Source organism: Coffea eugenioides, chromosome 10, assembly GCF_003713205.1.
Source record: "Coffea eugenioides isolate CCC68of chromosome 10, Ceug_1.0, whole genome shotgun sequence".
Taxonomy (NCBI): Eukaryota; Viridiplantae; Streptophyta; class Magnoliopsida; order Gentianales; family Rubiaceae; genus Coffea; species Coffea eugenioides.
The window spans coordinates 1,574,880-1,686,769 of NC_040044.1; the positions used below are offsets into that span (position 1 = coordinate 1,574,880).

General features: G+C 37.4%; 12 protein-coding genes, 1 long non-coding RNA gene and 1 pseudogene across 18 annotated transcripts; 9 read left to right on the forward strand and 5 right to left on the reverse strand.

Moving 5' to 3' along the window:
- The first annotated feature begins 1,915 nt into the window (after positions 1-1,915).
- LOC113749055 (protein BASIC PENTACYSTEINE6) lies at positions 1,916-5,445 on the forward strand. 2 transcript variants are annotated; one of them, XM_027292698.1, is made up of 4 exons: positions 1,916-2,102; positions 3,604-3,655; positions 3,769-3,926; positions 4,085-5,445. In XM_027292698.1, exons 3-4 carry the CDS (start codon positions 3,873-3,875, stop codon positions 5,027-5,029), a joined length of 999 nt encoding a protein of 332 aa, XP_027148499.1. In that variant the 5' UTR covers positions 1,916-2,102; positions 3,604-3,655; positions 3,769-3,872; the 3' UTR covers positions 5,030-5,445. The 2 variants fall into 2 exon arrangements, with proteins under 2 accessions (XP_027148499.1, XP_027148500.1); XM_027292699.1 differs by having other exon boundaries at positions 3,604-3,648.
- Positions 5,446-9,891: 4,446 nt separating this feature from the next.
- LOC113749411 (histone H3.3) lies at positions 9,892-11,179 on the forward strand. Its single transcript, XM_027293143.1, has 5 exons — positions 9,892-10,055; positions 10,152-10,236; positions 10,356-10,432; positions 10,539-10,629; positions 10,745-11,179. The coding sequence occupies exons 2-5, from the start codon at positions 10,165-10,167 to the stop codon at positions 10,913-10,915; spliced, it is 411 nt and encodes a 136-aa protein (XP_027148944.1). The 5' UTR covers positions 9,892-10,055; positions 10,152-10,164; the 3' UTR covers positions 10,916-11,179.
- Positions 11,180-21,460: 10,281 nt separating this feature from the next.
- LOC113748752 (aldehyde oxidase GLOX1) lies at positions 21,461-23,376 on the reverse strand. The gene has a single exon (XM_027292297.1). The coding sequence runs from the start codon at positions 23,277-23,279 to the stop codon at positions 21,600-21,602; it is 1,680 nt and encodes a 559-aa protein (XP_027148098.1). The 5' UTR covers positions 23,280-23,376; the 3' UTR covers positions 21,461-21,599.
- A 3,347-nt stretch (positions 23,377-26,723) lies between these two features.
- On the reverse strand, positions 26,724-32,059 carry LOC113748753. The gene is made up of 6 exons (XR_003464462.1): positions 31,494-32,059; positions 31,247-31,369; positions 30,245-30,351; positions 28,594-29,480; positions 28,013-28,081; positions 26,724-27,281 (listed from the first exon to the last, which is right to left on the reverse strand). It is a non-coding gene; the product is annotated as an uncharacterized LOC113748753 (long non-coding RNA).
- A 2,711-nt stretch (positions 32,060-34,770) lies between these two features.
- LOC113748770 (protein DECREASED SIZE EXCLUSION LIMIT 1) lies at positions 34,771-42,301 on the reverse strand. 4 transcript variants are annotated; one of them, XM_027292317.1, is made up of 14 exons: positions 42,011-42,301; positions 41,642-41,799; positions 41,451-41,513; positions 41,073-41,144; positions 40,856-40,912; positions 39,771-39,934; positions 39,314-39,372; positions 39,144-39,234; positions 37,850-37,916; positions 37,044-37,126; positions 36,842-36,933; positions 36,049-36,155; positions 35,492-35,555; positions 34,771-35,101 (listed from the first exon to the last, which is right to left on the reverse strand). In XM_027292317.1, the coding sequence occupies exons 2-14, from the start codon at positions 41,755-41,757 to the stop codon at positions 34,997-34,999; spliced, it is 1,140 nt and encodes a 379-aa protein (XP_027148118.1). In that variant the 5' UTR covers positions 41,758-41,799; positions 42,011-42,301; the 3' UTR covers positions 34,771-34,996. The 4 variants fall into 4 exon arrangements, with proteins under 4 accessions (XP_027148118.1, XP_027148117.1, XP_027148116.1 ...); XM_027292316.1 differs by having other exon boundaries at positions 41,654-41,847; XM_027292315.1 differs by having other exon boundaries at positions 41,642-41,847.
- A 1,413-nt stretch (positions 42,302-43,714) lies between these two features.
- Positions 43,715-55,341, forward strand: LOC113749040 (lysine-specific histone demethylase 1 homolog 3). The gene is made up of 9 exons (XM_027292680.1): positions 43,715-43,901; positions 44,298-46,640; positions 48,131-48,272; positions 48,405-50,747; positions 50,870-50,963; positions 51,484-51,905; positions 52,923-53,633; positions 53,884-53,958; positions 54,605-55,341. Exons 2-9 carry the CDS (start codon positions 44,398-44,400, stop codon positions 54,668-54,670), a joined length of 6,096 nt encoding a protein of 2,031 aa, XP_027148481.1. The 5' UTR covers positions 43,715-43,901; positions 44,298-44,397; the 3' UTR covers positions 54,671-55,341.
- Positions 55,342-58,268: 2,927 nt separating this feature from the next.
- On the forward strand, positions 58,269-60,637 carry LOC113748974 (V-type proton ATPase 16 kDa proteolipid subunit). The gene is made up of 3 exons (XM_027292586.1): positions 58,269-58,452; positions 58,601-58,886; positions 60,089-60,637. The coding sequence occupies exons 1-3, from the start codon at positions 58,374-58,376 to the stop codon at positions 60,219-60,221; spliced, it is 498 nt and encodes a 165-aa protein (XP_027148387.1). The 5' UTR covers positions 58,269-58,373; the 3' UTR covers positions 60,222-60,637.
- Positions 60,638-61,597: 960 nt separating this feature from the next.
- LOC113749090 (V-type proton ATPase 16 kDa proteolipid subunit) lies at positions 61,598-64,412 on the forward strand. The gene is made up of 3 exons (XM_027292745.1): positions 61,598-61,845; positions 61,944-62,229; positions 63,931-64,412. The coding sequence occupies exons 1-3, from the start codon at positions 61,767-61,769 to the stop codon at positions 64,061-64,063; spliced, it is 498 nt and encodes a 165-aa protein (XP_027148546.1). The 5' UTR covers positions 61,598-61,766; the 3' UTR covers positions 64,064-64,412.
- A 1,423-nt stretch (positions 64,413-65,835) lies between these two features.
- LOC113750242 (probable 1-acylglycerol-3-phosphate O-acyltransferase) lies at positions 65,836-70,481 on the forward strand. Its single transcript, XM_027294238.1, has 9 exons — positions 65,836-66,222; positions 66,693-66,929; positions 67,472-67,518; positions 67,632-67,750; positions 67,839-67,999; positions 68,789-68,898; positions 68,974-69,073; positions 69,856-69,979; positions 70,141-70,481. The coding sequence occupies exons 1-9, from the start codon at positions 65,981-65,983 to the stop codon at positions 70,264-70,266; spliced, it is 1,266 nt and encodes a 421-aa protein (XP_027150039.1). The 5' UTR covers positions 65,836-65,980; the 3' UTR covers positions 70,267-70,481.
- A 2,638-nt stretch (positions 70,482-73,119) lies between these two features.
- On the reverse strand, positions 73,120-76,554 carry LOC113749186 (probable LRR receptor-like serine/threonine-protein kinase At4g36180). Its single transcript, XM_027292861.1, has one exon. It carries the CDS (start codon positions 76,552-76,554, stop codon positions 73,153-73,155), a length of 3,402 nt encoding a protein of 1,133 aa, XP_027148662.1. The 3' UTR covers positions 73,120-73,152.
- Positions 76,555-79,875: 3,321 nt separating this feature from the next.
- Positions 79,876-84,851, forward strand: LOC113749476 (protein ACCUMULATION AND REPLICATION OF CHLOROPLASTS 6, chloroplastic). Of its 2 annotated transcripts, XM_027293228.1 has the most exons (6): positions 79,880-80,512; positions 80,822-81,046; positions 81,648-81,908; positions 82,050-83,016; positions 83,476-83,609; positions 84,298-84,851. In XM_027293228.1, the coding sequence occupies exons 1-6, from the start codon at positions 79,943-79,945 to the stop codon at positions 84,586-84,588; spliced, it is 2,448 nt and encodes an 815-aa protein (XP_027149029.1). In that variant the 5' UTR covers positions 79,880-79,942; the 3' UTR covers positions 84,589-84,851. The 2 variants fall into 2 exon arrangements, with proteins under 2 accessions (XP_027149030.1, XP_027149029.1); XM_027293229.1 differs by lacking the exon at positions 84,298-84,851 and having other exon boundaries at positions 79,876-80,512; positions 82,050-83,012; positions 83,476-83,557.
- A 975-nt stretch (positions 84,852-85,826) lies between these two features.
- LOC113749995 lies at positions 85,827-87,271 on the forward strand. Its single transcript, XM_027293893.1, has one exon. The coding sequence runs from the start codon at positions 86,067-86,069 to the stop codon at positions 87,021-87,023; it is 957 nt and encodes a 318-aa protein (XP_027149694.1). The 5' UTR covers positions 85,827-86,066; the 3' UTR covers positions 87,024-87,271.
- On the reverse strand, positions 87,162-93,975 carry LOC113749187 (annotated as a pseudogene).
- Positions 93,976-109,083: 15,108 nt separating this feature from the next.
- On the forward strand, positions 109,084-109,842 carry LOC113749189 (E3 ubiquitin-protein ligase KEG-like). Its single transcript, XM_027292863.1, has one exon. The coding sequence runs from the start codon at positions 109,084-109,086 to the stop codon at positions 109,840-109,842; it is 759 nt and encodes a 252-aa protein (XP_027148664.1).
- The last annotated feature ends 2,048 nt before the right edge of the window (positions 109,843-111,890 follow it).

Sequence of the window (111,890 nt, forward strand, 5' to 3'; positions counted from 1 at the left end):
TTAATTGGGCCTCTCTATATAGATTGGGATAGAGTAGGATATAGATAAAATAAAAAATTGATGAATGACCAAAAAAAAAGAATGAAAACACGCATAAATCATAGAATGTCAAAGTTTCTGTATAAGAGTGCATCATTATTGGAAAGTTTCCCCAAGAGTTTTGGCTACGGAATTGAGGATGAACAAGTGCACCCATGGCTTAAAGTTTGTGAAACCAATTAAAGAATACGCTCAATTTCATAATATATTATATATATTATTTTCAAAGACACTTGCAAATTACTGCTAATCCCTTCCTTTTTTTTTCGAAACGCTGAGTTGTATTACTCATGTCAAAAGTATGTATAATCTGAGCAAATACTCAAGGATACTTTATAGTTTGTGCATCTTAGCTTGGTGGAACTGGATAAGTCCATTCCACATCTTAATTACTGCTAATCTCACAATATTAACTTCTGTTGAGAATTAAGACCCTTAAGGATATTACAGGCATACCCTTGAGGAAAAGAGATTTGCCAAAATCAAAAATTTGTCACCTTAGAGGGGGTCATATTGAAGTTTTCACGAGCTCCTTCTGCTTTTTTTAAAAAAGTTTTTAGGAGCCTTAGAGGATCAAATTGGCATTATCCTTTTGAGCCATTTTTTCTGTCAAGAAGTCAATTGACTCTTACTGACTCAACAAACCTAAACCCCAGAGCATATTCCAAAAGCCGGCAACTCTTGGAGCAGCCCAAGGAGACTTATCTACCCAACAAACCCCAACCCCTTCCCCGATGTGGGACTAGAACTCACACAACCATCCTTTTGAGCCATTTGATTTGCCTTTTTGTGGAGAAAAGTTTTGGAAAAAGGCGGACCCAAGCCATTGGATCAAATGTGTACAAGGACAAATTAAAAAAGTGGTATGGCACGAATCTTAAGAACATCTAATGGACGGCTCAGGAGTCAGGACGAGGGATTCGCGGTCACTCCTCACCAGCAGTCATTTCGCACTTCCCCTATCATTTTCAAATATTTTTAAAGGATAATATCAGAAACCTCCTTTGACGTTTCCATTAATATCACTTGACACCTTTAATGTTTTAAAAAATCACGTACCCCTAATAATTGTAAAAAGATTACATTAATTTTCACTTGATATATAATTTACATATCAAATAAATAGAATTCAAAAAATAAAAAAAAAGAGAAACAAAAGTCACTTTCTTCATTTTCTCCTTTCTTCAATATTTTCCTTTATTCATTTTTTTTGGATGACTATGAGGTTTTTATTTGTAAATTATACATAGTATATTAAATGTTGTTTGCCTTTTAGTTTTTGTAATTGTGATAGAGAGTGGTATGATTTTTTTGTTTATTTTTAGTTAATTTTTATGATAATCAACACAATTTAAAGGTTTGAGCAGGGTTGAGAAGAAGTTGAAAAAAAATATAAGACTCATAAGAAAATGATTCTGAACATATATAGTTAAATTGGTGTTGATATATTTCTTTGTAAATATTTTTTTTAAAATTTATATTTTTATGGACTATAACACTTTGACGTGGTAGTATTATTAGAAATTATTTTTTAGATGATGATTTTCTTAGAGTAAACAAAGTGGATTTGGAGTATTTTTATTTAGCAAATAAAAGGGTGGTCTAGTATTTTTCAAAATTTTGTTACACAAATAACAAAAGGAAGGGAGGTAAATAATTTTTTAAAATTTTAAGGATGTTAGGTAACATTTTAGAAAAACGTTAGGGGAGGTTTCTGATATGATCCCTATTTTTAAAACATCCCTATGCGTAGCAGTTTTTTTTTTTTTTTTTTGAAAAAAAAGGTGATGGCATGGTGGCGTTGACACTTGAGAGAAAGGTCCTGTAAATAGTGAAAAAACAAAGAACGTTAAAAACAGGAGAGAGAGAGAGAGAGTGTGTGTGTGCGCGTGTGTGTTGAGTTGATGTTGGAGTAATGGGGGCTTAATCTCTTGTTTGCCCTTACAACAACTGTTCTTTCGTCATAGATATTTCTTCAATCACCTTCTCCTTCGATTTAGGGTTTTGACTCTTTTGCTTTCTCTCTATAGTCTCTGCAACTCTTTGCTCCATGATATTTCACTGTGAGCTTTCGATTAACTTATGATCTCTGTTTAATCCTGGCTGTTACTTGATTTTTCTACTCATCGTTTTTTGTGTTAGCTTCTTACTTGATTTGGTTGACTGTTTATTTTATGTCAATACAACTGTGTTTGCATTGATTAATTTGCGCTCTTTCCTTTTTTTTTTTATTTTATTTTGTCCCCTGCTGAGTTTTAATCAAGTTGATTGGATATCTTTTTTTCTTTCTTTTTCAAGCCAGTAGTTTTAGTTCGTTTTTCCCCAAGTGTGATGCAGGTTGAAGTTCATTTTTGGTGAACTTGAGCTTTTTAGAGCATTGAAGGTTTGAAATTTTAGCTGTAAATTCAGCTTCGGAAGCCGTTAAAGTTCATTTCAGTTGACAGACTTTCCTTCTCCGCTCCTTTGTTGGGGTTTTCGGGATCTTAATTTTCCTTCTTTTCTTTTTTTAAAGCTGAGTTACTGTTGTTCTTTCTTTCCCAAATGAGATCTAAATAAGATGAAGTGTGCATTGAAGGGAAATGGAGAGGATAACATTGACGGGGTGCTGAATATTGTAATGTTCTTTTGGTTCCGACAAATATGTAAAAACTGTAGGTGTAAAGGCTTACTTGATTTCTTCTTGTTAGCTTTGCTTCCCATTGAGAAGGGAACAATTTTACCAGTACAACTATTGGTGGAAAAGTGCCTATTTGATGAAACTCTAGTTTACTCAAGGTTCATACTGCCCTTAAAATGGACCGTTAGACTGGTTCTATTATTACTCTAAAAGTTATGCCGTTATGCATGATAAAGAAAATCTAGATACTTTTGGGGTGGACTAATTTCTCATGTTGCTGGTTTGCGATTTGGAAGTGCTCTCAGAAACTTGCTGCTCAAAGTTAGCTTATAGAACCTCCTTCAGCTACGAAAGTGGTTCACCCATTGCCACTCTGTGTCACATTTTGGTCATTGGTTTATTGGAAATACGTGCTGCATTTGCTTTCTCAATATTCCCCTTGTTTCTGTCTCATAACGTGTCTGCAAATGCTTTTTTGCAGATGCTCATGTACTTGTGTCTGCAACAAAAAGTAGGATAAAAATCCTAACAAGGTTCATTTGTAACAGATAGAATTTTAATTATTTCTAGAAGAGTTTGAACACACTTGGTTATGATGTAGGAAATATATGCTAATTGCAATTTTGACTACTGTCTTCCAGAAGAATTATTGTCTTATAAATTATTGGTCATTGATTCTGTATGAGCTTTCCAGGTGTATTTCATTTGTGCTTCTTGTTGGGGTTTTCTGTTTTATCAGGATGTCAATCCTTTGATATCCGTCAGGCAGAAGTGACTTAGAAATATAGTGTAGTTCTATTGTATGTAAATAGTATGTGCGTACTTTCTACTTGCTCGGTTTTCTTATGCCTTAAGAAATTGTTTGTTTTTAAGTCAAAGATATTGTGTTATAATGAGTTTGTTTTACTGGATATCATGCTGACACACAAGTGAATTTTTCCAAGCAGGAATTTTACGGAATATGAGTTTCAGTTCATGATCCTCCTGCTTGGGTTAATGGTATCATTCATTTCTACTTTGTAATTTTTTGTATAGAAAAGTATAGAGTTTGCATCCTTTAGAAATTTTTGGGAATCTTTTTAGATATGCTGTTCTTAAATGTTTGGTTGCAGGGCCTGAGTGGTTGTTTCATGCCTACCTGAGTCCATGTTGCACCTATAGTACTGGTTGGAAAGTTCATACTGATACCAGCCGCTAGTCCTGTTGTTTGTTACAGATGGATGATAGTGGGCATCGTGAGAATGGGCGTCATAAGCCACCTCAGGGTCAGGTTAGATTCGACATGTTATGGATCAGTGATACGGTTTTATTTTTACTACATTTTCTTTAGTAAATCCTACATGGGAGAGAAATGGATTCTATAGTATCTGTACTATGGAATGCTATCTATAGGTGCTAATTATAACTATTTTGATGCATTTGTTTCAGTGGTTAATGCAGCATCAGCCATCAATGAAACAAATCATGGCCATTATGGCTGAAAGAGATGCTGCTATCCAGGAGAGGAATTTGGCTCTTTCTGAGAAGAAGGCTGCTTTGGCAGAACGAGACATGGCTATCCTGCAGAGGGATTCAGCAATAGCTGAAAGAAATAATGCCATTATGGAACGCGATAATGCAATTGCCACTCTTCAGTATCGCGAAAACTCTATAAATAGTGGTAATATGTCTCCCTGCCCACCAGGATGCCAAATTACACGTGGTGTGAAGCATATGCACCATCCTCAGCAGCACGTACACCACCAGCCCCAAGTAAATGAACCTCCATATGGTAGCAGAGATATGCCCATAAGTGATGCTATTCCAATATCACCTGGTTTGCTGGAGCCTGCAAAGTCCAGGAGGACAAAACGAACCAAGGATCCGAAGGCAGTAACATCAACTAAGAAGGCTTCAAAGTCATCGAAGAAGGTTAAAAGGGAGGGTGAGGACCTCAACAAAACAATGTTTGGCAAGTCACATGAGTGGAAGCCTGGGCAGGAAGTGGGTAGTGGCACTGATGACCTGAACAGACAACTAGGTGTCTCGAAGCCAGACTGGAAGGATCAGGACCTGGGTTTGAACCAGGTTGCTTTTGACGAGTCAACCATGCCAGTGCCTGTGTGCTCCTGCACAGGAGTTCTCAGGCCATGCTACAAGTGGGGAAATGGAGGCTGGCAATCATCTTGTTGTACCACCAATTTGTCTATGTATCCATTGCCAGCAGTGCCTAATAAGCGTCATGCCAGAATTGGTGGTCGGAAGATGAGTGGAAGTGCTTTTAACAAACTGCTGAGTCGCCTAGCAGCAGAAGGCCACGATCTGTCAAACCCTGTTGACCTTAAAGAGCACTGGGCGAAACATGGCACAAATCGCTACATTACCATCAAATAAATGTAAGTTGAAGTTTATAGGGGGAAAGGTTGTCAGCCACTACTGACAATTATATATATTTGATTTGGAATTGTCAGGGGAAAAATTATTCGTTTAGTTAACGAAGTAATTGGAGTTTTCCCTTTTTTATTGGTGCCAATCAATTCTCTCCTTCACCCCTAATCTTCCCTTTCTGGATAATCTGAAGAATTAAGCTGTCTGCGTCTCCCCTTTTTCCTTTTTGTAATGTTGGTCGGGGAAAAGATGCAGGGCTATTGAAAAGTGATAGATAAATGAGCATGTGTATGGGCTGTATGGGCCATGGGGTAAGGTTGGACCCTTATTGCTTGTAACTAGTATCAAGTGTAGAGATCCGCTGTATTTCTCCTGTATTAAGGTACATGGTACATGTTAATTGTGTTATTATTTTCTGTTTAGATTTTGCTTTCAATATAGATCACTGGCAATTTCTCGAGCATCGATATTGATCACTGGCAATTGCTATTGACCCCTTTCCGGTTCTATGCTGACAATGAGTTAGTGCTGATTTTGACTAGAGCTGCAAATGAGCCGAGTTGAGATTTGGACTTATCGAGCCGAGCTCGACTTAATAACAAATGAACTCGAGCTCGACGAGTCAAGAAAATTGAGTTCGAGCTCAACTCGACCAAGGAAAAGTCATGCTCGAGCTCGACTCGACAAGCCTCACGAGCAACTTGAATTGTTAGCTCGTAATGTGACTCGAATTTCTGACTCGTAAACAGCTCAGTAACTCGAGTTTAATCTAATAAAAATAACAAATAATTATTTTTTTAATAAATAATAAAATATTATGAATATATATGTAATTTTATTATTAAAATAAAAAATATATATATGTACACGAGCTAACGAACTTAATATTTTGAGTTCGAACTCGAGCTCGAGTTTCGATTTTGCTAGCTCTAGCTCGAGTCGAGTCGAGCTTTGACTCGCGAGCGGTTCGATTCATTTGCAGCCTTAGTTTTGACCATGCACGTTTCAATTCACTGGATATTCGGATGGATCCAAAAAACAGTTCCCATGTAGCAAAAGAAATGCATTAGCACTGCAATCCTGTTTCAGGCATTCCTTCCCGCCTTGCCATGAGTTTTTAGCGAAGGGCTCGGGTAGAATGGAAAAACGATGAATATTTTGTTTGTAAAACCCACTTTTGGATGACGTGTATTCAGTGAGGAATGTAAGTGGTAATTGTGAATTAGTGATGAATGGACGTAGCTGGTAAAAGATTCGGAACTTTTCATCATTTATCCATAAAACGTAGTGCACAGAGCCCATTAGAGGAAGAGAAAGCTAATTGTCCGACTCCTAAACTATTTTCATTGCACTCAATAATAAATTATTGTAAATAAATCCCTCAACAAAAAAGTTTCACGTTTAAGGAATTTTGTCAAATTTAGTCGTTGATACCGATAGAACGAAGAATAAAATTAACTGAACACAAGAGTTTTTTAATGGTAAAGTATGTAGGGAACCATTAAACGATTTTCATTGTCAAGTTTTGGCTCTTAATTTATCTCAGAGTAACCCCTTAGTCATAAGTGGGACTCGGGGCACGGACGGTTGCAGGTGCAACCGTCCCTGTCAATTGTAGTCATTATCAACTGGCCGTAACTTTCTTTGTATATCGTGTAACTTTTTTTTCACATGATGTATTTTCACAAAAGATAGTGGTGGGCCCCACACTTGGCGCGGAAATCGAGTTACATGGTGTAATCTCAACCGCACAAAATTGTGAGGGCCAATCTTGGCTCTTAACCGTGCAGGGACGGTCATACTGATGACCGTCCCTGCCCCAAATCCGTCATAAGTGTATCTAGAACTGAAGATATTTATGTCCAACCACTTAGTATAACCGTCGAGACCAGAACCAAAAGGGTTAAGAAGAAATATAGACTTCATTTTACCATTATTAGATTCAGCCTTTAACAATGTTGACTAATGAAGTATATTTTTCGTCTTATCTTTTCTGATTCTAGTTATGATGGTTATATTAAATGATTTGACAAAAATGCCCTTTGGTTCCAACTGCACTCATTACACGGGCAAAAAGTTTGGAAGGCCCTCAAACTATTATGTTAGTAGATTTTTAACCCTTCAACTATTAAGTATATATTTTTAACCCTCCAACTTGTAAAAAGGTATATTTTAGAAACCTCTTCAAGATTTATGTTAATATCACTTAGCATTCATAAAGTTTCAAAAATATCACTGACCTCCCTTAAAATCATATCTTTTGTAATGATTTCACCCTTGTGTCATTAAACTATTCTTATAATAATCATTTAACTAGAGAGATATATTTTTCTCTCAATTCTACCTATTTGTGTTGTTGTCTTATTTTGAATTTTCTAACAAGTTGGTTATAATGTAACATTTACAAGTTTTACCTAAAAATTTTCTTTTCATTATGTTTTGCCTAAAAATTGTTAAAGTAGTGAAGATAATTTTTTAAATTCACACAATATGATAGTGATTAATGGTCCATTCTACTAATATGGAAGTTGAGTGATGTTTTTGAAACTTCAAGAGTGCCAAATGATATTACCATAAATCTCAAAGAAGATTTCTAAAATTATCTAAACCTAAAAGGGTAAAGAATATGCCTTTTTACAAGTCAAGAGGTAAACATATGCACTTAATAATTAGAGAGCTTAAAGTTGATCAACGACATAGTTTGAGAACTATTTAGTTTGATCAACGACATAGGTTTTTTACCCTACTACTAAAATAGTTGGCATGGTGCTATGAGACAATTGATATTAGGGGCCAAAACTTAACAATGTGAATAGTTTAAGGGTTTTCTATACACTTTATTTCACGTTCTGTTGATATTAATAGCTAAGTTTGATGGAAGTATTTGAACATGACGCCTTTTTGTTGATGGAATTCGTTATGGTAATATATTGTTGAGAGACCAAAAGAGTGCATGCAAATAGTTTAGGGGTTGGTTGAATAATTTTCTCTCAAATTAGAGAACAATTGTACTAAAAAATACAAAAAATTGATATTTTATTTATTTATATTGTTCGTGAAAACGTATGCAAATGCAATTATAACTAAAACAGTATAGTTCTTCGACTAAATATGTGATTTGTAGCAATAGGTAAAAGTTCAAATGACCCTGGAATTTATTACATTTTTCGGCTAAAATTTTAAAAACTAAATATTATTGATCTAACTGCATGAAATATAAGATTTTCAAATGCTTATAAGAAACCTCTTAGATCATATAATTCGCACTTGAACTCACAAAATTATAGTTCAAAACTCTAGAATTGTACTAAGATCGGGATCGAAATCATAATTTTGAATCATAAAATCATAAGATCGTAATAGTAAGATTGGGAGTTTAACATTCATGCCCAAAATTCATTTATCTATCTATCTTATATGAGGATAAGATGTCCTAAATTTCTCTAGGGCTTGTTTTTGTTCAAGGAGTTACAAGTTAATTTGAGTTTGCTTTGCTTTATCTATCTATCCTATTTGAGGGTAAAATGTCCTAAATTTTTGTTCAAGTACTTACGAGTTAATTTGAGTTTACTTTAGGTTTGTTTGGATAGAGTATTATTTGAAACATAATTATTTGAAATAATTACTGTAACACTTTTTATGATGTGATGTATGTGAGATAAAAAGGTGGTTGAAAATATAAGGTCTTGGTTGGAAAGCAATTTTTCAAAGAAAATTTGTTACGTTTTTATAAACACATTTTCCAATTATTTTTTTTACCTCATATATATTAAATCGCTACAGTGATTTTTTAACAAAAAAATGCAATTCAAACGTGGCCTAAAAATATGGATTGAGAAATGTGTTTATAATGCAAGCGAAATGTTAATTTACAAAATTTGATATCTTTCTCAAACGAATTTGAGCATGAGTTCAATCTCCTTAAATTCAAGATATATTAGGATAGGAAGAATAGGGATAGGATTGTAAGTTATTTGGGATTATTTGGGATATTTTTACTGTAACACTTTTTTGTGATGTGATGTATGTGAGATAAAAAGCTATTGGAAAGATAAAAAGGTGTATTGGAAATTGTAAAGATGATGTAAGCAAATAAAATTGGGAAAATATGAAGCAATCCAAACAAACCCGGAGAATGTTAGAAAAAAAAAAGGTTCAGTCCTCTGAAATTTTTATCGTGCCGATTGTGAGTACTAGTATTTGTCAAGTTCAGGTTCGGTGTGCATTCTTCAATGTATATATATTTTTAAAAGCCTTCACTTTTCAATGTATATTTTATGTCTTTCAACAATTATTTCCTTTTTTTTTCCTTAATATTTTTCTCATTTCTTTATATTTGTTATATTGTTGTATTTTGTCTTTCTCCTTTACTTTGTTTTAAATTTTTTGTTTAAAACAGTATAAGTAATTTACTTTTGGTAAAGTTTAAACTAGGACATATCTGTCATTTAACTACATTCATTAAGGGAGTTTAAGAACCGTCATTGATGAGGGGGCGTAAATGTAATTTGGTCAAGCCACAAGATTTCTTTGGTAATATGGAACAGACCTTAGGGGAGGTAAATGTAATTAACCCTAAAAATTAATAGGCCAAGAGTTTGGGAGCCAGTTTAAACCTTGAACGGTGAGAGAAACGTGCCTGCCACCAGAACCAATGGACTAAACTCGCCAGAGCATGAAACAGACACAGAAGAAGCACAGGTTTCAGCGATCCGAGTGAACCAAAAGGCAACCAATGAGAGGGCTTTCTTGCAATACGACAGCCAATGAGAAGCGAGCACGCGGATCGAAATATTTTTCAAATAGCTGGGACATTTCCTCTTCCCATACGCAACCGTTGAAACACTCCCAAGTCCACGTCCCCGATTTAACCGACCTTCAGGTCCTTCACCCACCCCACCCTGCTTCCTCGCAGCTATATATATATATATATATATACCAACCCCCTGGTTCGGTTTCTCTCGCTCCTGCGTTCGTTACAGTTTAATCCTTCTAGCGACCGGGGATTCTCTTCTATTCCCCCTTAGTAAAGGTAAGCTGCATCTTATGTGTGTGTGTGTGTGCGTGTTTTTTTTTTAAAGATTTATTGTCAAGATATGGGGTGTAATTTTTCATATGGTGGTTGTAGATTTGTGTAAGAAATGGCTCGTACCAAGCAAACCGCTCGTAAGTCAACCGGTGGAAAGGCTCCCAGGAAACAGCTCGCCACCAAGGTCTATATTTTACTCTCAATTCTTGTTTGGCGTTCTTGAGAAATTGATAAGTAGCACTAGCATTTGAAGATTTTAGGGGTTCGAATTGTACTAAATTTATGTTGTTCTTTCTTTTAAAGGCCGCAAGGAAGTCTGCACCTACCACCGGCGGAGTCAAGAAGCCTCACCGTTACCGCCCTGGAACCGTTGCTCTGCGGTAATTAATTATACCCTAATTCTCAGCTAATATGTGTAGCCAAGTCACTTAATTGAGTAATTTACCTGTTAATTTTTTTCTTCTTATTTTTCTATTCAATGAACAGAGAAATCCGAAAGTATCAAAAGAGCACCGAGCTTCTGATCCGAAAGTTGCCTTTCCAGCGCCTGGTCCGAGAAATCGCCCAGGATTTCAAGGTAAAATTGGAACTGTTGTATAAATTATATGTGCGGTAGTCTGGAATATCCTGTGGAGAATTGATAACTGATATTATTTTTTTTTGATTTTTTTTTTGGGGGGGCCAAATTGCAGACAGATTTGAGGTTCCAGAGTCATGCAGTACTGGCGCTGCAGGAGGCTGCTGAGGCGTACCTGGTGGGTTTGTTCGAGGACACAAACTTGTGTGCCATCCACGCCAAGAGGGTAACCATCATGCCCAAGGATATCCAGCTTGCCCGGCGGATTCGTGGAGAACGTGCTTAAGACATCCTAGACAACATTTATGTGCTGAAACAGTGGCCTTTTCCTTGGACGAGCTAATAAATACTATACTTGGTAGAAACTTATTTAGATACATATGGCTTCCGTATTGATTTAGTTAGTTACTCTGGCTTAATTCCTAATTGGCGTTTATAGTTTTTGTAAATCTCTAGTGTTTTCATAACTTTACAGTTTAAGGATTCTATATGTTCAGTTTAACATGGATGTTTGATCCCCGTCCCAATTGGTGTTTAATATTTCTGATTAGTTTGCTCCTGATTTGTCTTGCAATCGTCGTCAGAGGGATATTCAATGTCTGTCTAACGTGGTTGTCGGCAGAAAAGTCGCTTTCTCCTTTGCCTGGACTCGAGATTATGATTTCCAGAAAGTCTGCTTTCAATCGTTGTTCGTTTTTCAATCATATGACAAAGAATCTCTTTCCACTTGTGCTGCCCCAATTTAGGTTTAATTGGAGTATCACAGATTTCTCAATTAAGTATAATAATTGGATTAAGATTCATCCAAAGGACAGAGAGGGAGTGGGGCTGAAAAAAAATGAAATGCAAATGGTAGGTTTCAAAATGGAGGACGTCCATATGAAAGTTCTCTTAACGACTTACCAGCAAAGCCTCTTACAACCTGAGCAAAAATATTTGCCGCGGCAGAGGCTGGAGAGCTGTGCTGAAGTGGATGAGTACCAAGAGCCAAAAAGAAAATTATCTAAGATAGAGGATGGAAGTAAGACACAGAACGGGTCAATGGCAGCAGGCGCAAGTCCGTCGTCGGAGGCTGCCGTTTAACTGTGGCTTCCTTTTACGGGGAAAATTGTGTTGGCTCCTTCTCTCTTTAAAGTAGATTAAAGTAGTTTATTCAAATGTTATAATTTAAAGTAGATTAGAGTAATTTATACAAATATTATCGTTGTGATAAAAAAAAAGCAGGGACGTAGAGAAAGAAAGTAAAATACCTAAGTAAATTGGAAATGATACGAGAGAAGATTAACGCGGCCCTTGTACACCGATGACATGCACAAATCGAGAAAATGCGCTTCTCCTGCTCTGATCTTGTTAGTCCAAAGGGATTATGAAAATGGTAGAATGCTAATAACATCTCTCATTTTTTTATTCTTAATTTTTTTATTTTTATCCCAGATACATTTTACAATTTTTTTTTTTTAAATCAAAGCCAAAACCTGGGTTTTTAATCCAAACACACGTGGGTCGTGTTGGCTGCGTGCTCATGAACTTCCGATTGTCAAATGGGCCTCTGCAATTGTTCTTCTTTTAGGGCTGGGCTTTGGGTTGATGTCCAGGCCGGATATTGTGTCTGTATATGGATCTTATGAGAATTGAAGCCCTAACTAGGGACCTGGGGGTGGTCATAATCTGATGCACTCTGAAGGGAACAATGCTAGTTAATTTGTACTGGTGTGGTGTGGTGTGGTGTAGATTTTATTAGGCTGGATGAATGACCAGCCACATGGACCTGGGAAAGGGCCGCACTTTTACATATTCGGACACGATCGTCGCAATATCCTATGGATCGGTACTCTTCTCCAATAGGCTACCGGCATTCTAGCAATGTAAAATTCTAAGCTGTGTTGAGGCCTGAAATTTAACAAGAAGGATTTGTCCCAAATGCACTCGACACCAAAGCCTCATTCATTAGATTCCTAGACGTATTACCCTAACACCTCCTGCAGTGACATGAGATTGCAGGCGTTTCTGCCCAAGTCATTCTAGTTAATATAAAAATCTTATTTAACTTCTTTGACCTAAAGTTCATGCAATTTTGGGCTTATCGTAAACTAATTGCATTTTTTTTTTGACACAGGGGTGTCCGGGTCAATCCTTACGGAGCCCGACTAATTTCCTACGGCCCGAGCTTGGCGCCCCAACCCAACCAAGGCACGATAAGTGCACAGGCGTCCTCATAGCGCAGTTTCGAACCCGGGACCTGAAGGTCTCAAGGGAACGCTGCTACCATGTGGCTAAACTCGTGGGGGGGTAAACTAAGGCCTTGTTTGGATTGCCGATTTCCGTCGAAAAATTACGTCGTTTTTCGTGATCACATTTCTCTATTACCTTTTTCCCTCATATACATCAAATCGCTACAGTAATTTTTTCATGAAAAATCACGGAAAATGCAATCCAAACACAACCTAAGGTGGCGTTTGGTTCGCACATTGGAATCGGATTTGGATTCGGAATCGGATATCTTGGGTTTGGAATGAGCTCATTCATTCCAATACATCTGTTTGGTTCAAGTATCTGAAATATGTATCATTACTATAGTTGATGTTTGGTTCGTCGGCTCTTTCATAATGGAATATAATAAATATATTATAAACCACATCGTAAATGATAGTCATTGGCTCTTTGTAAATGAGATATAAGAAATTTTCACTAATTAAATATATTAGTACAAATGTATTAGTAAATTTAGTATAACTAATTAATAATTTCTGTTAGTAAATATGTATAATTATTAGTATAATTGATAATATATAAAATAGTAAATAAATTAATATACATTATATAATACATATAACTAATAATATTATTATTATAAGTTTGTAACTAATTAAATTAAATATTATATATAATTAAATATAAATATACTAATGTTATAATATAAATATACAAATGTTATAATATAAATATATAATTATAAATATATAAAATATAAATATTAATTGTACTAATATTTTATACAAATATAATGCATATTAATATTAAATATAATTTTTATTATATATTATTATATTTAAAATAATAAATATAAATATAATTATATAATTTATTAATATAATATACATGTATATATTATAATTATATGCACATATAATATACATTTATAAATATACATATATATTATAAATATATTATTATATTATATTAATAAATTTATAATATATATTATATAAATATAATTATATTTAACTAAATAATTATAATATATAATATAATAATATCATTATTATAAGTTTGTAACTAATTAAATTAAATATTATATATAATTAATTATAATTATACAAATGTTATAATATAAATATATAATTATAATCATATAATGTATAAATATTAATTGTAGTAATATTTTATATAAATATAATGTATATTAATATTAAATATAGTTATTATTATATATATTATATTTAAAATAATAAATATAATTATATAATTTATTAATATTATATACATTTATATATTATAATTATATGCACATATAATATACATTTATAAATATACATATATATTATAAATATATTATTATATAATATTAATAAATTTATAATATATATTATATAAATATAATTGTATTTAACTAAATAATTATAATATATATTTATATAACATACTAATATTATAATAAAATAATATATATATTATATATTATAATATAATTATAAATATATAATATATATAAATATTATGTAATTATAAGATTTTGGAATCACACTTGGGTTTTGGACAAAACCCACCAACTTACTAAGGAATGGTGGAATGCTAAATTTTTAGATATAATTCCAAAATTTCAATTCCGATAGTAGTGAATCAAACATGAATCATGGAGTTTATTCCAATTCCCCGTTTCGAAACCCTTTTACCAAACGCCACCTAATTGCATGAGTGAATAAAATTCACATTCCTTCACTCCTGCATTAGTAAAAATCAATCAGCTTTTATCCCTGGTAGGCAAATTTTAGATAACATTATGATTTCCCATGAGTTTCTACATTATCTCAAAAACAAAAGGCTTGGGAAAGAGGGTTTTATGGCTGTGAAATTAGACATGTCAAAAGCTTATGACAGGGTAGAATGGAGATTCCTGGCAGCTGTGATGCAGAAGATGGGATTCAATGACAAATGGAGGAGCTGGATAATGGAATGCATTTCATATGTTTCATACTCTTTCATGATCAATGGAGAGGTGAAGGAATATGTGATACCACAGAGGGGAATTAGACAGGGCGACCCACTGTCACCCTATCTATTCCTGCTTTGCTCTGAAGGCTTCACTAATCTCCTACAGAAGGTAGCAACTGAAAGAAGTATTGAAGGCATGCGGATCAATAGACAAGGGCCTCGACTAACTCACTTGTTTTTTGCAGACGACTCTTTGATATTTTGCAAAGCTGACTATCAGAATGCATCAGAGCTGAGACGGATACTCTAGGTGTACGAAAGAGGCACTGGCCAGCTGATCAACCTAGAAAAATTCTCAGTCATTTTCAGCACGAATCTGGAGCAGGAAGCCAAGATGGAAGTCTGTCAAGCACTTGGAAATATCCAGAAGGTCAACCAAGGCAAGTACTTGGGACTCCCAATGGTGGTCACAGGATCGAAACAACAACTTTTTGGCTATATTAGAGACAACATCCAGTAGCGATTGAAGAAATGGAAAAACAAGTTGTTAAGTGCGGCAGGCAAAGAGGTTATGCTCAAATCAGTAGCAATGGCAATGCCAACATACACGATGTCATGCTTCAAGATGCCAAAGAAGATATGCAAAGAGATTAATGCTGTGATGGCAAACTATTGGTGGGGAGAGGCAAATGGAAGGAACAAGATGCATTGGAGATCTTGGAATAAAATGTCACTGGACAGGAAGGATGGAGGATTGGGATTTCTAGATCTAGAGGCATTCAATACAGCTCTATTGGGGAAGCAAGTTTGGAGGCTAATCACACAACCAAATCTGCTGGTTAGTAAAGTACTTAAGGACAAATGCCATCCCAAACAATCGCTTCTCAAGTGCAAAGTAGCAAGGAATGCATCCTGGATTTGGAAGGGTCTGATGGAAGCAAGGCAACTGATAGAGCTAGGAACCAGGAGAAGGATAGGCAATGGAAAGAGTACCTATATTTGGGAAGATAGCTGGATGCCAGATAACAATCAAGGAAAGGTTACCTCACAAAAACCACAGGGGTGTAATTTGGTTAAAGTAGAGGAGCTGATCATCCAGTATAGATGGAACAAAAATCTGATATTCAGAAATTTTAGCTCCAAGGAGGCAGAGTGCATTCTAAGCATCCCCATAAGCCTAACCAACAGAGAGGACAACAACAACTGGATCCATAGTTCAAATGGGAATTACACAGTGAGATCAGCTTATAGAATACAATCTGAAGGCCAAATGGAACGAGAGCAAGAAGCCACGGAGGTAACTGGTACAAGTTGGAGCTCGAATAGAAAGAAATGTTGGAAGCATCTCTGGAAACTGAACATCAAGCATAAGGTGAAGATTTTCTTGTGGAAATGCCTAAACCAGGTGTTACCAGTACGACAACTCATCTACGATAGAACCAAACAAGGTGATCCAATATGCAGAATCTGTGGTGAGCAAGGTGAGACGATAGAGCATGCTTTGCTTAATTGCAACCAAGTCAAACTAGTGTGGAAAATGTCACCTATTCAGTGGGAAGGAATACTAGACCAGCATGATTGTTTTAGCAGGTGGTGGGCTACAATGATGGAAGCTAGCACGAGAAGTGAGGGTAACAAACATATCTCCCTAACAGCGAACATCCTTTGGCAAATCTGGAAAAGTAGGAATGAAAAGGAATTCAATGCCAAGCAGCACCCCCCTATGAGAACAATACAGACATCTCAGGAGGAATGGTTGGAATATGAAGAGGCATTGACAAAGACCTCAAGCACGAGTACAAAAGAAACAAGAGAACAGATGGAATCCCCCCAGCATCATGAGGAAATGGAAGGCATACTGAGATTAAGGTTTGCAACAGAAAAGAGTAAAGACACGCCTCAAGTTGGAATAGGCGTCACTGTCTCCAGGGACAATCAAAACATGATACGAGGCTGGACTTTACAGGAAAGAAGCTCTGGTCACCAAGTCATGGACGAATTAACAGCCATCAAACTACTGATGTGTAAAGCTACTGTCCAAAAAATGGAAAGGATTGAAATGCAAATCCAGAACAAGCTAACGTACAATCTCATTCAGCAAAGGAAATCTCAGGATATGCGAATGGCCACTCTGATGGAGGATATTTACAGCCTTCAGTCCTTGTTTCGCATGTGCTCATTTTGTTTAGTAAATAGGAATAGTAACCATATTAGTCACCGGATTAGCGTGCAAGCGCTAGAATTCATAGAAGACCAGGAATTTTGGATTCCTCAGTGTTAGGGTACACTGATTGTAAAGTTATTTCAAGTCTTTACTTGAATCTGTACAGGTTTATTATCTATAGAATCACTTAACGTTTCGAAGAAAAAAAGAATAAAATTCACATTTACATCAAAATCATGTCATGTCATTTTACCTCGAATGTAGCAAAGAAGTACACAACTAGATGGAAACTGGACAAATTTCCAAACTGAAGGGTGGCAAGTTTTTATGATAGGAACAGTAGTGGTATTCAATAATGTGATCACGGGAGATTATCCTCTATGTCTAAATATTTTATTACATTGCGACGTTCCCCTTATTCGTAAATTAAGCTGGATTTGGCAGTCAAGTTTTTATTCCGTTGTCATCCTAATCTGAGATATCGAAAAACGGAAGGAAACGTTTGGATCTCGGTGAACGACAAAATGGGCTCACGGCCGATGAGTTCATTTATGGATCCTTCCTTCCTTCCACCACTGGTGAAGACTGAAGAATCATGACATAATTAAGCATTCATATCAAATTTTTACCCGGTACCTAGCCTAAGGGCTAAGCCCCGCTCCATATAGTAATGAGCATTGGCATAGCTGAAACAAACGCATTATTCACACGAAATTCTTGACGAACCCGCCCTTTTTTTTTTTTTTTTTTTTTGGAAGAGGGTGGGGGCGCACTAGCTAAGAACCCTGTTACTTCTGTCACTCGAGAAGTTTGTTTTATTGGTCAGAAGTGTTCTTGCTTTAAAAAAGTAAATGACAAATCAGGGTGTCGCGTTAGTCCTTTTTCCTTTTATCTCATGATGGGCAGAAAATCCCAAAATATGGCCGGACTGACCCGTGAAGTTTGAAATCCCGGCATGGTCTTGGAGACCTGTGACGTGCAAACCGCCTTTCTGATTCTTTCCTTTGCGCTGTACTTGTGCAGAAGGTGGAAGTAGGATGTCTTTTTCCCAGATAACAAAAGAGAAATATTTAAGCTTTAAGACTTTGCTTGCACGGACATGCAAGTTTCCCATTTCGATTTAGTCATCGGATGGATGAACATGATTGTTCTTTGTCCTTTGTTTGAGTGTAAGCAATAAAAGCAGTTCTGTAATAAACTGTTTCCGCCACACAGATCATTTAGAATTGAAAAGATACTTCGTTATATAGATATGATCCAATAATGGAGAAGGCTTATCTGGTTTATGCTAAACAGCCATTTGCAGCACAACATCAAAATTAAAGAGCATGTATGTATCCATGTTGGCTCTTCGTATGATTAATTAGCATCAACAGATGTATTTTGCACCAATTGGGAGTTTCATTTTGATTAGGGATAATATCAGAAGCCTTCCTTCACCTGAGGTTTCTCTTAATATCAGTTGGTAACATCACTTGTAAAGAAATACTTCAGCACCAATTCAACTTTATATGATTAAAACCAATTCTTTATGAACCTAATTTTTTAAATCTCTTTTGAGGGCATGACTTAAACTTTTGACTTGTACTAAACCTCTATAAAAATCAAATCAAAATGAACAAAGAAATCGTACTGCACTCTATCACAATCACTTAAAAAAAATTTAAAAAATTCAGTTTGCAATAATTTACAAAATAAAAAAAAGCGCATAGTCATCTAAAAAAATGGACAAAATAGATTGTTGAAAAAAGAGGAAAGAAAAGAAAGTGACTTTGTTTCTTTTTCTTTAATTTTTTAAACTCCATTTATTTGACATGCAAGTCATGTATAAAGTGAGAATTAATATAGTCATTTTACAATAAACAAGGGAGGCAAGTGATATTTTTAAAAATCTCAAAAATACTAATTAAGTGCTATTAAGAGAAACCTCCCATAAGATAAGATTTCTAATATTACCCCTTTTGATTATCCAGGAATTGCTATTCTTTATTATGCTACTTATAGCAGCAAGTCTTGGTAAAATGTAAACGATGTATGTGTTCAAGTTTTCTGGCCCCCACACGTATTAGTTGATCTGCACAAAATTAAAGAGCTCTATCACATTGGAAAACATGAAATCATTGTCGTATTGCATTTGTTAGTAATGGTCTTCCAGCGCAAGATTGTCGTACCAAAGTTTGATGGTATGCGTTTCAATCGCGCTCCGTAGATTTCAACCACAAAAGTTCACTTTAAATGTAAGACCTACCCCATAAAAAATGTCTCCAGCGAACTCACCAGCAGGTACGTACCTTCGGGGCCAAACCTTAATTAGTTACCTCCTCCCAAGAGTCAAGAGTGATTGCGCTTTATCGAAATAGATATGCCAGCAATTATCAACTATCACGGAGGAAGATTTAAGTTGTTCATTTTCTGAAAGGGATTTAAACCTTGCTTAATTAGAAGTTAGAAATTGAGTAATCCATGACAAGAATTGATTTCCGATTTCTATAAATGAGCTGAAGCTGACACTTTGCTTCTCGTCCTGCGCTAGAAAACGAAATGTGGGTCTAAAGCTTAGCTGTTGTCGCCTGGAAATGTAATGGATGATGATTTAGAGAGAATTGAATTCATGCACTCTGAATCTGATCGATCAATTGGAGACCAATTATATCTGATCCAGTATAGGACGAACCTTTTAACCACTTGATGTGATTAGGGGTGCAAACGAGCCGAACTCGAGTCGAGCTTTGGCTAATTGAGCCGAGCTCGAGTTAATTTTGTGAAGCTCGAACTCGAGCTCGAGTTAATTTTGTGAAGCTCGAACTCGAGCTCGAGCTCGATCTTAAAAAATAAAAAAAATAATAATAATTATTTTATTTTTAAAAAATAAAAAAAAATTAAAAAAATCAATAAAATAATAATTTTTTTAATAAATAATAAAATATTAGGGATATATATGTAATTTTACTATTAAAATAAAAAAAAATATATATATATAATTGAGCTCGCGAGCCAACGAGCTTAATATTTTTGAACTCGAGCTCGAGCTCGAGATCGACTTAATTAGCTCGAGCTCGATATTGACGAGCTCGTATTCGAGCCGCTCGCGATCGGCTCGATTCGCGAAACACCCCTAGATGTGATCATACTATCGAGCATAATTAATTATTAGCTCCATGCATGAAAACTTGTGACAGAGACATCCGAACATTTGCACTTAAGACTCACCGTTAGGCGTGCTAAAATTTATACGTCAACGATTGGTTCATTTGAACACCAACTTCCTTGTGCTCTGAGATTGGCAAAATTGAGTGCTCGATGATACGTGAATTTTGTATGCTATAAAAGTATTCCTTATGTTTTGAAAAGTCTAGTAGATGCAGATTTTAAGGGAATTTGTTTCCCTCGTTTTGTACCTATAACTTAAGTTTGTTTAATATATAGTCCCTTTTATTACCAAAAAAAAAAAAAAGAACACCAACTTTTTGGACATCTGCTAAATACTGGACACCAACTATTAAGAATCAAAGTTGTTTTTGTTAACAAATGTCAAAGAATTGCATGTTAACTTTTTTCTTTCAGAGTAAAAGTTCCCTCCATTCAATAGCTGTGATTCATTATGATATAAGAACGTATTCTGCGGTCTTCATGAGGATCACCACCTATGTGATTGTGGGCTTGAAAAGTATGCCAAAATTAACTGGTTTTTCGAAGCTTTTCTCCGGAGGGCAGAGACTTGATGGCGATTATTGATTGAGGTGGTCACCAATCACCGTGACATAGTTGAACTGGTCATCTCCAAGCAACTTGCTGACAGTGTGCGCCAGACAAAATTAAGGGACATGTGGAGGACTTCTTGTAATTAAGAACGAGGAAAGAACTGATCATATATATGGAGGTGGTAGTAGTCCTCCGATCTTTGCTTTCTATCTCGTTCTCAAGTTTGCATGGAAAGAAAATGACCTATTCTTCAACACTAAGACATTAATATTGTCCCTTCGAAAGAGTTCTAGTATAGACAAATGACAAATTACTACTAAATGACGAAATGACGAAAGAGTTCTAAGCTGTCTCGTGACACTAAAGGAACAGACGACATTGTTCTTTCTCAATTCTTTATCCTTGGAAGTCATTATACGTATCTAAAAATGTTCTCCAACCAAATCGTTCATGAACCATAACAAATTACTACTAGTATTTTCTATATCATCTTGAATAGAATGAATGAGGTCTTCAGGTATGCCTTAATCCCACCCATGTTTTATTATCTTGTCGGGAAGTTTGGCACAAGTAGAGCATTTCGTACTCTGAACCATTGGGACATGATGTTTATGAAGGAGAAATAGCAATATAATAAAAAGTGGGACAGAGAATGGCACAGAGTGTGGGACAGAAGATCCGTTGCGCAAGGAAACTGAAAACTAATTCAATGATAAAGGATTCACTGCTTTGTTAAAATCAAATGTACTACTACTCCCATGCAACCGAGGAATAATTACTATTGTCGTAAATACGTATTAAAACAGATGCACAACAAATTCAATGTACGTACGTATTACGTATTACATATGGTGTGAGTCCTATGAGTTGGAAGCCTTATTCCCTATGTATAATCCCTGTGCAAATGAATTATATGAGAGGATATTATTTTTTACTGTCTATAATTAAATATTTACTGGAGATGGACCCAAATGCCTTGGCTCGGAATATCTTGGTGCACCACAAAGAGAAGATAGAACCCGGATGGTGCAAGGCTGCTGGTGCTAGGTGTCAAAACAGCCGCCGTTTGATAAGTTGAATTCCCAGCGATTTTCACATTGTCACCACCAAGCACCAAAAGCCTCTGATTCATAGAGAACGAATGTGTGTTAAAAGAGGGTGCAGCCATTGTCACCGTGACCAAATTCCCCTTTAGCTGCCCTGAAACGGAGAACCGGATCACCAACTGTTGCCCATACCCGATTTGAGATTGCGACGCGGGTGAGATGATCCGTGGGCGCAAGTCGGCAACTCCGGGATCCAGATACGAGGGTGAAAAGGCTTCTAAGCTTAATTCAGTAGGGTAAAGTACTCCGGTAAAATTGTACAACATGTGCGGGTTGCTACCACCAACGAGTACCCGACCATCACGAAGCAAAATTGCGGTAGAGTGATACATCCTCGGAATGGTGGACGGATTTTGTACCTCGAATCTTGACCCAATTGTCTTGTTGGGTCGATAAATAACCGGGCTGAGAACCGGGTTACGACCGTATTCCCAACCAGCAGTCCCAGCTGATGCCCCATTAATCATCACAACGTGGCCATTTGGTAGTAACAACATATCACCCATGACCCTAGCCAACGGCATGGTCTCCATCACCCATTGTGGGTTTGGATCGTTTATGCTAATCCTACCGCAAGTATTCAATGCACCCATGAAGTTACCCTTTTGTGCGCTAGCGTACGCACCCTTCGGCGCGCCGCCGCACACCAAAACTTCAGCTTGAATGGCCGGCCCCTGAAGGTTCCTCAGCGGTAGAAGAACAGCAGAACCCGTACTGGGATAGCACCTAGGATTACCATCAGGCAGCTGTGGGTAGTTTTTCACCACGATATTTTTCTTATAGTTCAGCAAAATAGCTCGATTGTTCGCGAAAATGAACAAATTTCCATCCACATTTAGGAAGACAAATGGATACAGGTTGTTCTCTACCACAGGATCATTGGTCTGGACGAGAAACCGCAGATTAAAGACTTGGTTAGTTGCCGCTGTCTTGGGATAAAACTCATAGTTGAACTGGCGGCGGCCACCGATGATGATCTGGCTGGAGTCGGGTAAAATATGATTTGTAGCATACCATCTCCTTTGTATTAGCCCGTTATTAATTTCTTGCCAGTCACAGTTGCTACCAGAACTGCATGGCTTGTAAAGTCGAACCACGTGGTCCCCATCATTGAAGCCGCCGGTCTGGACGAAAGTGCCGTCGGGCATGAGGGAGCCGGAGGAGCACCAGACATCAGTGAGGACTGTGAGGGGGCGAAAGGAGTTTGTAGCGACGTCGTATTCAACAGAATGCGCAGTGCAGTCAACTTTCAGGACTTGCTCTTGGGGGTCATACCTGCATTTGCCACTGGCCAGCGAAATATTGGAGGGGCCAAAATCTGTCCTGTCATAAATGACCACTTTGTCATTGTTGAGGAGTTGCATGTGCATGGATGTGATACCAATGCTTGATTGGAGTAGAGCCCACTGGCCTCCGGTGGTGGCGGCCTCCGCAAGTTTCCGGTGACATGGGTGCAGAAGTAGCACTAGTAGTAGAACCAGGCGGTGGCAGGGGGGAGAGGAACGTATCAGTTGAGTTCGAGTCATGAGAGTTTGTTCCTATGGAAGTTTTTTGGACACTTTCGAGGGTTGAGAGAAGTAGCGTGATGTTCTTTTGGCTGGATAAGTCGTATAGTGGGGTGAATGCATGCCAGCGCTATAAATACATAATTCAATAGTAAATTGGAATTCTTCAAATTTTTATATGCTGCAGGAGTGTATTTACTACTTACTAGGGCAAGAGAAGTACTGCTGCTTGTTTATCTATGTCGAGAATAATAGTAGAATTCTTGGCTTTGTGCATTGTAAAGTTGGGTGGTGAGAAATGAAGTTATGGCATCCAAGCAGGCAAGCAAGCAAACGCGTACAAGAGAATTTATGGGGACGGGGCACTGATTATTAGTCTTTTTCCACATGATTTTTAAGTATCCTAACTAAGGTAATAATGTACGTACATTATGGAAAATGGTGCCATTTATTATGTCAATTAAGAATTACAGGAAATGGTACATTGGTTAACAAAAATAGTGAATGTATTAGTGATTAATGCCTAGCAGATTAAGGTGACAAGTTAACTGGATCTATAGTCCCCATTCACAGATTCTAATATCAAAATTAGTTGCACTACTTCTTGCCTTGGTGGAAACTAGAAATGCTGAATAGTTTTCATGCATGTAAAATGCTACCTGCGTTGAGTTGGACGACAAACTCTGTCAAAAGACACCACCTAATTGATTCTTCTGAAAAAAGAACAATAATTTCCCTTTCCTGACTGTTGTTTGTCAAAAAAGAAAGAAGAGAAAACGTCCAATTGAGAGAGAAAAGTTTATTAGAATATCGAATATGTAGGCCTGTCTGTATTGCCGGATAAGTTTTGAAGGGTGATTAATTAGAGAGTTGGTAGCCAGGAGTACCAGTTACTAACTAGATGCCTTTCTGTGGCTACCATTACGCGTAATCACTGTTTCGAGCCATCTACAGCAAAATAGTAAGGGTGCCAGAACATTTATGTTTGAGCCATTTTGTTGAATTTCAGTGTTAAAATAGCCATAAACAAATCTATCCATCTGAGCAATACACTTAAATTTTCAAAGGCAAAAGATGCCTCATAACATAACCTTTGACGCGTAATAGAGAGAAGATCAAGTATCTTTTGAGTTGCCAAACTTCATCAATTCCTGAGTAGTGTTAGTGATCAAACTTGCAATCTTAGATAGCCAAGTGACGTGTTTTGCCGTCCATGTTCCATTATAGCAGCCTCATTATTCATTCATAGTGTTAATTTTCCGCTTTACAAAAACTGAAGCTGACACTTAAATCATAAATAAATGTCAGGTACCCGATGATTGGGCCATTCGGGCAAAGAACCTAATAGGCAGCAATTCAATCCTCGTCTGGTTGTTCGTCGCTTGAAAAGGTTGGTTACGCATCTTTACCGAAGAAGGAATGCTGAACATTATAGGCCATTTGAAAGCGCAGGATTAATCATAATCCATGAGTTTGCTGCCCCTTCTTCCTTTTTTTTCGTAATTTTTTTTTGGCGACATATGAAAGTCTGCTTTCAAATGGTACGTTTTCAGAAATGCTTCTTGCGATAGTCGGTTACGTCTTGGACTTAATGTGGAAAGACGAAAAGGACTCGAGGATAACCATTACCATTTTGTTTGAACTTCGCCTTTCTGCTCAATTGAGATACCAAATCGTCCCCTAACAATTCCCATACGATATAATACTAGTGTCTTGTTGGATGTGAATTTAAGGAGTAAGGAGGAGGGGCGTTGGTTGCACATTTAATGTGGGAATAGAAATATTCAAGCTAGCTAGCATCTCTGCGTCTGAAACCATGTCAGTAGTAAGTATCAGAGTCACATTTGGTCAGCAAGATTTACTGATCATTGAAATTAAGGGGACGAAAAAAAATAAAAAATCAAGAACTTTGTCCTCTTCAGAGATTCAGGATTCATTAAACAAAAAGATTAAGGATATCTGGCCCCAGTAAGAGGTACTCCATATGGTTTTGTTTGTTCTTCTGTTTTTTTTCTTCTTTTCCTACGCGAAAAACAGCGGTGCAAAGATAAAGAGTTGAATATATAAGCTCGCAGCTTTAGGTTGGATGGTTCAATTAAGAATTGTTTGCGCCCAAAAAAAAAAAAAGATGCTTTAAGTAGAAATTTTGCTTTTGCAATGCATCCTTTTACCCTCTCAAATGAAAATGAAAATTTATGATTAATCTTGAAGACTTAGGAGGCAAATTTACCCTCTCCATCTTCTCTTTTTGTGTGTGTGTGTGTTTCTTCAACTATTGAGTTTTTGGTACATATACTAATCCCGTGAACAGAACTATTAGGTTAGAGGTTCTTTTGTTGTTGGTCCCGATGGATTGACCTACAAAACGTGTTCTCCTTGTTTGGAATAGTTATTAATGATTTGCTTAGAATCTTTTTGTTTTCCTTCCTAGGATCAACCATGGCTATGCCGATGTGTTCGGGTCCCCCTTTTTCATTTGTGGTTGGCTCCACAATTTGCTGTGTCCAATTCTACTTCATTCCAGGATACCAACCAAAAACGCCCCTATCAGTAGTGTTTTTTTATGGTTTTTAATTTTTTTGTTAAATACCATCCAAAAAGGTAATGCAAAAACGCTTACCAAGGTTCTTAGAATGAATGGAATTTCTACATTTTGTCAAGTCCTTTTTTTATCTACACTAGGAGGTATAAAACGCGCGATGCGCGTAGGTAACTAAAGACAATATGCCCTGCCAAATATGTCAAATATGCGTTGGTAATAGTGCTTAGCATGCCCCATTGAATGTAAAAAAAAAGTTGAAATTATAAGTTTAATTGCACTAATTGTTGGAAGATAAAAATGGATTGTGCAAAGCATACATTATATTAGAGACTGGAATAATTGTAATTATAGAATGGTTGCAAATTTGATGAATATCGTATAAATAAGGTGCATAGGGAGATTAATTCTTCAAAGTAGAAGATGGTGGTAGATAATAAATTGAGATTTAAATGGAAAATGGGAAATGCCATGTATACACAAAGTTGAATATAATGAAGTACAGTTACAAAAGTCATGGCCTGGTGGATAGAGAGTAGTATTTCGCCATTGCGAAAATCATGATTTGTAACAAAGTGACATTTGTCACTCACAGAATTCTATCCACCTTATCAACTATTTTTATCCCCTCACTTCATTAGTAGCGAGAATGACACACAAGCATTACGCCCCTTCAATGCCTTTTACATTACTACAGTTTTTTGGCCAAGCCCAAGCAATAACGCTCGAAGCAAATATATCTCAGCCCAAACAACAAATTACCCTGTTGGCCAAAATGATTTTACCTCAATATGAAAATATAAATTGAATTGACAAAAGAAGAATCCTTCATTCAAAGGTTGGAAATTGGAACAAGCTTCAGTACAGTATACACTGATTATTTATACAAACATTTGACAGAACAAAGAAAGCAGGCAACAACAAAAGAAGAAAAATTAATAGATAATATCTTTGTCCATTTAATAAATGTATAGATAACAAACTCTTATCAAAACTCTGCAGAGTAGCTCCTAGTAGGCAAAGGCAAAGTACTTTACATGCACAAACTACAATACTCGCAAGATATACATAACATATGTGCCAAAGCATTTGCGATAATGTTCAACTTTCTTATTAGTCAGTTTTTCACAATATCATTCTAGTTACTGAGCCTAGTGAACAATGCTGCATTTTCCAATTAGAAAATAATAGCAAAGTGCAACAGGCCAAGGTTTCGCAACATTGATGTTAGCAAAAGCCATATATACATATGCCAATACAGTCATAGCTGAAGGTGATAATCTAAATCTTTTCAGCTCCATTGATCCGCATCACAGCTAAAGGCTTCCAACAAGTTGTTGAGGCCACATAGTTCTGATAAATATGTTGCAACAAGCTGTTTTATCCAGTTCACAACTGGTATGTTTGTAGTATTTTTTCCTCGTTCGAATAGGATACAACACTTGATAAATTGTGTGATATTAACTCCATCAGAAGCAATAAGCCTGCAATTCATGATCAGAGATTTCTTAACAGCTTTAAATCTATAAAGTGAAATCAAGAGAGTTGCAGTACATTGGAAAGTTTCAAATGAGAAAATAACCAAGTCCTTATTAAAGAAATGATCAAATCAAATTATTTTTCTGATTTCTTAAACGCATTTTTTTCCTAGAGAAAAGAGGGGGGGTTTAACTTTAAGATACATGTAAAGCAATAAATGACATCGAAACTGCAAGATGATAACCAGAGAGATATTTAGAGAATTCACGACTGAGTATCTCAAGATTATTACTTGCGGTGGCCAATCTAGAGAAAAAAATGAGAAAGCCTCTGGTGCATCATAGAGGCTGATAAAGGAATTTAAACCGACAAGATTATCTTTTTGCAATAAGTATATAAATTATACTCTACTAAAAATTAACAAGGAAAACTATAGCTCAATAGCATGTTAAGGTTGCAGAACAAAACCAACTTGTAAACAGACAACCCATGTCCCATTTTCTCTGCCATATAACCAGAGGGATATTTAAAGAAGCATGGAAAATTTTCAAAAATTAATACATTTAGAAATAAGTTCTAGACGGTAAACTGGCACATTAACACACAATGAAGACACAACTCAAGAATATACAATCATCAAACAATGGGAATTACTCAACTAAAATAAGCCTAATCCAATCTTTAACCGTGCTTATAAAAACAGCCAATAGGGAGAAAGAGGGACGAGAGGGCATACTATTTCCAGTTGGGAGGAAATATCTTTCTTGCTTGATCAAATGATACAAAGGAAATTTTGGTGCAACTTCTGCCAGCCAAAAAAAAATCTAATATTATAATAACTTCAACAATAAGAGTAGAAATGCAACATTAAAGATGATGTTGATTTATTTTCATTCTTATTATTACATATATTGTGAGCCTTGAGGATACCTAAGACCTTGCTGTGAGTGACAATTTTAAATCGCACCACATCTAATAATATTTATTCTGACATGCTGTCATTGCCTTCTTTGCCAAGCAGACGCAATTTTCAACCTATCCAATATACACTTAATAAAACAATCAAAAGAAAAGAACAATATGAAATGTATACATGCACATCAAGAAAAGTAGCAAAATAATGAAACTCAACTACCATCTTGGTAGGAGATCTTGAGCCAGCTCAAGGGAGTTCTCTTGTAAGGGAGATTTGATGTAGAAATGCTCTTACAAGATGGTACATGTAATTAAATAAAGTCTTTGCATTACAAATGAATTAAAATGAGCATGAATGATTGCATTGTTTGTTTGCTTGCGAAAGATAGAGAGAAAACAGACCTGCAACGGTGCATGTGAAAGGGCACAAACCTTGTCAGGCCTTAATCCTTAATCCTAGCCAAGGAACAGAAACAGAAATATAAGGTGAACAAATTGAAGAATCAGGATTTGAAATTCTACTAACCCAACATACAGAAAGTAAATATTCCTTGCTATCCTTCCTCTATTATTGTGAATTTAGATAATTAGAAAAATCCATCTTATTCCATTGTACCTGGCAATAAATTCAGAAAATGACACGAAATAAGCCAAGATGAGCGTGAAAAAGAGCAAAAAATCAAGCAAAGGAAAACTAAAGGTGCCAGAAACAAGGAATTAAAAAAAATAAAATGTAAAGGAAGAAGAATCGTGGGATTACAGATTGTAGAACATTATGGTAAATACGACAAACAATTGATGGTGCCACTGGAGCTTTCATCATAGGCTTTTTTGTACTGTGGCTGCATTTGAGGAAAAAAATACTAAATATCCATTAAAACATAAGAGTAAAGAAAAAAGAGAAGGGGGAAAAGTCATAGAGTCGCCAATTTGGCACATGACAATCTATGGTGGTGGAGGAGGAGCTTTGCTTCATTTACAGATTTGGAAGCTTCCAATGACTTTTGGAAAACAAATAGTTCAGCTCTCTTAGTAATCAAGTGATTGATCAGAAAAAAAAGGAAAGAAAAGAGGAAAAGAATAAAAAGGGAGAAAAAAAATATCAAAGAAAGAATCAAGGAAACTTTAGCTTTGCAATTGATCAAAGAAGGAGAGAGAGGGGATTGACAACTTCTTTTTAGAGGAGAGGGTACAAGTGGCCTGGAGTTGCAGCGTGGAGGGATATGAGAGAGAGCCAGGCTTTCTTCGTCAATTACCAGTTCCTCCACCTATGCACGAATTGCTAATATCTGGACAAACATCATAACAGCTACGTATCAATGTAAAACAATCATAAGGTTATATTAGCATAAATAAGTTTGTAAAAGAATATCATATTAGAAACTGTATCATCTCAGCTGGATCATACATTTCAGTTCGTATAATCACTAATCTGTCAATTAAGTTGATGGGTATGCCACGAGGACGTCATATATATTCCTTTACACACCAAAAAACAAAAAAAGATTTCAATTTAGCTAAAAATAGGATTTCCAGCAATTTTCTGCAATCAGACTATAAAGATTAAGATGCGGGCAACTATTGGTGAAAAATACACTCTTCTACTGGCGAAAGACTGTAGGAAGACTACTGCAACATTATTCGGCAAAGGGATGCCTATGCGTATGTCACCTATTGATGAAATTGAGAAATAGATAATGTACAACAGAATCCAAAGTTTCATCCCCTTCCCCCTTTCTCCTCGGGCAGAAAAAAGAAAGCTGTCTTAAGCATTAATCAATCATTGATTAATTACAAATTAACTTCAACATATACATGTGGAAGGTAACACCAGTATGTGACCTACACATTCAGAGAGCATCTACAATAATTTTAAATAATTCAGAGGATGAACTAAGATTGAGAATAAATGTTAAGAGCACCTATGCAAAATTAAGTGATTCAAGTCTACGCTCTTGATGTTCCACTGAGATTATAGCAACCAATAATTAAAGAAATGAAAGGATGAAAATCAAGATATAATTCAAAGAACTACACCAGCGTTGCTTTATACCTGACATTACATATTCCTCTATTTGCGGGAAAAATCACTATTGGTGATAGAAAACTTTCTAGAGCACGGTTCAAGTATGAAAAGCATTCCATATCCAACATATCAACCTGCAAATAAGATGCTTCAAATACTTAGAACATACCAAAATAACACCCAAACTCATTCATAATAATGTGTATATATATATATAGATGAACCTCATCAATAAACAAGACTCCTTGAACAAGCTCTGCAACACCATCATCAATATAACGGTTCACAACTTGCGATTGACATCTTTTGTAAGATGAAACAACATACAACACAAAATACCAAATCCAAGCATCGACTTTTTGTAGTGATAAAAGTTATCACCTTTCTCCTGAACATTAAGTTAACATTTTACATTTTATAGTCCAGAACAGTTACTTCGTACAACATAAGCATGCTTCTACTAAGTGGTAATGGTTTCAATCTTCTGTACATCTATATTTGCTCTTTCATTTATTAATTTCTTGGCTGTAGGTACTTTTAACATATATATTCGCCATCAGGGTCAGCAAAAGTCTGCAACATTGTTTTGAAACACCACCAGTTTTTCAAAAAAATCCCCTAAAAAATGCAAAAAAATTCAACCAGCCAAGGGGGACTGGTTTCTCTGGATTATTTGGTCCTTCTACGAGTGCAATACTGTTGAAAATTTTGAGCAAAATCTATCGTGTTTATCGAAGAATAAAATATCATAGCTATATATATATATATATATATATATAGAAATTCCAAATTCAGTCAGTACTGCACTCGTAGAAGGACCAAATAATCCAGAGAAACCAGTCCTCCAGTATTTCGTACACATAATTATTACAATTTGCATAAAAAATTTAACAAAGAGTGAAAATAAATCTCAATATACAGGGAGGAGCTATGTAAGTTTACAAACGACTATAAACAAGAATACGAGCTAAATCTTCAAAAAAAAATGACATCAAAGTTCACAAATTAGTGTACTCAAATAAATATTACCAGAACAATTCATTCCGAGGAAGAAAGCATATATACTTTGTGGCAAGCTGTTTCCTTGGAGCCTTTCCTCCGGTGGACTTGCCAGCTGTTTGCTTCGTACGAGCCATTTTGATTGAGAAGAAACTGCAAAAGGTCTCAAAAATTAAATAAGAGAAAGCCAAATAAGATGAAATTAAACTGCTAAGTTCAAAAAATCAGAAAATAAGGAAGTAAACGGAATGCCCTAGGGTTTCGATGTTTTTCAAACCTGAATGAACTCTGACCGACTATTTGATTTCTTCGATTTGCTCTTAATCTGGCCGCTAAAGAAGCTCTTATAGACAGCTGAATTAGAATTTGAACGGGTTAATTGGACATAGACCCCTGAGCTTGGCGCATATAGCCAATAGATCCCTATAATTGAAATGGGTGGCATTGAATCAAGTAATGAGATTCCAAGTTGATCTACTAATCTACACTTGTGTGGATCTTCAATCGTCTAGACGTTGTTTAGAAGCTTGAAGAGATCCCGAAGAGAAAAGTTTAGCTCAATTAGTTTAGCTCATAGTAATCTGGCGATTCGACAGGGAAAAAGGAAAGAAAAGAGGAGAAAAGACTGAGAAAGGCTAAAGATTGAAATCACAGAATAAGAAAGTAAAGGAGGAGAAGACAGAAATTTTGAGAGGAAGGAGGAAGGTACGAAACAAGGAGCGGCGGAGAGAACTGGAGAGTCTTGATTCTTTACCCTAGGTTTTGGATGGGGAGAAACGCGTGTCCAACTCCTTAAATCTATTTTTATTTTGACATCGATCACCTGATGGAACGATGTCGTCTTTAAAAATCACGAGCAACTCACGAGGGCCAACGAAAACGAAGAAGGGCAGACGAAAAAAAGAGCCTCAGACCAAAACCACCCACTCGCTCTTATTCTATATATGTTGAAAAATTTGAAGAGCCACAGCCCTCCGTCTCTCTACCTGAAAGAGTGGGTAGGGGAATGGAGAGAATGAGCAAAAGGAATGGAGTTGGCTGCCAAATATTCCTCCCTCACCTTGCTAGAAAAAAGAAAAGGGCCAAACTGCTAGCGTTAGCTTCCATCCATCTTTCGGTGCCTGCAAATGACAAACTGGAAAAGGAGAAAATCTTGACGCTTGCCAAACTGTTATGATTCACAGAGCACTAGAAAAAGAAAAGAAAAGGCCAAACAAATAATAATAAAAAAAAAGGAAAGCACGTATCTCTGCTTCACATTTCCTATTGCAAATTGATTCGATTTAAATTTTTATTTCTAGAGGAATTTTTGTCAGTAAAATGACAAAATCATACTACTGTTTTCCATGTCTAAATTGAATTTGAATTTGTATATGTGTTCTTGTAGGGGCATGTTTCCTTCACTAAGTCAAAATCCTCTAGACCACCGACGAGCTTGAAAAATACTTTACTCTTTTTTTTTTTTAAAGGAAGCTTGGAAAATACTTACTACTAGTCTAGTAGTAGACGTAGTATGGATACAAACGGATTTGGGGCAGGGACGGTCATCAGTATGACCGTCCCTGCACGGTTAAGGGCCAATATTTGCCCTCAAAATTTTGTGCGGCTGAGATTACACCATGTAACTCGATTTCCGCGTCAAGTGTGGGGCCCACCACTATCTGTTGTGAAAATACATCCTGTGAAAAAGAAGTTACACGATGTACAAAGAAAGTTACGCGCAGTTGATAATGACTAAAATTGCTCTGGACGGTTGCACCTGCAACCGTCCGTGCCCCGAGTCCGGATACAAACATATGGGGATATGATAACACAGAAGCATGTTTTATTTGCTTCAATCATTTTTCGTTTTTGTACATTAGAATCGAAGGGACCAGCCAGAGTTAATTGGCGTGGACGGACAAGTAAAGACTGTGTTCTTTTGGGTCTTCGGATGGGCTGTGGGCCACTGGTGTTGGGCGTCGAGTTGGAATTTGAATTGGCCCAGTTGTTCTCGTATTATGCTACAATTTAAAACTCTTTTTTTTTTTTTTTGAGAGGGTACTACCATTAAAAACTTCGAACCGTTAATATATATAGTTGTACAACTTCTAAACCAACAGGACTGGGGACAGAGAGGAAATTAAAATTCATGAATTCATAAATCCGGACCAGCATTAAATTTTTATTTAAGAAAGAAGTAAGTATCTCTTTTCTTTGGGTCCATTACCCAGGCTAGCTACCAGGCACAACTTGCTACACCATCAGTTTGGTACCACTTTTGTCAAATCAGCTATTTGGAGTCATGTTTCAATTTTTCTAATAAAGAATTGCTTCTTTTTTTTTAAAACAAAGTTATGCATTTACTGGACAAGAAAGCACAGTTATGATGGCAAGACATTTTACCTGTAGATTATGGTTCGAATCATCCAGAGAGTAGATTATAGGTTCGAATAATCCAGAAAGTAGATAAAGAACTGCCTTGCATTCACAAAATTGAAGCCAATCTGGGCTGGGTCTTAGAACTAGAATTTATTTTTTTGTATCCTAACTTTTCAATCAGACTAATCTCCTAAAATTGTGTAGTATCTTACTCTAAGAATACATAGCGAGGTAGCACACAAATATCGATTACGGGACTTGCTAGAAATCGTCAAATTACGGAACCAGTCCGAGGGAGAAATGAGAAGTAGATTAGAAGAAGTTGGAAATGTAATATAAACTAACATCCCCATGATCACAAAAATCAACATTGCCATTTTGCCATCAGCATCACCTCGACGATTTTGGCAGCTGTCGACTAGACATACATTTAATGGCAGAGGAAAATTTGAGGAAGCAACCCACATATAGCTCCAAGGGATCGATCATCTTCTTGTTGTTACTCGGCATTCCACTGGGCAGTATGATTCGAATTCGCATAGTCAATTCACAGGTCGCACTCATTTTATTATTAAAAACACAATAATATGTTTATTAAAAAAAAAACATAGTCAAGCCAATAAAAAATCCAACATCAAAAAAGAAAAATGTAAACTAGTATTTCTAAGATCTCTTAGAAGTCTAGCCTTTCCTTGGCTCAGTTTTTTGGGGAGTCCAATCTTGAAAAGCAGTAAAAGTCTCTAGCGGGATATCGAACACATGCATGCATTCTGATTTGGGTAAACAAAATGCATTTATTTAAAAACTAAAACGCCAAATCTAAAAACTGACAACAGCTTTTCTTTGGAGCATGCAACTCGTTGAAGCAATTGAGCACTAATTGAACAGTTTTTCGAGCCTTTACTCGCACATGTAAATTTCCTTTAATTAATGAAAAAATCCTATCGTTCCGTTTAAAAAAAAAATGCAACTCATTAATGCGGGCCGTGTTCAAATCTACTACCAAGGAGCAAACTTTGGACCACGAGTCCAGGTCCCGAAAATTGCCCAAGATCTTGAAAATACACTTGGCTAAGCTGACGTAAGAGATGACAAAGGATAAGGTCATCAAGTCCTGGCTCTGCAACTGAAGCATAGGACAGGAAGCATGCGCTCCCTACTATTAGAAGGCATTATTTTTTACCATCAAAACAGAGCTTCCATAACATCCAGCGTTAAGTATTAATTATACATGGCCGGTAGAAGTAGCCAACTGCATTTAGCATCCTAAAATCTTAGATTAGAGCACATAAAACAGGTTAAAAAAAAAAACGAAACAAAATGCGTTAATGTTTGACACGGAGGACACAAAGTCGAAATCACATTAATAATTATATTTGCTGATTAAAACCATTGAATGTCTGTCCGTACGACCGGATTTCAAGTGACAGTTTGAGGAGGATACAGTTCCCACATTGCCACAGTTGTGTCTTCTGACGAGGAGGCTAATAATTTGCTATCAGCGGAGAACGAAACAGCATTACACTGCAAAAAAAAGTACCCGCTATACATAAGATGAGATCAAGCACCCCTACAGAAATAACAAGCTCTATAACCTCTAAAGGCCGATTGAACTTCTGGGCAAGTATCATTGAACTTCAACTCCTACGTGCAGCTTGGAGAAAGTAAATCTCTCTCTTACCTTTTTCATCTTAGCATGTAAGCAGTAAATGAGACACAATCAACCATTAATGCATCGATGTTCCAGAAAAACAAGTTAGCTGCACTTCTAATAACTAATTCAAACAAATAACCTTCCCAGAACAGTGATTGGTCAAACAAAATCGCTTATCTTCAAAAGGAGTACAATTCTAGTGTTTTGGATGAAAAAACTATACAACAAGCAACGGATATAGATTAGAAAAGCTGGCATACCGTGGCATGATGATATTTCAATATGGCCAATGCAATTCCTTTCCGATAATTGTAAACCCTGACTCTGTCACCAAAGGGATGAACATATACTGCTTAAGATTGGTAAAAAATTCTCAAATTCTTGGTCTGATAAGTAGTACGTGATATGCTTTATTGGAACTTTAACGTATAGAATTCAGATAATGCAGGAATGCCAAAACCATGACTATAATTCAAAGAAGCCAATCTTATCAGAAACAACCACCAGAACTCAACAAGGCTGGTTTTACACCCATCCACCCAAGGGGCAGGGGAGGAGATGAGATTATTTCTGTGCTTTTGAAAGATCCAGCAGAACTTGGAATGAGTTTAAAAAATACATGGACGAAGGGCAAATATACCTCATCTCCTCCCCAATTTCTCTATAATGAATAAAATTTTATGTAAAGTAGCACACAAATAATTGTTACATTCGATGCCATAGATTTGCTCTCATACTGATGAGCTACCATATGGAAAAAACAAAGATGATTTTTCTGAACAGGGCAGCTCACAGAAAAAGTTCAAGAGTGACTAACCGGTGATCCCAGCCAGCAAATGCAGCAATTTTGCCATCTGGCCGGATTGATGTTCCTGCTATTCCAGGTCGCTCCAATGTAATTTCTTTCTTGACCAGTGCTGATCCCTATATCGCAAGCCGGTAGAAAGATGAATAACTTAGAAATTTGAAATTCAAGACGTTAAAAATGACAAAAAGTCTCTTCCTCCTGCCCGCTGGCCGCTGCTCAAAGAAATATTGCATGTCAATGATGCCTATCACATGCAGCTCAAGTTCAAACTACAATTCAATCATCATTTTTAGACCAACTGCAATTTAAATCCTTCAAAATTGCAAACCACAAAGTTCTGAACTTGTTTTTAAGTAAGGTGCATCTAACACACTACAAACGAGCATAACATCTCGTGATCACTTGGCATTTGCCAGACGAGGAGGAGAAGACTATTATGAGACCACTTGGAAGTCAAGAATGCAAAATTAAGGAAAACAGTAATCCTCACACTAAGAAAATTAAAGTTCAAAATAGGCACCTTCTGATGTTAAATAGTCACCAATTGCAAAACAAAAGATTGCTGGATTGAGGTATATTAGCATCAAATTTACTTCAAGAACAGGAAATGAAAACACCATAGAGGAGCTGCCAACAAATGGCACATGATATTTTTATCTTGTCTTATATTTCATTTTTGCAAGGCAAAGGCAGCAATGACTAACAGCAGCATGCCACATCCTGTTAGCTGAAAGTGTAAAAATGCCATGCAATAAAGTGACTTAACAAGCTAGGGATAAGAATTTATCAAGCCTGAATTTACCAATTGATAATCCAAAGAGAAAAACACAAGTTTTTCATCAGCAGCTCCAGAGATACCACCACTGCATGCCCCATCAATACAAAGGCTCAAAACTGCAAAAAAGGAACAAGATCTCAATTTTTATTTTTTGTTGGGTTTCTTGGGGAGAGAGAAGTTGCAATCAACAAATAACATGATGTATATGGAGCCCGCACCAGTATACCTGGTTCTTTATGAAACTTAACAGAATTCATTGGAACCCCTGGATTCCTTACATCCCACCAAGCCATGGAACCATCCTCATATCTAAAATATTGAAACTATAAAGGGAGTGAATAAACTTCATTTGATAGTTTAAGAATTTCAATCAGATGTAAGGTACATCTGCTCCATGCAGACTCTAAGCAGCTGTTCCAGTGACATCAAGCTTCTACCAATCACAGCAACTCAAAAAATTATAAAGCCATTGAATCAGATAAAATGCGGCAAACAGTCATAGAGATGGTTTTTTAGGGGAAAAAGGGTTGTTGATTGTACCATGTTTGTGACAAGAATCATAATTCCAAGACCAAAGGATGACAAAGAAAAGGCTGGATGTTATATATCAATAAAGGGGCTGTACTTTGTGTATCCTTTTTCAAAAAAAAAAAACCATGAGGCTTTGACTGAAAGTTTCTTGTTCATATGGTGAATTTGCTTCATGTCTAAAAGCTAAGATTTTTGGTAAGGAGTAGTAACCTGAATGCAAAAAAAGTTTGGGTGATTTTCATCAGTTATGCTGAGTGACAGAGGTGGGAGCAGCTTCAACCAGTTAAATATGCTGAAAATCATTCTTTAAGGAAACTTGAACCACACTCATCAGGAAATATCCAATGATAAAGATAGCATTCATGGGTTTCCCCAATCATTTGTTGTCATGCCATCATGAGCACAAGCCCTTCCCCCAATTCTATAAGCGTTTCTACCCTATTGCAATAGAAGCTGAGTCCCAAAGCAGAAAAAAGATGAGCAAATAAAATGAAGACAAACCCGGTCAAAACATTTAGGTAGCCCTGTGATTCAGGAGATAAAAATGCTTGAAGCGCCATGCACATTCCTGGGGTGAGATATCAAATTAGGGGCAGATAGACAGAACTTCCAGCATGGAAAATAAAGGGAGACAACCACAGGGCTAGCCTACATATTGTCACACTTTCATTAACATAGAAAAGAGGGGGGGGGGGGAATAAGCAAAAAAATAAATAAGATGAGCCTTCAGTATATATGAAATAAATAGAAATTACAAGCAAATTCTATTTCCAGTATAGTAATCCAGAGCATTCAACAGGTCACTTTGCAAAGTAAGTGCAGGTCATCATTTACAGAGTCAGAGTTTAAGAAAGTGAGAGACCATTTACATGGTGAGAAAAAAAATGGAGAATGCCAAACAGCAAAGTCAAAACCCCTCCATGGTTCAAGTCCTCGGAGCTAAAATCTTAAATCATTAATGATTGTAAGGACAAACTAAAACTATAAGGATCCAAGGTCATAAAAATATGGGGTAAAGCACTTTTGATATTTGTCAAAAAATTTCTAAAATTATCTTAAGGTGTAATAGCATTTACATAGCAACTGAAAGTATGCTGTGCTGGCACTTTAGAATATATATTCTATACGGATTTTAAACTTTTTTTCCATTTTCTAGGGATAGGCTTCACAACTGAACCAAGCAGCAGACAACTCTTAGAACTGCATCAACATGTAACATATTCTATTTACTGTCTAAGCAACTTTCATCTCGAAAAGAGCCGATGGGTATGAAGATATGTTATTAACAATAGAATATCCTGATTGATCACTTTACAAGATTGAAATTATGCAATAATGCTAAAGAATGTTGAGTCCAAATAGATGTCCAAATAAATTAAAGGTCCAAAAAATCAATGTCGAACAGTAACTTCAAAAACTTTCTTCAGAAACTATTAGTTGGCAGATACATGAATTTTCTCTAATATGATGTGGTAAAAATCAAAGTCCATATGAGTGATCATGAGCTCTTGAACAATCAATATAGGGTATCGTATTACACCCCCATCAGACGTTACTTCTTTTGAATCGTCTCTTTTCTATATTCAGTGTCAATATGCAATTTTCAATTTTCATACTATTGTCTAATTTTGTGCACTAATAAGTGACTCCGAAGATGGGGGATGTACATAAATGACCTAAAATCATGTTTAAACATATGGAGTACATTATCAATTAGTAAACTACACTGTTAACAAATAAAATATAGCAATTTCACTAAACCAGTAAAACATTGGCAGATAGTTAAGAATCTGACCTCTAGCCTTCGTAGTTGTGTTAGGCAAGCCAGAAGACAAATGAGGTAGTTGCAGAAACTTCTCAGCACTTGCTAGATCCCAAAGCTCAACCTAGCATGTTTGATCACAGAGGTCATATCCACGGAAACTATAGATGCATGATAAGCTGCTTTTAGAGGCAAGAACTAACCACAGAAGACTGCTCCCCTGAAACGGCAACATATTTTGGTCCTTTTACTTGCTCACTATCTAAGATATAAAAAGATATATATCAGTCAATCTTCATCAGTGTCGTCACCGCCATGCACTTTTGAGGAGAACTAAATTTCCTAAACAATATTTCCTTATAGATGAGCTTGAAAGTAGGATAAATATGACAGATAATTTGTCTTCAGGATGAATTTCTTCAAGTGCCAAACTAAAACTTCTCAGGGAGAATGCTACAGAACCACCTGAGTGGAACCATAAGATAAGAAAAGTGAAATATAAAGCATAGTTCATAAATTTGAAAAGCAGCATGAGGTTAAGAGAAGGGAAGCTCATTGGGAACATCAGTACAGGTAGATTGTACATAACGATGGACATAAAGAAGGTTGAGAGCAATGGGATCATAAAGAGGAGAGAGAAGAAGAGAGTATAGAAGAGACCTTCTATACTCTCCATTTGATTTCCTTGAAATGTAGTTTCCCCACCCTCTGCATCTTGGCAATTCTCTGGTACTCCAGTTTGGCATGGGCCAAAGGCAAATTTCTTTACCAATGAAAGCTTGCAGAAATGGTAAGAGTTTGTTTTAATTGTAACTAATGGATTCCTGTTCAAGCAAAAACTAGATTTTAACCTGCTTGTTTATATTGAAAAGGGAAAAAGGGCAGAAATCAGCTCATTTCAACTTAAAGTGAAAAAATAAGTAATGCATGCAGCAAGCTAAAAAGGTCAATGCCAAAAGAGATTGTCAAGTAATTTTCAAGTATTTTTTGTTTGCTTCAAAATCCAGTACAACTTAAATGCGTCAATTCTTCTCAGTCACATAAGAAGTTACTAGAATTAAAGTTGGATAATTTTTTCTCTCATGAGCATACAAACCTCACCAGTCCTCTATACCTGCTTTACTTGTTGGACCATGAAACATTCAAAAGAAATTTCAACTCAAACCAGTCGATGAGAACAGTTCAAAGAGATAAATAAAGCATAGAAATTTCAACACAAGAAGGAGCTGATGGACAAATAGAACCTCCACTGTTTATTTGCAATTGGACCACTTACTGGCAAAAGATATTTGTTGTGTTACCCCAATTTGCTGTTCGAAAATGGTATACCAAGCATAGGCACGTTCTTACCTTTCCCAATGCTTTGAGTTTTAAAAAAGGAGTCATAGGATCTGATCCAATTAATTGCTGCTCGAACCTCTTGGGGATGATTAATACTCCATATGGTTAACTTTCCTTTGCAAGCTTGATTTGGTTCATTCATTAATCCAACTCCCACACGGAGAGGAGGCAGCAGAGAAACATGCAAAAAATCTATTCTACTTCCAATTATCAGTTGATCGACTTGTACCTCTAGAATATAAGGTGAAGCAATCTAGCTTATGACAATTTTCAAACCAAAACTGCCATATTCAAGCACTAAGAACTGACATTATGCTTACATTTCATTAGATTTTGCATCTTAGGAACAACTGAACCCCAAAATCACACATAAACAAGTAGAAACCAGAAGGAAAGCTAAATACCTGGAGAGATCCCCATCTCCAATATCCCAATACTTCACAGTTCCATCCCTGCCCTGACTGCATATATCAGAGCCACAGAGACCAATAAGCACCAAAAGAAACCAGAAATGCATGAAGTCACTTTGAGCCACATAAACACAGACAAGTAACCTACAAAATTGTAATCCATGTATGATGACACAAACCAATATAAAGTATGTGAGTAAAGGAAATGAACCTAACTACTTTGTCGTCTCCAATCAAAGGACTAGCCGCAAGACCAATAATCCCGTGTGCTGCATTATGCACCCTGTAATCATTCACAAAATTTTATCACATCTCATGTGTCATAATAATTCTCATGATCTTTGTATTTTTCTTTTATTGATCACTTTTCAGTTACCTTTTTGACTTTGGTTATGCATTCACAAAACCAAAAGTGAAAGACAGACTTTTAAATCAATAGATAATTTCTTATACTTCATAATCCGGCTTCCATAATTGTGACCAACATAAAAATAACAAAGGGTTATTTGAATAGTTCATTGGGAACATATTTCGTGTAAGAAATAATACAAAATAATGCGTCCTATCTGACTAAATTCTAATTCATTACAATGCAGATGAAATTGTCCGGCGCTGTACACTATCCCAAATGCGCAATTCACCATCTGCAGCCCTGTAGAAAAACAAGCACCAACCAATTATACGCAAGAAGTATCTAGGAGCACGTCTGAATCTATGCAATGAATGTTCAACGGTCATTTAACAATTTCAGCTAGAAGTACGGCAAAGTGAACTTTTTACACAAGTACACACCCAGAGAACAGTATGTTCTTGGAGGGATGGAAACAGACGTCCATAACAGATGCACGGTGGCCTCTGAGCACAGCTACCGGGTCCGGCGGAGGTCTCTTGCTCATTCTGTAATCTTCCTCTTCCTTTATGGCTTTCCAACGCAAAGCCTGCCATTGCAGCATTTTGTCAACCACCTTATCAGAATTACAGAATCTCTACCGTTGCACATCCGTTTAATTAAAAAGAAAAAGGAGAAAGAGTTCAATTACTTTTCATTAATATAGGTAATTATGAACAAGATATGCACTCCAAGGAAAATTTTCTGGTATTAATTTTGTACGAGTAAACAGAAGGCATACTGAATAATGCTGTCCTTACTTGTGGGAGGGTGTGGAAGCGTGCAATTTCTTCGAAGTTCTAGTCTCTAGATTCTGATTCCACGAATTTCCAATCATAATCAGACGTTTGGAATTTGGTGTGGGATTAAATATTAAGGGATGGATCAGTTGACTTTAGATAGAAAGATTAACATGTTAATTAATGGTTTGGTGAGAAGGTCCATTTTTGAGCTTTCCCGTCAAGTCCTCGCGTCAACGGCGAATACGAAGGCGTGAGTTTCCTGTCACGTCCACTTTTGAGCTTTCCCGTCAAGTCCTACGCAAGGATGGATTGAACGATTCGGTTCTGGACCTTCTGGCTTAGAGGGTTTTGAGACAAAAATAGATTAGAGAATTTGAAATTTCTATTTCTTCTCTTTTTTGGAAATTCGTGAAAGAAACTAAACAATTTCGGACATACAAGTCATCAACCGTGAAAATTGGTTTATCTGGAGTCAAAATATCGTGAAGACACGTGGGCAAAAGAAAATAGAATGGAAAAAGCATAAATCCTTCATTGATACTAAGCGGATCCATAATTTGCTTTTACCATTAAATTAACTATGAGCTTATGAACTTAAAACCTCCTAAAATCAGGGCATATGTTTTGTAAGAGATGGCTTGAAAGTAAGCAATTGTACGTACAGCCGTAGAAAAGTTATAGATAATACAAAAGATGTACAGTAAAATTCTCTCATTATAAAAGAAAAAGGGAAAAAAAGAATGCTAAAAGGCTCTTAATAGAAAGCGTTCTTTAAATCATTTTTTTTCAGATATATGAGAAGAACATTTTTTTTTTCAAATATATGCGAAGAGTAGGATAAAATGTAAATTCATCTCTAATAACTCTGGATGGTCTTATTTGTCTTTTAAATTAGTCAATTTAAATCTAAGAGTTAAAATATAAATCACCTATTTTATTCTTCTTTAACATTTTGTCATGTGGATTAAAAGCTTTTATTTTACTTTTTTCTTTCCTGAACCCCCAAAGTATTCTATAGGCATAGGAAGTGGTCATAAAGTTTGAGTTTGTGACAATTTCATATTTCAAATAATGCCTTTTAACCTATTGGTTGGTTATAATTATTTTTTTTAAAGAAAAAGGAAGTTTTGGACTTTTTGTTATACTCCATCCGTTCCAATTATTTAGTCATGTTTGACGAATCCAACCTTTTAAAAATAATGGTTTGATTTTAATATTTGCACTTTTTTTTTTCAAATTTACCTTCATAAATTCAAATTTTAAATTTAAATGGTAACATGTATATGATTAGAAAGAAGAACCGGAGAGGATTGGGTTGGATAGTACAAGGGGAAAGAGTCTAAATTAGAGGTCTCGGATTCGAGTCCTCTCGCATAAACTACAAAAAAAAAAGATTTGAAATAAGGGTTATATTGGAAAGAAAAATTAAAAGATATTTTGATTTTTTCAATATCTTAAATATTTTTAGATATTTTAAAATGAAAAGTATGATACTTTCAATAAGACGAAGAAGTATTATGCCTTCAAAATGCACCCACGGAAATAAAAGGTTACGCCTTCAAATAAAAACACGCGAAAAGCGCACCATTCCAATTTTCCGGTAAAATAAGCCAACTCATTATCTTTAATTAACTAACAAAAAAGATTATCATGTACTGTACTAAATTTGTTAATCACAATAATCTTGGAAAGAAGCAAAAGTAAAAAAGAGAAAACGAAAAACACGAAAAATCATCCACCATCTCACTCTACACTAGAAGCAGCGCGCTCGAGAATTCAGCCGACGACGATCCCATCTCAAAAGTCACGTACCACAGGAAACGCTTAACGCTCGCTCCTTACTCCGTCTTGGCGTCTTCGTTTTCCGTTAATGCAGAAAAAAGCCCTATTCATAGCTCCACCACTTCAGGTCTGATCCTCCTCCTTTTCACGCCTTCTGTCGGTTGAGTTCGTATCCTTTCGCACAAAACCCTAGCTTTCACTTCTGTTTTTTTTTAATTCTTGTGATTTTGTAAATAGCTGTAATTTCTGTTGTATAAGTGGAACTAATGAGTATGAAAACTGCCGAATGGATGACTCAATTGTTTTGAAGTCGATATTTTAATTCTTTTTGAGAATAGGTAGTGTTTTAATTTTCCTGTGAAAATTTTGGGTTTGAGTGGCGGTCGCAGTTTGTGAAAGAGCTGAGAATTTTGCTGTCGATTTTATTTTAGGGTTGAGTTACTTGTGAATTGACAGATGAAGGTATATTGTTTTGGTTTCTGGTAAATGTGATATTGAAGTTTGCTTGTTTGGATTCCCTCAGGAATAATTGAATGATTGCATGATGGCTCCAGTTTGAGGAGAATTTGGGGCTGGGGTTCGATGTGGAGAGACGCTGTTCAAAAACCCTAGGGTTAGTGAGGATGGAAGGGGAAGAAAAAAACAAGGTTGGTTTGAAGAAAAGGGTAAAGCGGATTGAAATTGGGATTGATTCGGATGATGATGAACCTATTGGGTCATTTTTGAAGCTGAAAAGTAAAAGAAACCCCAAAAAGAATAAGGTGGTTTCAGATGGCGAAGACAAAGGGAAAGGAGTTGATAAATTGTCGGTTGAAGATCAGGATTTGGTTGGCATGGACGACACATTAGCAAGCTTTAGGAAGAAGCTGAGAGCTCCTAAGAAGGAAGGTGGGCCTGCTCTGGTGGTTGGAGGGGGGTTAGCTAGTACTGTGGCAGAACCATCAGTTCAATCTTTTACCAGACCGGGTCTTGGAGATTTGGTTTCAAAGGTTATAGAAAAAGTCAAAGTAGACGATGATGGATATACAGTTGACAAAGGCTTAGGACTGGGGGCTAGAAGGAAAGATAGAAGACCCAAAGTTGCAGCAGTGTCAAAGGATGTCAGTGCTGACTCTGTGTCTAACAATATTTCAGATTGCCAGCCTTCTGGTGAGGGTTCATGTGAGAATGAGAAGGATGGGGATTTAGGGCTAGGAGACGGTCCTAGTAACTGCTTAGAGGAAGGCTTAGAAGATCGGTTATCTGCCTTTTTCCGCAAGGCGCAATCTGGTTTCATTAGGAAATCGTGCAATTCTTTGAGATTGAAATCTGGAAATGAAACTCAAATTTCCCGTAATGGTGTCTCAGAAGATATTATGCCTGAGTCAACTAGCAAGTCTCGATCTGCTTCGAAGTTGGCCAATGAAATAGCTGAGTCTAAACAGTATTCACATCTAGCATCTGGTAGAGGTAAGATAGGTTTAACAGTGGGTGCTGATAAGGATGATGAAATTTTGCAGCAAAAATTTTCCAGTAGATCCAGTGACGATGTAGATGACACATCATCTGAAAGAATTTCATATAATTTAGTTCCCATGTCTAAAATCCAAGGATCTCAATCTAGTTTAAGGGGGTGTTCTGATACCTTCATGCAAGTCCAAGGTGCTGGATTGACTTCTCATACACAGATTTCATGTAGCTCTGAGCACTGTTCAGGGGAAAGAACTAGTGCTTTATTGCACGCAATGGAAGTTCCAGTTGCTGTTTCTGTGTCGGAAGGATTGGAGAACCATCATACTGATGAGGGTCCTTTGGCGCGAGTGCACAATAATGGGCAAAATTTACGGTCAGATTTTACTTCAAGTAATGATGCATCAAACTTGGAGCTGAGAACCTGCAATAGTGTTGGTAAACAGTTTCTGCAGGTTTGTTTAGATGACGACACACTAAACAGGTCATGTGAGGATAAATTCCCAAGCTCCAATAGAAAGGTCTGTGGAGAGACTTTGGAACTATCAATATCTCAAATGGGAGATGAAACAACATTTGCGGGGAAGATGGATACGGCTGATGATTCAAATTCTGGTCCGCCTGGGCAATATTCTGCTCAAGCTCATGTATTTTCTACAGCTGATTCACCCAATAAGATTTCAAATCATGACATGGAAATTTGCACTGCCGAGCCAGATACTGCTTCAGTTTCTTCAGAAAAGGAAGATGTCATGGAGGGTAGTTTATCTCCAGCATCAGCTTGTGGAATCACCCAGTATGAATTTGCTCCTCGAGTGAAGCAACAGGACGGACCCCTAAGGCACGTGGGTGAAGCCGATCAGCTTTCTCAATGTCAAACTCCCAATGACTCTTTAATCTTGATTGATAAATGCAGTTCTGGCTTTTACCAAAATAAACCTTTTGATGGAGTGTCAAAAGACGCATCCTTTCCAAGTCTGGACTATTTTTCTGCTGAGGAAGAGGTTAAGGGAGCCTCTTCACCATCAGACATGCCAGATTCTAATGACAGTTATGCAGAAGATGCAGGATTGTTTCCTGATCCCGATAATAAAACCAACAGCACAGAAGTTGGTGGGCGCCGCAAGCCTAGGAAGCGTAGGCTTGGAGATATGGCGTATGAGGGTGATGCTGACTGGGAGATCCTAATCCATGGGCAAGATTTTCTCATTGACCGTCAGGTTGGAGATGATTTCCAGTCTTCCACAGCAAGGGAAAAATTGAGTCCTTCTCTGTCTAACACTTCAGAAACTGAAAATGGAGGAGCAGCAGCCATATCAGCTGGCCTAAGAGCTCATGCAGTTGGTCCAGTTGAAAAACTTAAGTTTAAGGAGGTACTGAAGCGCAAAGGAGGGCTGCAGGAATATCTAGACTGCAGGTCATTACTTAACTTTAATATGCTTGTGTTTGCAAAAATTTCTCTCCTTATATTTGCCTGTTTTATTTAGATGTTTGCATACGCCATCTTTTACCATATGTTTGCAGTTACGTTGTAAAGATTTGAGGATGTGATATTTATAATCACCTACTATCAACTATCAACTCCTATTTGCCTTTGACGGGTATTACATGTTTGATAGTACCTTTGTTGTTTTCACTTGATCAGGTGTTTCTGATTTTCTTTCCTCTTTATTGTTTTGTTGCTGAGCCTGATAAGATTCTTGTGGCTCTAATTGTGAATTGTAACAATTAGGTTAGTTTGATTTAAAACTGGCCTAGTTTGTTGATTATGAAGTAATTTGTTTTGATATCATTTCTCTGCCATATGCTATTCCTTAATCTCACTTGGCTTTATTGAGGAATAAGGTTCGAGTAAAGTAGCATCCATGCCCTAAGTTAGTGGTAGAGAATTTCGTCGTGTAAGAAACCTACACTACTCTATTTTGACCTAAGAACCAGTTGTCCAACAATTGGACCAGAGAAGAACTTCACATTTATGAAGCAAGGAGATGGTCAGAGTTGGAATGGATGAATCAGCCATACATATGTATGTAGTAAATACGAGCTTTATGGTGGCTTAAGCACCAATGTGGGATTGCATTATGAACTCAGTTTCTTGGAAAAGAACTTTGTTTGGGTTTCTGTGCCTGGCCGTAAGACAGTGGACTATAATAGTTTTGTATTGCTGGTCCTTTTTCCACTATTTAAATTCGAGATTGCAAACTTACTACTAACTTTTTTGATGCTGTTTTCAAGTTAATCCTCAAGCTTTGAATACATCTATTGTTAAGTTTGTACCAAATCTTAAGCATGGATTCGGCCTAAATGTACAACTTTGTGGATAAATTTTTGTTAATATCAGAGTTTTATTTTCTGCTAGGGATGGCTAGCCAATTATGTTTATCTTGATTTCCTTATTGAGAGTAAAAGCAGCAAATGTAGCTGTTTCTGTAAGCTGCATTACTTCATGTTGCTTTCTGCTTAGCTTTGTCAAGTGGTAAGCTTTTCATGTTGAAAGAATGCCATTTTGGATTAATCATCTCGTTGCTCAAGCAAAATTAGTAAATACAAGGATGTGATCCTTAACACGTATTAGTTATCCTACTAACTGTACATCATTTTGCTCTAAGATTCTTCGATTTCATGTATAACCTTGTTCAGGTCTCTGTAGGAAGAAGATATTAAAATCACTTTCAGTACCTAGTATCCGCTTCATAATGAAAGTTGTTTGGGATAATTAGACTAGTTAATTTTGTACTTAATAATACATTGTTTGACATGGCTTAATGAACAACGTTCACTTCAAATTTCTTTTATTTTCTGTTTTATTCAATTGATCCATGCTGTCAATTGATTATATCTGTTTTTGTAGTTTGCTGCTTCAAAATTTTCTAGCTCTTATTTTGGACCTTTTTCAATATGGTGTAGGAATAACATTCTAAGTCTTTGGAACAAAGATGTCAGTCGCATTTTGCCACTCTCAGAATGTGGAGTGTCTGATACAGCTTTGGTGGATGAATCACCACGTGCTTCGCTAGTTAGAGATATCTATGCATTTCTTGACCAATGGGTAAGTTTGAAGCATAAATTGTTTTCTTTTATGCTTGTTAAGTTTAGTGCATTGCATTTTAACTTAATTTAGGGGTCACATTTTGATGTGTTTCCAAGATTCATGTTTGAAATTCCTACCACCTTTTGACAGGGTTATATAAATTTTGGTGTTGCTTTGGAAAAGGCCGAAAATGGTTCTGCACATAGCTTGAAACTTTTAAAGGAGGAAAAATTTGTGGAGAGATCCGGGGCTCCTGTTGCTGATGCAAATGATGGAGTTTGCTTTATCCTTGGGAGGATTAGAGATCCAGAGAGTTCCAAAATGGAGAAGAATGACACTGCATTGGGTGATGAGAAACAGGTAATGGCTAAATCCCAGTTAGATGAGGGACACATTAATCTTCAGGCTGCGGAAATTTCTGCCCAGACTGATCATGAGGGGTTTCCTGCTGTCAATTATGAGGAAAATGGTGTTTTTGATGCAAAAATACCTGGTGAAACAGTCAGTTCAGATTATTTGGGTTCAAATCCTTCTAGTGAAGATGAGAAGAGTAGAATACTTCCTGTGGAAAATCCTGATTCATTTCCTACAAGTGAAGCACAGGTTGGCAGATTGTTGTCTTGTGGTCTTTCACAACTTGAAAAAGATTCTAATCGTCAACCTAGCTCGTGTGATGACCAGAGTCATTTTGGGATATGTGATTTAGATACCAGAAAAAGAATTATTGTTGTAGGAGCTGGGCCTGCAGGTTTAATGGCTGCAAGGCACTTGAAGCGTCAAGGTTTTCATGTCACCGTGCTTGAGGCTAGGAGTAGAATTGGGGGTCGAGTTTATACCGATCGCTCATCTTTATCAGTTCCAGTGGATCTTGGTGCTAGCATTATTACTGGTGTTGAGGCTGATGTAGCTACTGAAAGAAGAGCTGACCCTTCTTCATTGGTTTGTGCTCAATTGGGCCTTGAGTTGACTGTCTTGAATAGTGATTGTCCTCTTTATGATACAGCAACTGGTCAAAAAGTTCCGGCCAATCTCGATGAAGCATTGGAAGCAGAATACAACAGCCTCCTAGATGACATGATATTGTTGATAGCTCAGAGGGGGGAGAATGCAATGCGGATGTCTCTTGAGGAGGGTCTAGAATATGCCCTCAAAAGACGTTGTATGGCTCGTTTTGGAAGGGGAAAGAGTCTCATGAATACTGAACTGCCTAAATCTTTGGATGCTGTTATGGCCTTTGAAAAATTTTCTACCGATGATGAAGTTCCACAGGGTGATAGTGGTGAAACAGAGATCTTGGCTCCTCTTGAGAGAAGGGTTATGGATTGGCATTTTGCCAATCTGGAATATGGTTGTGCTGCATTGCTTAAAGAAGTCTCTCTTCCTCACTGGAACCAAGATGACGATTATGGAGGATTTGGTGGAGCTCATTGTATGATTAAAGGGGGTTATGGCACTGTCGTTGATTCATTGGGGGAAGGACTTAGCGTCAACTTAAATCATGTTGTAACAGATATTATTTATGGGCAGACAGATGGCATGAGCAATGATGACAAGTCTAAGAAGGTCAAAGTTTTTACAGCAAATGGCAGTGAGTTTTCTGGTGATGCAATCCTGATAACAGTGCCTCTGGGATGCTTGAAAGCTGAAACCATCAAGTTTTCTCCACCATTACCGCAGTGGAAGTATTTGTCAATCCAGCGGCTTGGTTTTGGTGTTCTTAATAAAGTTGTCATGGAATTCTCCGAGGTTTTTTGGGATGATTCGATTGATTACTTTGGTGCCACTGCTGAAGAAACAAGTCAAAGAGGATGGTGCTTTATGTTCTGGAATGTCAAGAAAACTGTTGGGGCCCCTGTTCTTATAGCCTTAGTTGTTGGCAAAGCTGCTATGGATGGCCAAAAGATGAGCTCTTCTGATCATGTAAACCATGCTTTATTTGTTCTACGTAAGCTTTTTGGAGAGACGGCTGTACCTGATCCAGTTGCTTCAGTAGTGACTGACTGGGGGCGGGACCCTTACAGTTATGGGGCTTACTCCTATGTTGCTGTGGGGTCATCTGGAGAGGACTATGATATGTTAGGTAGGCCTGTTGAGAATTGTTTATTTTTTGCTGGTGAAGCTACTTGTAAGGAGCATCCGGACACAGTTGGCGGGGCAATGATGAGTGGACTTCGTGAGGCTGTCCGCATCATTGACATATTGAACACTGGAACTGATTATACAGCTGAAGCAGAGGCCATGGAGGCCGCAAAGAGACATTCAGACATTGAGAGGAGTGAAATTAGGGACATCATGAACAGACTTGAGGCTTATTCTTTGGATCAGACTCAAATATTGACCAAGAAGAGTTTGCTACAGGATTTATTTTACAGTGCAAAAACTACTGCAGGAAGATTGCATGTGGCAAAGCAGTTGCTGAAGCTTCCCGTTCAAGTCTTGAAATCCTTTGCTGGAAACAAAGATGGCCTAAGCATGCTTAACTCATGGATGCTGGTATGTTTTACTGGAATGTTTCCTTGTGTCATTGATCATTGATCATTGATGTCAACTTTATGTTATGAATGTCATGTGTCTACTTATTTTTTGGTGGTTTGACTTCTGATTCTTACAAACAGGACTCCATGGGGAAGGATGGCACTCAGCTATTGCGTCATTGTGTCCGTCTACTTGTACTTGTTTCGACTGATTTGCTTGCAGTTCGACTTTCAGGTGATTGGAAGTTTCTTTGTTATTCATTGATTTTTTGAAAATACAAATCTCTCCCTGTGAAAACAAAGTACCCTTCTTTCTTTTTGATTCTCTAATAATCACATAAAGGTCTATTTTATAGGGAAGATGGGTTTTAAGATCATGCTGTAGTTCTATCCCTGTTGATTCTCTTAGCATTTTATTGGTTGAAGCTCCAGTAGTTGAATTCCTTCAGTAACTGGTCTCTCTCTTACAGTTAAAGAAAAATGATTTATACCTGTATCATGATTAGAAGTTAAAGTCTCGGGAAAGGCTGAATATTTGTCACATATTAGAAGTTAAAGTCTCAGGAAAGGCTGAAAGAAAAATATTTCCATGTTCAAAAGGTTGATTAGGTATTTCATGGCATGAAGTTGTTCTTGTCAGATGCATGCCTTGTCCCTTTCTTTCCCAAGTTAATTTCCATGCGGATCCTAGGCTTAAATTCCAATTTGCAAGTCTTAAAGATTTATTCACTATGCTATCTCTCATTGTCTTTTAGGAATTGGGAAGACTGTAAAAGAAAAAGTATGTGTACACACCAGCCGTGATATTCGTGCTATAGCAAGCCAGCTTGTTCGTGTGTGGATTGAAATATTCCGCAAAAAGAAGGCCTCAAAATTGAGGCTGCCAAGTGGTGTTGATTCTTTTAAGAATAGATCATCTCAAGCTCTGGGGAAACCACCTTTGCGGACAAATCACATTGCTCCAGAGAACAGAGGAAGTCCAAAAGTTTCGTCTTCTAGGAATCATTTAGCCTCAAGTTCTAATGTTATAAGACCAACAGTTGAAGCTAAACCATCAAGTTCTGAAGGTTCAGTGGAAAGGCAAAATGCAACAGGAGAGGAAACTAAGGAAAAAGAGGAAAAAGCTGCATTTGCTGCAAAAGAAGCATCCCTTGCTGCGGCTCTTGCTGCTGCCAAGGTTTGTTTGTTCCTAATAAAAAATGCTGCTTTTTATTTGCATATCTCTTTTGTTTTTGGAGTTGAAGGGGATGGAGCATTTGTTTGGAAAGGATGATAGAAATTTCCACTAATCAAGTTGTGCATTTGATACATTGTAAAGGAAAATTTTTTGGGCCATGGTTTCTAGATGCTGGCTAGCTGGGAATGGACTGATTAATAACAAAGATCCTCCACTTTTTGTATGAATGTACTTTATATGGCTAAACTTTTATTTTTTGTTTTCATCAATACTGAAACTGTTATAAATACTTGAGCATTTTACGAATCAATGAACATGAACATGATGTTGGCCTGCAGGTGAAGTAGCATTTAAAAGCTTTGGCATGTTGCCATCACTGAACGCAAGTTATTTAGGAATCAATAAGTCAATTTGTTACCTGCCCTTTTATGGTTAATATCCAAACAACACTTGCCCCCCTTCCCCCCAGGGCGGTCATACTGCAGCTGCTGGCACTGAGTCAGCCAGGGCGCTAAACATTTGACTATCGCCCGTGTTTAACTTATATTTGGCTTTGCCTCATCTGTAATTGCTGTGCATTTATCTAGGGCATTGCCACATTGCTTATTTTCTTGTGCCTTGCTTTCCAATCTGGTGTGGTCTGTTGATTAAATGGTATCTTTTGATAACCACGTATGTCATGAGGGTTTCCTTTTTTGACTTTATTGGACTCCCTTTTTTGTTGCAGTTTAAAGCTTTTGACTTTTGACTTTGCAAATTCTTCATACCTGACTTTTGGGTGTTTTTGAACTTTGCTGCACCTTGATTGATTTGGTTGACTTGCCATATTTTGAAAAGTGTATTCGTTGTTGGGACTTCTTATCTTTTCCTGCCCCCAACCCTTCCCTTCTTTTTTCGATGGCTGGGCTTGGAGGGTCAATTGGCTCTTAAGATTGGGTGCCTTCCCATGCTCATTAACTACTCTTATAGGCATCTTGAGAAATTTTTTAGTGACTGAATGATTATTCCCTATCTCAGGCATATGCTTCTTCTGGTGCCAAGAGTGGCTTGTCTTTGCATCTTCCCAAGATACCTTCTTTTCACAAATTTGCTAGACGGGAACAGTACTCACGTATGGATGACGCTGATATCAGAAGGAATTGGTCTGCTGGTGCATTTGGGAAACAAGACTGTCTATCAGAAATAGATTCCAGGAACTGCAGAGTCAGGGACTGGTCTGTCGATTTCTCTGCTACTGGTGTCAACCTTGATCCCTCAAGAATGTCTGTTGATAATCATTCACAGCATAGCCAGTCAAATGAGATTGGCTGCCAGTTGAACTTTAGAGAGCACTCAGGGGAAAGTGTGGCTGTTGACAACAGCCTATTCACCAAAGCTTGGGTTGATAGTGCTGGTAGTGTTGGAACAAAAGATTACAATGACATTGAGAGATGGCAATGTCAGGCAGCTGCTGCTAATTCTGATTTCTACCATCAGACAATGCACTTAACTGATGAGGAGGATTCAACATTAAAGTTACCTGCTAAGAAGCCAGATGGCCCAGCAAATGAGAGCTCAGTTTCACAAGTTACCGTTAATAAGGAATTGGTGAAAAATCAACTTAGAGGAGCTGAGCGTATCAAACAGGCTGTTGTGGAATATGTCGCTTCATTACTCATGCCTCTCTATAAAGCAAGGAAACTTGACAGAGATGGTTACAAGACAATAATGAAGAAAACTGCTACTAAGGTTGATATTCCTCCTCTTTTTACTTTTAGTTCTCACTTTTTTCTACAATCACCTTAACGGTAAGTAGCAAAGTGCTGCTTTGCTCTGTGATTTCTTCTTGTTTGGATATTGAGTCATTTCTGTTATGCAGCAGATATGGAAAAATTAGCAGAAAGTTTCAGTCTTCATGCTGCCTTTTCACTAAGTGGTTTTAAATTTCCTTCTCTGATAGTTTATGCTATGAATTTAACATTGTTTGAGCAAATTTCAGGTAATGGAACAAGCCACTGATGCTGAGAAAGCAATGTCTGTTTCCGAATTTCTTGATTTTAAACGGAAAAACAAGGTAAAGCTTCATTTATTCATTTGTGAAATATCTTGTAGATCTGTTTTGTCAACATTAGATTGCTTCCAGAGTCGATGCATTATCATGCTGTAAACTGCAAATGGATGCTTGGGTTTGAATGTTTCTACAATTTTTGTAAAATGTCCTCTCTTGAAGGCTTGAAAATCCTGGTGTTAATACACAGCTTGTTGCTATAACAGGAAAGCCTCTTTGCACAGTTTTTTCTTTTTCTTTGGGCTGGGTTTTTTTTTCCTGTCTTGGTGGTGGTTGGCTTTCTAGGAAATTTGTTTAATGAGATATGAAATTATGGTGGACTTTTTTATTCTTAAGTGTCTGTCCTCCATGAACTTTGTCCAAAAGAAGTGAAACTGAACCGACATGAGGAGATTCTTCTTGTCTCATTACTAGCTTATGATTACTCAGGTTTGGGGTTTGCCTGCCTGTCTCTGTCCAAACAGTTAGCATTATTTCTTTTTCTTCTAGTCAACTTTCTCTATTCTTGCTTTTGTTTTCTCAAGTGGTTAGCTAATTAATTCTTCATCTCTCCATTTTGTTGCATGTGTTGCTTTCAGACATTTGGTCAAATAATAGTTACTTCTGTAATTTCTGTTTAATTTTGCAAGTTTCTTTGCATTCTCCGATGCAGATTCGTGCATTTGTGGACAAATTGATTGAAAGACACATGACGATGAAGCCAGCTGTGAAATCATGATGATTGTCTGGAATGGCTGGTCATAGTTTTTTGGTGGCTTATCTGATGGTTGGGGAAGCAGAAGATTGTTCCCTTATGGATCTTTCCTCGGCTTCCACCTGCATGTGAGAATGAGGCGTCCTTTGGATTTGCCTTGACTTCTTTATCCAAGCTACCCAACAAGCTTTTGGTAAATTAAAGGATGCAGCTCAGGATGGAACTCTAATAGTTCTTGTGACTGTGTTCCAATCTACACAGTTATGTTGGGGCGACCAAATCCTACTATTGTTTCTTCAAAAAAATGTCAGGTTTAATGCAATATGTCCCAAAATGTGACAGGAAATTACATTACAGGATGGCAAAGGCCTCCTGTGGTGAAAATTTGAACATGGGTGCTATATGAAATGTTATGGATTTAAATCCCACCTGATAGGCATCAGTCTCTTCTGAGACACAAGAACAGAATACATTTAGGATTGTTCATCATAATTCATCAGTTGTATCTTTTAGGTTAGAAAGTGAAGACCCCTAATTTTTCCATTCAGGGATCCTTGTAGATGAGAAATGACATGTTTTCCTAATTTTGACATATGTACAGCTCAGAATTGTTTTAATGGCTACAGGAGTACAGACATTTGCCGTACTTATTCCAAGGCATTTATGCTCTCTTGCTTTATTATATTTTCTGGTTCTACAAAGATTTCAGAAATGGAATTATTGCTTTAATTTTCAATTATATGATCAAATATAACTTTTCATTTGGGTGTTGTGTTGTTTTTAAGGAGTACAGCTTCATGCTTCTTCTTTTACTTGGAGCTGCTGGCCATCCATATGAATGGCGAGTTAAGAAACAAGTTTGACCATGTTGTGTTGTAAGACCGTTCACCAAGTTCTGAAGATGACGAACGGACACAGTGGCATTTGGGTAGGTTACTTTAAGAGGCGACTTAATGTTTATATAGGCATGGGAATACAGTGAATAGGTAAGGTGCTTCTTTTGTCTCAATAATTTAACCCAAATGCATTGTAAAGATCTGCTGATGACGATACATGATGGAGATGCTGATTGGAGTCTTGCGCTTCAATGGTACTAATTTTCACACTCTCCCTTCTGTTATTGTCCTGTTATTCACTTGCACATTTTATTCTTGTTTGCAGATAAAGATAAAGCAGGCCGTGGCTTTTTAACCTTTTGCATTGAGCACTTTGGTTCTTGTTCAGATTTTTCTCCAATAATTTTTGGGTAAAATCTGGTCCATCCCAAGCGTATTACACACACTGTTTTTTGTTCTTTTCCTGGAATACATTTAGGAATTTTCTTAGTACTTTGTTCTTGAGGGTGGAATCAGAGTGATTATATGTATCCAAGTGTGTTTACTATCTGTGCTGAATTGTTCATGATATAGTTTAGTCCCATACTTTGGAAAGGGAAAAATGATGTTTATTTATTAAAAATTCTTTACCCCAAAGTTTACCTGTTCCCGACACATGGATTGCTTTTCTTTGACATTCATGGATTGCTCCTCTTCCTTTCCTCATCCCTCCAATTAGTTTGCTTTCTCTCTCTGTTTTCAGAATCAACCTATTCAACTATGTACTTGAAGACTTTGTGAGGTGTATTGTTGGCGAAATGGTTTACCAAATCCTTTTAAGAGGTGAGGATAAATTAGGTTGGTCCCTCAGAATTAAATACTTGACAAATTCTGAAGGAACTGTTTTGCTTTTAGCTCTTGGTGAATGCCTTGGATGTATAATCCAGCAACCTAATGTTTATTTCGTACATCAAAATTTGGAAAGTGATATTTGCATCCCAAGTTAAGCCTCTTGCACTCCTTGGAGGCATATTATTTACTGAGTGGATTGGACTGCAAGAGGCTAAAATGGGAGTGCAAATATCAATTTCCTAAAATTTTTATGTACCATTGTGTGATAAGCATTTATTGGATCGTGGTTGCACCAGAAAACATTGCTCAGATCTCTGTTGTTGCTTTTGTACTAGGTTATATGCTTTTGCATTGTGGAGAATTTGCTTCAAAAAATAGTGGTGAACTTAAGCTTAATTCGACAGGATGATCCACCGTGCAAATTGGAGTTGAGAATTTTTTTTCGTTTCAAATTGTCATTAAATTGTAATTTGGTGTTAGATATGGATCTTTTTGGTAAGTTTGAATGTTCTTTTCTGTTGATTCACTGGGCATTTTCCTAGATTTGCTATGTATTTCAAATGGTATTTGTACAACCGCGTGTTCCACTGCTTAATGGGCCGAGGAGTGAAACGAGCTCAATATCAAGAATTAGTTGGTGATGAGACTGAAAAGAGTGTACTCTTTGCTGGTGTTGCTGTGCGTCTGTTGCCTTGATTCTGCCATTTTTAGCAAGCAGCTTTTGGCTCTTCCTAATGATAAAGCAATTACAAAATTTAACCCGCAGGAGGTTTGGGGGAGGAGCTTGTACAATTGTTAGCCATAATTTTACTTTATAGTGTAAGCACACTAGCAAATGAAGTGTGTAAACCAAACTGAAATAACAACTCTTATGAACTCAAAAGAACAAGTTTGAAACATCTACTTTTTGCATGTTTTCAGGAGCTGGGTTAAAAGTGTTTTTTTTTTTTTTAATACACTTCTTGTTTTAGTGCATAGAACGGATGTACTAGTGTGATGCATGTGTTAGCGCCTAGATCGTAGAGCATAATCGTGTATAATGGTGTGGTTGACGATTGTGGGGACACTTAATCCCAATTGATAGCATAATGCCCAGAACAACTTTTTGTGTCCTGCATGTTATTGTGTTTTTTCTGCTAATCCTTTCTGATAAATGTTTATTTGCATGTATGTACAAGTTGAAAGCAAATCGATTTCAGTGTAGTGTTTTTCTTTTGGAATATAATCAGGAAATGCTTTTCTTGGGCTTTAGTCTCGCTCCCTTCTGCCTTTTAGTCTTCTGTAAAGACTAGAAAAAAGGGGGCGTTGGTGGGTTACAAATATTACTTTGTGATCATTACACCCTTAATAAAGTTTTTCTATATTTAATGTATAATACCCGATATGTATACATTGTCAGTGTACAATCTACATGTATTTTAACCTAACAATCAATAATAAAGTGTGTTTAATTATCAAATAAAACATAAAAGTAGTATTGTCATTAACCTTAATAATAATAATATGCCACTTAGATTCCCTCTTTTTTTCTTAAAAAAAAATATTCACACTCCAATTTTATTTTAATAAAACATGCCCCTAGTATGCAGCTTATTATCAAACATATATAACTTTATGAATTTTATACATTAAAATTTTATCTAAATTCCATTTTTTTTAATTTCAGACTCCAATTTTTTAGTTATATCAGAATGATCCCTAAAACAGAGTTATACACAGTAATCGCTTGCCAATGACATCTAAATTGAGCGTCTTCTCATTCGTAATCACGTTTGCACCATTCTTCCGGTCCACTCCCGATCATAATTGATTGATTCATAATTGATTGGTAGTATTTTAAAATAAACCGAGCAAAGGGGGGGGGAGGGTCCCCCTGAGATAGAGACAGCTTCGAAACCAAACAGGTCTACGACTCTCCTGCCCGCAGGAGCCGTGAACCAAAAAAAAAAAAAAAAAAAAAAAAAAGAAAGGGGAAAAAAATCTCCATCTCAGATCCAACCCTCTTTTTCTACTCCTCTCCGTCTCTTCCTCTCTGATTAGATCCAATCCACTCCGGAAACATGTCTTCGACCTTCAGCGGCGATGAAACGGCACCGTTCTTCGGCTTCCTGGGGGCTGCCGCTGCTTTAGTCTTCTCCTGTAAACAAACACTGCCTACTTTTTTTTATGCTAAGACATTCCTCTTCTCGTCCAGATCTAGGCTTACAATTGCTAAGTTTCGGTGATATTTTGGTTTCCTTGTTCATCTTTTTTTTGTGTGTGTGTGTGTTTTTTAATGGCTTGGTAGGTATGGGAGCGGCGTATGGGACGGCGAAGAGTGGAGTAGGGGTGGCGTCGATGGGTGTGATGAGGCCGGAGCTGGTGATGAAGTCCATTGTTCCCGTGGTTATGGCTGGTGTGCTTGGTATTTACGGGCTTATTATTGCTGTGATTATTAGCACGGGCATCAACCCTAAGACCAAGGCTTACTATCTCTTTGATGGTTATGCTCATCTCTCTTCTGGTCTTGCTTGTGGCCTCGCTGGCCTTTCTGCTGGTATGGCAATTGGAATTGTTGGTGATGCCGGTGTTAGGTATATTTACCCTCTCCTTGACTAATTTGCCAAGACTTTGTTTTACTTACTTAATATTTTGCATCTGATCTTAGGGCCAAAAAGATGTGTTTGATTGTGCGTTCTGAATTCTGATGATAGTTCAGGAACGTTTCTTTCTTCCGCAATTTTTGAATGAATATTTTCTCTAGCTTGATTATGTGGTAGTTCTTTATTTGCGTGCTTATTATGTATTATATTGTTTATTTCCAATTTAAGTGTAATATATGCTAAAGTGAATGGTTAACTCTCCTATTATCTGGCCCATAGAATAGTGGCTTGACAATCAACTTGATAAAAGCTTTTGCCTAGGATTTGAATATCCAGTGTATATAACTTACTAATTTTTACATTGTAAGAATTTTTTTTTTTAATTTTATGCGGCGTCTGTGTGAGTTAAAATTTGATTTGATTGGAATTTAGCTTATGAGGGTTTGGTACTTAAATTACTTCTGAAATTGATCTATTCAGTATACCTGCTGCTTTGGCATTTTCATGTTATTATGCTTAACTTTTCTTTGCGTTTATTCCTTTGGTTCTTAAAATGTGTGGTTTGAAGAAATTAAAGCTCTATCTGAGATATATGTGTTAATGTTGTTTTCATAATACAGAGTTACATCTGTACTACTACTGTGATTCTTGGGGAATCATCTTAGTACAATCTGTATGATTGAATATTCACTTTTTGGGAACATGTAAATGTTCAATCAAATGCACCTGGTGGATGTGTCTAGCGAAAAACTTAAGGTAGTATAAGTTGGAGTAGTTTGTAAAATATGATAACCTTTGGCAGGAGGAGAAGAGGTAGCTTTATATAACTAAGTTGGGTATAAAAACTCAATCTTACAATATCCCATCAGGTTTTATAGTTGATCTTGCAAAGGGGTCTAGCATTCTAGGACAAGGTTTGTTATGTTACTCCTTTTGCATTAAGCTTTTGCTGATTTCATTGTTTGCCCTTTTTGTCATGTTGCTCAGTATGGACAAGGGAAAGTTCCTATTTATGCTGTACTGAAACCTGTTTTTTGTGTTCATTATTGGAGTACTGTTCCTGTGAGATGGATTGAAATCTCTACCCGTTTAGGCTCTTATAAATGCAGTTATATGGTTGCCATTAGCTTTAACCGTCGTGGTTCTGCGCTGGAGAGATCTTTATGATTCTGATTTCTTCTTATCTTTTGCAGAGCCAATGCGCAACAACCTAAGCTTTTCGTGGGTATGATTCTCATCCTTATTTTTGCTGAAGCCCTGGCTCTCTACGGTCTGATTGTTGGCATCATCCTCTCTTCTCGAGCTGGTCAATCAAGAGCAGATTAGAACTGGATTATAGTTAGCTGACGCTTTGTGGTGCTAGTAATTGATAAAGGACTATATTACGTTCTCGGGTTAGAGGTGGTTATCCTGTTGCGGGAGTTACTTTTGCTCTAAAAGCTTTTATACGTGCAAATCCATTGCTCAACCTCAAGAATTGTTGTGGTCTTCGCATGTAGATTTTGGGTTTAAAATTCTTTCTTGAATAAAGCCTCTGTACTGTTGTTTGGTGCTGCACCTTGTCAAAACTGGATTGTTGAATTGTGTAACGCTACTATCTAGTATTATCTACATTAGCTATTTGAGGACCTAAACGTTTCGCTATATTATCTTTAATCTCCAAATGTGATTCCGGCATATACTCTCTTTGTCTATTGTCTTGTAAGCCCTTGGTATTTGCCCAGTATTGCATTTTGGGGTAATTCATTTTATTTCCTGAAATAGGATCTGCATTTTTCTGTCGTTTAAATGGTTGTGTTCCCTGCCTACTAGAGCCGAAGTTCCTTTCTGCACAAGTAAATCAACCACATCCTAGCTTTCAAAGGATTATCTCATTATTGTGTGTAAAGTCATATAGCTTTCAAAAGCTTTTATTGTGGTCAAAAGGGCATCTATAAATACGTCAGGTAAATTCTCTATAAATTAATAATTTTGAATCATATAAAATTTATTAATTCAAAGAGATATTAATTAATTGATAAATTAGTAATTTATTAATTTACTGAGTGTACTTATAATTTAAAGAAACACTCATTTAATTTTAAATTTTTATTTTATTTTATAAAAATATAAATTACTCTATTAATAAAAGGAGGTTAAAAGTCTAATATGTACTTGATTTGCATGTATAATTTCTTATTACAATACGAGAATTCAAGTAATGCAACAGGAAGAATTAAGGATGGGAGTCAGGTAGATTTAGATTAAAAAAAAAATAAGACACTCATATTTTAGTAAAATATGATATCTTATTTTAGTGAATTATTAATTTATTATATAAATAAGACTAGAAAGTTATGTAAGGTTTTTCACAAAAAAATTTTATTTTATTATTTTATCAAACTTATTAATTTAGCCCATTAATTCAAGTTGGGACCATAAAAAAGTTATTATTTAATAGAGGTTATTAATTTATCGGATATTGATTTATAGAGATTTTAGTGTAATAAATTGTTCAAGAGAGGCAATTATGATGCAGAATCCAAAACAAAACGGAGTGCACATAAAAGCTAAATATGGTAATTCATTTTTTTTTTTTGTTTACGAAAACACAAGACAGAATTTCTCCCCTTTTCCCCGTAAACCCAAATTATATATACGTTTTACTACTGTATTTCACAAATTTTGCCTCTTCCCAAATTATTATATACGTCTAACTACTGTATTTCACAAATTTCCTAGCTAAGCGAAGGGGCCGTGATGGTGAGATTGAGACAACATCAGGAACAGCGTTGAACATATCAAGCCAGATTAGCCTACGTCGCTGGAAAGACCCCCAGATCCAATCTCTCATCCTCCTTGGACCCTCCTACCAGATCTAATCCCAAGAAAATGTCTTCGACTTTCAGTGGCGATGAGACCGCACCCTTCTTTGGCTTTCTCGGCGCTGCTGCTGCCCTAGTCTTTTCATGTACCAATATGCTCTCTTTTCTTTTCTTGCCCTCTTCAATCAACTGGGGATTAGAATTAGGATTCGATATTAATTGTTTGAATTTTCGGATTTGGTAGGTATGGGAGCAGCTTATGGGACGGCCAAGAGTGGCGTAGGAGTGGCGTCGATGGGAGTGATGAGGCCGGAGCTGGTGATGAAGTCTATAGTTCCGGTGGTCATGGCTGGTGTGCTTGGTATCTACGGATTGATTATTGCCGTGATTATAAGTACCGGAATCAACCCTAAGACTAAAGCTTACTATCTCTTCGATGGTTACGCTCACCTTTCTTCTGGTCTTGCTTGTGGCCTCGCTGGTCTTTCTGCTGGTATGGCTATCGGAATCGTCGGTGATGCCGGCGTCAGGTATTACTTTACTCTTTCCTTCCCTTCCCTGACTTTTCTCTGCATGATTATTAAGTAACTAGCCTGGGTTTTTGGATTGTTCGTACATTGTGATCGTGCTTAGTTGAATTCTTAGCTTGTTTCATGAGTATCTATTCTAGCTTGGTTATCAATTACTGGTAGTAAATCTACCTCTTTATCATGCGAGATTTTTTTTCTTACTCGATTTTCTCAGTAATTTTGGGTCTGTTTGATTGGGTGTAAGATATTTTCCGGTCAAAAATATTTTCCAAAGAAAATTTTTTCAAAGAAAATAAATGTTTTCCTATTCATTTTTCGGTGTTTGGTTGACTAATTTGGTCTCCTAGAAATTGAAGCCAGTTAGATCCCATATGTCCAACCCACCACAACAACACCTTGCATCCTAGCATACCGTTTGCTCTGTCATACCCACCACCAGCAAAGCCGCCTACCATCCATGTTCTTTCCCCGCATTGTCACCACAGCTGCAAAAAGCCTCCTCCCAGTATTTACCATCACCACCATTGCCACCACTTCCTTCTTGCCAGCCCCGGCACCATCCCTACCCATTCCCATAGTAAAAGAAAATTATCATCAATGGGGAAGTCTCATGAAACAATAACAAATTATTCAAAAATTCCAATTTGCTGGTAAATAATATTGCCGAAATTAAGATTCATCAGATTGGTTCCTCAATGAAGGAGTATCTTTCCTCAAAGATTTATACCTCAATATCAAAATCATGATCAGATAGGTAATCAAATTGAGAGATGTAAAAGTCACCCTTGATTGACGAAGCAAGAATTTGGGCCTTCAGAGAGAGATTGCTGTGGAGAAGTGCCAACAAGATCACCAATGAATCATATGGGTAAAGATTGAGTAACCTTAATAATGGCCTGTGAAGGGTAGTCGACACCTCATTATCCTTGCATTAAATGAAGTGGCAGAACGTGAGTAAAATGTATTCATTATGGCAAGAAAGGAAGTTGTTTTACATCCGCCAGTGTAAAATATTTTTCAGCAGAAAAGATTTTGCCACACACTTGTGCAACCAAACATTGGAAGTTCCAGAAAATATTTTCATTCCAATCAAACAGACCTATAGTGTAGTTGAATTGTGAATTGCACTATAATCTTCTCGGTTTGCAGCGTTCAATTATTTTTTATTTGTATGTCGTTGATTTTGATCTTTTCCTCTTTTCCTGAGCTTTGAATTTTTGCTGGACATCACTAATTACCTAGGTGTTACATTATACCAAGGTAGATCTGTTTAGACTTAAAAGAGCTTGATTTAAGCTTCTATAGCTAGTGTCAATCTCCGTTCAGAAATCAATGCAGGTAATACTGTTGAAGTAGTTCGAAAACTATGATATATTGCTGCTATAGACATCTTAGTTGAGATAATGAGTAATGTATCCATGTTACAGAAGGTTCTGAATATGGTTGTCCAGGGATAGAAATAAAATTTTAATTTATTTTAGTACTGGCAATAACTTATAGGCTACTACTGTCGTCGCTGATGCTTCGTCATTTACTGTATCTTCTTTTGCGCTGTGTGTCTTCAGAGTGTTATGTAGTTGAGAAGCTTTTAGTGCACCATCTCTTGAGGCATTGTATATTAGCATTTTTTGGGATGCATTTTTATCAAGCATTTCTCATATGCATATGATTATAACTCTACTTTTTACTTGCCTACTGCAGAGCCAATGCTCAACAGCCGAAGCTTTTTGTGGGTATGATTCTTATTCTTATTTTTGCCGAAGCCTTGGCTCTTTATGGCCTTATTGTTGGCATCATCCTCTCTTCTCGGGCTGGTCAATCAAGAGCAGATTAGAAGAGGAACTTATTTTAGTGGAGACTTTCTGGTGTTTATCCTCGATTAAGGACTATGTTTATGTTTTCTCCATTTAGGGATGGTCACCCAGTTGGATAAAAGTCCAAGTCTCTCTAAGATTATATACATGCAAGGCCATTGCTCAATCTGAATTGTTGTTTTATTAGGTTGTGGAAATTGGATTTAGACTTTTTGGTTTGAATAACATCTGTGTTGTGTTACTTAGTGCCTCATTATCTGTAAGTTGGATTGGATTGTGTAACACTATCATCTTAATTAGTCTGTTGAGACTTAAATCTTTCACTAGTTGAGTCTCTGTTTGCAACAGTAAATCTGGGAATCTTGTGTATACTCCTGTGTAAGGCAGTTGATTGCGCCAGTGTTCGTGTTTCAGTTTTGTAACTTGTCTATTGGGGGGTTTCGTTTGGTTTTCTGTCTGAGGCAAATGTTGTAGGCAGTGTTTGGATTGAGGGAATGGGAGGGAAATGAGTGGAGGGGAATTGGAGGGATTTGATTTTTGTTGATTGGATTGATTTTTGAAACGGGAAAGGAAAGGATATGGAGGGGAAGGATCTTTATTTTGTTGATTGAAATAATTTAAAATTTTTTAAAAGGTAGTTTTTTCATTTTTTTTTTTCAATAAATTAACACTTGATCTTTTCCTTCTTCAATCCAAGCAAAAATTTAGTATTTTTTTCCTTTGCTTCGGCAAATAAGATGGATGGAAATCACTTTCATTTTTTTTCCCTTTTCTATTGGTATCCGTTCCCTTCTTTTCCTTCAATCCAAACGGTGCCTAATAGAGCTAGTGCACCTGTTTCAAGACGAACCGTATCGGACCAAGGCTATGTGCATTTTGCACCCGTTTTAACTTTGTTTGTATATAGTGTAATTTATTTACAATATCGTGTAATTTTAAAACAAAATTTTGTGGTTTCCATACATGTTAAAAATGAAGTACAAGATGAGATCTGGATCGTACAATATTTTTTTGGTCAAATCTTGTCCGTGAACTGTCAAAAAACGGTTGTTTCCTGCAACCGTTCCTGCCCCTCTTCCAACCGTATCCGCTCCAATGATCTCCTTTGTCTCCTCTTACGAGTTGGCCTTTGCTCCGGCAACCAATTCGAGCATCTATTTATTTGAACTTGATTGGTATATTTACTTTTAATACTCTATTCTCATTCCTATCAGAATTTAATCTGGGACTGAACTGTATCCAACAAGAATGTATATTAACATTCTTAACCGGTCTGAACTTATTGAATAAATGTAAACAAACAAAGGTTAAGTTTGCTCATGTGTATTTAGAGTAAAATTAAGGGTTTTTTCCCCTATATTGACCTGATTAAAAAATGTCCTTAGCACTAAAACTATAACAAAAAAAACAAAGAGAAAAGTAATAAATTTTCTTCTTGGGAGAAAGGCATAAAGGTAATTAAATCTTTTTGATGATCCTTAGTTAAGTAATACTCCACATAAGAAACAGCAGAAATGCTGGAATCAGCTTCCTCTTCTTTTTTTTTTTTTCGAAATGAAACGTTAATTTTCATTTTCTTTTATAAGAAAATAACTAGAAAAGTAAATGCATTCTTGATTAAAAATCGGAGGGAGGGAAGCAGCAACGTCATCCCTGACGTGGACCAACAATGTGAACGCCTCTTCTCCTCTATTCAGAAGATTCATTCAGGTCGTTATTTTATTTTGACTGCGTGTTTTATTATTAATTGCTAGCATTACTTGCAGGAAAAACCAGAGACGAAAGTAAGCAAAGGAAAAAGGGTCCGTTCCGTCGGGGGAAGTCACCTAGATCCTTCGCACCATCGCGCTATATATATATATATACGAGTCACAATGCTCGGAGAACAACAGCAGTGAAATGAAATTTGGACTTGGACTCGCTCTTTTGAAAATCGCATGAAACTTAGGAGGCCAAACAGCAGGTGGTCAAAGAAGATATCGCTGGCGAGCATGGCGGAGGGAATTGCTTCTCCTGCTGCCGCAGCAGCAACCACCTCTCAAACTGCAACCTCTACCGCCGCCACAACGGCCGAGTCAATTAGCAAGAAGAGATCGCTATGGCCTTCCATTCTTCGTTGGATACCTACCTCCACCGACCACATCATCAGAGCTGAGAAACGCCTCCTGTCTGTTGTAAAGTAATCTATCTCTCTTCCATTTCTTCCCCACTTCCGGATTTTTGGGACAGTTTCAATGTAATCTCCTTCTCAATTTAGTATTCCGATTTTGCCGTTGAATTTCTAATTTGCTGTTCAATGCCAAGTGTAATTGATGCGGCGGATTATTGATTCGATATGAATATAAGCCTCCCGACATATTTTATGAATTTATGATTGCTTTTGCAATTGATCGAATTTTACATGTTAAGAGTAGGAAAAGAAAAATGTCTTTTTGTTTGATCATTTCTAGCTTGAAAGTTCATCAAGGATTAGATTCTGATCGTTTAATTTTCAATTTGGATCCGTTTAGCGTTAACTTGGAGAAAACTAGCGACTAAAGCTAGGTAATTGTTTGGCATCTCTGGTTTCGGCCATCTCAATTAGTGCACTGTTTGGCAGTTTTGGTTACTGATGCAATGTCATTAATTTGTGTTTGGGTTGAATGGCAGGACTCCATATATTCAAGAACACGTTAACATAGGATCTGGTCCACCAGGTTCTAAAGTCAGGTGGTTTCGCTCTGTTAGCAATGACCCAAAATTTATCAATACACTAACTTTCGACAGCAAAGAGGGTTCTCCCACTCTTGTTATGGTACATGGATACGGTGCTTCCCAAGGTTTCTTCTTTCGGAACTTTGATACTCTTGCAGCTCATTTCAAAGTCATTGCTATTGATCAGCTTGGGTGAGTTTAGGGCCTGTAAATTTCGGCATCCAATCCTGCTTGAAACACAAGTTATCTTTACATACTTTTAGAAGCACTTGCAATGTTGGAGATGTGGGAAAATGACATACTTTGATTGTACATTGAAAGATATGAAGAGAACAAAATTTTTCAATAGCATCGGGAACTTTTTATGGTATGCTTTGTAGTGAACAAGATCCAAAGTGAAATTCGCTATTAAGTATGAAATTATGTATATTTTTACATAGAAATAATGCACACTTACCTTTACTAATTAAAACTGGATACATTAAAATGTTTATATTAATTGCACTGAGACTAAACATGATGACGGGCATTATTGAGAATTTTGATAAAGTTAGAGGAGTTTTAGATTTAGTAGACGTCTTCTAAAAAATGGATTGAATTACCAACATTTTACCAGCTGTTTTTTTCAAAATATATATACAAAACCTGAAAGTTGATGGTTTTCATAGTTAAGAACATGTAGAAATTATGATTAGGTACTCTATTTTTATGAATGTCGTCTTCCTTTTTTGCAGTTGGGGTGGATCAAGCAGGCCTGACTTCATGTGCAAAAGTACAGAAGGTCTGTTGTGGATTTATTAGCCCAATCTTTTATCTAAATCCCAAAATTTCTTCACTGACATTTCTTGTCAATCATGATAATCATGCATAATTTTGCTGGAATTTGTAATGCAGAAACTGAGGCATGGTTTATTGATTCCTTAGAGGAATGGCGCAAAGCCAAGAATCTTAGCAATTTTATTTTACTTGGTCATTCATTTGGCGGGTATGTTGCTGCAAAATATGCTCTCAAGGTAATTACTTCTCATGCTATGTCTCTGCTCGTACCGGCGTATAAGATGACTGCTATCAATTCCTGATATTCACTTCATTCTCTTGAAGCATCCTGAGCACATTCAGCACTTGATTTTAGTTGGACCTGCTGGATTTGCTTCAGAAAATGATTACAAGAGTGAATGGCTTACTCGTTTTAGAGCAACGTGGAAAGGAGCCGTTTTGAATCATCTGTGGGAGTCTAACTTCACTCCACAGAAAATTGTAAGGTGATGACAGGTCTCTTGCTCTGCATCTAGAATTTAATTTAATTTGTTTGATACTGCTCTTTATCTTCATTTTTTCTGTTTAGCTTAAAGAGGGCAGCCATTTTTAGGTTCTTTCATATGCTAACATCAATTTTTTATGCCCCTGACAAAACTGCGTCATCTTAGAGCTTGTCACTCATTGACTTTGATATTCCTCCCATTGTGGTTTATCTTCTAGATTCCTACCATACACTGGCAGTTTATGATGACTCTAGCAGATGTACAGATAATCTTTCTTCTCTTTGTAAAACTACTATCTTTTTTTGCAGTCCTTGGTCCTTTCTTTGAGTGCCTGAAAGATTAAGTTTTATATTTAGCATTAGCAGTTAAGTGATACCCAATATGTCCTTGCGGAAATTGCATCTCCGACGTCTTCTCATGCATGACTGGATAAAGATTATGCTACAAGTATCTCTTCTTAGTAATACAAGTATGTTACAAGTATCTCTTCTTAGTAATATAAGCTGCCTGTTTTATTGGGAAAGCAATTCAGAGGGCATGCTGTTATGTAGCAGCAAACCAATTTATAAAGTAGTTTCCATCTAATAAATGATCATACAGTGGTTCTTTATGCATGAGTGGCAGGTTAACTGTGGTGGTTGCTTCTTTCTCAGTCGATGGAACTTTTTTTTACTTGAGCTTGAAGTGTGGCATACTCATGTTCTACATCAACTGATAAATATAGTTACCATGGATTAAATATACCAAAAGTCTGGAATTCACTTTTGTTGTTGGGAATTCTGTATGTAGAGGTTTAGGCCCCTGGGGACCAGATATGGTCCGCAAATATACAAGTGCTCGGTTTGGTTCTCGCGCACAGGGATCTGTTCTGACTGAGGAGGAATCCAGATTACTCACAGGTAGGATAATATCAAATGTTTTTCATTGTGGCACAGTATGAAAAGTTCCTCATAATGACTATTTCTGGATTGAAGATTATGTATACCACACTTTAGCAGCCAAAGCTAGCGGAGAACTGTGTTTAAAGTACATATTTTCGTTCGGAGCATTTGCTAGGATGCCTCTTGTCCAAAGGTGAGAGGGTTATAATACTTTCTTCTCCTCTCTCATTCTTTACTTTTTCCCAATATTTGTAACAGAATTCCACTGCAGTTTTCTTATTAGCATCTTAAAAGAGTTAATCATGTGAATTTTCTTGTGGGCAGCAGTTATGAATGCTTTCCACAAGTTATTCGGTAATTAAAAGTTGCATATTTGACTGGAAATTAAAGACCAGAATAACCATATGACTGCATTGTTGCCTTTTTGTGGCATGGGGATCATTGATCCTTAGCTAAAACAGCATTTGCTTCTGTGGAAGACAAGGCATATATCTGATTTCCTTGGAAATGTAGTGGGTGATAACTGGTCTGCCAAGTTCCAACTTTGCAAGTCTTGGATATCTCTGAGAGATACTTGCAACCAATATTACAATATCTTCAAACAGAACTGCGATTAGCTTTTTATTTCCTTGGTTCCATTTTTACTTTTCCCTTTCCCTCGTAATTTTATTCATTTAAAGTCTGCATGGGACGGGTTGCAATAGTACTTGCAAAAGAGCCTAATATTTTATTCTCTTGAAGTGCTGGATTAAGAGGCAGACTGTAGAATGCTTGTAGCTGTATTCTTCAAAGTTTAGATCCAGTATATTAATTTGAGCGACTAAGATAGAGTGACAATTTGCTAGAGAAACTGTTCATCAATAACATTTTGCTCTTCAAATCTTGTCTAAATAGCTTGGCTTGAATAGAACTGTCTATTTTTCGTATTGTTTCTATGTTAAGGTGTAAACAATCCTGTCATCTTTTTGAGTGCAGGGCATCAGAATGGAAGGTGCCAACTTCCTTTATTTATGGTTTCCAGGATTGGATGAATTATCAAGCGGCGCAAGAAGCTCGCCAGCATATGAGGGTTCCATGCGAAATCATAAGGGTCCCTCAGGTCTGTATCTCTCCTTTATGTGCGATATGAGGGGAACAAGCAAAGTAGTTACTTTCATTTTTTTTGCTTTCTTTAACTTTTATCGCTTGATTAGACACATAATTTAATAATTTATATTCTGATTAAAAATGATGGTAAAGGTGGTCTTTTTGTGACTACAGGCTGGCCATTTTGTATTTATAGACGCTCCGGATGGTTTCCATTCAGCGGTTCTGTATGCTTGCAGGAGGTTTTTGTCCCCTGATCCTGACAGTGAGTCCCTCCCTGAGGGCCTGACAACTGCTTAGATGAAGAATTCAATGTTGTATTTACTAAATGTAATTCTTAGTGTACTAAAGAGCATCATTCTTTTGAGCGCAGGCTGCCACTTATTGTATCATTAATTCAAGCCTTTAAATGTATTTGTTTGGTCTTGGGCTCTATGCATTATTTTAAATGCGCCGAGATCTTTGTAAAATTCTGACATAGGACGAAAGAAAATAAAATGTATGATTTTAAATTCGTTCATTGGGCTTGTTGGTGTCATTAGCTTAATTTGCCTTTTCAAACTTCTATTTCCATTTCCATATCATGGTTTGGGCAATCTCTCAATGACCGTCTTATTTTTCCCGCTGGGACAAACTGAATGTCAACCCAACTGAAGTAACTGAGAAGTGACCTTCCGTTTCCTTTCGTCAGAAGCTCGCAAGACTCCGATTGGACGAGAGGACCGATGGTTCCGCTCCATGCTTCAAGTCACCACTTGGTCAACCAGTTATAGACCTATAAGCTTTCAAGCTTATAAATTGTCATAGTCGAAATTGCGGCGATGGTGATTGTATTCGGAACCAGTCACGGTGCCACTTTTCCTTTGACACAAGATAGACAATATATATATATATATACCCTCCATTAATCTCACTCTATCGCCCATTAATTTGACATTGTATTGAGATTGGGTAAAAAGCAAATATGGGCAATGAAATAAGATCTATGGGCATTGTATTTTTGTCTATGTTATTGTAGTGCCAACATCAATTAGTATCCATTCTTCTTCTTTTTTTTTTTTTTTCTGAAAATGATAATAATTGTATAACTTATTCTATCCTAAACTAGAAAGGAGGGGAGCCTAAGGCACTGAGCTTGGTTAATTAGTATCCATTCTAAACCGGTGGTAGGAAGAGTAAAAACTGTACATTCATTAGCTTAGAATCTGGAATTCAAATCTACTGACAGTAAAAGTCACTTTATCTTCACTCCTAAAACTGTACATTCATTAATTTGACTGCGCATGAAATAGAGACTAATATTTACAGTAGCCTCTCTCTCTCTCTCTCTCTCTCTATTTTAAATTTGAAACTCCTTTTTTTTTCTTTTGACATGTGACATGCATGTAGATTTACTAGCACAAAAAAATTCTCCCTATTGTAGAAAAGATTAAGGGATAATTTTAGAAACCTCCCATAAGATTTTTGGCAATATCACTGACCTCCCCTGAGGTTTTCAGAATTACACTAATCTCCCTTGAGATTTAGCATTTGATAACAAAATCAGCCCATGTTAGGAAAAGTGAACATAAAAAAGTGTTTTCAAGAGAGAGAAGGAGTTTTGTTCCCACAAATGCGCCTCTTGTAGGGGTACAAGTTGTATTTAGTGAAATAATGGAAACTAATAAAAGCCAGAAATAAATTAGAAAAAGTGAAGGGATATTAGTGAAATAAGGAAAAAAGAGTCAGAAGGAGCATCAAACCATTTTTGCTCAAAACTGTAGCAACGGCTGTTGCTTTCTTTTGCAATGGTTAAAATTGAATACCTTTGCAATAGTATACAAAGACATGAATCAGCATGAAGAAGGAAGACATTTTCACTTTAAGCATCGGCATTTAAGGTGAAAAAGAGTGATTTCTTGCAGAAATTAGGGTGAAAAAAGTGATTTAAATGGGTTCACGAGAAATGCATAAACTAATTAAGTTATTTGTCATATGTTCAAGTTGCAACATCATAGATCCATTAAATGACACATGCAAGTTAAGAACTGAAATAATCATCTATGAAACCTAACTAGTAAGAAGGTGCAAACCAGATTCTGCAATCCAAGAGAATTATCATCAGTTCAGATTTTATAACCATATCAGTAGCTCTACTCTAAGCAAATAGTAATGCAATCTAAGACTATCCAAAGCATCGTCAACCTTAAAGCAATTCAGGCAGAGAGCGAGAATTGCAAAATCATTATTGTTTAATCATAGTTTCACGTAGCACCATATTAATGGATGTGCCCTAACCACTCATTTATCAGATTTTAGTCTTCTAATGACACATAATGTACAGGGTATAATAAAATTTTGCACCATATGACGTAAGCAACTGGGCCCCAAATTCTGTCAGGAAAGATCAATGAAATTGTATCCTAAATAGGAGTAATGGAGACCCAAAGGGACTGGACTGGGGGTTTCTCCAAGACGGACCTTAAAAGATTTCGTGAAGCAATAAAATCACAAGGCAAATGGCAATATGGCATGGCAAGGGCGGGGGTCCATAGTCATACATGCCCTGTCAAGTGTCAACCCACTTATATAACAGCTACAAACTGCGTGAAGCGAATATCTATAAGGGCCGACCCGAAGTTCATGTGAATGACTGACTACCACTATCCTCTTACAGTAACAGTAGTAGCAGTAATTAAGATATAGAACAGAAGCAGACAAACAAATTTATACTCGGATGTACTAGTATCTAAGAGGACATTCACGGATCCTGCGTCACTGACTTGCCCTTTCCCAATAATTAAAGTCCGTTTCAGGCTCTCTTCTGGCTCATATGCCTAACGGCTACTTTCCCTGACCCCTTTGGAAACTAGTGACTGTAGTAGTGGGTATATAATAGACCACGTGGCATTCCCCATTGAACAACTCACGCTTTTGGCGGGAATCTGATATGGGGTCCCCTCCGAGTTCCCGGAAAATTATTCCACTCCACTACCTAGTAGTAGCTACCGCACTATCAAGGTCAAGGGCCTCAAAGCATTAAAATCCGGAGGAAGAAATTAGTGAGAGAATACTAGAAATAAATAAACAAATATCAAGAATGATTTTGGGGGGAAAATTGCACAAGAATGATTTCTGCTCGGCAATGGCAATCCGTTAAGTGATGAATGTCAATTAATTATTTTTATTTTTTTTCTCCCTACAAACTCAGATGGGGGAAGGGATGGTCGTGGGATCAGCCGAGGAAGGCATGTCAGGGCCAACCCGGCAGCCTTCTAGCATGAAAACAACGTCAGTCATAGATGGTCTTTCAAGAGGGTCTGGCATTGTGCATAGCAAACCCACTTTGACTCCCAACAAGAACTCTTCCCACTCTGCAGATTCTGGATCCAGCTCAAGCAATCCCGGTTCAAGCAATTCTGAAATTTGACCAGTTTGTAGTTGCCGCTTGACCCACTTGACGATGTCCTCATCGTGATTGAACATCACTGGCTTTTTTCCTGTTAGTATCTCTAGTAAGCCTATTCCGTAACTATATACATCAGCTTCCTTTGTCGGCAGACCAGTCAATGTGACTTCTGGCGCCACGTAGCCAAGAGTTCCAACGGGGGTTGAAGACGTCGATGCTTCGGCTGGTGTTGCTATCGTTAGTTTATCTAAGCCAAAATCAGAGAGATGCGCCTCAAAGTCAGCGTCAAACAAGATATTTTGTGGCTTTATATCTCCATGCACCACCGAGGCTGAGTGCAAGAACGCCAGCCCGCGAGCAATGCCGAGTGCAATCAGGTGGCGCATTGGCCAATTGAGGACATGACCATCTTGGTGCAAAGCCTCCTGGAGGAGGGTGGCCAGGTTGCCATTGGGCATGTAATCGTACACGAGGAGGCGAATGTCCGAAGGAGGTCCTGCATAGTACCCTCGAAGAACTGTTAGATTGCGATGTTTCACCTTACCAAGCGACTCAGCTTCTTTGCGGAATGCGTTTACATCAATGGATGTATCAGGAAGGCGACGGATGGCAAGCACCATTCCATCTGCATAAGTAGCCTTGTATAGCAGGCCATATTTTCCTCTGCTCAACACATTCTCCTCATCAAACTGCCTTGTTGCTTCCAAAGTCTCTGCATATGTGATCTTGTTGTTGAACAATACTAACTTCGGCCCTCCATTCTCTCCACTTCCGCGACCCCCTACGTCTCTCGGACTCGGACTTCTTTTCTTCTCTCCAGCTGCTTTAGCTCTCAGCTTCTTACGCCACCATATAAGACCGTATAGGTACGCGCCACAGCAGCAAAACAAAATCAAACCTGCTGCGGCAGCCACAAATATCAACAGAATGATCCTTTTCACTCTCCGCCTTTTTGGTTTCCTACACTCATTCAGTGGCATTCCACATAAATTGTCATTCATTGCAAAAATAGAAGAATCATTAAAACGTGAAGCCAGAGATGCAGGGATTTCACCCTGAAGATTGTTATGGGAAAGATTCAAATGCTTCAAACCAGAAATGGAAGAAAGACTTTCGGGTATGCCTCCACTTAAATCATTGGAAGAGAGATCCAACGCTGTTAAATTGGATAAATTTGACAGTGACTGTGGTATTCTTCCAGAAACGTGATTAGAATCTAATAGTAGCATCCTCAATGAGAAACAGTTAGAAATGCTCGGTGGAATTGCACCATTTAGACTATTCTGACCCAAATCAAGCTTCTCCAAGTGAGATAACTGCGAGAAATCATTTAGAATTCGACCCGTTAAGCGATTCCCACGCAGCTCTAAGACTTCAAGATTTGAACAATTGCTCAACTCAGCAGGAATTGAACCGCTAACATGATTTTCAGCAAGAGATAATACAGTCAAGGATGTGAGGAACCCATATGTATCGGGAATCTCACCAGAGAATGCATTAGACGAGAGGTTCAGATACTGTAAGCTTGTTAAGCTACTAAAACCTTCAGGAACATCTCCTGATAACAAGTTCTCTTCTACAGCAACAACTTGCAAACTTGGCAACCCAAAAATCCCAAGAGGCAGTTCCCCTGAAAATTTTTGCTTACTCAAATCCAAAATTCTCAGCCTCAACAAATTTCCTACACTTTCAGGAATGGGCCCCAAAAATCTACAGCCACTAACATTTAACACCATCAACCCCTTCATATCCCCAATATTCCCTGGAAATCCACCCGAAAAATCATTTCTACTCAAGTTCAAACTACTCAAATTGCTAAGCGCTATCAGCTCTTGGGGCAAAGTCCCATTAAGATTATTATTACTCAAATCCAGAGACTCAAGCCGGTTAAGACCACCTAAACTCCCGGGAATTGACCCGCTAAAATAATTTTCTCCCAGGGATAGCATCTCCAGGCTCCTCATTTCCCCCAGAAAATCCGGAATCAAGCCCGACAACCGGTTGCCTCCCAAGTCCAACACTCTTAATGACCCACATTGTCGAATACCATCCGGAATCCCACCAGTCAAGGAATTATTCGCCAGCCTAAGCTCCTCGAGACTTATCAAATTTCCAATTGTATTTGGTATAACCCCTGAAATTGAATTCCCGGAAATATCCAAAATCTTCAAGGTTGAAACATTAATTAACCACCCTGGAAACACATATTTTATCTGATTCCCGTGAAGGTCTAAAACTTCCATAATACTTGAACATATTGCATTATCAGCTATGCCCTGAATCCCCGTGAACCCATTAAAACTCAGGTCAATGATCCTAACTAAATGAGCACTGACATTTGAAATGCTGCAAATTATGGAAGTTGGGACCACCCCAGAAAGCTGATTATGCTGCAGAGAAATTACTTGTAAGCTTGGCAATATACCAATCGTCGCCGGAACGAGTCCCTGTAGGTTATTATCTCCGGCGCTGAGGTGGATAAGGCTAGAGCAGTTGGAGATAGCAGATGGGATTGTGCCGTAAAGGCGGTTTGAGTCTAGCCAGAGGTATTGGAGGTTGGACAGGTCGCCCAACGTCGCAGGAATCTCGCCGGAGAATTGGTTGTATGACAAGTTTATGAGTTGGAGTTGAGTGAAGGCCGAGAAGTTTGCCGGGATGTTGCCGGAGAAGGAGTTTGAGGAGAGGTCGAGGACCCGGAGGCCAGGCGGGACGTCGCCGGAGACCTGTCCGGAGATGAAATTGTGGGCGACATTGAGGACTTGAAGGTTTGTTAATTTGGACAAGGCGGGAGGGAGGGCGCCGGAGAGAGAGTTGTACTGGAGGTAGACGGCGCGTAGGAAGGCGCACTGGGAGAGGGCCGGTGGGATGGAACCGTTGAGGTTGTTGGAATGGAGGCTTAACCTGCGCAGCTGGCGCAAGTTACGAAGCTGGTCTGTCAGCCGGCCGCTGAGCTGGAACCGGGGCAGGCGGAGTTCACGAACATGGCCTTCAAAACAGGCAATGCCGGGCCAGTCACAGGGCGCTGAGGGCGTGGATGGATCCCAACCGTCCATTGCTCCGAGCGGATCATCCAGATTCTGCTTGAAAATGAGCAACGCTTGAATCTCGGTTGCATTATCGGCGCACGTTAAGGATAAGGTGGCGGCGCACATTAGCACCACCACCGCGGTCAAGTGAAGAAACGTAGCCGTTGTTGACATGGGTTGGGAGCAGAAAGAATCAAGAAATGGCCGTGGCGCTGGTGGTGGGGTTGTTTGTTTTCTGAGTTGGGGCGGGGGAATAGAAGAGAACGGTTAAGGGTTAAATGGGGGGGTTTTGGGACGTTGGAATGGACATGTTTTTTAACGGGTGAAGTTTTGGAGGAGGCGCTCAAGGGGAGGAGCGTATTGTAGCAGAGGTGGTCTGGGCTGGGGGAATAGTACGATTGAGATTGGCAGAGCTAACGCCATATGTTGCGGTTAAATGCCTGATTTGCCAAAAAGGGGATTTGTTGGTGGGTGGGTTTTGGTAGAACTTACATATATGGGGAGACTACTGTTTGGGAAAAAGGGGTTGCTGTCTTTTCTCTGTTGCGACTTGCGAGGAACGGGGAAGGGGGTCTGTTCTGTTTTGTTTCCCTGTCCTCGAAAAGTAGAGGGGAGAGTCTGGGAATGGCCTTTTTTTTTTTTCTTTTCTGGCCATTTTGGGTGCCTTTTCAACAGGGCTAATGCGGATTTCATCATTGGCTCAACTCTTCCCTCTGTGGTTTCATGTCACAAGAGTTGGGATAGCGTCACTTATGAGCACATGCAAACTGTTCACTCCTTTAGCCTGATTGGCCTTTATTAAGACATTATTGACTGTTGAAAATTTTTGGTACTTCTTTAAGAACATATTTGGTTTTTACTGACATAAACTAACCTGTAAAAAAAAAAGATACATTACCATACGAGAATGGTGCAGAGGTGTTCATATAAATTAGGAGCCGAAAAGAAGAACATGCACTAGATTTTCTTCCATAAAATCTCAACATCCCAGCAGCTCAGCCAAAAGTGACATATTAGTAAATTGACTGTGAACGTGACTGGGGAAGAAGAGCTCCCTAAATTAACTATGGGCAGTAGCAATCACCTTTCAAAGTCAATAATGATCTTTAGGAAGTCCAAGTAGGTCACTGTTTTAAGCTGTACAGACCCTTTCTTAGGACCACCACCCCCCTCCCCTATTACTGACTAGTATTTTTCCTCTCGGACCACTGCTGCCCCATTTTTTTTAAGGGCAGCTATTGTGTGTGTTGAGCGTTTCCACACGCAGAGCTCAACATCAAAAAATGTGTAGAGGGTTCATTCAATTTCCCAAACTACCTTGCCTTGATTTCACTGTTGCGGTATCAAACAAAGCTTGGCATTGAGTCAATTTATAAAATCTGGTGGAGTTGCGGTAAGCATCATCCTTAAACATGCATGTCCTGGCCCATCCGAGAGTTTATGCCTGCGAAAGCGAAAGCGATGCTGCATTTTTTGTCTCGATAGTATATTATCACTTATCCCATTCTTGCATTAAGACGCATATCGACCTCAATTGCTTTTTTTTTTTTTTTTTCGGAGACGACAATTGTTATATAACCTAATCTATCCTACACGAGAGGGAGGGAGCGGACTTAAGAAAGTCCAGGAGTAACTCGGAGGAGACTGAACCATCACCGGATTAAATGGGTGCACTACGTACTTGCCTGGATTTTTTGAAGTCAAGCCATTTTAAATGTGGCATTTGGTGGGAGGCAATGATTCACCCCACCAAGCCTTAATGGCTGGGTGGTGGCCACCAACCCAAAGGCTGGTGGTTTCATATGGACCTCAATTGCGTGTGCCTTGCAATTTCTCCAAATTATTGAACCAAGTAGAGGAAGGAATATATTATTAGTCCTTCGACTTGGTCATCTATGGTCTGTACATATCTGGGCATTCTGATTTTTTTTTTCCTTTGTATTCATCGATCTTTGCTAACCATTATGAGGAAAATGTGGAGCCTTCTTATCTTTAAGTAAGACGGCCATTTGGGGACTCTTATGGTTAAAATTAGGCACTTTCAAGGCAGAGAGGACGTTAAAGATCGCTACTACTGCTTTGGGGAAAACCATTTCGACAGAACGTACGCAGCTATCATTTTTGGCACGACTTTGCATAAAAAAAAAAAATTTCTTAGTAATTATAGGGCAATCTTGTTGGAGCCCGTGAGATGACATTTTTTTGTGGCTCAGTAGAGAATTTGATGATACTGTCTGACACGTTAGATTGACTGTTTGATTAGGATGTCAAGCCCTTGGATGAAGTAGTCCAGGAGAAATATATTTGTTTGAAGAGAAGAGCCTGACTCAGAGTGTCCGGATTTCTCATAGACAGGAGGCCCAATACAATGAACTCTAAAATTCACCGGACGTGTTTGGGTGAAGAAAAGAGATCGCGCTCATTCGTCACTTTACAACTCTTTCCATGGCGAAATTCGGCCCATTTTATAAAATTAGCCCCATTATGTAAAGCCGTAAAACTGCAATTCTGTCAAACCCACCCTCCTGTCCCCCAGACCCAGAGTCTACATGGGCAAAGCCATTAAAGCTCCAGTTAGATGTTCTATTGGGTCAACGAAGAGTTGCAATCTTATATTCACTTTATACTCTTTCCGTCTCGTTAAAATTATTTTTTTTTTAAATACCCTTACATTGATATTAGAAGCATTTTTTTTTTTGATAAAATTGATATTAGAAGTATGACTAATCACGGTATCTTTATATTAATAACAATAACAATATTGTGAAAAGTTGCACCACTTAAGATATGAAGTCACGCAATTAATGAATAAAATAGGTTATATTTATCGATAACAAAGTACATTAAATAAGGATATTTTAAAGAATTTACAAGTTAATGATATTCTTCAATTGTAAAATACACTATAATTTGGAACGGATGAAAAAGAAAAACAAAACTATTAAAGTGGAATGGATGGAATAATATTTGTTTAAGAAAATATAGAATTTGTATGTTTTTAATGAAGTGTTGAATTTGTAAGTTTAGGGGGAAGTTCCCATATAGTGGTGCTAAATAACTAGACAGTAATAATATTAATCTGGATTAACAAAAAAAAAAAGAAACAATAGAAGAACTTTGGAGTCATTAAAGAGAGTAAATGGGGAACTACCATTGATTAGGAATGCTCACAAGTGGATTGATTAAATGCTCTACTTGAACTCAGTCAATTTTGAGATCGAGTTCGAATTCGAGCTATTCATTCTAAGTCTCAAGTAAAGTTTGAACTCCTTTGTATGCTATTAGCTGAGCCTAATCAAGTAGTTTTATTATTTATATATTATATTTTACTTTAACTATGAAATAATTTTTTTGGGTTTATATATTAGCGAGCGCTGCTCGCCCTTACGATTGATCCTCTTCTGAGCGAATTGAAAAAACGGGCAGTATAAAATATGACCAAAACGCCAGCAGTCCGCACGAGGGTTTAAGGCTTTTACCTTTTAAGAAGTTAGCACCTAAAAAACTGGCAATTAGCTGACCGAAGATATATTTTGTAAATTCTCTAAAACCTCCGAAACAAATGGAAGTTTTGAGACACCTCAACATTGGCATCTGTACTCCGTCGCTGTTATCACCACCACCACCACCACTGCCGCCGCTACTGATCACCAGAAAGCTCCCAAAACCCAACGCTGTCAGCGGCAGCGCTAGCAGCAGCAGCATCCCAAACAGCTTCTCCTCCGCCACCAGTAAATGGGCCGAACGACTTTTCGCCGACTTCCAATTTCTCCCTTCCACCAACGTCACTGCCGACCATTCCGACGACAATTCCGCCACCGCCACTCTCGCTCCTCCATTTACTACTCCTACACTGGCCCCAACCGAGCGCTCCGTAGAAATGCCCATTGATTTTTACAGAATTCTCGGCGCTGAGGCTCATTTCCTCGGCGATGGAATCAGAAGAGCTTACGAAGTTAAGGCTTCCAGACCGCCGCAGTATGGTTACAGCCAAGATGCTTTAGTCAGCCGACGGATGATCCTTCAAGCTGCTTGTGAAACCCTAGCAAATGCTAGCTCTCGAAGAGAGTATAATCAGGGGCTTGCGGATGATGAATTTGGTACTATTATCACTCAAGTACCTTGGGATAAGGTGAACTTTCCGAAAATCCAAATTATATTATTATTTGTCTTAGCGAAAGCAGCATAATTGATCTTACTTTTTGCATATTGTCCTGGTTATTAATCAAATTACTAGTAATCCAATTGCTCCTTCTTTCTCTTGAGTTTTTAGGCTGCGCTCTTGTGCTAGAAATGTTGTCTAAACTTGGGAATGTAGATAACCTGGTGGGCAAGTTAATTATTTGTTTGATCGGTTTAGTCCAAATGGATTGGAATAATAAGGGTTGTCAAACCAATTTTCTTGTATTACAGCTTATATTATAATGATTTGACATGCAAGGTTCCGGGAGCATTGAGTGTGTTGCAAGAAGCAGGGGAGACTGAAGTAGTACTTAAAATTGGGGAGAACTTGTTGAAAGAAAGGTTGCCGAAGTCATTCAAGCAAGATGTCTTATTGGCAATGGCACTTGCTTATGTCGACTTTTCAAGGGATGCTATGGCTCTGTCACCTCCAGATTTTATTACAGGTTGTGAACTCCTTGAGAGGGCATTGAAGTTGTTGCAGGTAAGCTTTTAAAAGTGTGATCGTGAAGCCTAAGCATGCATTTGCCTTATGAGTTGCATAATGCACACTGCAAGAACCATTCTTCAAATACTTTTTTATATTTTCATGGGCTGGCACGCACTTAACCTATTGCTGATTACATATGTTTGGATTTAAACTAGTTGTGAATAGTCTGTTTGAATAGCTCACATTTGTGCCCATTCATGTTTGTAAATGCGTATGGCAGGAATTCAGAGTTCTTTGCTCTTTATTTGCCACTGTTGGGTCATTTTACTTTGTGCAATTAGTTAGATTTTTGTTTCTTTGGTTCTGTAAGAAATGTGCTTAGCTAGATAGAGAAATGGCGCCTGCCAGACATTGTCAATATTGTGTGAAACTGCCACTAGGCTTTTCCCTCATACTATTTTAGCTCTCAATACTAGGAAGACTTAAGCTGATTTCTAGCAGGTTGCTACTTCTCAGTTTTTAACTTTCCTTACTTTTAGATTGGATGTGAATCTTCTTATTTGGAAAACCAGACCAGTTATTAGTATTAATTATCCCTTATTCTCAATTATTTTTGATCTTGTCTATTCAAGTTTTTGTAAATGTACACTTCCAGGAAGAAGGAGCAAGTAGTCTTGCACAAGATTTGCAAGCACAGATTGATGAGACGTTGGAAGAAATAAGCCCGCGATATGTTCTTGAACTCCTGGCTTTACCCCTTGGTGAGGACTTTTGCACAAAAAGGGCGGAGGGTCTACAAGGTGTGCGCAATATTTTATGGGCTGTTGGAGGAGGAGGTGCTGCTGCCATTTCTGGGGGGTTTACTCGTGAAGGTTTTATGAATGAGGCGTTCCTGCGTATGACAGCAGCAGAACAGGTGATCAATTGCATTTTCTTGTTTACAAGGAAAATGTAGCTCTAAGTTTTTCCGGCTGTGATATTTTACTTTGTTTTTTTTTTGGGGAGTAATACTTAACTTTTACTTTGTAAATAATTTTTTTTCTTGATTTTTTGTAAGGTTGATCTATTTGTTGCCACACCAAATAATATTGCACCAGAAAATTTTGAAGTCTATGGAGTGGCACTTGCACTTGTTGCTCTGGCTTTTGTGGGTAAGAAACCTCATTTGATCCAGGATGCTAACAACCTTTTTCAGCAACTTCAACAGACCAAGGTTACTGCTCTTGCAAATTCCATGACCGTCTATACTGTTAGGGAGAACCGCGAAATAGACTTTGCATTGGAAAGGGGTCTCTGTGCACTTCTTGTAGGAGAAATTGATGAATGTCGCATGTGGTTAGGATTGGATTCTGAGAGCTCTCCTTATAGAGATCCATCCATAGTTAACTTTGTCCTTGAACACTCCAAAGATGACCAGGAAAATGATGTTCTTCCTGGGCTTTGTAAGCTGTTGGAAACATGGCTGATGGAGGTGGTATTTCCCAGGTTTAGGGAGACCCAGCATATAAAATTCAAGCTAGGAGACTATTATGATGATTCAACGGTCTTGAGGTATTTAGAGAGGTTGGAGGGACGTGGTCGTTCACCATTGGCTGCTGCAGCAGCCATAGCAAAACTGGGGGCTGAAGCTACTGCTGTGCTTGATAGTGTAAAGTTTAGTGCAATTCAAGCACTGCAGAAGGTGTTCCCTCTTGGTCCAAGTGACAGGAGTGTGAAAACTGATGAGGAATTCGAGATAAAAAATTCTGAAGTTGCCGGAGAAAGTGAGGAGCCTACAAGACCTAACAATTGGGATGATTCCTCCAATACTGGAGTATTACCTGATAGACAAGAATATGATGAACTACATGAACAGGAGCAGATAACTGAGGAAATAAAAGAGACAATCGTGAAGATTATGTGTGCTGGAGTAGCTGTTGGTTTGCTTGCTCTGTTTGGGTTGAAGTTCATTCCAAGTAGACATGGCATGTCAACTCTGCGCAAAGATGCTGGTTCAGCTATTGAATCTGACGTCATCAATGTGGGTATGACCTACAGATTATGTCAGTCAAGAAATTATTGATTGCTGTATCTTGACATCTTCTTTCATATATGTACATGAAATTTAATGAGCAAATTAAAAAAGCATGAAGGTTTGCGATTAGAAATTGACACACCAAAACATTATTCTTGGGACAACACTCCTGTAATAAGGCTGGTTACAGCCACAGAAATATACCACATTAACTGTTTTGCTGTACCACTGGACAATTTCACTGAGATAGTATATCAAATCCATGCAAAGACTATACGCTTCTTTGGGTGGTGCCATTACTTCCCTTCTATATTGAATTCTTTGCGGTTGGATTTGTAAATATCCAGGATGTATTTTGAAGTTGTTTTACAGTTAATAAATGAGAGCGTATGCATCAGTTTCTAATGTGAGTCCGTCCTTCTCTCTGGCTTTTATTTCTTCGTTCTCTTGATTGTTGCCTAAATTGCAGGGGCATCAGTAGATGAAAAGGACGTAAAAATACCTAGGATGGATGCCAGGTTGGCTGAAAATCTAGTTCGCAAGTGGCAAAATATCAAGTCCGAAGCTCTTGGACCTGATCATTGTCTTGAAAAATTGTCAGAGGTAAGAATCAACTGAGTAAATTTGTGATTTGATTGTCAAAGTCTTGGCTTCCTCCTACTGTTTCCTAGCTTTTGGTTTCGTTTTTATTTCACTCCCCCGTGGGGGTTCTAATCTGACCTTTATTTCTATAAGTACATGGATCTGGTGGCAATGAAAAATATTAATCATGCATTGTCTGAAATGAAGCCAATCAGAATGCCTGGATATTTGTGGCACTCAATATCATTTAGAAACTTGGCATAAATTGTGACACAGCCACACATGCCTGGTTCTCTCTCTCTCTCTCACACACACATACACATGCATCCCCACACCCACACCCACACCCACACCCACACACATGACACACCCACAACAACATATATATATATATCTATTCTGATCAAAGTATCGTGTATTTCTAGTTTATCTGCTAGATTTTTCTAAGCTCTCTTTCTGGAGAGGCATTGCAGTAAACGAGTAGGTGCAACGGGTGATTAACTCGATCGTTTGGTCTGTTGTCAATAGCCTTAGTAAAAGTTCAAGCTAGAGTCCAAATACAAACATTGAGCTGGAGAATCTCTTCGATTGCTTATTCATTATGGGTTGGGTTTTATAGCTGGGCTTGTTGTAGGATGAAGATCCTGGTTTCAAGTGCACTATTTTTATTCTCCTGAGACTAAAAATAAGAATGTTAACTTGCCTCCAGGTTCTGGATGGGCAAATGCTGAAAATTTGGACAGACCGTGGAGCAGAGATTGCGCAACACGGTTGGTTTTGGCAACACATGCTATTGAACCTTAACATTGACAGTGTAACAGTTTCTGTTGATGGTCAGCGTGCAATTGTGGAAGCCACTCTTGAGGAGTCAGCTCAGCTCACTGATGTGGTCCATCCAGAACACAATGATTCTTATAATTCTATTTACACAACAAGGTATGAAATGTCATGTACAAAATCAGGCTGGAAAATCACAGAAGGAGCTGTCCTAAAAGCATGATTTGGAATCTGTATAGTGATGAATTCTTTAATGTAAATGTTGCTGAACTCATGGAGTTGAATTAGTTCTCTGTTTTTGGTGGATTGAGTATTAAAGTTTTGCCACTATTGTTGATTCTTTTGCTGGCTCAACACAAATATTCGGTAATAAGCATAGAACGAATGTTGCTTATAACTCTTTGTATTTGGAAACTGCTGACATGTTGGCTTTTGGCTGAGCTGTAGTAGAAAGAATCTCCCTGAATGATATGGACTTTATCTTAATTGGTTAAACCTACCGAAGTTTATTCTGAAGTGATCACTGTTTTACGATAGGATGAAGTAAACAGGGAGAACTAATTCTGGTTTCGGAATGGAATCTAAGGTTGTGTTTGGATTGCATTTTCCATCATTTTTCATGGAAAAATTACTGTAGCGATTTGATATATATGAGAGAAAAAGGTGATAGGGAATGTGATCACGAAAAACGACAATATTTTCCGACGGAAACAAGCAATCAAAGCATGGCCAAGATTGCCAAAATCGAGCAGTGTGAACAAAATGCCGTTGGACTGTAGCACTTTGCCAGACTGCGTAGCAGACAATGTTTGCTTCCATTGCTTGAGATATGCAAAAAAAATTGCTCAAGGTATTGCTCCAGATGTAGGATTGTGAAAAAGTTCAACGCTGAGTATATTCTATCGTTGTAGAATATATGATTGTTGGTTTGCACAATTCTTAGTTTATCACCAAGGCTGTGAAATCACCGTTGAAAGGTTACGACTGGTGACTCGTAATCAGACAGTACTTTGTTAACTACGCTCAGTGGCTGCAACATAGTAGCATATTTTTGTTTCTTGCATCTCTGGATTGCCAAGTGGCAGCTGGTTAGACGTAAATGATGATCTCTTCTGTTTGTCTATGGGTACGTTTAGCTGAAGGTCGACAAGAAGAAGGAAGATATATACATATTGCGAATGTGACAACATTAATCAAAACCAAACCAAAACCAAATGGCACAGGGGCAGCTGTACAACTACCAGTGGACCAAACAAACAAAGAGAGATTATATACAAATGCATTGATTGGCACGAGAGATTATGACTATCCGCCAATAATTCAAGTGGCTGGCTCCACCATACCAAATCAACGCCAAATGTCTCTAAATGGTGTTGTGACATTGACGAGACAATTTATTAAAAGATTGAAAGAAGGGTATTGAAAAGCTTCATCTTTCTATCTATCATTATGATAGTTTAGTCATAACCCATTGAACCTTATCCTTGAATCATAATTATGGTTAAATTCTTGACCCCGTTACATAATTTTTGTAAAATACAGCGCACATGCACGTACAAAGACTGACAAATCCAATCATTTTCCTGCCGGCTACGTTGACAAACAAAGAGAAAAGGATAGAGGGGCAAGGAATCTAAAGCAGAGAAGAAGAAGAAGAAGGGGAAGGACGATCACAGCATTGTTCTCCCTCTTCTCTTAATCATGGGTGCCCAGGTCTCTAAACAGGCGGAACGCAGGAAGAATATCTCAACCGAGATGAAAGCTTTGGCTGATCTAAAGCAAAGCAGTGGAAGTGACTTTCCTGGTTCAGATTACCGTCCTGCAGATAGGAAAAACTGGATGTTAGGCCTTGACCCTGGGAAACTTGTCATAGAAAAGATTGTGTGGCCTGGAACCCATGACTCTGCTACTAATAAGATTGGAATTCCTTGCATCACCCGCCCATTTGCTCAATGCCAATCTCTTTCAATCTACCGTCAGCTCGTCAGAGGTGCCCGAGTCGTCGATGTCCGAGTTCAGGAGGATCGACGGGTATGCCATGGGATCCTACTGACCTACAGCGTCGATGTTGTCATCAACGATGTTAAGAAGTTCCTCTCAGAAACCCAATCTGAGGTCATAGTTCTTGAAATTCGGACAGAATTCGGACACGATGATCCTCCTGAGTTTGACAAGTACTTGGAGGATCAGCTCGGGGAATATCTTATTCCCCAGGATGATTCAGTTTTTGGAAAGACTATTGCAGAATTATTGCCTAAGAGAGTAATTTGCGTGTGGAAGCCGAGGAAATCTCCACAGCCTCAGCATGGAAGTCCACTGTGGAGCGCTGGCTATTTGAAGGACAACTGGATTGACACTGATTTGCCATCTACAAAGTTTGACAGCAACATGAAGCATTTGAGCCAGCAGCCACCTGCGAATTCCAGGAAATTCTTTTACAGGGTTGAGAATACAGCAACGCCTCAAGCTGATAATCCAATTTTATGTGTGAAACCGGTCACCAATCGAATTCATGGGTATGCTAGACTGTTTATTATTGAGTGCCTTTCCAAGGGTTACGTCGATCGTTTGCAAATCTTCTCAACAGATTTTATAGACGAGGACTTTGTTGATGCATGTGTTGGGCTCACTCAGGCCAGGATTGAAGGAAAGCTCTGATATCCATCCCATTGGATTAAACGGCACTGTCAGGCCAATGGGCGGCACCCAGGATTTCGTTCACTTTCTCCTTTCTTGTCTTCTCGTGAACAGCATGTGGAATAAATCCATTTGTTCGTTTGTAAGATGAACCCGTTCTTTTTTTTTGTTCATTTGTTAGTTATGTTGTCAAACATCACGTGTGAAAAAAGGTGGGGATGTTATTTGTTCATTTAAAATGGGTATGTAAATTTGCACTTTTGAGGTTATCTTCCAATTTTCTGGGGAACTCTCTTTTGCCCAAATCACCAATTCTGCTGCAACCCTGATAACTGCTTCTGAAACATTATTATGAGGACTAAGTTGATGGATCCGTAAACGAAGTTTGGGTTTAACCAAACCAATTCCGGAAATTAGCGAGTATGAAACTTGACAAACCATTCCTGTGATCACTGTCTGATCTTTCGTGCTTTTCAGGTGGAGGTGTTGGATTAGTTAGCGAAGCCGAAGTGGAGCTCTCGGCCTCCAGAAGCCAACAACAGAGGTGAGAACTCGTCATCGCGATCCAGAACCAGAATGGACACAATCGCATCACAAGCACTTCTAGTTTTATTGCTGCTTGATTCTTGATTTTTTTCTATTTTCTATTTATTTTTTCTATTTTCATTACGTAAGTACATAGTATTTTTGCAACCGTGAGGAACAGGGGACTAGGGGAGGGATCGAGTTTTTCTGTGAAAATCCTTGAAAAATTGCTATCCTGTTTACCACAATACATCATTTTTGCAGCCATGATGGCATGGATCAAGTTTTTGCTAGTCACGTAGAAACTGCATATTCAAATAATTGTTTATTCACTGCAATTTGCTGCGGATGTCAGTTTATATATTCTAGGCTTGGTCGCTTATAAAATGCCAATTTATTTGAAGATTTTGAATAGCAATGACCATAGTAGAATGATTGAATTTGAATGAGACTTCAAATCAGTCTTCTCTTACATAATTTGGGTCCTGAGCAGAATTCCTATACATGTTAACAATATACAAAACAGTTAGGTTAGCTATGGAAAACTATATACCATTCTTCTTTTTCTTTATCTTTTATTGGATTTCTTCTTTCATCTCTTTGGATGAGGTACTGCACTGCCTCCAGCTACACCAGAGACGGCATGCTGTGTTTCCAACTGAAGGACCTAACATTCACCTGTGGGGTTGAGAAGCTGAGTCCAACAAACTCCTTTTGGACGTGGCTCAGCTCCACAATGCCAACCAATTTTGCAACCAGGGCAGCACTTTCCTTGATGTGGTCCATGTCTTTTGTGTCTGTCCATAATCGTTGGCATAACTGAAGCCTTCTTCTCTTTGTTTTTAATCCAATACCCCACTTCTGGAATAGGGCCATTCTCTCCGTGTTTGAGAGCTTCTTAAGCATTAAGCTGCTCAGCATCTCTCTTTCGCGTTTCAGTGCCCTCGTGCTGTAGCCAAAGTAATTAATTATACGACTGATATAACTGTAAAACCAGGAATGAAGAAGTTGTCTTCCGCTAATATGAGTTTTTCAAGATGCTTGGGATCAACTTAGATGAAGATAACTAGAAAATTTTGGGAATAGAGATAGAGCAAGCAGTTAGATACGGCCTTAATAAGTTACTCATCCCGCCAAGCTATAGTTAGTGTGGTAGTACAGGTTTGTTGTGTCTTCAGCTCACATAACAGCTTCTTGGTGCAAAAAGCAGCTCGTATTTGGCATGTCATAATGAGTTGGAAAGAAAAAGAAAGCAAGAATAGATCTATACCTCGAGGATTGACCATTTTTCACAGTATTAGTCTGCTGAGACACCTTGAGAAAGGACAATCGGCGGAGTTCTACCTCCATGTATATAGAATCAGATGGATCTCCTTTAAAGACCAGGAAAAAGTAGGTCCTGTGGACCAATGGTATGTCGCAAGCATCCCAGAGTTGAATAATCTCTGCTCTCTGCTTCTCGAATTGTATGGACCAATCTGAAGGGGATTTCTGAGAATCATGTACTCCACCCAAAACAAGATTAGAATCTGTTTCAAACTTGTTAGAAGTTGGTTCAGCATCCAGGACCTAACAGATAAATCAATGAGCAGGTATCAAAGCAAGTAGACCTACTGCTTCACAGTTTAAGGAAGATTGCTTTGTCATTTGAAGTATTAGAATAATTAATGACAAACACTTGTACAATAAGCCATGTTGGGGATGTTTTCATTTTGGAATTTTGTCCAAGCATGATAACCAAAAGGTACAGTGTCAATCAATAGGTGATTAAGATGCATTCTTCACATTGGGTGACAATTAATAAATAGTAAGCATTAACTACTGAGTAAGGAAGGTGACGAATTAGGAGAGAGAGAACCTGCTCATTCACGAACTGATTCTTAGACTTGACCACCTCATCAGCAAGTCCCAATGCCTTCATACTTTCTTCCTTGGCATCTGTGGAGTCACTTTCACAATATTCCTCGGAATGCTCTCTGTGTAAATCTTTACCATCTGCAACTGATTCTAACTCGGAAAACTTCCCATCCTCGGATTGTTCTCTGCATAGATCTTTACCATCTGCAACTGATTCTGACTCGGAGAATTTCAGGTTGTTGTGTTCCAGACTTCTAATCGAGTCCTCCTCAAATTCAATGGATGGTGTTTCATGTTCTTTTTCCATCTTCGATCTGGGAGAAAATGGCATTGTTGTGAGGACTTCGCTACAACTTCTGCTCCTTGATGACTCAATGCTTCTTGAGTCGTTTAGTTCTGAGTCTGATGAAGAAGAATACTGTTCCACTGGATGGGAATGAATGGGAGAAATTGTAATTTCCTTAACCTCGTCAACTGTTGGCTTCAGAGTTCTGTTATCATGGTCTATGTTAACATTCACCAAACCCTGATTCTCCTTTTCTGGGGATGACACTGAGTCAAAGTTTATCTTTCTCATGTTAACATTCTCCAAACCCTGATCCTCCTTTTCTGGGGATGAGACTGAGTCAAAGTTTATCATTCTCAGGTTAACATTCTCCAAACCCTGATTCTCCTTTTCTGGGGATGACACTGAGTCAAAGTTTATCTTTCTGATGCTTGTATCAATTTCAATGCATTGCACTTCCTTGCAATTGTCTTCATTGTTCAGGTCAATTCTTTCTGCAATTTTCTCCCAACCTTGTGTTGGATCTGGACCAAAGTACTTCTCTATAAACATTCTTGGGGAGGTATCATCAGAGAGAAATTGTTCTTCAGAAGATTCAGCAAATTGTTCCTCGGACTTGTTAAAACTCAGGCCTTCACCTTTGTCATAAAAATGAGATATGCTTGAACCAACATCTAAGCGAAAAGGATCAATTATCTCTGATGCTTCTGATGCTGGATATTCATCAAGCCATGTGCCTTTCTCTTGAGGTTCTGACATGCTACTGAGTGCATCCTAAAAATGATGGAAGGAGAATAAACTTTATCAAGATGTAATATGAGGGTAAAACGTATGACAAACATGTCGTGAGTACACATACCCATGGTCTTGAACCTTGAGATTCTCCAGCTGATTGCATCAAATTCTGAAGGCGAAAGTGAGCTTCATTACGTTGCTCAGTTAGCTCTCTAATCTCTTTATCCATCTGCAGAAGTAAATACACTAGCTAAGCATACCTGTATGCATAAAGCTAGATAAATATTCTAGTTACATTCAAAATTTATATGGCCCCATGCGGATTTCAAGCTGGACAAAGTGCAAGAGAACCCACCCTGTATGGTGCATTCTAAATTGTTTTGGATGGCTAAAACGAAATGAAATCATATGTTATGGATGCAAAACCAAAGATTGAAGGAAATTAATTTCTTGTCACCTTTGCAATGAGAAGCTCCTTCTCTTTCAATGCAAGAGAGTCACATGAGTTAGAAAGTGATCCTATATTCTTCAATTGACTCTCCAGTCTAGCTAATTCTCTCTGCAATTGCTTCACTAATGCCTTCTCTGACATCACTACATTGACATGTGCGTTGGTGCTAACTTGCTTGGCACAACTTGCAAATAGTAGAGTGTTTCTTGATTGCTCAACATGACTGTGTGCAGGGCTCAGGGTGCAAATGATGGCTGTTCTTGCATTGCCTCCCAACGAGTTCTGAAGTATTCGTGTTAGCTTGGAGTCTCGGTATGGAATGTGTGCATTTCTACCTTTGCTGAATAGATTGATGGTCATAAATCAATAAGAAATGCATATTGACAAATGTACATTACAGTCTTAGTTATGGCTACTAAAGCACCTTTGAAAACCTCACCTCAAGTAACAAGCTCAAAATGCTGACTGAAACCTCACAAAAACATGAGTAACATATCGTTAACATGTATCTGAGTGCATATTCTGCTCTTTATTCTGGAATTTTAGTTATTATCATTTGGTTTTCTGGTGTTCTCAGTACATAATGGCTATCATTTCAGTTTCGGACATGATAAGGAATACAACGGGAGGAAATTACCATTCACTGAAGATCAGACTAAGGAAATGACTATTACATTACATCCGATCAAAATATCTATAAGCTGATTTTCTTTGTTTTGATTTAATAAATATTTTATTATCGATTTTGTGGACTCCTGAGAAATAGGTATAAGCTATGTGGAAAGACAACTTACAGTCTTCTCCACAAGTAGTAAGTACTGGAGCACTGCAATTCTCTCCTTAAATTGTTTTGGTCTTCCTTCTAATTCTTTCCCTTTCTCCTTTTGAACTTCTTCCCTTTTTTCTAGTTCTTCTAAAATTATATTTTCTTCAACCTTAGAAAGAGCCATGCTATCATTATACATGGGAAAGAAGACCTTTCAATGACCAACAGTGCTTGGCCCCTACCCCCCAGAACACGAAAGAGCAGGACCAACAACAGTATTGCCAGTTATTAATATCCAAATGTGAGAAACTCTTAAGGCAAAAAAAAAATGAAGCTCCACCTCAACTTGCGAATAACAGTTCCAAGGGTCAGCAAACTGCGATTTATGTGGGAACCTTCTTTTAGTCTTGTACCAGCTGATAAGGTTTGAGACGCACGTTCACTTCCAGCAAGATCTACAAAATTCTGTGATGGCAAGAGAATTTAAAGATGATGCCAAATTGTATCTCATCTATTGACATCATGCACAGCTTAGTAGAAGGGAATAATCATTGAGCAGGGCTCATAGTGAGCATGAAATTACCAAGCATCAGCAGAATAACACTAAGGGAAAAAAAAAAAAAGGTCCATACCACTGTAGCTGATAGAGTGCTGGAATTTTCAGTGCGTCTGAACTCTCGAGCAGAGCTATCAACTGTCTGCAAGAATACATTGTTGCAGAAGAATTAATGAATGTTTTGGGGAGCATATTATAAGTGTTAAAGTCCAATGCCATGTGATCCATTTGATGACTTAGACAAAGATATGTTTGAATGTCTTGGGCATCAAAATTCACGTTTTGTAAGAGGTTTACCAACTGACCTATAAAAATTGACATTTAAGTTAAAGTTTATGAATTACTATCTAGGTATCTTAAGCACTGAAACTAGCTCAGGAACTAATAGACATACCAATCTCAATATCTGATGTGACCTGGAACTCATTTCATTCAGAGACGTCTCTCCAATTTTTCTTTGAGCTGCAAAAATACAAATTCAACTTGGAATTGAGCCATGGCACTCACTTCTGGTAATCTATTTGCAATAGGAGGTGCACTCGTTTACCTGCACAGAGAGATAAGAGCTCCTTTAAATGGCTCCAATCCCTCAATGCAACCTCTGTTATTTTTTCAACCACGGTTCCCCTCTGTAGAAAAAAAGAAAATAAGATTCACTAGCACATCTACTGCTTCAAAAATTGCACAAATTTTTAATATTTTACGCATTTACATCTGGATCGTCTAGGACTCTTAGGGGAGTAGCATCTGAGCTGAGCAGATCTCTCACGGCTTCATTGTAAATCTCCATTGCGGAGAATTTCAAGACAAATTGTCTGTTGGGATGCTGTGAAATCAAAAACATCTATTGTTGTTAGAGGAGGTCCAGATGAAATAAAGAAACAGCAAAATTAGTTGCAAAAGAATTCTAGAAAGAAAATGGAAAAGCAAGTACCTTCTGTATGTAGTCATATATATCTGCTATTGCGTACTCAGTAATCCCACACATAGTGTATGTTTTTCCACTACTTGTTTGGCCATAGGCAAATATACTTGCTGCAGAAGCATTTTATTTTAAAGAATAGTCTTATCACAGTAATGATTTGCTCTCAAAGAAGACAAGGACAGGAGTAATACTCACAGTTAATGCCACCCACAACAGAAAGCGCAACTCTTTTAGCAGACTCCTCATACACTTGCATCGTGGAGCAATCACCTGCAAATACTCTATCTATTCCCAGAGGATTGAAAAGGAAATGACAAAGTCAATGTTGGAACAAAAACGAAGTAGAAACAGCAGGACAATATTGAAGTTATTTTGGTTCTCAAAATGTGTGGCCTATTGCACATTGGATCAGTCCTGATTATCAGGCTAAACTGGATATCTTCAATTAAATGGCAATGTGACTTTCTGGAACAACTAACCTCAAGATTTTCCATAGAATCAACTATTTAGGAGACAAGAAAACTTTCTGAGAGCCTTGGTTTTCTGAGTTTCATCGTAGTTACTGAAGAGGAAAGTTTACTTAAACCGCTACAGGAATGCCAAAAAGAAATTGCATCACATTTAAGGAAGAGCTACTCCATTTGCTCACCAAAATTATAGGCAGTTGGTATCGCGGAACGCTCTGGTAGGCTATTTTTGTACAGAAGTGTAGTGCTGTTGATGCACTCCCAAACAGCAGCATCTTCATTTGCAAGTTCTCTGTCATTCAAAGGCCTCAGTCTAATCGAGACAAAGATCTTCTCTTCGTGAGCATTTGACAATTGATTATCCCACTTAGCCGACTCGTCCACATTATTATTAACCATCCCCATCTTTGACTCAAAAATCAATTCCCCAGCTGCTACCGAAGATGCACTTGAAAAGGAGAATCAATGGGCAGGTAAACTAGAGAACCAAAAACCAATATGGGTTCCTCCTCCCTTCGTGAAAAGAAGAGGAACTCATCTCTAAGCTCTACGCTCGTCCTACGCCACCAAAATGGAAATACACCCCTACAAGCCTCTGTATATGTGATAAAAGGGAAAAGAATAAGAAATGATCATTCAAAAGATACAGAAGATATGGATGAAATTGTAGTAGAAAAATAATTCGGAAAAAAAAGGACTGGGGTTTTACATTTTTGAGGGCTGCATGCAATCACAAAACAATATTTTTTGTATTGCAGTGCTATATCGCTTGTGTGAGTAACTCAGGCAACACAAGAAATCCTACCTTAATAAAGGTGGTAAAACCTTAGGGTCTTGAAGTTTGTAATGCAAATGTACGTATTCAGCACTAAAATGAGCAATACCTTCCAATCTGCCAGTAACAAGGTAAATTTAGTGACATTTTGATGTCTGATAGCAAACAGCTGCTCAAAAATGACCACCAATCTAACACACAATAAACACATGCATTGACTGATTGAAATTGGAAAATGAAAAAGTATAAACAAAAAATGCTGAACGAGCACTACAATTTTCACAGCAATAATGAATGCCCGGATAAGATTAGCTCACCATTATTAGCATTGTTTCGAATCAAGAATGGTGAATGCAACTCAAAATGATCCAAAAAGAAGAAACAAAGAAACTCCCAGAGTACCTACCCAGAAACGAAACTCCCACGTTCAGGGAGAGAGACTGGTCGGGAAGAGGGAATTGGCAGTTGTACATTATTAGGGAACAACGGATGAGCTAAAATGACGGTTGAAACGGAGAATTTGAGAACCCGGAGAGAATTCCGGACAAATCCAGACAACATTTCCAATTCCAAGGGGGATTTAACTTTTGATGAGATCATGCCATGCGAGGATCAGAGAATCTGCGAAGTGCAAACCAATATCAACACTTTGAGCGGAGTCAAAAGCATTTGGACCGCCGAAATTCATCGCCAACTATGACGGATATATTTTTTGTTTCAATATTTCAATAGAAGAAAAAGGAACACGGGGGAATTTAATGGAGTACCAACTTTGAGTCTTGGACCTCATCTTTCCTTATACTAAGATATCAAAACTCACCATGAATTTTCTTCGAAGGAAAATTATATTCGCACTCCTAAATCAGTCACCCTTGCTTTATTTTTGTCATGACATTTTTATCCAAGTAAGTTATTTATCACTTGACGTTTCCAAGTGATCGAGTGAGTTAATTGAAATAGTATAACAACTTTGAAGATATATGAAGCTCCCTCCAACAAAAAAAGAAAAAGAAAAAGAGAAGATATATTGAGCCGAAACATTCGGAGTCATTTCTCTCACTATTACATGGTATGAAGAACCACATTATTATTGTCAAACGAATTCGAACCAAGAAAACTAAAGAGATTGATGACAGGCGCTGGGAGAGTTTGCCTGTGCTTCACTAAAGTTTAAACTATAGCCTCGTTTCAATACTACTCAATAGTCAAAAGGCATTTGCATTTGATTTTGGACCATTTTTTTTTTCTTGAGCTTGAATACGTCGAGTCTTCCTGTGGCGCTCATCAATTTTGGGCTTCTGATGTACGGTGACATGTAATCCAACTGTATAATCACAGTGAACGCAACGGACGAAACCTAAGAAGATTAAAGTAGTAGGAGACGTTAAATTGAGACATGCATGCGGGAGACAGAAACAAAATGAACTTCCGAAAGCTGTGTATTGCATTATGCCATCTTTTTATGTTTGACTATGCTTTGGACCTAATTGCAACCGCCGAGACACAAGAGGAGAGAAAATTTGGTGAATCTCCTCCGTCCGGCTTCAATCTAGTTTATTTGAATACGATTTCAAGAATTCATTGACTGAGATGGTTCATATGTAAATGGCTCTATCTAACACATTCCATTTTCTTGAGCCAAAGATATACATTCCTGCAGTGGTCCGGCCAAAATTCTTTGTAAGCATGACTTTGCCCTACGTGGTTCATTTTATTAATAGCAAGATGGAATTCTTTAATGGTAATTCAAGTAGGAAATAGGAATAGCTCCTGCAATTTTGCCAAATAACGATTTTTCATGCCCACATAAACATAACCGGCCAAATTAATAAAATTTGGAAGAGGAATATCCAATACCAATGTTTGTGTCCCCGGCTCAAGGCATAAGCATCCAAGAGAGTATGAATTGGAGGAGAGGACTCCAGTCCAATCTCAAAACCCTTCACAAACCCCTAGCGGCGAGATTATAACTCGGGTGCCTGCTGCCGGTTGTGAGGCCAGCCCCTGATCCCAAGCTGCAATCCAAGAGCTACCTTCCACATCTACAAGTTGAAAATTTTTTTGACATATATATATACTAGCATGATTCTGGCCGTGCATTGCACGGCCTACCCACTGATATGATCAAACAACTTAATCACACCTGGGCAATCAGGACCATATATGTATATATATGATATGACCAACTGAAAAATGAAGAGGTAAATAATGAATATGCAAATCACAACCATAGATTACATAAACTCAAACATTCATGTCTTAGCAAAACACACACTTCAGTTCAACCCACAGTTACATATTAGGGGGTTTAAATAGGCTTCATTGCCTATTGAGTTACAACATTGATGGTTAAACCATTCATAGATATATTAGGATCCATTACTTTCTAAGTCAAAAGAATAATGGATCATAATATAATTCAAAAGGCATTGTCTAAGCAATCAAGATAGTCATCAAGGCAATGAACAAAAGATATAACAAAAGTGCAGAAATCAGGCATATCAGTCTTCCTTTGCTTTAGGTTTCTTGGCTGGACTGTCTTTGATATTTGCAGGTGGACCATACGGTTTTGCAGGTTCTTTGGCAAACTCTTCAGGAGCCTTTGTTGGTTGTTTAGGATCTGTGTCTGCTGGTAAATCTTCTGGAAATTCAAGGCTTCTTTTTGCTCCACTGGTTGCAGATGTCTGGCTGTCTTTGTAAGAACTGGCTCCAGCAATTTCTTCAAGTAGCAACTTTGTGCTTGGTGTGAACAATTGATCCTTTGATGATGTTTCTGCATGCCTTGCTGATGAACTGCCAAGTGCAGAAGAAACTTGAGTGTTTTCTGGAAGTTCCAGAGGAAGGGGACGGTCTGATAGTTCAGCTGCAGTATAAGCCTTGATGACAGTATTCTTTTTCTGCAGTTGACCTTGGAAAGGAGTCTCATAGGATTTCAGAAAACAGACCACTGTGTACTTTTTCAAGGCATCATTAAGTTCAGTATCTATTTGAAAGCCCTGCACCAGAAAATTTTTTTAGTTAGGTTCAGCGAATTCCTTTCTATGTATATCTGTATTTATGCCTGAATATAAGACAGAAAATTCATACTTACATCTTCTTGTGCTTGTTTAAGCTGCAATGGAGTGAACTCAATCAATTTTTCAGCATCTTCTCCAGATATAATGCAATGTATTGAGCTCGAAGCATCAGTTATAATAATTGGAATGCGAGCCCTTTAATTGAGTGGAGGAATTAAGATTAATATATGGTAACAAATGCGAATAATATTTAATTTAGAAGCATAAGTTAATGATCTAACCTGAGTTCAACTTCACTTTGCTGTTTGCATGAAGGACAGTGGATGATCCAGTCAATGTCAGCATTCACAATTTTGTGACAATTCGCACAAGCTGTAGTCCAATATTTGCTGAATCCATATGCAAGTTTGACAGTTCCTTGCACCCAAGCTGCCTTTTGCTGAGGCAGGCAACCATGAATGGTATTTGAATGTGAATTAGACAGAAAATAGTTATATTTAACCAAAATTGTAGAATAACAATATGGTACTTACAACTGGAAATGATGCCTGAAAATTGCTGATTGCTTTGATATCTTCTTCATTTGGAGGAGGAAGTAAACAGTTTGCATCATTGTATGTTTTAGCATCAAGCAAATTCCTGATTTCTTCCTTGTTCAAGCTGAACCTGAATGATTATGTTTAGAGCACAAATACAAAATTTATCAGTAAAATAAGTTGATAATTTATGGAAAAAACTAAAAAGAAAATTATACTTACCATTGCCTCAAAGATAGGTCATCTGGAAGTGGAGGACTAATCAGAATTCCAGATGAATACCTTGTAGTGAATGACAAAGCTGTAAAAATGATGAAATGGTTTAGTAATTATAACATCAAGTACTTAAAAGACACACAATAAAGAAATCATAATGCATAATGAAAAATTTACTATTGAATGTGGTAACTTTAACACGGAGAGCTATGATTAGAGGGGCAGTGCTAATCATGTCTGCTATTTTGCTCCCTTCATCATGTTCAAATTCATTCCAGAGAGTCATAAGCATCAGTTTCTTCCTGTCAGGTATAACAAATAAATTATAACTACTGCCATTAATATAAAATGAGTTAATAAAATGGTAGTATTCAGGTTTGATTACTCTTCATTCACTATTATAATGTCTCTAGAAATAGAAGCCGGATCTGGCTGTTTTATTGGGAATGCGTGAATGACAAAGCCTCTAATATCTGAAACAAAAGTGTTGATATGAATGTAAGAAATCAATAAAATGTCAAATGACTGTCAAGTAAATTAAAAAATAATGTAACAAAAATTACTGCAAAGGTTATCTGAATCAGCATATTTGTGCAGATCAGAGAAGTTTGTCAGCTCAAATATGCAAGGCAGCATAGGTGGCACAGGTTCAGCATAATTTTCAATCAAAGTCTTGTAGTTCAAAATCCAGGAGCATTCATAAGTCCCAACTCTGTATGTTGGGTCAGCAGGAACCACAATTGCATTAGAAACATAATATCTTTGATAAGGCTGCAGAAATTTGCTGAAGGTCTTGATGTGTTGTTCATAAGTCACAACAGAAACTTTTGTTCCCTGATTAGGATTAGGAAAAGTTAGTTATATATATATTATGAGTTGTAGCTATAACTATAATGTTGATGGCTAACACTATATTTATGACACAGAAATTAAAATTATAGGAATGCATACTTTAATAGTTAGGCAAGTATTCACTTGTAATGAAACTATAGTTTTGATATCAGTAGATGAAACTATGGTTTGTATAGATGAAAAGGTTAACTGCCATAAGTATATCAATTGTTCCAGTTCATTAGTCCTGTGCAAATTTAGAGAATTAACATATTATACTCCCACATGCTGTCTGGTACAGCGTGTCTTGATGACCAGCAGAAATATGCAATTTTTTCTCCCCTTAAGCTTCTACAATTCGATTATCTGTTTAGTGTGTGTGTTTTTTGTGAGATGTAATAAGCAATAATATAACAGGGTAAACTGGAATTGCATATGTATATGTTTGTGATATGCTCATAACAAAGGTTTGTAATGCAAGAATAACTTCGGTATAAGGTAAAATTTTTTGGTATAAGTTTGAAAATTGAGTTCTCATTCACTCTTTTTTTTTTTGATGTCACAGATTGAGAACATTCTTCTTTTTCTTCTAGACCAACAAAGCCTACTTGCTAGCTGGATAGAAAAACTTAATGAACAGCAAGATTCCCTTCAGGAGCAGGTTGATATAAGTAAGATATCAGAGGTCTAAATTCACTGATTACTATGTCAAAAGTGGTGCTAATCATCCTTATTCTCAGCTTCAGCAAGTTTTCAACCATGTGGTAATGAAGAGGCAAATCATAAAATGTTCGTATACAGAATCTAAAATGTTCTCATCTATGAATTTAATTAATGACCAGAGAGATAGGAAAGAATTGCTGACCTCAGTATCTGTGAGCAGAAACCGCATAATTCGCCTAGGTGGAACTTCACGAGTTAATTGACTGTGGCCTTTGTGAACAACTTGTGCTAGAACAGTCCACTTTTCTGCTCCTTTCTGAATGTTTAGTACCGAAGATATATGTCTAGGCATGATGGGCTGTATTTGTAGAGAAATTAGATAGTGAATTAAACAAAATAATAAAGTTGAAAAAAAAGCCATGAATATTAAAACCTGATAATGTAATCTGGGAAGCTTCAAGAACTTCTTTATATACTATATTTTTAGTATGATCAGTGCATGATTCATCAAAATAAGCTGGCCTAATAAGTACTTTTACAGCCGAAGCTGTTTTGGCTCTTGAAAGTGCAACATATAATTGGCCATGTGAAAACACAGGTTCTTTCAAATAAATACCAACAAAATCTAAAGTTTGGCCTTGTGCTTTATTTATTGTCATTGCAAAGCACAAACGAATTGGAAATTGTGTTCTCTTATATGGAACTGGATATTGTTCATCACTTGGTGGCTGCAAGGAAATTCTATGTATAAAAACTTCTTTGCCACAAAAATCACCCACTGCAATTTTAGCACAAATAACATTCTTGCTCAAACTCTTTATTATGAGTCTAGTTCCATTGCATAATCCTTCAGCAGGATCAAGATTTCTTAAAAGAATTATTGGGGCATTGGATTTTAAGAGTAACCTATGTGGAGGTAAATTGCTTGGCGTAAGAGTATTCAAAAGATCAATATATTCAGATTGATGATTTTCATTCAGTGTTTCATCATAGCTTAGGTACTCAGTCAAATCTCCTGGAAATTTTTTGATCAATTGATCATTTATTTCATCTACAAAGTTATTCTTTGTAGTTAGAATTGCTCTATTTTGTGAGCAATACAGTTTGTTTGAAGGATCTTTAAATTCAGGATACACAATATTGATTAGCTTTTCAATTGCATCAGTCTCATTATTATAGTTAACTATAATTGAAGATGGAAGTTTTACTATGTCATTCTCATTTGTTTCTTGTGTCCCATCTCCAATTCTTAAAAGAAACTGCGTGAATGAAGGATCTAATTTTGCTCTCATGTTCTCTATTAATTGCAATTTCTCTAATTTGTGCCATAATGGAGAATTTATCAAACATGCATTTATCATTTCAGCTTTTGTTCCTTTTCTAACAACTGGCAACGTTTGTCTAAAATCTCCACCAAGTACAACTACCTTTCCCCCAAATATTTCTTCTGAATTCATTAAATCTCTTAAGAGATCATCTAAAGCTTCAATTGCTGCTTTTTTAGCCATTGGTGCTTCATCCCAGATTATGAGTTTTGCTTCTTTGATCATTGCAGCTAAAGAAGTTTGTTTACTGACCCGACATGTTGCACCATCAAAGATATCTATTGGAATTTTAAATCTGGAATGTGCAGTCCTTCCACCTGGTAAAATGGAAGCTGCAATTCCTGATGTAGCTGTAGCAAGAGCAAGATAGCCTTTAGATCTAACATCAGCTAACAAAGCTCTATAGAGAAATGTTTTTCCAGTACCACCTGGACCGTCAATGAAAAAAACACCAGGTCTATCTGAGTAAATTCTCTCAGATATGACTACGAATGCTTTTTTCTGTTTTTCATTGAGTAGCTCAATTGAATTTAAGTCAATTTCTGAAATGACAATGTTTCTTTCTGCTCTTAATTCTCGAGTTTCATTGTCTATATTTTCATAAGAGAATCCAATGGGAATCAAATTATATGAATGTATACTTTTTCCCATCGATTGCAAAAATCCATCAATTTGTTGCAAGACATTTCTTTTCACTTGTGTAGATGTCATTGCTGAACATTTGGCAAAATCTTCTGACATAGAAGATTCAAAATTTTGCCACAATGCCTTTGGGTCATTAGGGCAAGAATAAACCAAAAGTGTTGCAAAGAGTCTCCTCATTTCATAGGGCATATGAAAAAGTGAGGCTTCTTGTAAACAAATTTCTTGGCTGTTATCATTTTGTAACAAGCCTCGAATTAATGCTGCTTCTTGGAACGTTTCTACTTGAACTCCATTAAAGGTTCTTAGGTCATCAAATGAAATTGGACATCGAACCTTTGATAAGAGTAATCTCAAGTAGTATCGTTCTCCTTCGGAAGGATGAGCAGTCATTATTCGACCTATTGATTCACCTCTTTCTCTCAATTTCCAGTATTTTTGCTTAGGTAACCAGACAAAATGATCAGGAAACTCTACATAAGTACAATTTAGATCCTGAGCTGCTTTATCTGTCCTATTCATGTAAAAAAATTCAGTGAGCATTGTTTTTTTCAAATGATAGTTATCGACAACATTTTGAAGATTAGCTGTTTTTTTGAAACTCATTGGCTGATAATTCTCCAAATGTAATTGTAAATGAATAATAGGTGGCTTTATTTCACTCATACAGAATCTAAAAATTCTCCATGCTGCCTCAGGTGGAGAAACCCACCTAGCTGATACATATTGTTTAATTTCATCAATTTCTGAATCAGATTTATTATTCACTACAGAGAAGCTAGTTCTATCATGACCTTTATAGATATACTTGTAAATGTATTTGACTGCTTTAATTGTAGAGCATATTTCAACATTAAGATGGCAATCAAATTTAGCCAAAAGATATGGATTGTATGGTACAACCCATCTGTTATCTAAAAGAGCTGATTTAATCTTAATTTGAACTCCATCATCTCTTCTTCGATATTCAGGATATGCATTAAGAGTTTGGATAGTTTCCTCACAGAAATTTTTAGGAAAATTATTCTTGCAAGTTCCATTTTTTCTCATGCATACATTTGTTGGATCAAGTGAACCACATGGTGCATGAAGCATATGTTTAATGACCAAATTATATAGATGTTCATTTTTCTCTTTATTTGGTATCTCAGCACAGACAATTTTATCATATTCTTCAGGGGTATACATCTTGAATTTTGACTTTAAAATTAGCAAGAAATGTGCATGTGGCAGTCCACGTTTTTGGTATTCAATGACATAAGTGTAAGCTGCCACTTCACCGAAGATGCATTTTTTCAAAAGTTCATCTTTAAGCTGTTCTAACTTAGCATGAAATACTCTAGCAAGCAAATCTGGTCTGTTTTGTGCCTCTTCTTTGTCTATTAAGTGTTCTTTTATTTCTGGCCAATTAGGATTGCAAGTCATGGTCAGAAATATATCCGGTTTACCATACTTCTGTACTAATGTCATTGCATCCATGTATTTACGTCTCAAATTTCTCGGCCCTCCAATAAATGATGGCGGTAATATGATACGTTGGCCAACATTAGATGCTTGACTCTCACCTGATCCTAAAGCATCTATTATGCCTTTCAAGAACTCTCTCCTAATTTCCTCTTGTTGTAATCTATAGAAGTCAAGTCTTTGTGTCTCAAGCTTCACATATTGATCAACAATATATTGTTGTAGGAGGCGAGCAAAATGTAATAGCCAAGATTCATCATTGTCTCTAATCTGAAGTTTATAACAATAGTATTCTCGAAGGGACACAAAATTTGGATCTTCATGTATGTTTTCCATTGCTGTGGAAAAAATAATAGTACATTATTAAATGTGTAATCATAAATATTAAATAGGTAAAATGAAATATCATGGTATATAGTTATTATACTAACCATGTTCTTCATTTTGTATTAATTGTTCTGCTGTAGCAGCATTTGCAGGGGAAATCAAATCTGCTACAGGTTGTTTTTTTTTCCTCTTTCTTCCATATACTTTTGCTCCTTTCTTTGGTATTCCTTGGTGCCAGCCAAGATCACCAAAAGGAAAAAGTATTGGATATTGGAGTGGATCATAACATCCATAATAGTACTGTATATTTTTTGAAGCACCACTATGGGTATGAACTCTAATATCACGCCTGCCGGTTTCTCCATTTTCTTGCCCCTCAACCCACAAACCAGCAACTTGTGAAGTTGTCGGTCTATTATAAACTCTTTGATCAACACCGGGCAGAGTTTTTAACACAATGTAGTAGTTATCTAAATTAGGTACCTCTCTCAAATTTCTAAAAAATTTTGCATATGGATTAGACTCAAGAACTTGCATAATTTTTCTAATCACACTTTCAGATAGTCTAGGACAAGCTGCTAATCGATTGCTTACTTCAGTTTCAAAATCATTGAAATATAACTGTAAATTATTACTATGATCATTGCTTGAATTGAAATCATTCAGAAAATGATATATTTGTCCTTGAATTCTAAAAGTGTAAATTCCTTTATTCCTTTTTGAGAGAGTCAGATCAGCTTTAACACCGAAGGAAGTGAATCCAAAATGATTATTATACGTTCTAATAAGAGCTCTAAAAGATTGTGCCTCTTGTGAAGATGAAGTCAATAGCTCTTTAAAGATATCTGGAATTTTATTTTGAGCTAAAATAACTTCACCATCTTGGCAACAAAAATACGCTGTCTCAGAAAAAAACTTCTTCGCTCCACAATGAGGACAATCTAGTTGGCGTGGTAGGATATCAGCTTTGTCAGGAATTATATCCAACAAAGCTCTTCCTGTTTTGTATCCTCTTCCTAAAATATAATTATTTTAGAGCACTTAGTAGTCAAATCATTCAATTGATTTTAATGCTAGTTTAAAAACAGATATTAGAAAACTTAAAAATATTAACTATAGACCTGGCTGAGTTTTTTTCAGAAATGATCTGCGATGTTTCGAACGAGATCGAGAAGTACACTGAACATCAACAGCTGAGGAACACTCATTCACAATCGTGATGCTTGTTCGATTTTCAATTATATTTGTAGAAGCAATAGATTTAGATTTTGCTCTCAATCTTTTGTTTTTCCATCTAAAGTAGGCCAGTCTCCTATATTCTTTCTTATTTATTACCTCTCCATGATATATTTCAGAATATTCAAGAGGGCTCTTATCATAAGGACCAATTGATCTAGATTTTCCTCTCAATTTTTTCTGTTTCCATCTAAAGTAGGCCTGCCTCCTATATTCTTTCTTATTTATCACCCCTTCATGATATATTTCAGAATAGTCAAGAGGGCTCTTATCATGATATATTTCAGAATAGTCAAGAGGGCTCTTATCATAAGATATAACAGATGTACTACCTATTATAGGTATATGGCTATTCACAGAAAGGGGAGGAATATAATTAGCTAGTTCCATATCTAGATTTGATATTTCAGAATAGCTAATTTTTTCTTTAACGTTTGCAACTTGTTCACTCTGAAACTGATTTTCTATAACAAATGGTTCCTCATTGCAGTTCACTTGTGACAAAGTAGCAGGTTCAACACCACAGAGGTTGATTAAAGATGAATTCATTGTAGGCAAACAATGCTTGTCAGTAGAATCAGAGGTATAATGAACTTCTCCAGTATTTTTTGGAGGAAAGTAAACATTTTTACCTCTGCAGTGATTTGGCAGAATTACATTCCTATCGATGTGATTTTGTGAAGCACATGTTTCAACAGAGTGCTTTTCACGGATGTCATTCTCACAGTTGATTACAATAGGAGAATATGGTTGAGAAACAGAAGAATCAAGAGTAAACTTCATATGCTCAGTCAGCATATTTAAGTTTCTCCTTTTGTTTCTTTCCAACATTGCTAAATCAAGGGAATCATCAAACATCTCATCTATCAATCTAAAACCTGAACTAAATTTTCTTTTTTTCTTCATTTTGAAACACAGAAGATCAAAATCTAATTTTACTATAAATAAAGCAAGATACTAAACCAAAGGTACACAAAATGATAGAATCAAAGCATCCTAGAATAGCTAAAACTAACTAATATATATAAAATGACATCCTTAATAACCCGAAGTACAATGATACTAAATGATGTAATTATTGAATAGATAAACAGCTAACAGCATCATGCAACATTTGAAATTAAAAACAGAGGCAAAAGTAAACCATCATAGCATAACATCAAACACATCGCATTTCTTATAATAATTAAAAGAAAGCAATAAACAGAGGCAACAACAATGGGAAAAAATTGCAGTTCAAATCAGAAGGTGAGAAAACAGAAACATACCTATATTTTCTTTGCTCGCCTGAATGTTTGCAAAAGTCCGGCAGCATTTGAAATTAATATAAAAACAGAGGAAAAAGTAAACGTAAGCTAATCGAAAAATTAGCATCATAATTATTCTTTTATGCATAAAATAAAAGACATGGCAGTCTTTAATTAACGGAAGGCAATAAATGAACAGAAGGTAAGAACATTCATCAAACTAAAAAATTGCAGGTTGAAATAAAAAGACACAGAATAGAAAATACCTAGATTTTCTTCGGTCGTCTGCTGAAGACCGGCAAAACTGAGGAACAAAAGTATATATAGGACTGGGAATAGTAAATTTTGAAAGCTGCATCATAGCATACGTCGGTAGAACAGGCATCCCTAAAATGAGCTGATTTTGGGGAAAAAGAGATATCAGTGAACTGTTTTTTGGGGCAAAAGAAGAATTGACGTCAATTGGGCGACTTTTTTAGAGACAATCGAAAGGAAGTACAGTTAATTGCTCGAGGAATTGACAGAAAATCGAAGATTTTGCAGGGCCGTAGATTTTGGGGAAAAGGAATTTTACTGACCTAATTTTTGGGGCAGGCCAAAAATTCACGTGCGTGTGGAGGATTTTCTGGGTCGAAATCAAATTGAAGGACAATTAGTTGTTGAAGGATTCGGTAAGAAACTGAAAATTTTGCAGGCCGATATAGTATAGCGGCCTATTCGATCGAGAGAAAGAAAAAGGCTATTCGACAGAAAAGAAGGGGAAGGGAATTCTGGGTAAATGAAGAAAGAAGGAAGTTCAATAAGTAATAGGGTAAACAACAAAAAAGCCCCCTGTGGTTAGGCAATCATTCATAAAAACCCCTTGTGGTTTCATATCATACCAGTCGATACCCCGTGGTTTGAATTAACCTGAAAAGTGGACGGAAATCGTCAAATATTCGGCGTGTGTCTTAAACGAACTGCAAAGGCGCGTGCATATGCGAAAAACAGATTTCCACCACAAACTTTCACCTGATATGCCTATTTTAGCCTTCACTCTTTAATAATAAGAGACCAGCTTCCGTTTCTTCTGAGTCTTCATTCAATCTGTTTCCAGATTATTCAGTAACTACTGTAGACACCAAATTTTTAGTGTATTTTTATTTACTGTTATTTTTATTTTTCATGCTAGTTTTTATTTACTTTTAGTCTTTTATTTTTGTTTTAAGTCATTTTAGCATAGAATTTATTTTTAAAAAAAAAAGGGGGAAACCCGCAAGCGGGTTTCAGGCTATTTAACAAATTACTTAAAAAAAAAAAAATTTTTTTACATGCAAGCTGCGTTGAGTTGCATATGCCCATCGGAGGGCCCTAGGATGCCCAGCAAACCTCCCCTCTCATCCTCACCCTTCAGGTGAGGGTTTGAGAGTATGTGTTTGATATAAATAGAACAGAAAAGCAGCTTTTAGTCATTTTACATAAGGGGGAAACCCGCAAGCGGGTTTCAGGCAGGCTATTTAACAAATTACTTTAAAAAAAAAAATTTTACATGCAAGCTGCGTTCTTCAAAAGGGTATTTTCGTCTATTCACTCAGGAAACCCGCAAGCGGGTTTCAGGCAGGCTATTTAACAAATTACTTAAAAAAAAAAAAAATTTACATGCAAGCTGCGTTCTTCAAAAGGGTATTTTCGTCTATTCACTCAGCTCCGTCTGTTTTGCCGATTTCCGTCCACTTTTCAGGTTAATTCAAACCACGGGGTATCGACTGGTATGATATGAAACCACAGGGGGCTTTTATGTATGATTGCTTAACCACAGGGGGCTTTTTTGTTGTTTACCCTAAGTAATAAGACAATTAAGGTGCTGTTGACTAACTTCAACATCAGTCATCAGTCATATACTAACGGCTAAGCACATTACTTCTAACGGGCATAACTCCATTAATTTATATTAATTATATAATGAATCATATAATCTAATTCAAAACAGCCCATGTGATAAAAGGGCCCACAAATAGTTTACAATTATTTGCACTTGATCAGAAAATTATAAAAGAAATATTTTCAAAAATACAAAAATAACCCTAAATAGTTAGCAACTATTTAATGAGTTAGTTTTCATAAAAGCATTCAATTGACCTTTCACATCAATTAAAAACCAAACAAAAGGAACAAATGCAAATAACTAAACCATTGTTACCAATTAGCCCCTAAATAGTAAGGAACTATTAAGACATTGAATTTGAAGACCATGCCTGAAATAGACATTTCTCACTTTTTGGTAGAAAAAACCAGGAAAAAAACTCCTTTCTCTAACAATATAGTGACACTTGGCATTCAATTGAGAACTCCAATTGTTCTCTTATCTAGTTGGTAGATATATAACAAAGAGCAAATTATCCATTTGACCCTTGAACTTTTAGTTTAAGTAAAATTAAGCCCCTAACTATTTTTGGGCAACTTTTAGCCCTCAAACTTGTAAAATTGTGCACCCGTGACCCTTTTGGCCAGTATATCCGGTTTTGCAACCCTTTTGACCCTTTTGCAACCGGAAAGCCAATTCACACGAATGGCAGTAATCTGAGTGAAGAGGGCATTTTTGTCCGCATATTCTAAGCAAAAAGGGAACACCTCCTCCTTTTTCCCATTTCCTAACCTAACCCAACCGCTAACTTATTCAACAAATGAATTGCAGAGGGAAGAGAGAAAAGTCGGCAAAGAAACAAGAAAAAGGGAAGAAGGTAAAGTGAAGTGAATGGAAGAAAAAATGCGCAAATATCGTAGCCCTGTGCTTCCTATTTGTCCTTGCGGTAAAATCACGAAGATGATTACTTCTTGGACTGATAGAAATCCAGGGAGAAGGTATGTCGTTTGCTCAGAAGAAGTTGGTGGCTGTGGGTATTGGAATTGGATTGACGACGAGATGTGCCGTCGTTCTATTGAGTTGATACCAGGCCTTCTAAGGCGGATCAATGCAACAGAAAAGCAAAAAGAGGAATTTGAAACTGCAGCAGCAAGATCCGAGGCAAAAGCTGCCAAGTTGAAGGCAAAATTAAGAGAAACAGAGGAGCGGATGCTTGCAGATCTCTGAATGTTGCTACTATTGAAGGGGACTGGAGCGGTCCTCAGAGCACACTTCTCTTGGACAAGTCAACTTGTAAGAGTTATGCCTTATGGTCTCTCTCAAAAGATCACCTTCAAGTTGGTGACATAGTGCGTTCACGGAAGGCAGTAAATTCTTGCAGTACTCAGACAATGGCTGTAACAGAAGGAACTGTAGTTGGCTTGGAGAAGGACACTGATCAAGATGGATATGTTCTTGTGCGAATCCCTAGTTTGCCAAACCCTCTTACGTTGAACGTTTCAACTCTTGAAAGGGTTACATTTGGATTTGCTGCTGGGGATTGGGTCCGCTTGATTAAGGAAAATGAAGAACACTTATCTGTGCGTATTCTACACTTCATACAACGTGATGGAGATGTTGCTGTTGGTTTCTTAAGGCTACAAACTTTGTGGAAAGGACATCCTTCTGATCTCCAAATGGCAGAGCCGTATTTTGTGGGGCAGTTTGTGAGGTTGAAGGCAAGTATTGTGAATCCCCGCTTTGAGTGGCCTCGTAAAGGCAGAGGTATGTGGGCAACTGGAAGAATTTCTCAAATACTTCCAAATGGGTGCCTCATTGTGAAATTCCCAGCAATACTTGTAATTGGGGGAGAATGTAAAAGTTTCTTGGCAGATCCAGCTGAAGTGGAGCTTGTCTCTTTCAATACATGTCCTGGAGTAGTGGAGAAGTACCAGCATGCTGAGGATTTTCACTGGGCTGTACGGCCTTTAGCAATTACAGTTGGCTTGTATACAACAGTAAAAGTTGGAGTCTTTGTTGGTAGGAACGTAGGTGCAAAATTCAAGAGCAAAGGCCATACGAATCAGTCACACAATGAAGGCCGTGGTCAAGATGGCCATGGAGGTGGCAGTTCGGCACGTAGGCATTCAGTTGCAAAAATCCTCTTTTAGGGTGGTTCCCCTGCTGGGCGCTTCATCACAACAGGGAGGAGTTGTTCCCTTTTTGCTTAGAATATGCGGACAAAAATGCCCTCCCACTCAGATTACTGCCATTCGTGTGAATTAGCTTTCCGGTTGCAAAATGGTCAAAAGGGTTGCAAAACCGGATAAACTGGTCAAAAGGGTCACCGGTGCACAATTTTACAAGTTTGAGGGCTAAAAGTTGCCCAAAAATAGTTAAGGGGTTTAATTTTACTTGAACTAAAAGTTCAAGGGCCAAATGAATAATTTGTCCTATAACAAAAGGACTCATGAACCAATGTATGTCGGTCAGTTGGTAAGGTCGGATTATTCTTTTAATAAAAGTCATGTGTTTGAATTTTAGCTTCGATTGAACATACTCTCCAGTCCTTATTGATGATCAGAATCGAATTTGCACAAACTTTTTATTGAAAAAAAAAAAAAAGAACTCATGCAAACAAAAAAATTAAGCCCCAAGGCTAAAGTAGACGTGCAAGTGCGCATATATATATATATATATATATATATATATATATAAAGGTAGTTATTTTAATCACAGTGTTTCTCACTCTTACGTAGCATGCCTAATTGAAGAGAATTAATGGATTGTGGGTTATTTGGGTTTTACCCATACTGAATCCTATTTGGATTATATTATGTGTTTATATATATTTAAATTATTCATATTTGTATAAATTCATAATCAATAAATAAATAAAGACCGTGCTGATGCACGGGTAAAATTCTAGTTTTTCTTGAAAAAACAATGAAATTAAGCTCAAGTCTAAGAGGCATAAAATCGAGTTTGTTAACCGCTTAACAGATTTTTGTTTTTTGCCTTCCCTTTTACTGTAATAAATGCTTAATAGTCAGATAATTTATATGTAATACCTTCTGTCTGCATAGTTTCTATATAATGGGATAGCTTTGCATTTTCTTTTTGGAGTTTCTGAATTTACACTAGGTAAGCACACAAAAAGGAAGATAGACTCTCTATTCAACCTATAAAATTACTACTTATCCCTAAATTGTGATATTTGTAATAAAAATTAACCTTTTTCCGTAGAAAGAAAAAAATAACACCCGACAAGACGCCAAATAGACGAATCCACATAAAAATAGTACTAAACCTCTTGAGCCTCGTACTTCACTCTAAATTTGGCTATTTCTCTGACGGACTTTCCTACAGGGACAATAATTTGTGAATATGTATTTCCCATCTTTTACCTGTCGATATCCTTTTTATTTTATCTAATTTTTTGGCATTTTCTTTGCTTTTGATTTTAACTTGGAGAAACTTCTTCTGGATCTGCATCATACTAAGATTTATTCATGGCCGGAACAAATATTAATCATTCTTGTTGTCCTCATTGTAACGTGCCTGCTGGACTCCAGCTTGAAGAGAAAAGGAGAGGATATTGCGACGTCAATCCAAAAAAAAAAAAAAAAAAAAAGAACTTCTCAACAAAGTAGTATTAAACTTCTTCTTTTGTATCCTCCGGGGGAAAGAAAATTTCTAAACCAAGCAAACATACTTTTGCTTTTCACTGCCTATTGATTCATTGATGCAAATAATTGTTTATTCAATTTGTCTAACAGATGTCACTCGTTAAAGTATATTTCAGATGTTATATTTTTGAAAATATAAAACTAATTGAAAAAAATAAATAAATACGAGGGAGAGTAGGTAAGATTAAATATAAAAAATATATATAAATACAAGAAAGGATAATAATTATTAGTATGTGTAAATATATGATAAGTTAGGTGAATAATAGGCGTGTTAACGAGTGTCCGTCAGAAAAACCCTTGTTTATTGTGATTTGTGTCAGTGAAATGAAGATGTTTTATTAAATGGAAACAAATTAGGATGACTAACAACAATGTACGAATAATTGAGTTTCCCAGTTTCATATAATTAGTCCATTAATCATGTTGGTTCTCTTCTGATGATCGTGATATGATTTCCTAATTTACAAGGCCAAAAGGTCACTTTTCACGTTTCTTTCTGTTACGCTTTTGACGTATGGTTTTTCCTT

What these genes read in the sequence shown, in the direction of transcription:
- LOC113749995 (XM_027293893.1), top strand. Translation starts at nt 86,067, where the DNA reads ATGGGTGCCCAGGTCTCTAAACAGGCGGAACGCAGGAAGAATATCTCA.
- LOC113749476 (XM_027293228.1), top strand. Translation starts at nt 79,943, where the DNA reads ATGGAAGTTTTGAGACACCTCAACATTGGCATCTGTACTCCGTCGCTG. An exon ending in GGGCATTGAAGTTGTTGCAG is followed by an intron (nt 81,047 to 81,647) that starts GTAAGCTTTTAA and finishes GTACACTTCCAG; the next exon opens with GAAGAAGGAGCAAGTAGTCT. An exon ending in ATCTGACGTCATCAATGTGG is followed by an intron (nt 83,017 to 83,475) that starts GTATGACCTACA and finishes CCTAAATTGCAG; the next exon opens with GGGCATCAGTAGATGAAAAG.
- LOC113748770 (XM_027292315.1), bottom strand. Translation starts at nt 41,814, where the DNA reads ATGCTGCAATGGCAGGCTTTGCGTTGGAAAGCCATAAAGGAAGAGGAA. An exon ending in CAGGGGAGCAGTCTTCTGTG is followed by an intron (nt 39,235 to 39,313) that starts GTTAGTTCTTGC and finishes CAAACATGCTAG; the next exon opens with GTTGAGCTTTGGGATCTAGC. An exon ending in TCTCTTTGGATTATCAATTG is followed by an intron (nt 36,156 to 36,841) that starts GTAAATTCAGGC and finishes CTTGCGATATAG; the next exon opens with GGATCAGCACTGGTCAAGAA.
- LOC113748974 (XM_027292586.1), top strand. Translation starts at nt 58,374, where the DNA reads ATGTCTTCGACCTTCAGCGGCGATGAAACGGCACCGTTCTTCGGCTTC. An exon ending in CGCTGCTTTAGTCTTCTCCT is followed by an intron (nt 58,453 to 58,600) that starts GTAAACAAACAC and finishes ATGGCTTGGTAG; the next exon opens with GTATGGGAGCGGCGTATGGG. An exon ending in GTTGGTGATGCCGGTGTTAG is followed by an intron (nt 58,887 to 60,088) that starts GTATATTTACCC and finishes TATCTTTTGCAG; the next exon opens with AGCCAATGCGCAACAACCTA.
- LOC113749090 (XM_027292745.1), top strand. Translation starts at nt 61,767, where the DNA reads ATGTCTTCGACTTTCAGTGGCGATGAGACCGCACCCTTCTTTGGCTTT. An exon ending in TGCTGCCCTAGTCTTTTCAT is followed by an intron (nt 61,846 to 61,943) that starts GTACCAATATGC and finishes CGGATTTGGTAG; the next exon opens with GTATGGGAGCAGCTTATGGG. An exon ending in GTCGGTGATGCCGGCGTCAG is followed by an intron (nt 62,230 to 63,930) that starts GTATTACTTTAC and finishes TGCCTACTGCAG; the next exon opens with AGCCAATGCTCAACAGCCGA.
- LOC113749189 (XM_027292863.1), top strand. Translation starts at nt 109,084, where the DNA reads ATGGCTGTAACAGAAGGAACTGTAGTTGGCTTGGAGAAGGACACTGAT.
- LOC113748752 (XM_027292297.1), bottom strand. Translation starts at nt 23,279, where the DNA reads ATGACTCGAACTCAACTGATACGTTCCTCTCCCCCCTGCCACCGCCTG.
- LOC113749055 (XM_027292698.1), top strand. Translation starts at nt 3,873, where the DNA reads ATGGATGATAGTGGGCATCGTGAGAATGGGCGTCATAAGCCACCTCAG. An exon ending in ATAAGCCACCTCAGGGTCAG is followed by an intron (nt 3,927 to 4,084) that starts GTTAGATTCGAC and finishes CATTTGTTTCAG; the next exon opens with TGGTTAATGCAGCATCAGCC.
- LOC113749186 (XM_027292861.1), bottom strand. Translation starts at nt 76,554, where the DNA reads ATGTCAACAACGGCTACGTTTCTTCACTTGACCGCGGTGGTGGTGCTA.
- LOC113749411 (XM_027293143.1), top strand. Translation starts at nt 10,165, where the DNA reads ATGGCTCGTACCAAGCAAACCGCTCGTAAGTCAACCGGTGGAAAGGCT. An exon ending in GGAAACAGCTCGCCACCAAG is followed by an intron (nt 10,237 to 10,355) that starts GTCTATATTTTA and finishes TTTCTTTTAAAG; the next exon opens with GCCGCAAGGAAGTCTGCACC. An exon ending in CCTGGAACCGTTGCTCTGCG is followed by an intron (nt 10,433 to 10,538) that starts GTAATTAATTAT and finishes TTCAATGAACAG; the next exon opens with AGAAATCCGAAAGTATCAAA.
- LOC113749040 (XM_027292680.1), top strand. Translation starts at nt 44,398, where the DNA reads ATGGAAGGGGAAGAAAAAAACAAGGTTGGTTTGAAGAAAAGGGTAAAG. An exon ending in TGCTTAACTCATGGATGCTG is followed by an intron (nt 50,748 to 50,869) that starts GTATGTTTTACT and finishes TCTTACAAACAG; the next exon opens with GACTCCATGGGGAAGGATGG. An exon ending in CGGCTCTTGCTGCTGCCAAG is followed by an intron (nt 51,906 to 52,922) that starts GTTTGTTTGTTC and finishes TCCCTATCTCAG; the next exon opens with GCATATGCTTCTTCTGGTGC.
- LOC113750242 (XM_027294238.1), top strand. Translation starts at nt 65,981, where the DNA reads ATGAAACTTAGGAGGCCAAACAGCAGGTGGTCAAAGAAGATATCGCTG. An exon ending in CGCCTCCTGTCTGTTGTAAA is followed by an intron (nt 66,223 to 66,692) that starts GTAATCTATCTC and finishes GTTGAATGGCAG; the next exon opens with GACTCCATATATTCAAGAAC. An exon ending in CTGCAAAATATGCTCTCAAG is followed by an intron (nt 67,751 to 67,838) that starts GTAATTACTTCT and finishes ATTCTCTTGAAG; the next exon opens with CATCCTGAGCACATTCAGCA.